At 45.0% G+C, this 122,234-nt stretch overlaps 4 protein-coding genes across 10 annotated transcripts; 2 read left to right on the top strand and 2 right to left on the bottom strand.

Moving 5' to 3' along the window:
• Nucleotides 1–10,327: 10,327 nt before the first annotated feature.
• hacd4 (3-hydroxyacyl-CoA dehydratase 4) lies at nt 10,328–16,069 on the top strand. The gene is made up of 7 exons (XM_004080072.4): nt 10,328–11,223; nt 12,446–12,552; nt 12,622–12,749; nt 12,809–12,918; nt 14,141–14,247; nt 14,751–14,858; nt 15,379–16,069. Exons 1-7 carry the CDS (start codon nt 11,204–11,206, stop codon nt 15,459–15,461), a joined length of 663 nt encoding a protein of 220 aa, XP_004080120.1. The 5' UTR covers nt 10,328–11,203; the 3' UTR covers nt 15,462–16,069.
• Nucleotides 13,816–54,932, bottom strand: focad (focadhesin). Its single transcript, XM_011487798.3, has 44 exons — nt 54,815–54,932; nt 50,369–50,460; nt 49,914–49,988; nt 49,687–49,841; nt 48,766–48,864; nt 41,143–41,244; nt 39,610–39,823; nt 38,517–38,726; nt 38,358–38,445; nt 37,198–37,391; nt 36,046–36,306; nt 34,907–35,011; nt 34,730–34,831; nt 34,519–34,646; nt 33,459–33,585; nt 33,168–33,302; nt 32,420–32,470; nt 31,715–31,798; nt 30,071–30,212; nt 29,799–29,987; nt 28,302–28,423; nt 28,139–28,231; nt 27,381–27,469; nt 25,265–25,306; nt 25,032–25,140; nt 24,845–24,961; nt 23,371–23,609; nt 23,195–23,284; nt 22,883–23,030; nt 22,347–22,466; nt 22,130–22,252; nt 21,935–22,012; nt 21,029–21,100; nt 20,846–20,948; nt 20,695–20,775; nt 20,494–20,622; nt 20,311–20,426; nt 18,906–19,166; nt 18,647–18,736; nt 18,398–18,575; nt 18,082–18,179; nt 17,002–17,253; nt 16,757–16,832; nt 13,816–15,743 (listed from the first exon to the last, which is right to left on the bottom strand). The coding sequence occupies exons 2-44, from the start codon at nt 50,423–50,425 to the stop codon at nt 15,670–15,672; spliced, it is 5,418 nt and encodes a 1,805-aa protein (XP_011486100.1). The 5' UTR covers nt 50,426–50,460; nt 54,815–54,932; the 3' UTR covers nt 13,816–15,669.
• Nucleotides 54,933–57,242: 2,310 nt separating this feature from the next.
• Nucleotides 57,243–98,735, top strand: mllt3 (MLLT3, super elongation complex subunit). 7 transcript variants are annotated; one of them, XM_023966208.1, is made up of 14 exons: nt 57,244–57,399; nt 59,470–59,650; nt 74,658–74,740; nt 80,190–80,333; nt 82,568–82,606; nt 82,773–82,904; nt 87,023–87,460; nt 87,518–87,595; nt 93,575–93,644; nt 93,797–93,929; nt 94,089–94,179; nt 94,261–94,329; nt 94,428–94,499; nt 96,677–98,735. In XM_023966208.1, the coding sequence occupies exons 1-14, from the start codon at nt 57,388–57,390 to the stop codon at nt 96,806–96,808; spliced, it is 1,674 nt and encodes a 557-aa protein (XP_023821976.1). In that variant the 5' UTR covers nt 57,244–57,387; the 3' UTR covers nt 96,809–98,735. The 7 variants fall into 7 exon arrangements, with proteins under 7 accessions (XP_023821974.1, XP_023821977.1, XP_023821978.1 ...); XM_023966206.1 differs by having other exon boundaries at nt 57,243–57,399; nt 82,776–82,904; nt 87,023–87,595; XM_023966204.1 differs by having other exon boundaries at nt 87,023–87,595.
• Nucleotides 98,736–112,727: 13,992 nt separating this feature from the next.
• On the bottom strand, nt 112,728–115,359 carry LOC101172846 (histone H2A.Z). The gene is made up of 5 exons (XM_004080073.3): nt 114,833–115,359; nt 114,523–114,600; nt 114,298–114,411; nt 113,401–113,530; nt 112,728–113,324 (listed from the first exon to the last, which is right to left on the bottom strand). The coding sequence occupies exons 1-5, from the start codon at nt 114,833–114,835 to the stop codon at nt 113,263–113,265; spliced, it is 387 nt and encodes a 128-aa protein (XP_004080121.1). The 5' UTR covers nt 114,836–115,359; the 3' UTR covers nt 112,728–113,262.
• Nucleotides 115,360–122,234: the final 6,875 nt, after the last annotated feature.

The following is a 122,234-nucleotide window of genomic DNA, read 5'->3' on the forward strand; positions in this document are numbered from 1 at the left end:
TGCGATAATAAAATACTGTTTCTATTTGGATATTTTACAGCGATTTCTCCTAATTGAAATGAAAATACCTTCAAAATGAGGATTTTCAGAACAACTATTAGGTTAAGAATATCTGCAGTTAAAATGGATTAAATAATTGCAGACAAAAACTGAATCATGACATCACTAGAATATAAACGTGCAAAGAAAAGCGTGTAAAGATCATGTTTGTTATGTTATGTAGCATTTACAGCAGGGAGCAGGAAGTGTTCAGTTACAGATGTTGTGGAAGGACTTTTTTCTCATCTATCAGCTGAGGAAGGATCAGAAAAAGCAGATGAGGAGGAGCAAAATACCTCAGGTTCAGAGGAAGAACTCCTCCCAAGGAGAAGTTTTAGAAACGGTTTTCACGCCTTCCCAAGACGCCTTTCTTTGCCGTGATGGTTGCAGGTCTGTGCAGATGTGTTGCTCAGGTGAATTACAGACTGGATGGGCAGACACTGGCCCCGCCTACATGTGCAGAACCTGACCACACCTGTGCTTTTAGGCATCATCCAAACCCGTTCAGCACTAATATCACGGAAATGCACTGAATGAACCGTAGAAGAGTGAACCTGTGACAAACACACCAGTCTGGAAACGAGTTTTCACGTAGATTTCAAAAACAAAATCATCTTTTTGAAAGCGCAGATGCTTCCAGTGAGCAGAAGACAACAAGGTGGAAAAAAGAATCTGCAGGCAGCTCATTTCTGCCAGGCTGCTGGTCACAGAAACAGAAAGGCCTGAGAGTTTCTACTTGATAAGCAGTTTAAGCATTTCTAAGAACCACTTCCTGAAATGTTTCAGCAGCTTTATGACCAGAAGGAAGAACCAAAACGCACCTCCCTGCTGTGGATGTCCCCGCGTCACTGTGGCATGATGAGACCTTTTTATGGATGAGCAGAAGGTCAGAAGTGCTGCTAGACCAGTTTCCTCAGCCTGAATGACGGACATGCAGCTTCAGGCAGCAGGAAACGTGGCGGGCTGTGAGGGGAAATCAGTCCAACACCTGATAGTGAGAGGTCAACAGCAGCATACCAGCTAAAGGACAGACTGACTGACTGACTGATGGGGCTCCCCGGGGGGTCCTGCAGGGACCACCAAGAGCCTCAGAGGAGCCACAGGTCAACAGTTGTTTCATTGGCAGCATTTTGACTGGAGGTTCCCCGTCAGGCTGCCACAGATGTGATTGATAGTCATTAAAACTCAAATGAACAGCAGAACTTCCTAACATTTAGCCGAAGGAATTTCACATTTATACTCAGAAACGTCTCTGATTATTGATGGAGAAAGAACCAGTTTAGTGGACACGGTTCTATGCAGTAAAATCAAATTGTTTCACCTAAAAGCCTGAAACAAAAGTTTCTTTATTTTGTGTAATGAAAATAAAATTGAGATGTTTTTTAGGCTGATAAAAGACAGGAAATAACTTTTTTTACATTTGATGCATATAAAAATGTCCCCCCCCCCCCCCCCCCGTCATCAATTTGGATGTTTCCTTTTGTTCTGCAAAAAAGAAAAACAGTGAATAATCATTCTAACCCATCATCAACAGAGATGATATCCATCCTCCCTCCTACTCATTTAACTGCATTTATTTTTGCATCATCCAAGTCAATTAGCCACCATTTAAAACGAACAACCATTTTTGGTAAATATTGTCGTATTTATGCATGATTGAATGAATAAAAGATTTCACACTAGTTGGTTTAAAGGCATAAGTATGCTTGTGTGAACACTATCTGTTTTGTGTACATGTTGACATGTGGACATTTTTTCAGCTAGCAGGTGTGTTGATGACATTTCAGTGTGTGTGTGAACAGGCCCCGCCCTTTTTGTACTACATTTGAACTGTACCGTAATGATAAACAACCAGTAAACTTCCTCTATGCTGCTTCATGGTCTTACCCCCCCCTCCCACTATCACCCCCCCCCCCCCCCTCTCTCTTCTTTCCTTTTCCGTCCGGTCCAACACCAAAGATTTTCAGACATGATTGAAATTAATAAAGTTTGGCCTCAATTACAAAAGGGGTTTATTCAGACATACCTTTGGTTTGTCTGAAGATGAATAACCCCTCTTGTTAAAGTAAAATATGTCCAACACAAGAGGCCGTCAACTCTCATCTGTCTGCCCAGCTGTTGGACAGGACAAGTAAAAAAATAAAATAAAATAAAATAAAATACTGTCGTGCTGTGCTTTCCCGGTGATGGCGATTCAGGACGTCCATGGAGGGAAATCACTTTACTCCACAAGCACTCTTTGCTCTGAAACCTTTACTCGTCTTGATCAGGTGAGTACAGGTGAGTACAGGTGAGTACAGGTGAGTACAGGTAAAGGTTTTTTCCCAGTTATAGGTTTGTGATAGTAGCTCCGCCTCAGAACAGCAGCGACACCTCTCCATGCGATGAGCTCCTTCTAGATCTTTTCACTTCACACACAACTTAGTCTGACCTCCCAGCATGGCCTTACTTCCCTTAACCAATAGGAACAGGCTGACAGGAGGTTATCTTATGTTGAAGTAACAATCCTGTGAACATTTTACTCACATTCATGAATAACACTCATCATTATTTTCAGATATTTTAGAAGTTTTCCTCCTGAGCTGATCATTGTGGTTTTCTGAGATGATTGCAATAATCTATTTTTCATGTTCTGAAGGCAAAAACGCACAGGATAGAATCCAAACAGATGAGTTTTCATCCATCAGCTGTTTGATGAACTCAGGTTCTCCTGTAAACTTCAGGTCATTGACAGAATTGTCCTCACAGTTAAATCAGTTTTATCAAAGTTAAAAAACACAATTTGATCTAAAAAAGAGTTTTTAATCAACAGGAAATCATTCTGGACATCATGTGAGGTGGTGGGTTTAAATCCAGGGTCAGATTAGACTAAAGATGAGACCTCACTCTGCATTTAAGGCCAGATTGAGGGTCTAAGCCCCCCCCCCAACAACACAGCTCATCATCCAGACGTAAAGACAGACTTTTTCCACTTCAGCTGTAACTGACTAAAGCCAAATACAAGCTCACTTCAAGAACTTTATTCCATCTTTTCTGTCCATAACAATGCTCCCAAAAATACTCAGACCCCAGGGCTATGACTAATTCCTGGTCGATACATGCGAGTTCAGCATTTGGCTGCTGTGCGCCGTCTGTCAGTCAGGCGACATCTCAGGGAGCATTGACTATTTTTCCTTTTTCAGTTCTTTGTGTACCAAAACTATAATATGCTTACTTTTGGCATAACTTATGAGTTTTTTAACAAATTACTAGTTTTCCAAGGAGACGGGAATAATCAACCAGGGAGTTAATGAGAAAAACTGGCTCCAATGTCTTTACCTATGAGATATAGAGGCTACTCTTTCACAGTCCAACCTGCCAGAATTTAGCGAGGACAAACCAAAACAGTCCAGAACACAGGAGGAAGTGTCAACAGAATCTAAAAAATAAAAAGTATATACTCTGCCAAACCAGAAAACGCCAGAGTCAACAGTCTACAGCGGGAAAAAAATATGCGAGGCAGAATTCAACGTGGAATGAAATCCTCCAGAGAAATCGTTCCACACAGTGGAATCCCCTCCAATTAATCCAAAGATCCAAAAAAAAACAAAGACAATTCCAACAACGAGAAAAACTACAATCTCCAGCAGAACACAGCAAGTTAGAAACCAAAAAGAAACTCACAGAAATCCAAGATGGGGACTCCAGGAATCCACCGAGACCCAGCAAATGAGCTGACAGCAGAGGGAACCTGCAGGATACATGCAGGTGAGACAGGTGATGGATGCAGGTGAGACAGGTGATGGATGCAGGTGAGACAGGTGAGGACTGCCAGTAGACTAATCAGCAGGCGGAGAAAGATGTCTGCCAACCGCCAAGGAACCACAGAAGAAGAAGAAGAAGGAGGGGGAGGAGCCTGACAACAGGAAACAACTTTTTTTCAGAGACTTAAGTGTGTTTTTAAAAAGTATTACTAGATTCTGTTTGATCTTTTCTTTGTTAGAACAGGTTTGAACATCTGATGGAGTGTTTCTGTCTCTCAGAGCTTCAGTCAGGAAGGTGTCAGCCACAGAGGGGGGGGGGACTAATTGGTATGAATAACTGGGCATGTGGAGGCTTGGCTGGCAAAGATCTTGACCTCTCCACTGGGTTCTACTGGGGGCAGGGGGCAACAGAATCCTCTCAAGCCTCTGCCAAGAGTGTCATGTAGTGGGGTGTGTAAGGGAAACTGGAGATGAAGCTCTGCTTGTTTCTCAGCTCGCCATGTGTCCAAAGCCTGGCGTCCCATTCCGACGTGGTCTTGGCGGGAGGGCGTGGTCAAAGAGTACGTCTGCAAACCTCAAACTGACATGCGTTTTTTCCACTGCAGGGTAAAATCCCTGCAACCAAAATCTCCAACGAATGGGAGAGGAGCTAGAAGTAACTCATTTACAAAGTAATCCAATACAGTAGCTTTACTTTTTGCTACAACTATTGGTGTCAGACATATCAGACTTTGTCTCTGTTGGTAACTTGAGGACTTTATGTCATCTTTTCATAACAATGAGTGTCCATAGCTGTTCTTAGCTGCCCGTTGGAGAAGATGTGGATTTTATTGAAGTAAAATGAACTTTAGAGCTCATTTAATCCTGGAAGCACAGGATTGGGGTTGAAGAACCCAGGACAGCAAACTACAAAAATGTCTCTGGGGACAAATGTGGAACTGATCCGATTAGAAAAAGATAGAATTCCATCTAAGTGTGTTCTGTCACCCCAAAGAGAATGAAAACGGTCGTTTGACATGGTGGGGGTAGTGTGATGGTTTGGGACTGCATCCATTCACTAAGCGATCTTCAGAAAACCTTACGGAGTAGATCAAACCGTCACTTCGTCATTTTTGTGTGATTTTTGTGAAATTCCATACAAAGTCGGCAGAGATGCTTCCAAACTTGAACAAATCCGTTGGTAGGTGATGTGATTGTCGTCACAAAGTGTTCAGATTGGTTTTTGAATGGTGGTAATGATTGATGTGTTCTACTAAACAGCTTTATAACCTTACCTGAACGTTCATTCATCCACCCACCTGACCACAAAAAACAACTTTGGTTCCTCCCTAAACTCCCAGAACCGTCTCTGTCTGCCCCATGAAAGGACACCCAGACGCAGGGTAAATGTCAGTCAGAAGGTATCTGTGAATTCGTAGGAGATCACTCCTGCATCACGATCCTCAGGAGAAGACCAGCTAAATATGTCTTCAAATCTGGTATCAGGTCGTTTGATGCGTCACCAATAATCTCTGGTCTTAGTTCAATTCATTATTGGTAATATGATCAAGTATACAAAAATGGTTGCACCTGATAAAACCCAGGGGTTTGGGGCAAACCACGACATGAGGCTATACAGTGACCGCTTTGGATGTCGGGTCAAACCGGGTCAGAACTCTTCTGGAATTTTGTCTCCAGCGAAGTGAGCTGCTGGATCTGAGGCGCAGGCGATGTTTGAACTTGGTTTGCTTCAGGACGGAGCTGCGTCTGTCCGTCATTCCTCCGTCTCTTGACATGGTCTTCGCCTGTAACCTCAGCGGGCCAGGCGGAGGCTGTAGAGAAACCGTCCTGCTGAGGCTCTGCACAGCAGATTCCTGCAGGAACCGTCAGTGGAGCCACGCAGGGTTCTGCTGAAACGTAGGTCTCTGCAGCCGAGTGTAGGTCCAGAATAGTTGCTGTCATTTTGCCTAAAGTGCAGGCTTTTGCTCTAAACGTTGACTGAAGCAAGACTTGGGTTACTGTAAACTCAGCCTCAGACGGGATATATTTAGACGGACATTTCTGTCAGCTAGCCTGGTGACAGCAGGTCTTCGGAATATCCCATTACTTCTGGAGTCCACATTAAAACAGCAGGCAGTCCGCGATGTCGGCTCATTAGTCAAAAAGGATTAGGAAGGCGTCATAAGTGGTTAACGAGAAGAGGGCACTAAGAAAGACACGCCTTTCCCCAGAGACGTCTTCCACTGTGATGGTCACACTCTGCATAGCAGCAGCAAACACAAATACATGCATGTCATCAACACTGAGGTCACAGGGGTAATCGACCCGCTTTGACGCTCTGAGAAGTCGCTACGAGTTAAAGTTATTCGTGTTTCGCAGAACTGCTGTGGGTCTTCCACAGAGAGAAACAGAAAAGGCCACAGACTCCAACAGTGAGTGGAAGTCGACCCAGCAGCAGGCGATGTTTGTGTAGATGTGAAGACACACTCATCCCTCCGTCTCCTGACCTCCGTTCTGTCCAAAGGAACCTGCTGTGTTTGGCCAAAGGCCGCTTCGGTTCGTCCTGGACAAGCTTCCACTGTCCCCTCAGAAAAACCAGCAACCAGTCTGCAGTTCAGAAGAACTCCTACTACCACGAGTACACAATGTCTAACTTTTGTCTTTTTACACACAACATGACTTCCTTTACGCCCCACTCTTAATCTTTTGATCTATTATCAAAGCCGTCAGTGGTCTTTTAGTTCTGATGATGACGGCTTTTTTAGCCCAAAATGTCGTTTTCTAGGACATTGTTTCTGCAGTTCATCAGAAAATCACCCCTGAGGTGGGGGGTGGTGTTGTAAGCCCGCCCCCACTTCCCGCCATTGCTTTGTTTACGCTCTACTGCTAGCTTACAGCCCCAAGCTAACATTAGCGGTGCTACAAAAATAGCAGCAACATCAGAGCTTGTCCAGCCATACGGTTCTGATCCAGATTCTTTTTCAGACCAGGACATTAAAGATCTACATACCCACAATAATAAGAGAAAATGCAAATAATGTTATTTTTCAAAAACAACTGAAACTGTGGCTTTTGGAGACTCACATGTGCGATGAGAGAGGACAAAGCAAGCACTGATTTGAAAGTATGTTTATATTATCTTCAGTGTTTATCTTCATATTATTTTGTATTCTTTGTTTGCTAAATGTATGTGTATTGTCTGTCTCGCAAACTGTTTTATTCCTTTAAATATCAACCTGTCAAGCCTCTCCAGATGGAAATGAGCCTGCGGCTTTAATCTGTCTTATTTACATTGGTTTGATTGTTCGTTAATACGCATCGTCCTCTTCTTACTAAAGTTAACATGTCTGGCTGAAAGTGGATGCATCAGAATGGAGCAGAGCCGCTCCGTAACAGTTTCTACGTCACTAACATGTCAACCTCTGCTTGTTACATGAATCTGATTTTGTCATTTGTTTCCGTGCAGGCTGGCTGTGACTCCGCCCCCTTTGGTGGAGCAGTCACAGCTGCCTTCATCAAGTAAAAAAGAATTCCTATTTTAACTTTCACCACTTTAGACTGACTTTAATGAAACACTGGTAAACCACGTTTGGGAACAATGGAGCCGCTAAAACACAAGAGGTCAGACTAAACAAACATGATGCAGAGGAAAACCAACATGTGACCAAACAAACACGACAACACGACTACTGACACTGATGACATGAGCAGCTGAGCTGGGAGACGACTGAAACCTGCAGAAGGTCACAGAAAAGCAGAGCATTGCTGAGCAGAAATACTCAAACAGAACCAAGCCTGACATCAGGTTGGACAAACATCCATTCAGTTTCAGGTAAATCAGCAGGAAAAAGCTGGAGTTTGGTGGAACTGAGCTGCAGGGTTCTTGGAGCTGTAATGACTGAGAGCGGATGATGTTGCAAACAGCTGGCAGAGTCATTAAACCCACACCCATCTGTCAGGGTAGATGATATAGTCCTCATGAGCCACAGATATACTAGAAGAGACCCAGATAATGTATACTTTTTATTACCTTTAGCTTGCTGTAACTAAAATCAACAGCACTGCGTGTAACCTTTTCCCTCCAACTCAATGCAGCCTGACATCATGTGGTTCTTCCTGTTCGTGCACCGTGTTCTATTGCCTCTTCAGAGAACAAGAAAACGCTTTGCTTTCAATTTCTGCTGCAGTATCTCTGAAGGCTCTCTTCTCTCATCAGGGATTTTTAGGATTTCAGCGGTTTCTGCAGTTGTGGTGCTGTTGTGTGTTTGATTGGGTGTTGGGTTTTTGGTTTGTTGATTAGTTGTTGGGGTTTTGGGTTGTGTGTTTGATTGGTTGATGGGTTTTTGGTTTGTTGATTAGTTGTTGGGGTTTTGGGTTGTGTGTTTGATTGGTTGATGGGTTTTTGGTTTGTTGATTAGTTGTTGGGGTTTTGGGTTGTGTGTTTGATTGGTTGATGGGTTTTTGGTTTGTTGATTAGTTGTTGGGGTTTTGGGTTGTGTGTTTGATTGGTTGATGGGTTTTTGGTTTGTTAATTGGTTGTTGGGGTTTTGGGTTGTGTGTTTGATTGGTTGATGGGTTTTTGGTTTGTTGATTAGTTGTTGGGGTTTTTGGTTGTGTGTTTGATTGGTTGATGGGTTTTCGGTTTGTTGATTGGTTGTTGGGGTTTTGGGTTGTGTGTTTGATTGATTGATGGGTTTTTGGTTTGTTGATTGGTTGTTGGGGTTTTGGGTTGTGTGTTTGATTGGTTGATGGGTTTTTGGTTTGTTGATTAGTTGTTGGGGTTTTGGGTTGTGTGTTTGATTGGTTGATGGGTTTTTGGTTTGTTGATTAGTTGTTGGGGTTTTGGGTTGTGTGTTTGATTGGTTGATGGGTTTTTGGTTTGTTGATTGGTTGTTGGGGTTTTGGGTTGTGTGTTTGATTGGTTGATGGGTTTTTGGTTTGTTGGTTGGTTGTTGGGGTTTTGGGTTGTGTGTTTGATTGGTTGATGGGTTTTCGGTTTGTTGATTGGTTGTTGGGGTTTTGGGTTGTGTGTTTGATTGGTTGATGGGTTTTCGGTTTGTTGATTGGTTGTTGGGGTTTTGGGTTGTGTGTTTGATTGGTTGATGGGTTTTCGGTTTGTTGATTGGTTGTTGGGGTTTTGGGTTGTGTGTTTGATTGGTTGATGGGTTTTTGGTTTGTTGATTGGTTGTTGGGGTTTTGGGTTGTGTGTTTGATTGGTTGATGGGTTTTTGGTTTGTTGATTGGTTGTTGGGGTTTTGGGTTGTGTGTTTGCTTGGTTGATGGGATTTTGGTTTGTTGGTTGGTTGATTGGTCGTTGGGTGTTTGAGGTGTGTTTGATTGTTGGGTTTTTGGGTTGAATGTTTGCTTGGTTGATTGGTTGTTGGGTGTTTTGCATGGAAAACCAGGATGACATTTAGAGATCAGGTTGATTTGTTTTAAAGAGTGCTACAAAAAGATCAGTAATCCCGTCTCCATGTCTGGGTTTATGACATCATTCAGAGACCGTCCCAGTACGGTGAGCTTCACCATCTGCTGCAGGAGCTGTGTCTATAACGGCGCTTTCATTGGTACGTCCGTCTCTCTGTGACCCAGTTTGACGACTAGCTGTCCGGCACTAGTCTGAGGAGGGAAAAATTTAAAAGTAGGAATAAAATTACAGGATATGATTATTATTGTCTCAATACAAAAAAAGAAAACTATCATGAGGTTCAGGAAGAGAACGATCAGATTTTCTCCTGTGTTGGTTTTGCACTCCCCCCGCTGATCGCATCACTGAACAAGTCATGGGCCAAAGCTGGTTGCCTGAAGGGTACCAGGTACTAGACGCAACACGTCTGTTAAAGTTCTGATTTTTAACTCTGCATACGCCATGCTGCAACACCCAAATAAAGCTGATAACCTCTCGTGTCTGTACCACGACTGTGTCTCAAAACTGGACTGAGTGACTCCGCCCCCCTGGTGTTCCAAACAGGAAGTGGTTCCAAGAAGCCAAAATCCCATAGAGAAACAACAGCTGTTAGTCATTCCATTGGTCAGAAGAACCAATCTGGTTCTAATACCTGTTCAAAGTCTTCTTGATAATCCTCATTTTTTCTGTAGCGTAAATTATAAACTGACCAACCAGATGTCTCAATAAAACTAGGTGGCGTTGCATCAAACGTTTGGGTGTTTGATTGACAGATTCCTCCGAGCTCGCTTTCAGTGGACAGGGTGTGGCCTTCTAACATTCTGGATCCTGATTGGACGGAGTGGTTGCCATAGAAATGTAGACTCTCAGCAACACAGACCAACGGCTTATCGAGGACGTCTAGATCCAACGTGACAACGGACATCTGGCAGAAAAATGGCGACCGAGAAAACGGAACATTTTCCATTGGTGATGTCACATTCGCTCAGTCCAGTTCTCTCATACAGTCGATTGTCTGTACATTGACTTTACAACGGAAGTGGACGCCTCTGCCGCGCAAATGGCATTCGGCGTTAAGGCAGCTTTGTTTAGGATTTCATGCCTAACTGTTTTCTACAGCTTCTTCTCCTAAATCATGACCCTGTTGCTGTGAGTTCTTAGAGAGTTTAATGAAATTAGAAAAAGATGTTCAAGACCAAAAAAAACAGGATCACTTCAAAAAAAGTACTTTGTGAGAAAAAAGACTTTAGCGCTTTTCTGTAAACTTCTGAATGGAAGAAAAATGCAGCAAAATTCTTTCAAAACATTGCAACAGGTTTACAGCAACAACATGCAAAAAAGAAACATACCCCCATTGAAACTTACCTCCACTGTAACATACCCCCACTGACCAAACCGGCCAGTCCCGGTACAAAAACATGGAAACACTGGAGCTAAAATCATTATTAAAGAAAAGATTGATGGAAGAATTGATACAGAAAATGGATTTACATATATAAAAGTGAGAGTAAATGTAAATAAATGCATAAATAGGTTCAAATAGTGTCCTTGTTGCTGCAGTTCAGGCCAACATTGTAAATAAGAAATCGTTCTTCATGTTTCGCCTGGGTAAATGCAGGTTTCTATCAGTTGGATCTACAGGCGGCTGAATGATGAACTGAGCTCATGATGAATCACACATTTGTGTTTTCCAGTTTGACACCCTCCCTATTCTAGATGCCCCGTCCGTTTTGTTGCGTGTCACAGTCATGTGTGGTATCTTTGACCAAAAGTGTGTCTTTTCTCTCTGAATGCCAGTTTCAGCCCCCACTGTGCTGCTCCACCTCTCTGCTCTGTCTTTAGAGGGGCGGGGCGCTTCAACTTCTGCCTCACATGTGGAAGTTTTCACTTCCTTTTGGCGGTGAAGCCACAGCAGCTGTAATCAGTGTGAGGAAAGCGTTTACTGTTGGGATATTGCAGCACTTCTCTCTGCTTCCACTCGATGGAGGACGGCAGCTGAACGGCAGCTGAACGGAGAAACTCACTCAGAGCTGCAATGGAAGAATTCAGAGGAATGTGAGTAATTCCAGACTTTCAGGGGGTGATGGTCATGAAGGAATGCTCTGAGAGAGTCCAGGTAGTCTGTCTGTTGAAGCCTTCTTACTGACGGGGAAATACCGGTTTCATGTTCCACGGTTCGTTTCTTATTCCCCAGAAGCTGCTGGAGTCCTGCACTAAAGGGCCAGATCTTCCTAAAAGTTCTTCACCCACAGCTGCATGTGCTGCTCCACACAAAACCCAGCAGAGTTCTTTCATTTGGAGGGTTAACACCAGGAAATGTGGAGCCCAGATGCTCAGAAAGATCAAGTCTGAGCCTGACGGACTCTTTTGTTTGGTTCTGGGCTGCGTGACAACAGCCTGTTCATGTGTGTTTTTGTGAACTCTGGCTTTAATTTGATCATTGAGAGGATCTGAGAGTCTCACCGCCCAGTTTGTGTTCTTTGGGGAACACAAAGGGTTAAATGCTAAGAAGTAAACCAACAGCAGCTGTAGAAATGCTGTAGCTCTGTGCTGCACGCTGACTTCAGGTTCAATCTGCAGAGTTCTGCATGAACCACAGTCGAGGTCAAACTGTGGACAGTCCTGAAGAAAAGGCTGCTTTTTGGGGTTTTTAACCAGATTTTGAAGCATTTTGTCACGCTGGAGGAGGAATGGAAAAGTTAAGATTAAAATCAGGAGCAGATGGTTTAAAAAAGCCTGTAGTCGTTACACTGGGCGGGGCCAAAGACTCCATGCTCCGCCCCTTTCTGATCATTCACTGTCAGACCAACAGATCCATGATTGTCTGTGTTTTCCTGGTCTGAGCTGGAATCTGGATCAGAACTGGACGGATGGACGGATCTGATGTTGCTGCTTTTTTTGTTGCACTGCTAATGTTAGCTTGGGGGTGTGAGGGGCTGTAAGCTAGCGGGAGAAAGTAAACAAAGGGATGATGGGAAATTAGCACGGGCCCAACTCCTCGCCAACAGTCTAGCCCACAATTAATGTATTAATTAATGTATTTCTAATAAAGAAATGTATAATCCAGGGGCTAAAAACAGATCATCAGGATTTAAAAACCAATGGGAACACTTTACACTAGATCAGCAGATGATCGGAGTGGAACTCTAACAGGAAGCTGCTTTCCCCCCTAAGGTGGCAGATGGAGTAACTTATAAAAATAATTGTAATCATTATTTTAGCGGATGAACTTTTTGCTAAAAGTAAAAGGTCCTGTTTTCCTGTGTATCTTCTGCAGGCTCAGCTTTAGGTTCGTCTACATTTTCACCTACAACCTGTTCCAGTTCTGCGGTCACACCTGGATTCTGGCCAATACCATCACAAGGTTTTTCACCTTTGGGACAGGTACGAATGAAAACCTCCTCCTTTCAGTCCTTGGTCAGCCGGAAACAGAAGCTCATGGTGTCTCTGCAGACGCTCTGGCGGACACCTTCTACTCGGTGGGCTTTGTGATGAGCCTCTGCCAGCTCCTGTCCGCCCTGGAGCTGTTCCACATCGCAGACGGGATCGAGAAAGCCAGACTCCTTCCTCGCTTCCTTCAGGTGAGTCTGACCACGTGCACTGCTGTCCCTCCCCTGGACTGATGCTGGTCTCCTTCCAGGTTATGGAGAAGAACATATTGCTGCTCGTGGTCAACATGTGTGAGGAAATTCAGAGGAAGCCCGTGGTGTGTTTGCAGTTCTTCCTGTGGAACATTCTGGACCTCCTGCGGTACGTCCCCGTTGGGAGATACGACGTTCTCATTGGTGGGAGGAGCTTCATTTAGCATTTTCATCGTGTTTGTAATGATGACCGAGGCTCAGCATTGGTCATTTACATGCATGTTAACCCTTGTGCTATCCTAGGCACTTTAACATTGGGAGTTGGGTCATCTAGACCCACTAGACAGTGCTCTGAACCTTTTTTCTTCAATGATTTGTGATCTTCACTGGTGTCCATGGATTACATGAAATCTTTCCACCTTTATCCACCTTTGTCATGGTAGGGAGAACACAACAATGGAAGGGGGGGTCATCTTGACCCCATAGGATAGCACAAGGGTTCATCGGTTTGCTTGTTTGTCCAGATAAAGTTGAAATGATGTTTTCAGAGTAACGGGCCAGCCAAAAAAGCCTTGGCTGACTCAAAGTGCACTGAGATGAGACTCAAAGACTTGACTGGATCATTTGGACTGAAGTTCTGCCTTAAAGCAGAACTTCCTGCTCTGCTCCAACCCCTCTGCCTTTGCTGACGGCCATCGTCAGGCTTCTGCGGATCTGGATGATGAATCAGGACAACGTGGGAAACATCCCCAAAGACGTCCCGTACCCTCACCAGAACTAGCTCCCACCGTAACCCAAGTCAATTCTGTGGTTTTCCTTTTCTGAGGCGATTCTCAACAGTGAAACGGGAAGTTTAGCCCAAAGAAGCAGAAGCTTTCAAATATTTAGATCATCTGGATGGAAGTATAGTGCGTTTGTTTGGGTACATACTGTTCTTGCAGAGGTTAGGCCCATGTGAGGCCGCTCCTGCTCCAACTGAAGGCCCTATTGACCTGATGGAAACCTGAAACGCAGAGGTCGTCTACCAACCTGCTGAGTATGGAAGCATGTCTGCTATTGACTTTCATTTTTAATGATGCTACAGAAATGCTTCCATACATGAAAGCATCACTGGATTCTGGAGCGGCAGCAGCTTTTGAGCTGAAGAACTACTTTTATTTTGAAAGGTTAAATGATGTTTGTTAGTACATAATAAAGGAATTGTGGGTTTCTTCAGCCCTCGGCTTCACCGGATGTTCAACATTTATGGAAGAAACAAATGAAAACGCTCATCAGCTGTTTGAGCGGCGGCGCCCTGAGCCTTTCAGAGCCGCCGTGTGGGCGTGGCCGTCATGTGTAGCACGTATAATACCCCATAACCTTAAATGAAAGCGTGTTGTGTGTGACGACAGGTACCCGCACGAGCTGCTGTGTGTCGTGGCCACGCCCCCCATCGCCATGCTGTGGACGCGCTACTCCCTCTGGATCCCTGTATACACCCTGTCCGTGATCAATGAAGGTGACTCCCAGCATGCATCAGGCTGATTCAGGAATGATCCTGTTGGCGGTGCAGAAATATGCCGGGCAGAGCCGTAAGCTCCCTGCTCTCATCGATGGGAGGGGAAGGGGGGGGCGGAGATGCTCCACCCCACACCTCAGAGGTGACTTTTTAATGAACTCCTGCCGCTCTGCAGAAACTATGTCCAAGAAAACGACACATCATCGTAAATAAGAGAACTCTGGGAACGATTTGGAAATAGATCAGAACGACAAATAAAAACAGGAAACATTATTTCTAATTGAAGACAATGAACGGGGAAAGAAAGAAATGTTAAAAAATAGAGTAAAGTAGAAACAGTAAAGAATCAACCATTCTAGGTTATTTTGGGGTTTTCCCTTCTTTTCACGTCTCATTTCCTTCACTCTGGTTCTTGTTGTTCTCCAGCGTTTACCGGCCAGTCTTTGTTCTGAATTCCTCCATGCGTTTCTGCGGTAACCTTCAGTTCTTCCCGTCGGCTTTAGGCACCCTGATCTACCAGGTCCTGACCCTCCCTGAGCCAGCGGCCTCCAACTGCCCGGACCTCCACGGCCCCTTGTCCTCCATGGCCTACCTGCCCGTTCTCGCCATCGGTGAGAAAACCAAACATGTTCTGTTGTCCAACCAGACGTGAAAACACAAAAACAGGCCCGGTTGGTCGATTTGACATCCAACCAGAACTCTAAAAGGCAAAGTAGTAGCAGCTGATTCCGTTTCCATTAGGATCCCTGCAGTCTTCCTGTTTCCTTCTGGACACAGCAGCAGAACAGAATCTACTGCTTCTTCACACTGGATCAGGACTTCCATTTGTCTGAATAATCGTGAAGATCAGCCAGAACCCACTGTTGTTTCTATAAATCAATGTTTAAATTAGACGTTTTAAGGTAATAAAAACTGTAAAGGAGGCAGAGGAGAACATCCGTGCAACATGCATTAAATGTAGGCAGTGGCCTTTAGCTGTAGTGCAGCATGGAGGAGGCCTAAATGCTGCCACATGTGCATTTATTTATTTTTTGGGGAGGGGGGCTCAGCATAGTTATTAATGACGCCACGTTCCTGAACTCTGACCCTGTGTTTCTGTTTTGTAGCAGCTGCCTGTTTCTTCTTTTTCAGGAGCCGGCATCGCGGTGTGGCAGCTCCTGAAGGAGAGACGGCAGCATCTGGAGAGGTGGAGCAGGAGGAGGAAGGAGAACTGATGGAGTCTTTGATCTTTGTTGGCTCGCCGCGCTCTGCGGGACGTTGAACGGACACTTGTGAGGCGATGAAGAGGACGGGACTGACGGTCTTCGTTGGGCTGGGATGAAGGCCATCCTCCGGAACCACTCCAGTTTTCTCAGCAGCCGTCTCCATCCAGCAGGAAGGTCAAGCGTCGCCGCGGTAACCACAGGACCGTGGTGCAGTGGGCTACCAGCCGTAGGCCTGAGTCCACACGGCTTTCTTCCTGAACTCGGTGGAGGACTTCAGAGCCAAGAGAGCAGCTGAAACGACGATGCAAAGAAACGTTTAGAGCTTTTCAGGAGGAAAAACGAGTGAAATGTCAAATAAAAAGTTTTTTAGTGCAGCTGTTTGTGCTAAAACAAGGAAACTGTTGGGTGACGGAGCAAACCTCATCACACGGACCAGAACACAGAAAATCTCTGTTTTGACGTGAAACATTTATGAGTTCTGCTCAATAGATGAAGCTGAATAATCTTTACCAAGAAAAAACTGATAAACCTTGAAGCAAATCAACATAACTGTGTCAAGAAAAAGAGTTCAAAACAACTTATTTCATCTGTGTTTGGATAAAAACAGTACATGTCAGAAAAAAAGGGTTAGAGGAGCGTTTTTCATCTAAAGTCCGTGTCCCACAGCCGCTACGTATGTTTAGTGCATATGTCACGGATGTAAGCGGGTCATACGTGAATCTATGTGGTAAAAGTGAGAAAGTTGTGGTTTTTGGGTGAAATGTTCACAGATGTATCAGGAACCACGTTAAAACCACAGAAGAAGTAGGAATAAACACGCTAAGAACACGTAAACCAACGTAGAACATGAACCGTGTGATTATTGTGATGTTTATCTGTATCTCATCAGTGATTCATGCATCAATGATGTCATCTGAACGTGATCTGTGCGCCGTATACGTGATCTAAAAGTTACACATCAGTGGTTCATGCATGAAAAGTCTGTTAGACAAACGTCCTGGAAAGACACACATTAGTGGATGAATCTCACAAAAATGTAAGATTTACGTAATAATTGTGTAAAAACTACATAAAATACACATAAACTGCATAATTCTCAACCAGCTAAATACTCTGAACTGAATTCACATAAAGACCCGTCGGCTGAAACCCTCATCGGACATCTGAGCACATCGACAAACACAAGAAACACGTATGGATGACGTAGATCACACATGGATCACGGAAGACCGACATTTCATCTGTGGAACATGTATGTAGCTGCTGTGAGACACGACCTTGACAGACGTGCATGCGGTCCTCACCTTTGGCTGTGCGGATGGTCGCGGCGGACAGACGGGGATCAGGACCGTCTGCTATACTGAGAAGCCAGTCTATGAACTGACACACAACAGACGGACAGTCAACATCCCAAAAGCTTTTCTAACATAGCCTGAAATGCACGGTTTCCATGGAGACAGACGTTTGAGGCAACGAGACAGAACTACGATGCAAACCACAGGTCTGCTCCTCCATCCCCTCTGACCGGCGGCGGAGCGGTGAGACCCACCTTTGGCGTCTGGCTGCTCCACGGCTCTTTGTCCAGCAGCACAGGCAGGCTGTAGCAGACTCCCAGCAGGCACTGCTGCAAGGCGTGGTCAGCCTGCACGTCCACGCCGTACAGACTGTGTGTCAACAGTGGGGGCGTGGGCTCTGGTTGCCATGGAAACCACTGGGTCCTGATGCCCAGCAGCAGTGGCATGCGGTGGTCCGCCCAGCAGACGACAGCAGCGGCGAAGAGCTGGAAGAGGAAGTCTGTGGCCTGCAGGTGAGACAGAAAGAGGTTTCCACACATGTCAGTCCAACCTCAGCGCCCCACCACTCCTAAAGGTCCGAGTCCCGGTTCCTCCACTTTCAGGGTCCTAGAACATGGAACCTCCATGTAAACGATACCTTAGGGTTATAAACGGGTTTCTGTGGCATTTTTCTGACGACGGAGGAACAGAATCAGGAGCAGATGAAAAAAAGAGCTTTATGTGACATAGTAACTACCAGAAAGGGGCGGGGCCACAAGCTCTATGCCCCACCCCTTTCTGGTCATCCACCTGCAGACAAACAGATCCAAGAACGTCTTTGTTTTTCTGATCTGAGCTCGAATCTGGATCAGAACTGTTGGATGGAATGTTAGGCTGGGGGTGTGAGGGGCTGTAAGCTAGAGGGAGAATGGAAACAAAGAGCTCTCAGCAACGATTTTGGCTAAAATCATCATAATCATGATGAGAAGACCACCGGGAACGCTCAGAAGATGATCAGAGGGGGACTTTCCTGAAGAACTTTATTAGTTTTATTGCTCACTTATAGAGTCCAGGATGTTTGACAGTCTGACCTTCAGGTCAGCCGGTTTGTTCCTTTGACAACATCTGGAAGATCGTTCAGGAACTGAACCAGAAAGAGGATCCTAACACGTCAGCGGTCGTGTTGTTCTGCTTCCTGTTTAAATTCTGTTCCTGATCCATGACCGTCCTTCAGGTGAGTGAGGCCTTCTTCCAAACGTGTCCTCTCCGTCTTTGTGTGCTCTCAACCCCCCCCATAGGAGGGCAGTTCTCCAACGATGGAGTTTTTAAGACGTTCCTCACAGCAGCTCACATACCAGCTTCGGGTCTCCGCCGGTGACAGACGCTGCTCCATAGGCCACGTTCCGGATGTGTCCCATCAGCTCCTGGAGCCACTCCATGCGCTTCGACACACCTGAGGAGCAAAGCAGAGCAGCGGGGGCTGTTTTAGGCAGAAAGACGACCCGCAGACAGTCAGTAAGACCGGAACGCTCAAACGTGTCCATGCTTTGCTGAAATGGACGTCGTGGACAGCATCTGAACAACTTCTAGGAAATGTTTGTCCTTATTTGCAATCAGCGCTGAATTTGGTTTGATAAAAGTGTCTGAATCCCGCTGGTGGGGGGGCCGGACCTGTGTTGGTACTGGGGGAGAGGCGGCACTGGTAAAAAGCCTGTAGGAGGAGCCAGCCCACTCTGTGGCGCGGCCAACCGCGAATCACGCCGGCGATGACATCGTTGAGTCCCAACAGAGGAACGCGGCCCCGGGAGGCGAGGTACGCCAGGATGAAGGCGGTCTTCTCCATCTGAGTCTGGACAGAACCCAGCAGATGTTACATCCAAACCGGCAGCCCCGGACTGGCTCGTGCGTTCTGGGCGGTACCTCTGAGACTCCTGCAATCCTGTCGATCTCCGAGTCGTTCATCTCGGACAAGCACTTGGCCACGCCCACATACAAATCCACTTCTTTGTCCTAAAACAGACAGATTTAGACAACAGGAAGTTGGTCGGCTGCTTAACAGGACTCTTCAGGTTTCTAAAGGAGGAGGAGGAGGAGGAGGAGCCCATCCTGTGCTCCAGCTGCTTCAATTGTCCCTTCAGTGCTTCCATAGGAAACATTCTCAAAGCCGTTTTTGAGTCACCTGGATCTGTTCAGGCAGCAGGTTAAAGATCTTCTCGGCGGCGGAGCAAAGCAGGGTCCAGCCGGCGCTCCTGGGGTTGGGGAGCGCCATGGCCGAAGCCAGGCCCCGCAGCAGAGACGAGCACAGGGACAGCCGGCGGGGTCGAAGGTCGTCCTGGAACTGCTGGAGGCCCAGAGTCTCCACGAAGACCTGGAGCTTGTCCTCAGCGACGTGCTTCATCCACGCGCCCAGAGTCTCATAGAGGTGGGCTCGAGTCCGGTACTGGACAGAGGAAAATGGGAACTACTGCTACTTCAAAACTCTTTACCAAGTTCATTTTTACTTAACCTTAACAAGACTACGACGGAGTTTTAGGGCCACCAAAAAAAAAAGTAAAATTACGAGATTAAAGTGGAAGTGAGCATCAGAGCAGACCGACTGAACTCAATGAACAGGTGAGCTGAATGTTTAATGATTACGTTAGAAATGTTTAGAAGCTGATTTGTTTTATGATTTATTAACGTTTTATTTATTGATGGGTTGATGGGTGGTTTGCAGGATCTCTGCAGCCGTTGATGAAGACGTTGGTGTCCCTGCAGATGTTCACTTCAATCCTTCCTTCCACCAAAGACCAGATCTCTACGTCTGTGTGACGCTTCCGTCTGAGGAGGAGGAGCACTTTCTGGGATTTCTAACGTTGTAATGCTAATATAACAGACTATTTTCATTCCTCTTTATTGTTTTATGTTGAAACGGGACGTTTCATCTGCAGGAGGGGGCGTATGTAACACTGTTTACTTCAGCATTGGTGTTGGGATGACAGGTTCATGATGTAATGAGACAGATGACCTTCAGGTTATGTGAATGAAAAGCAGAATTAAGAATGCAGTGGTCCTCTACACCCAAACGTGTCTCTGAGCTCCTTATTTTACAGATGACACTCCGCTTTACCGACACTGAACCCCGGAAAGACGGCTACACTGAAAATAATCTGATTTGAGTCGCCAAAAGGTTCAGAATCTCCTTGTTTTTTAAACCTATCCAGAAATAAAGCTTCACAAAAGGCTCCACATATTTCATCTTCTAGCGAGGCTCCGATAAACAGAAAACTTTGGTGTTTTTTCCTCGTTAATCTATGACTTTTTTTCTAGTAAATTTACAAGATTTTAAATCGTAAATTTATGAGTTTTATTCTCGTAAATTTACAAAGTCAAAGTCGTAATACTGGCCCTAAAACTCCGTCATACAAGACAGATTCAGAAAAAGAATTCTTATTTTCAATTGCGGCCTCCTGCATTCATTCCTTCCTACAGAAAAGCCTGGCTCTGTGCTACCCATCATGCATTTAGAGATCTAAAAGAGTTGAAATGTGGATTATTTCACAGAGATTTTCAAGGTTTTGCTTAGTTGTCTTGCTAAAACTCACGCTGAGACTGTGCACGAGGGGCGGCGATAACCAGGAGCCCAGGAACAGAGAGGCGCTTTGGGAGGACTGGGCCTGAGTTGCTGCCAGAACCACACACTGGTGCTGCACCTCCTCTCCTGTGAAGGACACAAACCTGAAAGTGCTGCCGCCCCCCCCCCAGACCCAACCAGAAGGACGCTTTACCGAAGCTCAGCCGCATCAGAGGGGACAAGACCGCACTCCAGTTAACGGGAGGAAACTGGAAACTGCCTCCAGCCAGAGCCAGGGGGGTCAGAGCCGTCCTAACCAGAACAGGGGGGGCCTCCTCTGGACCTGGATCACAGCAAAAGAAACGTTTCAGGGACGGGCTGAGAGATGCAGAAGCGGGCGTTTGAGCGTTCAGACCTTTCTTTCCAGCTTCAACCAGGAAGTCTGTGATGGATCTGATGAGGCTCTTCTCTGAGAGGTAACTGAAATCCTGAGGGACTGGGAGGACAGTGCTGTCAATGCCTCCTCTGGTTCATCCAGAGCTCATGCGTGCAGACGGGCATGCTACCTGCAGTGTGGCTGTGGCTGCTGGACAGGTGGGCTAAATGCAGGTGTCCCAGCAGGCAGGCGCTGTTGGACTGCAGGCCGATGGCTCCAGAGCAGCTGACGATCTGCAGAGAGAGGAGACACGACCCTGACGTTGGTCCACAGATGGCAGCGGCGGGTCAGGAGGAGGGCGGCGGGCTCTTGCCTGGGTGAAGGCACGGATGACCTCGTTGAGTCGGCTCTGCTGCTGGGAGGACAGCTCCAGCTCGCTCTTCAGCTGCAAACACGCATTCATCACAGGTTAGCGGACGCCATCGTCACGCGGCTCATGTCCAGACAGAGGGTCAGAAGACGGAGGCAGCAGGTTTTCAGGAAGGTCACTGACATCTAAGGAACTCCAAATGGTTCCAACTTATTTAAGCTCCTCCCTGCCAAAGCCCACCTGATCCAGGTACCAGCAGCAGGTTCTGAAAGGCCAACAGATGTTACAGGGCTTCCAGGTGGAAGACCGATGGACTTCCTAACTTAAAGAGTCTATATCCTGCCTTTCTTAAGCCTTTCAGATTAAACTATATCATATGCATGATCATCCGTGACCTTTGCCCCCTAAAGCTGCCTCTGCTTGATGCTGGGACTGGAGGTTAAAGCACTAGAATCCAGTACTTCACCCAAAGACTAGATGGTTTCTTAGCGTGGCTCTGACTGCAGCTCAAAGAAACACTTGACTCACCAAATGGTGGGATTCCAGTGGAACTTTAAACTGACCATAAACACCTTTCTAGTCAGGTTTTTGGTTATTTATTCCTATTTATTGATTATTCCAAACTGAATATTGCAATATTTACAGTGTTTTAAAGTTAAAGCTGTTTTCAGTCCCTCCTACTCTGGACAAATTGTACAGTGTTGTGTGTTGATGCACTTCGCTCAAACATCTGATCTAATCGGATTAACCTGCTGCAGAAAAGATGTTTTCAGAAACTGAACATTAGCATCAATCTGTCAGCTAACATGTTATAATGCTCAGATTCAAAGTGCTCATGTGCTTTAACTGCCAGTGTAGATGATCAGATGCAGGGCTTCTGCCAGGCTGACCGTCGTGTGGACCCCATACCTGAATGAGGTAACTCTCTGACCCCACCAAAGCCACCAGGCCGTTGGCTGCAGCCAGTCGCTGCATGGTGGGACACCCCTGCAGCACAAACAACTGATCAGACTGGAAGACAGTTCTTTAACCTTCATCTAACCAAACGGATTGGGATTAGGCCAAAAGACAACATACGCTGCGCTAAAATGAGTGTTTGTGTACCTCTGCCAGCAAAATCTTGATCCAAGCAGCCAGCAGACGAGGGAAGATGTCCTCCGCTTTGCCGTGGCCAGACAACGCCAGGCCGTGGACGACCAGCCCGAGGGCGAGGGAGAAGCCCGGGGTCTGGAGGCAGCACGAGGAATCCAGATTTAACAATTGTTCACACGAGAAACCCTCCATACTTCTGTTCCAATGGTTCAAACTGCAAAGCACAAACCTGCTGGCTCTCCTCCGTGAGGGCTTGCAGCGTTTTCATGGCCTCCTCGGCCTTGGAAGCATCGGTCAGACCTCCGCAGAAGGAGGAGACGCTCACACAGGCCACAGAGTATGCCAGGACCTGAACAAACTCCGACTGGTTAGAAGACTGCTTGGGACATGGAAGGCAGAGATGTGTCCATTGGTTGTCTGTCCTACATTTCACCAACCCACCAGAACACCTGAGTTCCACTTTCATGATCCAAATCCAGAATGTGATAAAAAGAAAACACGACAACATGACTATCTCACTTACAGTGTAGACAGCTGTCACCCGTGTTACCTTCACAGCACCACAGCAGGAAAAGTCCGTACCCAACCCAGAACCTGACTCTGAGGTACCTGAGCCTTTGCCTGGTTTTTACCCGATTCTGTACCCGACTCTGATTCCAACTCTAAGCCATAATCTGTGCCCCCCTCTGAGTCTCCTCTTAGCCTGGCTTGTAACCGACCCCGTGCTTGACTTTAGAAAAAGAGCAAGTGTAAAGGATCTTTCACCTCCTGCAGCATGCGTCCTTGGCCTCCGCTGTTCTGCAGGTTCTCCAGCAGTCTGTCCAGAGTCCGGCAGACGTAGGCCCGTTGCTCAGTCTGTCCTTCGCTGCACATAGCTGACAGTACCAGAGCCAGGCCCAACAAGCAGCCAGTGCTGCAGGAAAAAAGGAAACCGTCCTTTAGCTTTTCAAACAGCTGAGATCTGACAGCCCACCAAGCAGACGCACCTCAAAGAGGCAGCTCACACAATCTTTAAATGTATTTTGGACCTGAGTTCTGATCATTGGGGGGTTCAATCCCCTCTGCTAAAGCACTGACTTGTATTCCAGGTCAGGGTTGAAGGAGCAGCTTTCAAGAGCTTCTAGAGACTTCAGGAGGAGCTCTTTGTCCTTCTGAGTGGAGACGTCACTGAAAAACAGAGACAGACAATGAAGAAGGGGCAGCTCTGCGGGTCAGCACCTGCTCTGCGGGTCAGCACCTGTCCTGGACAGTACCTGAGGCGCTGGTGGTGCAGGCTGGACAGAACCATGCCGAGCGCCAGCCCGGAGTGGAACTGAACAGCCTGAGAGTCGTCTGCAGCCGGAGAACCAGGCAGGCCAGCCTGAAGGGCAGACAGGACCTGGACCAGCCCGTCTTTCTGCCACACCACCAGAACCGGGACCAACAGAGAGAGGGCCAGGCTGGCACAGGAGCGGGCGATGGCACTCGCGGTGTTTTCACCTGAATAGGAGCGCTGGAGAAGAGGAGCCCGTTAACAGCAGTCCAGTGGACAGAAAAGTCCTTGTCTTTCTCAGAACCCTTCTCAAGAACAAAGGAATCAAACGGGCTTGGACCAGCAGATGTTTATGCTAACTCTTACACCAGCTGGTACAAAAACAAGTAAACTGAAGTATCCACTGAAATCTGTTTCACTAAAAACGTCATCTGATGTTTGGTTATTGACCTCCAGGAGAAAAACACAGAGCTGCTAGACGCCGTCTTTCACTGCATAATGACGATGTTAAACATTTGCACCAAACATAAAACTGCTGCTGGTTGGATAACATCCTAATCTCCCAGCATGCCTCAGGGCTGCAGAGGCTGTTCATGTTTTTAAAGGAAAGCTAAAGACCTTTAGGATCAGGATTTTAGCTGGAATTTAGTGGATATTAATTATTTTATGTTCTCTTTTTACACGTATAATATTTTCTATTCACATTTACTGATTTATATCCGTATATTAAGGTTTATTTATTTACCTATCTAGTTGTTTTTATCTGTAATTTCTTCCTTTTCCATTTTAATTGTAACTCTGGTGTTTTCTCCACATCAGTGATGATCTGTGATGAGGGGGGGCGCTGCAGGGGGATCTCCGGGTCATTCCCAACTCAGATTCTTCTTCTTCTATGAGTCGCGCAGCGAGCACAATGTTCTGTCTTCGTTGTGTTCTTCACAGCATCAACCGCAATTCGTCAAGATGCAGGTCTTTTTAGTTTAGGGCCGGATCAATGCCGTCTCCTTATTTGGACCCACGGGGGGCGGGGTCACCATGTAAGTTAACCTTTTCCTTAAAGCCCCCACAGCCGCCGCGCGGCGTGTACAAATGCCACTACCACCTGGAATAACTAATGCTGCGGCGGGCAGATAGGTCGCTGTGGGGTGGCATTTTGGGATGTGTGACCTTTGTTTAAGCAAACTTGAGTTCAACTCCGTTTATTTTGAAGTTGAAACACACAGTTTTCAATTGTGGAGTAATTTTGGCAGAGAAAATGAAAATTCACACACACACTTCTAAGTTATGTACAGTAATAACTGTAAAGGGAGACAGAGACAAAGAGGGAGAGGAATCTAACACACAGAACATGGAGGGTGGGCTCAGGTTCTACATCCTCTCCAGCTTTGAACTCACCTCTGCCCTGCGTCACTTTCTGACATCACAGTGCATGGAGGAAGAGAGGGGCTAAGGGACACGTGTCAAACAGCACTTACGTGCAAGAACCAGGGGAAGACTTGACCTCTGGCCTTGTAGCTGCTGCTGATGATGCTGAGCAGAGTGTCCAGCACCATCATCAACCAGCTGGCGGTGGGCACGAACTCCGGTCCAGCCTGCGGGGACAAAACCTCTGTTTCCACCCGCTTCCATCACAGGACAGCCGGACAGGTTAGAGGGTCTCACCCCGACGCTGCCGCTGCCGTCGGTGGGCAGGTTGCTCTCATACTTGGCGATGACAGCGGCCAAGCTGCTCAGAGCCAGGATGGAGTTTCCCTGAACGACAGGACTGTCCCTGAAAAAGCACACAGAGCATCAGGAGCAGCAGCAGCATCATAAATCAGCAGCAGTAACAGCAGCAGCATCAGGAGCATCAGCAGCGGCAGCAGCAGCTCCTCAGAGGTCTTGTTCATACTTACTTAGTGGCTGTTTTGATGACTTCTGACAGCTGATCTCTGGTCCTGAGATGAAAGCAGAGATGTTAAAGGACAGAACACAGTTTTTGCTAGCATGAAATGTTGAAACTAACTACAGCGTCTTGTGAAAGTATTCAGCCTCCTTAAACTTTTCAACCTTTTGCCACATTTCAGGCTGCAAACATAAAGATATAAAACTAATTTTTTGTGAAGAATCAACAACAACTTGGACAATCATGAAGTGAAACATTTACTGGATATTTCAAACTAAACAAATAAAAACTGAATATTGGGCGTACAAAATGATTCAGCTCCTTTCCTTTCAGTGCAGAAACTCCTCCAGATGTGCAGTAAATGACTGATGATGATGATAGAACCACCGGGATGTCATCAAGTCTCCGTATAAATTTAAAGCACAGAGAGCATCATGAAGAACAAGGAACACCAGGCAGGTCCCAAATACTGCTGTGGAGACGTCCAAAGCCGCATTTGGATACAAAAAGATTTCCAAGCTTTAAACATCCCGAGGAGAACTGTGGAAGTTATAATACTGAAATGGAAGGAGGATGAGACCGCAGAAGACCTGAGACTGGGACGGAGATTTGTCCTTCAACAAGACAAAGATCCAAACATAAAGAAAATCTACAATGAATAGTTCACAAATGAACATATCCAGGTGTTAGAAAGGCCAGAGTCCAGACCTGAATCCATTGAGCAGGGGTCCGGAACCCATGGCGGGCGAGCCATATATGGCTCTTTTGATGCCCACATGTGGCTCGCGGACAAATCTTTAATTATAAAATCTCTTTTTCATTAGACCAATCCTTCTCGGGCGCGATGCGATGCCAGAGGGGGGTGCAGTAGTAGCGGTGCTTGGAGAGAGAAAAAACCTGCGCCACTATCAATTTACTGTCATCTATTATTTCACAGAGTTTGTACCAGCCTGAAACCTGTGAAATGCCGAGCCTGCAACTGCGCGCTCCCGTCTCTGAGGAAGAGCGCGCAGTTGCAGGGACAGGATGTGTGAGGAAGGAGGGGGGGGGGGGGTGTTAGTGAATCGCGCACATATTGTCATTACTTAAATCACGCTGCCTGTCACATGCTGCAGCGTGAGTGTGTTTGTGTTTGGCTCCATGTCTGCATGTGAGCAGACTTTCTCACATCTACAGAACATTCAGACCTACGATCAGGTTTAAAGTCTCAGCGCCTGCATGAAGCTGGAACTCACCACGTATCAACCAGACTAGACCATCAGCAAAACCACCACGCAGCACCAGAATCACATTAATGCTCAGAAATACTCATCATTTATTAGCAACAGCATAACAATGTTGTTGAAAAGAATCCACAGACTTATTGTACTTTAAAAGGGTTTAAACAGCATCAAATGCAGACACTCACTTGTATTTTTAGTTTGGACCAATAGGGTTCAGCTATGGGCCAAATAAGGAAATGGGAGGGCTGGAGCGGGAGCAGGGGAATATAAAGTTGGGAGAAGCGCTCTCGTCTCAGTGCTCTCCATCCAACCTCACTGAGCTCCAGCTGTTTTAAGGAGGAATGTTCCAAACTGATAGAAACACCAGGAGACTGACAGCTGGAACCACAGCAGCAGGTGGAGCTACAAAGTATTCACTTAAGGGGCTGAATCAATGTGCACACCCAATTTTCTGTTTTTTATTTGTTCAACAAATATCCAATAAATGTGTTTCCACTGATGATTGTGTCCCACTTGTTGTTTATTCTTCACAAAAAGTTTTGTGTCTTTATGTTAAAAGCCTGAAATGTGTCAAAAGGTTCAGGGGGGTCGAATACTTTGGCAAAGCCACTGTACTTGATGCAGCTTTGAGAAGTTAAAGAACAGATTTCTTCTGCATTTCTTAGCATCAGCATCAGCAGTTAAGATCTTTTGAGATTCTACATCTAAACGCGTCTTCAGTGTTTGACCTGAATGCATCCAGAGAGGGAAAGTGCATCACGGTGATCCAGAAAGAAGTGGGTTCAAAACTGGCTGCATTGTGACTTTGAGAGGTCAACTGGACTAGAACTGTCCTTTGACAGGACGGTCCGTTTGACATTGACCGAGCAGCAAAGGGTTTCTGGGAGTTTGAGTGAAGCTCACCAGAGCCAGGCGCAGTGCTGACTGTACTGCAGCTCCTCCGGATCCTCCTTTCCCCGTTTCTGCTGCATTTCCAGATCAGCCCGTCTGCCCTGGAGCCAGACACCAGACGAAGTTTACCGTCCATCCCAGCCAGAATGTACACATGCCCAAAGATGAGTGGTTCCAGTGTACCCGACCCTTAACATGAGGTTCCTTCTTACTTCATTTGAACTTGTGGTGTCCAGCAGCTGAAGGCCTCTGGTGTTGGACAGATCTGACTGTCACAAACTGCTTCAGGGATCCTCTGACACACAAGCTGCATATTTGTATAAACCCCTTTTGTATTTGAAGCTAATTTTTATGAATCTCCAGTTGGACCGGAAAGGAGAGAGTGGAGAATGCTAGCCAAAAGGGGCGGGGCCTGTCCACATACGCACATCCTTCAGACACCTGAGGGCCCCCAGCACCAGAGTGCAAGGGGACGCTGGGAATTCAAGCCCCAGCCCAGCCAGAGAACAGCCCTCCCGCCGCGCCAGTGGGGCCAGCCCCAGACTGGAAAAAACTAAGCACTGTTTTTGATTTAAAAAGAAACTACAAAAGACTACTAAGCAGTAGTCCACCGATAAAGATCCACAGGATCCAGTGAGCGTGAAGACCTGCTGTTCAACATGAAAACCACGAGGTCTGGTGCTTAAAAGAAAAATACCAACAGTGAAGGACTGATGGAGACCATCCACAGCTCTAGCTTTGAATGATGGGGGGATGTCTGGATCACAGACCTGAAGGACGGCGTGGAAGGTCCGGCTCATGAAGCCCCTCCAGGCCTGCGGCAGGAGAAGAGCCCTGTGCCACTCTGAGGGCTGGATGTTCACCTGCAGAACAGATCACCTTCAGATCCTGGAGGTACGACGGATGGGGGGAGGAGGAGGGGGGAGGGCAAACCTCATGGATGAGGGCGGTGAGGGTCTGCTGGTAGCTGCGGCCGCGGCTGACGAGGAAGCGATCCATGGGCTTTCCTTCACGGTCCGTCTGCACGGGAAGCTCGTAGCACAGCAGCAGTCCGGCTGCAGAACACAGACAGACCGGTCAGAACTTCAGCTTCTGCAACACATAGACTGAACCGAATGTGGCGGAGCCAACAGCAAAAACACAAAGGAGAGGCCGACGATGACCGGACATCCGGGAGAAGCAGCCAAAATACACAACATAATGCTGAGCAGGAAAAGAATATTTAAGGAACCGTCCTTTTCTTCACATGCATATTCTCTGAAACCAGCTGCTAATTAAATCAATGTAAACCTTCAAAAAGTGTTTGAACGTCAGAACATGAGGGTCCAAATCCCATCATCTTATGCCCAGAACTCCAGATCACAGAACACGGTGAGTAGATCTGAACAAAACTGAAACTTTCACCTCAAATCAGTAGCAACGGTTCTATGTGCAAAATATCTCTGATGGGATCAAAGATCAGATCAGGATTGAACTGTGTCCATGAAGATTTTACGATTAGAACAAACGTTTCCATACGGCTCACTTTCAGTGGGAATAAATCATTTGGTGCAGAACTCTCTAAAATACCAGAAGATACCATAGAAGAAGAAATATTGAGTTCTGTTGTAAACAAACAAGCTGCAGCACAGAGAGATGATCTTCTAAACCTGATTTTATTATTATTAAGTGTTTGTTCACTCATAATTTTGATAATTGCTTTTTTTTTTTGGCAGAGTGGAGCCGGAAGTGTTAGGATTAGGCTAATACGTGCTAACAACAACATTTATCCGTGGATGGACTTAAAATCCATGCGGTCAAAGCTGGAATCTGCATCTAGGCTGAACGTAAATACGCTGGAACAACAGCAGCCTCTATTCTGCCTGGACACGCTTGGAAACATGAATTCATGGGATTGTTTACACACTTCCTCAGGACTGCAGAGCAGCATTTCTGCTTTCAACAGCTCACACACAAAAAAAAGACGGTCCTCTGCTTGGAGGCCCGGTTCTCCTGATGGACCGCGGCCCGAAGCCTCCTCCGGAGCCCACATCCCCCCTGCCTGCAAACAGGAAGCTGAGTAACATGCTCAGTAACACGATTCACAGGGGTGGAGTGGGCGGCCGGTCCTGTTCGCGCTCTTCTGGAGCGCCACGCCGTCTATGCATGGCGTCAGAGCAGTAGTGACCCTCCATCAGAATAAACTGTCTGATGGAGGCGGAGTGATCTGAACGGCGTGTTTACATGACGCAGTTTTATTCTGGTCCGCGTAAACGCAGCTTTTAAAAACGTCCACAAAGACTGAATCTGTGTACGCAACAGTTCAGGAGACGGCGTGTTCTCGGGTCTGTCGTTTCCAAATGACGTCAGGAAAATGAAAACAGGACCGCCGGAACATCCGTCACACAGAAACACTGCCTGAAGAACGGAGGACCGCCTTAGGACCGTCACCTGCCAGGCCAGGCTTGAGTCCGGGCTGCTTGTTCTTCTCGTAGGTCTTCAGCATGAAGGACGGGATCCCCGCCACCGTTTTCCCCTGGTCCGACCGCAGACCGCCCCCCCTCAGGGCAGAGAAGTACACTCCCCGCGGCATCTGAGTCGCCTCCTGTCTCACCAGTGATGTCAAGAAAAGCTCCAAAGCTGAGAAGAAAGAGACCATGAAGATGAACAACCAGCTGTGCTGAGAAGAACAGGTGACCGCCGCGAGCACCAGGCTGGAGGACCTGGTAAAACGGAGAGGGAGGTCAGAGCCATCAGTTTCATGTAGGATGACCCTGGGATGGAGAGATCCTTCTCCTCTTCCTCCTCCTCGGTATTTCCGTCATTGTCTTCCTCATTTTCAAGGATCTTGACGGCCGGCCTGACCTGAGAGTCAAAGACAGCAACAAAGACGGAGGTTTAGTCAGGACGCTAAAAGGCTGCAGGACGGACTGTCCTCCTCATCCAGTCATGCTCTCACAAACCCCACTCTGCAGTAAGACCCACTGGATTACCCCCAACCCCTAAACAGACACAATACAGACTCTAACCCCCCAAACAAGACTGCTGTTAAACGCACAGTCACTTCATGCTGCTTCAATGCTGGTCTCTGTTTTATTTTATTCTATTTCACTTGTTTAATTTTATTTACTTTTTATTCTTGGATTGTTATTTTTTTTTTTTTTAATTTTGCTGCTTTTTTGCTCTGTCATGCTAGTGAGAAACAACATGTCGTCTCATCTGTGTATTTCTCTGCAAATACTACGAGTGGAAAGACAAAAAAAAAACAAAATCTTGAATCTTGAGTTCAAATCCAGGCTGAGTCAGACCAAAGACCCTTAAAAACGGGACCTAATGTCTCCCTGCTGGACACTCAGCATTAAGGGGTTGAACCTCCAATTGGTTCCTTGGAGCGGCTGTGTCTGTAGCTGACCCCCCCCCCCCCCCCCCAGGGGAGGGGTCAAATGCAGAGAACAGATTTTACCTTCTAGGTGTCTGAAGTCAGCAGCTGCAGTTTAACTAATGTAAACAGCAGATGAACAGTGTGTGTTCATTCAATGGGATAGAAAATCCTAGCATTGACCTGTTAAAAGGCTTTATGACGTCACACACGTTTATATCTACCAGTGAGTCTTCCTCAGTGTGACCTTCTCTCTCTTTCACCTGTCTAGTTGCAGCTCTAATGGAGCCCCCCCCCCCCCCCCCCCAACACCACATTTTTACCCAAGGAGCTGAGATCCAGCGATCAGAACAGCATCGAGCTAAAAAACCCTGCAACCAACTGCACACTGGGGGAAACCAAACAACCGTTCCATAGGACTCTTTATCAGCACGCCGTGGTCAACCCCCCCCCCCCCCCCCCCTGAAGGACACAAACCACTCATCTGAGGACATTGAATCTGTGTCTCAGCCAGAGACAAATGGGGGTTTGGACGATGAGGAACCAATATAATAAGAAAAGACAAACTTTCCTTCAATACACATGGAGGAGTCTGTTGACATCCAGCAAACTGGTTTCCCCCTGGGGAGTGCCAATGCCAACCACTGTTCCCCTTTACCCCAGCTGAGGACTGACAGAGAAACCAATCACATGCTGTTCCCCTTAAACCCCTTCCTCCTGGAAGAACAAACAGATGTTGTGAGGCTGCCTCTCAGAACTGAGGAAGCCTGTTTGGGGCAGAAGAGATACGCGTCTTTTATCTATAATAAAGGATAAATCAAGTCCGGTTGACTGGTTTGTGTTGCACCATGTCACAAAACATGTGTCATCTGAATGTGTGATGATACTGTAACCGGACGGCGCCTTGGGCCTTCTAAGAAGACAGAAACATGATGTAAAACTACTACTATTGACTATTTGGATGGGATTACTGAGAGAAGAGCCTTACCTTCTCAGGAAGGTGAAGAATTGTGTGGACTCCTTCAGGAAAAGCGGCCAATGCCTTGTAGCCACAGCTGGCCACCTCTGGATTCTGCCCCGGTCAGAGTAGAGTCGAGGTTTAGTGACTTGCACACAAAAGTAGAGAGAATAAATAACGTTCAACTCAAGACCGTAGACCCTGCTGTTGTTTAACTTTTCCCTGCAGAATCTGAATGACTTAATATCAGCTACATGAGACATCTTTGGTCCTGCAACAGACGGGCGACCTGTCCAGAGTGACCCCCGCCTTCGCCCAAAGGGGTCCGGGTTAGGCCCCAGCAGCCCCATGACCCCGTGACCCCGTAGGGTGTAAAACGGGCGGACTGGACGGCGTCTTTGAATCATCTTTCAAAGTTGTGGATGTGCAAACAGACAGGCAGTGCTTCACTGACATGATTAAACCAGCAAAGGCTTTTATCAGATGCTTCATTCTGCCTTATAGTTTACATTTCATCTGAGAATTCACTAAAAACTGATGATAGATGACCTGCAGAAGTCTGTCATTTTCCTGTTTTCCATCAGCAGACCTGCTCTACAAGCTCACAGGCCAGACTGTGGGAGATCTGTGTTGTTTGCGTGTCGTTTCATATGAAGAAATGCGGTTTTCTTCATACTTAGAGCGGAAAACGTCCCCAAAAGACTTAAAGTGGCCACAGATCTTTGGTGCACAGACCTGGCTTGAAGCATAACTCCAGAGGAAGCTGACCACTTCACCGTTCAGCTTCTAGGAGGAAAACAGAATAAAATTCATTTTACAAGAGGAGGAAGGACTTTCTGTCTGAGCAAGTTCAAATAAAAATGCAAAACCTCTTTCATCTTCCATCAGGACTGTGCTTTCAGCTAAAATCTACTTTAAAGCCTTAAAGAAAATCTAAAAGAAGGAACTGAGAAGTAACGTATAAACTGTCGTAGCTGCTCAGACATGCATTGTTGGTCTTTCTAAGGTGTTCTTGTAGCGTTTTTCTGATGATAAATATGAAGAAAATGAAGCTTAAAACTGGAATTTCTCAGTATTTCTTTATAAAGTGGCTATGAATCAGGAGCAGATGGTTTAAAAACATTGTAGAAACTACGCTGGGCGGGGCTACAGTCTCACTGCTCCGCCCCTTTCTGATCATCCCCCTGCAGACAAGAATGTAAACAGAGAGCTCTCAGCTACGAGGAAGGAAACGGGGGGCGGGGTTTACTCCTTGCCAAAAGTCCCGCCCACAACTTGAAGGTGAATTTCTAATGAACGCTTCCTGCTCTGCATAAAATCCTAGAAAATAACGCAGGTGTTTGGATTTTGGCGAAAAACGGCATCATCATCATCATCGTCATCATTAAAAGCCTACCGGGGATGCTGTGACAACACATCCAAAGATGATGGGTGAGGGACCAAAAAGCAACATGTATGATCAGAACATCCGTCATGAAAGTACCTCATAGTCGTCTGATTTGACCGCCAGCTGTGGAACCAGAGACAGAAGCTCGGCCACGGCTTCAACCATCAAAGGCCGGGAATCGCAGCGAAGCTCGGCTCCAAGATGTTTCCACGTTGAGATAAAATCCACCACCTGCACAGGAAGCTCATTTCAGCTTTACTCTACAGCCGATGAATGCTTTTATAACAACAACTGCATTGGTTCAAGCCAGAAAAGATTACTAATTATTCCAAACGACTGGAGGAAAAACGCATGACAGACTGGAGACGATGCGTTCAAGTGCAGCACCTCTGCTTGGCAAAGCGCACGCAGGCCTTGAAGGGCGAGGGCAGCGGGGGTCGCCATGTCCGCTTTGTTGCACTGCTTCAGGGTGAGTGAAATGCCCGCCAACATGTCTGCCCCATGCTGGTAAGGCCTGAAACACACAAAAACGCACAACAAGTCATGGTTGTGCAAACTCTGAAGCAATAACACACTCTCTGATCCCGTGACCACAGAAACTCTACGTTCTGGATTCTGGACCTCCGCTGCCCGTTTCACACAGAGCGTGCTCTGAGTGAACAAATCGCGCTGCACGCCGCTGACTTTACATGAGACCTGCAGCCATTGAGCGTTTCATCCTCCGCAGAAAACGGCTTACAAAGTCAATTGAGCCGCCATTTTTCCCACCGCCATGTTGGAACCAGATGATGTCAGTGAGACGGGATTGCTCCGAGTCGGTCTGAGTCCACGTTTCCATGGCAACCACTACCACCAATCAGGAGTGGGCCTGTTGGAAGGACACCCCCCCACCAATTGAAAGCAACCCTGGGGAGAATCTGTCATTCAAACGCCTCAAACGTTCGACATGAGAACACCCACTGTTATCGAGGCGTCTGATTGGTCAGTTTATACCGTGAATAGCTTGAACTACAGAGAAATAATGAGGATTATCAAGAAGGTGTTAAAAAACAGTCATCAGTTTTAAGGACTAGGAAGAAATTGGAACCAGTTTTCTTTTTGGATTGCTGAGGCCAGCGACGTCCAGCATGTGATGTCGCGTGTCTAAACTCTTTTGTTTGTGTGTTAGTTTGACGGTGACTTTGAGACTTCACGGACATCCCAGTGGACAAAAACTGCTGTCACTTTTTTTCACAGGAGAGAACGACATTGCCTTCTGTTCCGTTTTTTTTTTGTCTGCTAAAATCATGTCTATGTGCAGCATCAGAAGTTTCTTGTTGCTGCACAAATAACTCTGGTCTTTGTTCCGATTGTTGCCAGGATGACGTGGAAACCCCCCCATCCCACGGTCAGTGTGCCGTTTGTGGATGCAGGCGGTGGCAGTTTCCAGCTGCGTCTGCGCATCAACCTTTCTCTGCAGACGTCTCTGAGGCAGGCGGCTCTGGCCAGGACCCGCTCCCACTCGGCGTCTTTCCCCACCGCCACTCTGCTGTCCTGCTGACTCAGCAGCCGCTGCAGCTCTGGATACACTCGATCCTTCACAGAAACCAACACCAGACCTGAATTCTAACACAGCTACAAAGAAAACAGATGAGCTCAGAGTCTCTGGGGTTGTAAACCTGTTTTTTCCAGAGGGCAGTCATGAGACGCATTACAACAGCCCTCAGCTTGGGGGCGCTGGCCAGCATTTGGAGAGTCTGCAGCACCATGGGCACACACAGCTGAAACAGAAAGGTGTTGCAGGTGACTGCGTGATGATTGATGGCAGGATGGAGTTTTGTCTGAGTCTTCAGCACCTTGTGAGTCCCGAGGTTGGGCAGGCATTGGAGCACAGCGAGGGCCATGGCGGGGTTCTTCTCCCTCGTCAGTTTGAACATCAGGACTGGAATCAGGGACGGCACCTGCAAGCGGTCTGCAGCTTCAGACCACTGTTTCAGTGAATGACACGCCCCCTAGCTACCGACACCCACGAGGGGGGAAGCTCTGCTCTAGGACAGAAACACCTCTTCAGACCCAAAACCACTTCTGCTGACGCTGCAGGACGGGAACCTTTCAGTGCAGGGGGGTCAAACTCAATCGCACCGGGGGGCAAGATCCAAAAAAGTCTTCATGTATGAAGCAGTTCATGAAATAGCAGAACTACAGAAACCTCTCAGCAGATCTGAACCTGTTAGTTACGACTGTGTTCAGACAATCTCCATGTGCTTTTTATAGGGTATGGCCCTATCTAATTCTATTCTATGCTTTGCTATGCTATGCTATGCTATTCTACTCTACTCTACATTATTCTACTCTACTCTACTCTACTCTACTCTACTCTACTCTACTCTACTCTACTCTACTCTACTCTACTCTACTCTACATTATTATACTCTACTCTACTCTACTCTACATTATTATACTCTACTCTACTCTACTCTACTCTACTCTACTCTACTCTACTCTACTCTACTCTACTCTACTCTACTCTACTCTACTCTACTCTACTCTACATAAGACCAAATGCTGCGTCTCTGTCAAAGACCACTCCAGGCTGGTATCAGCCGTTCTCAGTGACAACGATGTTCAAAAGTTCAACTTTACACTAAAACTCAACACAGGCTTCAGTCTGCAGCCAACGTTGGTCCTCCAGAGCCTCAACCCTGCAGGTCTTCCCGTCCTCCCTGACCAGCCTGCTCCTGATTGGCTCACTGGAGTAATTCCACATCCTGATTGGCTGAACACACCTGATTTAGGTTGTCAGCAGCAAGCAGTCTAGAGAGCTGGAATCAGGCAGGGCTGTGGTTCTGGAGGTCCAGGGTTGACCAGCCCCGGTTTAGGCTCTAACTGACGTCACCTGCATGTTCTCCATAGAAACAGGGCTGTTGCTTTTCCACGGATGTCTCATCAGAGAGCACGGATCTCCGCATCGGCAGGAAGCGTGGGAATGACCTACCTGGCAGGGGTCAACAGAGGCTATGGCTTGGTACGCCTTCAACGCCAGCCGGCAGATGTCCTCATCGCCCGCGATGACCAGGTGGGTCACGATGAGAACGAACGAGGAGGGCAGCTGTTGACTGCAGGACAAGGCCGAGCTGACCGCCCAAAGCCAGTCAGCTGCCGCCGCTGGATCGCCGGCTACTCTGTGCAGGACGGACACGGCCACACGGACCTCACTGAACCAAGAGCAGAGAGGGAGGCTCGGCCCTGGGCCCGGCTGAGGAGGAAAGGGAAAGTCAAGAAGACGGGTTCTGCTTCCCGCTGCTGCTATTTTCCACATACAAGCGATGAACTAATGAAGAGAGGCGGAGACACAGAACGGACACTGCAAGGCCACAGCCATCACTCAAAATTAAATAAAATTCTACAGACAAAAGAAACTACAATCAATAGCTCTGCCACTCAAATAAACGTCTTCAGGGCTCTTAGGTACAGCGATGGAAGGGCGTTCCGTCCTTTATTATATTTTTAAAAGAACACGCCATACGGGAAAATCACAAAGTAGCATTACAGATGTTTTAAATCTGTCATGTTTTAAGACCGACATGAACGTTTTCTATCCTGTTTAAACTCTAAAGTTTAAACTTTCTTAGAAAACTAAGTCCATTACTTTAGAATGAAAACAAAGATCTGATAACGATTGAAGATTTATGTTGATTTGGCAAATCAAACGCATTTGATACGGGAGGAGGACACTGACTGACAAGGTCTACAGCCAATCAGGATGCGAAAAACGCATGCAAAATGCGCTATAAATAAATAAAGCATTGAAAATTGCAGACGTGTGAAACAGCGAGACTGTGGCACAGTGAGGGACCAGTGTGTAGAACGAACAGACAGTTCCAATGTTGTGCTCAATTATTTAAAAGAATCAGGACAAACTAAAAGGTCCTAAAAAAGGACATTTGGACGATGCTAAGTGAGACAGGAAGTTGCTGCCTGAAGCTTCAGTCAGTGCTGAAATCCTGCTGTGGTTGCACTCAGAACAGTAACAGTACCTTCACTCAACGTTCTCATGGTCCAGGCAGACAGAACAGAACAGCAGAGGCGCCAAACATCCAACACTACAGACAATGATTCCTCTCTGCATGTAAACCGTCTCATGTACCTGTGGCGGTCCGCCTGTGGGCCTGCTGATGCTGAGGAGCAGCCGCTCAGCCAGGCCCTGGGTCAACCGGTGGGTCCTCAGATCCGCCAGAGGCTCAGTGAGACCCGAACAGGACAGGAGCTGCAGCACCGGGAAAACCAGAACCGGACTCAGCCAGGGCGGCTGCTGGGCTTCCTCAGGGGCTAAACTCAGAGCTGCACAGAGAACAGACGGCGTTTCTACATTTGTATGGAGATGATTTTCTGTGACACTTCTAGGTCAAAGTGCAGCAGGTAAGAAAAATGTAGACCTCAGACAAAAAGAAAACATTAAATAAGGTTTAAAAAACAGTTTTTCACAAAGATAAAGGATATTTTTCTATATGGATCTATTCTAGAAGAAGGCCCCTGGTTCAAGTCCCGGCTGGGGGACATGAAAAATACATCAATGGGGGACCTTTCTGTGTGGAGTTTGCATGTTCTCCCCGTGTATGCGTGGGTTTTCTCCGGGATCTCCGGCTTCCTCCCACCGTCCAAAAGCATGCTTCATAGGTGAATTGGCAACTCTAAATTGTCCATAGGTGTGAGAGTGAATGGGTGTGTGATTGTGGACGTTCTACCCTGCGACAGACTGGCGACCTGTCAAGAGCATCCCCTGCCTACGCCCAAGTGGCCGGGATAGGCTCCGGCAGCCCCGTGACCCCGAAAGGGACAAAGCGGTACAGAAAATGGATGGATGGATGGATCTATTCTATGGATCTCCCAGATTGCTGCTGTCATTTGAAGAACTTATTCACCACAAACATAATTATCTTTAAAAAAAGAAAGACATGAATTCATGTGGATAAATGATGAATTCATCTCCGTTAGGTAAATACAGGAAGCTTGATTACAGACTCAATGTCCATTTACCACAATAAACACTAAACAAATAAAAGACTTAAGGATAAAAAAAATATAAAACATTGACAAAAGCATAAAAACAATAAAAAAAACATTAATAAAAGTATAAAAACAATAAAATAACCAAGTATCATAAACTTAAAAAGAGATTAAAACTACTACTGACTAAAAAGGCGACCGTACCAAAACCTCCAAATAGGGGGGGCTGGTATCTAAAGGTTCTGTGCCTCAGATGATTCTGTAAATATGACACGGTGAGGTTTAGTGCCGTTCTTTTACCCAGACTGAGCAGTCGGCTCTGCTGAGGTGCAGGGGCGTCTAACAGGAGCAGCGCCACGCTCATCAGCACTGCGTCCAGCGGGAGGTCCTGCAAAAGACGGCCGAGCTCAGAGAAACGTCTGGACGTGAGACCGGTTCCCGTGGGATCGGACCGCTCACCTGTTGGCAGGCCGGTAGGAGCTGCAGAACCAGATCCAGCAGAGGTCTGCAGTCTGCGTTCAGCTCCCGGCACCGCTGGCACGCACACAGCAGCTGCAGCAGCAGGCCGGTCCTCTCGCCGCTCCAGAACTCCCCAGAAGCCCTGATGAGGTTCTGGAGAAGGGCGTCCGCAAACGCGCTCAGTTCCAGCGCCGCCTCCACCCGATTCAGCTGCAGCAGAGACAACAACCATGGGTTTCCGCTGAGCCACAGCACACATGCGGAACGGCAGTCTGACCCCCGCGGCGCACAGCACAAACCGCCACCATCAAACGGTACGTCTCCCTCGAGGCCGTACGGCGAGAAGGAAAGCACAGAGACGGGGATCAGGACACTTTCTTACTAATGCCACCACCTAAGCAGAGTTCTGTAGAACCACGCGGGACAGGCGTGGCTCGTCATCAGCGGCACCAACCCAAACTGCTTCCAAACATCACTGGATCCTGACGTTCAAAGACGTTTGTAACCTTAATATGAAGACTTAAAGACCACCTCCAAGGGAAATGGAGTTTTGGGGGGGGGGGTCTTGTAATGGAGTACATGGATAAAAGAATGTAAGATTAAAACTGCGTTTCTGAGTATTTCTTTATCCAAATCTCCTTGGATCAGGAGCAGATGCAAACTACATGTTTGACAGAATTATGACCCTGCTTCTGCCGTGGGCGGGGCCAAAATCCCCCTTTCTCTGCTCCAATTCTAAATCCTCCACCTGCAGACAAATGGATCATTTTCCTCATCTGAGCTGCCATTGGCTCTAAACTGTGCAGGTGGACATCTCTGATATTGATTCGCCGTTTTTTTTCTAAGCTAACGTTAGCTTGGGCTTTTGAGGCTCTCGTCGCTAGCGGGAGAGAGTGTAATCAAAGGCATGCTGGGAAATGCCACCCACCTACAACCCAAAAGCTTTGGGGAGGGCTGTCCCATATTTGTCCCGGTTATACTTTTCTTATTCTTAATGTCTTTCACACTAAAGAAAACAGTTTATTTCAAATGTTTTTGGTCCAAAATGATGACACGCCCACACAAACGGACGTGTAGAGCATCAGCGCATCACCTGCATGTGTGGAACCAGCTGACACAGACACAACAGCAGGCTGTCATGCACCACTGAGGCCTTCTCCTGGTCTCGGTCCCGGGCGGCGAGGTGTGCCGGTAGCAGGACCCTGAGGAGACTCTGTCGGAGCAAGGCATGCTGGGGTTGCTGCTGGGGTTCGCAGTACAGGTAACGGAGGAAGGGAGCCAGCATGGTGATGTACGAAGCTTTAGTTCTGAGCAGACAAACACACAACAAGACAGAGATGTGGCTCTGCACTGGTTAAAAACATCGTCTCATGTTCTCATGGTGTTTTCCATCAACTATTAAGATTTAACCTTCTGCTAACAATACAACTATTTTAACGACTGCACCGTTTCTACCAGCAAAATGTTTAACATCATAACTGTGTTCATTGATCCAATCTAAAGACCTTACTGTGGCGGAGAGGTTAGAGAGCTCAAGTGATCCCAGGAGCTACGGCGTTGAGGCTAACGCCCCTGATAGGCTCCTGGGTAGCAAGTCATGTAAAGAGAGGCTACGAGTCAGCAGCAGCAAAGTGCGGCCATGTAGCCTGGACCGCCGCCAACGGGGCCCCAACCTGGTGATTGACAGGTGAGCGCCTGGTGGCCAGGGCTCTCCCCACAGGGGCCCCGTAGGGACCAACCTGTAGACTCACTGAATGCTGAGGAGCTTGTAAGGGGCCACTGGAATGTGGTTCCAGATTCAGGATTCTTTGTCCTGAATCTGGAACCACTGGAATGTGACTCAGGAAAAGGAAAAGCATAAAGATCGACCTCTATTTTTCTGGATCGATTATTGATTTATCAAGCTTGGATCGATTCAGATCAATTCTATCAACCCAGCCCTAGATCGCACCAGGACGCCTTAGGCAGGAGGTCGATGATCGACTTTGTAGTAGTTTCATCCGACCTTCAGCCATGTGTCTTGGACACCCAGAGGAGAGGAGCGGAGCGGTTCACTGATCACTACCTGGTGGTGAGTTGGATTTGTGGGCGAGGAAGGAGGCCGGGAAGAGTGGGAGGACCCGTGAGGGTCTTGTGAGGGTCACCTAGGTACGTCTGGCTGAGCCCTCCGTCAGAGTAGTCCTTAACTCACAGGCCCCGCTAGATTTCAAGCAGGTACAGAAAGAAGCCGGGGACATTTGAGTCTCGTTCTCCACCTCTATTGTCTCTGCAGCTGTTCAGAGATATGGTCGCAGGGTCTGTGGTGCTTGACGTGGGCCCAATCCACAAATCCATGGTGGACACCACAAGCAGGGGACACCATCAAGCTGAAAAAGGAGTTCTACCGAGCCTGGCTAACTTATGGCCAAACGCTGGTCTCCTTTGGACAAAAGCTTTAACTAAATGTTAACAAAAAAACCAACCACATAGTTGAGTTCCTGTTAAAGACGACACTGCCCCATAGAGGTGGCCCCCATGAACAGCTACCACCTCTAAAGAGCAGCAGATTATTTATTCATCCATCCAAGCTGCTGTCAAAAGTAGATCTGGTGAGCCGGCGCACCGCGCAGTACGGTGAAATGCTTGCCTTTCAACAGCCTGCTGAATAAAGTCATCAATCTCCAACAGCAGAGCTGGCCAGCAGTCCATGCGGTTTTCCAGGGCAGTGATGTATGGATGGGGGCTGTTCCTGAAAAACAACACAGGGCAAAGGTCACGAACTCTTCCCAAACACAACACATCCTTATGGTTATGGGTAAGTGAGGTACTATGAGGCGCTTGAAGCAACCACCTTCACCCACAACCTAAAGAAGACTTGAGACGGTATATCTGCAACTAAATCAAAACTTTTGATACAGAATAAAAGCCATAAGACATTTTTGAACCTTAAAGCCGTTGGACCTTCATGGTCTGTGGACTTGGCTCAAAGTGAGGCAGAAAGCGTCTCATAGAAGCCGTGTTTTATGTGATGAACTGGAGGAGTCATGTGACTGAAAACAATCTACGGATATTGAAACATGAAGGAGTGGGGGAACACTGATTACTATACAGTAAATATACTCCATTAGTAACTGCTGAAAAGCCAAAAAAGCCTTGAATTGAGGATCTGCAGTTTACATTTTACATCCCCCCCACTCACTATTCTCAACAGGACTGTACCCTAAACAGACTCACACAGGTTCCTGGGGTCCACCATCTCACAGGACCTTAAGTGGACCCATACATTGAATTGGTCCAGAAAAAGGCTCAGCAGAGGTTGGACTTCCTGCTACAACCCAAGAAGTTCAACCTTCCTCAGGAGCAGCTGACCATCTTCTACACGGCAATGATCCGGTCTGTCCTGACCACCTCCATCACGGTCTGGTTTGGATCAGCAACCAGACACGACAGGAACAGACTGCAGAGAACCATCAGATCCGCTGAGAGGACTGTTGGTTCTACTCTTCCCTCCATTCAGGACCTGGACCGGTCCAGGGTCAGGAAGCAGGCTGGTAGAATCACAAAAGACCCCTCTCATCCCGGACACCACCTTTACAGTCTCTTCCTGTCAGGGCGGCGCTTTAGGACAATGCCCACCAAAACCACTCGCCACAAGGACAGCTTCTTCCCCCGAGCCGTCACTCTGATGACCTCCTGACCAATCACAGAGCACGGAACAGAAACGAGAACTGTCACACCAGAGCTACTGTTGCATTTTTATTTAGTTATCTTTATTTATCTATCTTCATTTTACTTTTTTTTATTGTTTATCCTTTTTTGTTTTTACCCCTTTACACCGTGTCACACCTTGCTTGGTTTGCATGAGAGCACTAGACTCTGAAGCCAAATTCCTTATATATGCACTGGACCTGGCCAATAAAGCTGATTCTGATTCTATACATTTTTATAAATCCCAGGTTTGTTTAGAATATTCTAAAAAATGACAAACATTTTTTTAGAATAAGGAGCACCAATGAAACCAAACTGCTGCACTCCAAACCATCAGTAAAACAGTATCTGATGATCACAGACCCACGGGACACTGGCCAGTCACAAAAACAGTCTGGACTAAAACCCTGAAATATCCAAAGAGAGGAAATAGCTTAGAGGGGTTAACGTCGATTCTTAGAGCAAACAAACCAAAGTAAAAAACAAAGACACGTCAAAATGACTGAATTTCTGATGTGAATATCAGGATGTTTGCCGCAGCAGCTTGTTATCTAATTCAGCCAATCATCATCAAGGAATCGTACACGCAGTTCTGAAACTGTGCTGGGGGGTGGGGGGGTGTATTATTGACTTATGACAACAGCATGCGGCCAGGAAAAATGTTAACATAGGCCACATTTGGCCTATGAGCCAGACTTTGGACATGCCTGCTTTAAATAAACCATTAAAATGTACCAATTAAAACGCTAAATAACAAAACAGCCAGATTCTCCAGTTACTACTACATCCTGAAGGACTTTTCAAAATGCTGTGTTGTTTTGTAACCAGGCGTATTGCCATCATTTTTTTTCATGGCTAAATGTGGAGAGCAGTTTCATTTCAGCACATAGATTTCAGCATCAGGTATTCCTCTTCGTCTCCATCCTGTGAGGAGTTTGGAGCGTCCATTACTCTGGAGGCAGTAAAAGGCATCAAGTCCAGACAAGACACTGGGCTCAAATCCAAGTTAAAGTCTTTGTTCATGGTAACCCTTCAGTCCACAGCAGGTCAAAGGTTAACACAACACTCTTAATGCATGTGGGAGGTCAACGGCAGCACCAGGCCCACCGGCCCGCTGTGTTCCATCAGTCACTGCATATGCGAGTGCAGGAAGGAAGCTCTCAGACACCTCCTGACAGCCCATAGTCTGGGTCAGACCCGCAGGTCGGCTTCCTCCTCTTATCTGTCTGGCCATCGCTGGATACCCTCCACCGCCTTCAGACCCTCATCTTTAGCGCCACTCCAAACCATTGGACTTGAGGGGCGGCCTCTGCTCTTTTACTATTACTAAAGACAGACACCACCCCCTTTGACTTCAGATCCAAGTGTAGCACAGCCCGCCCCATTGCTGTCTACACATTTGGATGCGACATCTTTCTACTTTCCCATCCTGTAGCCTGACTGCAAAACTAACAGAAATAAGCTCAGGGGAAAAAATAAATGAGATATTTGATGTTGTGTTCAGGTGTGTCCCGCTTGAAGGTGCCAAATGTTTTATTTTAAAGGGTTAAGTTAGCACGGAGTAGCTGGGCTTCTGATTGACCCAAGTTGAAGATTGGAGACTGAATTTCCCTCTATGATGGAGTTTAGGTTTACTAATGTTTTTAGTGATGGATTTTTTTTTAGTCAATGAAAAGTCTCAGTGTGTGAAGGAATTAGCATGGAAGAATCTTACACTGTATCTTATAATGCCCCAAATCAAAAGCAAACTACTAAAAAACTCCACAGTCTTGTCGGAGACAATGTGGGAGTCAGGAAGGGAATCACACACGTATACTTTGGTCACGCCCTAGACTACGACACTTTTGGAATGTTGTAACAACTGTTACACAGAATGTTTTGGGATGTCATCTGTCAGACGAGTTTACAACTCTGTACCTCGGGAATATTGAAGACTGTGTACTGAATGAAGATCTTTAGCTGGTGAGGATGTTACTCTTGGCAAGCAAGAAAACAGTGACAAAAAAATGGCACAAGGTGGATGACTGGGTGAAGATGATGTGGACCGTTTACTCAATGGAGAAATTGACATTTCAACTAAAACTAAAGTTAGACATTTTGCAAAAAAAGGGAAAAATTGTGCCAATATGTGGAAAACCACCAAAATTCTAAGAGGATTTTGGGAAAAAAAACAAAAAACACCCCAAATATTGTGTATTATGTTAATTTTTGTTATTCGTTGTAGTTGCTGACCCATGTCTGTAAACACTGACACCTGGGAAACACTGACTACCCACCAGGACCCAGACCAAAACCCTTTGAGAAAAGAGGTGGGGTGGTGGGCACACATCCCACAGGAGGTCCAAGTGCTCCCCAAGTCTCTTGGCAGATTGCAGTGGCCATTACAAGCAGACACTCAACAATGGGCACCAGTGTGCATCTTCCATGAATCCCATAGCACTTACAGTTATCCAGCAGTGCCAGGACCAACAGCCAATGGCAGGCCAGGCTGCCAGGCCAATGGCGCCACCCTGCTGCCTTCAACACATTCATCTGACCAGCAGGGAGATTCAAGCTGTCTGACAGATGGACACAACACACAGTGCTAAAGACAGGCAGAGCAAACAGAAGGGCGGGAAATGAAAGGTTAGTATAGAAAATAAAAACAGTGGTTGAAATGGCTCTTTATGGTTAAGGACAGCCCACAAGCACAGAATGAAGGTTGGAGGAGGAACATGAAGAGAGGAGGAGGTGAGGGTCACTTACAGCAAAAGTACAACACTTCCCTAGACATCCAACAGTCACAACTGAACTTTTACATCTAAACCAGGTACGCCCAAAGTCCGGCCTGTGGTCCTAATAAGGCCTGTGTTCACGTTTCCACCAGCCTGCAGGCTCCTCTGATAATCGATAAGCCTTTTCCTTAAAACTGTGTGTTGGATAATTTAGGTTTTAAGCTGTTTCACCTGTTTTTTTGCCTCCCCCACCCTCCGTATTTTTTATACATTGAAGGGGCACGTCAATGATCTATGAAATGAGCAATGAAATGATCAATGAGACGCAAGCGCACACGCACGCAGACAGACACACACACTCGCGCGAATACTCATGAGACTGGAGCACAGGCGAGCGCACACTCGCGTGTCATTGAGTGATGCCTATGGCAGCCAATGCGTGTGAGAAGAATAGGGAAAGCCACTGTAAGTGGCTAAAATATGTGGAGGGGCGGGGCCTAGAGATCATCGAGTGCGCGTAAACATCTGTCGGAAGGAAACGGAGACAAATATCATCACAAACTGATATGTTCGTCTGAGCTACGAATAAGCGAACTATTGATTCGTTCTTCCGACCTGCAGCTGGTGTACCAGTGCCACAGTGTACAGCAGGGGTCTCAAACTCGCAAAGCAAACCTCAGCTCTCATGCACGGCTGTAACGGCAGCACACCGCTCCCGCGGGTGATGGTCAGCTGAGGAGAATAAATGTCCCACACCTACATGCGTGACAGCTAACCGGGCTCTAACATTAAACACGTGTGAGCGACAACACGATTTAGCCTTAGTCACATTTAAAACACGTGGGGAAAATGCAACGATAGACGTGTTTAAGATGAACCAGCACCCTGGGGGGGGGGCATGAAGGCGAAGCTGCAGCGAGACTGAAGGAGAACAGGAATTAGGAGTTGTCCTTAACATTCAATTTAGTTTTAATATGCCTCTCCCCCTAAGTATGATCTGTGTTTTTACATCTTTTATAATTATTTTAATGTTTTGCAATGTATGTAGCCTTTTTTTAATCAGTTGGCATATTAAATTATTTTAATTGATCACTGAATTACAAAAACCCATCAGGACACATGTCCCATAATGCATTGTTTTGTAGTCTGTAGGGCAGCTTTCAGTCAGTTCAGTACTAAATTTCCAGCTGCGTTTGCTCAGGTTGGGGCCTTGCTTCCGCCCCTTTCTGGTGATATTTTTGTTTTGATTGACAGTTGATGTTGGAGCAAAAACAAAAATATATGTCTCACACCAGGTGATCTGCACAGCGTTGAGTCCACCTGGGTGATCTCAAACACGCTTATTGTGCATCTTGGCTGCACCTATTTGGTGTCACCAAGATAAATTTCCATGCGTTTTCTTTACTATTTGAACTGTCATGACAGTGATTCTTTTGTCAGTTTACCTGTTGTTGCATCTTCAAAAGTGAAGAATAAAATGTGACACTGAATTTGAAACAGCACATTGTAATTTCTGCATCTATTATTAAAGTATTTATTAGTAATACAGTGGAAATTAGTAGATTTGGTTAGCATGTTGATTTACGGTATGCGCCCCTAAATTTTCTGGTTGTGCCCCTAAAATTTTCAGTTGGGGGCCACAGTGCTCCTAGTGAAAAAAGTTAGTCTGGAGCCCTGCTAACTAAGACAAGCTAACTAAGACAAGCTAACGAAGACAAACTTAGACAAGCTAACTAAGACAAGCTAACAAAGACAAGCTAACGAAAACAAACAAACTAAGACAAAATAACTAAGACAAGCTAACGAAGACTAACTAAGACAAACTAACTAAGACAACCTAAAAAGACACGCTAACTAAGGCAAACTAACGAAGAGAAACTAAGACAAGCTAACTAAGACAAACTTTTGAAGACAAGCTAACAAAGACAAGCTAACTAAGACAAGCTAACTAAGACAAACTAACTAAGACAAACTAAGACAAACTAGCGAAGACAAGCTAACGAAGAAAAGCTAAATAAGACAAACTAATGAAGAGAAACTAACTAAGACAAATAACTAAGACAAACTAACTAAGACAAGCTAACGATGACAAGCTAAGACAAGCTAACTAAGACAAGCTAACAAAGACAAGCTTACGAAGACAAACTAACTAATACAAGCTAACGATGACAAACTAAGACAAGCTAACTAAGACAAGCTAACAAAGACAAGCTTACGAAGACAAACTAACTAAGACAAACTAACTAAGACAAAATAACTAAGACAAGCTAACGATGACAAACTAAGACAAGCTAACTAAGACAAGCTAACAAAGACAAGCTTACGAAGACAAACTAACTAAGACAAGCTAACGATGACAAACTAAGACAAGCTAACTAAGACAAACTAACTAAGACAAGCTAACGATGACAAGCTAAGACAAGCTAACTAAGACAAGCTAACAAAGACAAGCTTACGAAGACAAACTAACTAATACAAGCTAACGATGACAAACTAAGACAAGCTAACTAAGACAAGCTAACAAAGACAAGCTTACGAAGACAAACTAACTAAGACAAACTAACTAAGACAAAATAACTAATACAAGCTAACGATGACAAACTAAGACAAGCTAACTAAGACAAGCTAACAAAGACAAGCTTACGAAGACAATCTAACTAAGACAAGCTAACGATGACAAACTAAGACAAGCTAACTAAGACAAACTAACTAAGACAAGCTAACGAAGACTAACTAAGACAACCTAAATAGACACGCTAAGACAAACTAACGAAGAGAAACTAAGACAAGCTAACTAAGACAAACTTTTGAAGACAAGCTAACAAAGACAAGTTAACTAAGACAAGCTAACTAAGACAAACTAACTAAGACAAACTAAGAGAAACTAACGAAGACAAGCTAACGAAGGAAAGCTAAATAAGACAAACTAACTATGAGAAACTAACTAGGACAAGCTAACTAAGACAAACTAATTAAGACAAACTAACAAAGACAAACTAACTAAGACAAGCTAAATAGACACGCTAACTAAGACAAACTAACGAAGAGAAACAAAGAGAAACTAAGACAAGCTAACGAAGACACGCTAAATAAGACAAACTAACCAAAGAGAAACTTACTAAGACAAGCTAACTAAGACAAACTAATTAAGACAAACTTCTTCTTTCACTTTCGGCTTCTCCCATCAGGGGCCGGCACAGCGAAACAACCCCCCCACGAGGATGAGTCGCATGGTTAACTTGGCAATGTTTTACGCCGGATGCCCTTCCTGACGCAACCCACTCAAACCAACCGGGCTTGGGACCAGCACAGCAGCAGAGAAGGGAATAGAGAGCAGCCCGGATTCGAACCCTGGTTTCACGGACGGAAGGCGCCGCAACTTAGCACGAGCTAAACCGGCCCCCTAACAACACACTAAGACAAGCTAACTAACAAATACAATCTTCTTTTGATGAAACCAAAGTGAGGTTTCAGCCAGAGGAACATTAGCTGTCAGTGTTCAAATTCATTCAGTTTTATTTCTCTAGCCCTATGATTACAACAATAGTCGTCCCAATGGGCTTCATACCGGTAATTGTGTAATAAACATGAACCATAAGGAACACAAAGTCATAGAATTCAATCGGTAACGGCCAAACTAAACTAAACTGACTAAACTAAACTGGGCATCTCTGTCCTTAGACCCTCCTTCTCTGTAAGGAAAAACTCCTAAAAAAACTGATTCTGGAAAAAAAGAAGAAACCTCATATTCACATTAACTTGGGTCATCTTCCAAAAAGACAGAAGCCACCTGTGGCCCAGAGGTCACAGGTCAAGCGCAGCCTGCAGGACTCAGAGGGTAGACTGACCTGATGGAGTATGGACAGGTAAAGTCGGCCTCCTCTTCTCTCTGGTCAGCCTGCATCTGCAGCAGTCGACCGATGACCTTTAGGAGCCCCTGAAGGTTTCTGTTAAACACAAACATAATGCAGTTCTCAGCTTTCCTAGCTTCATGTTTTATTACATTTCTTTGAGTTTCCATGGAAACCCCGCTGCCTGTTTTGGTGTGACTGGCCATTGTCTTTAGCTCCATATTTAGCAAATATTCAAACCACTGTGTTTCACCTTCAAGCTATTTTAGGGTGAAAGGACAGTATATATTCTTCTGACAGACTAGAAGTGTGTTAGAAAGAACCGCCTCTTTCCACATCCACAAAGGTCATGAAACATCCTTCATTCCTTTATTTTTACAACATCACATCTTGTTCAGAGTCAGAACAGTTTTTATTTTTACCTTGTTGGATTAACAGACCATTTTTGGAAAAGATAGAATGGGAAAGCAGAATATAAAGGCGAGATGGTGATGATGCCATGACTCAGAAAAAAACTGGCTTTAAATGGACTCCAGAAACCAGAGGGTCACATGACCTTAAATATCTGTGGCCGGCTGACCTGTAAACTAAGATTAAACACTATTCTGCGTGTAGAGGTTCTAAAAGAAACACTCAAACGCCAAACAAAAACATTGTGACGACCTGAAGTTAAAGTCGCATTATCTGAAATTTATTCTCTGCATTTGACCCCTCCCCTGGGGGAGCCGTGAGCTGCAGACACAGCTGCCCTCGAGAACCCCTTAATGCTGAGTGTCCAGCAGGGAGGCATTGGCTCCCACTTTTAGACTCGGCCTGGATTTGAACTCACGACCTTCCAGTCGCAGGGCGGACACTCTCCCACAAGGCCAACGACCTGTCAGTGAGCGCAAAGGGGTGTGGAGCGAAGCGGCTGCTCACCTGGCGGAAGGCAGGAGATTGAGGGCCCCGTTGAGGATGTGCTGCAGGTCCGCATGGCCCTGGTCCACCAGCAGAACCACAGCGTCGCAGCAGACGGAGCGCACCAGGGCGCAGTCACTGCAGCACTGCTGCCACAGGCTCTCCAACGCCGGGCTCTGACACACAGCACAGTCCGGACACGTTAGATGGAGGCGGCCTGACGCTGAATACTCATCTGTGGACCTCACCTGGGCGGACGACTGAGTGATCGGACCGCGTGACCCTTTTTCCTTCAGCACTGCAGCAACGAGGCTCCGGACCGCCTTAAAAGAACAAGACCAGCTTTAAGTTCTTCATCTACTACAGCTCCTTTCCTCCAAACGGCCTCCTTTTGGGGAACTTGGGGTAACACTGATACCCTTTTATGAAGCAGCATTAAGCCAAAAGGAAGTTTCTTTTCTGAAGGTGTCGGTTAAAGCAGAGTTCTGGAATAACAACTGTGAATGAACACAAAAACCCCATTAAAGCTCGTTTTTCACTATCATTACGGAGAAGAAGCTGCTGCCTCACTTTGGTTCCTACAAAGGTTTCTGAAAGTCATGGAGCAGCAGCTGTGTGTCCACATGATCCGGCCTCAGTCCTGGTTTCAGGGCGGTCCTGAACGGGGTTCAGGGACGGCGTGCCGTGCAGACGTCAGACGTACCTGTGCTTGGATGACGGGACTGGAGAATTCCAGCCGAGTCTTCAAACTGTCCGTCATGTCTGGGAGCCCAACGCGTCTGTCAGAAAATCCTCCTGATGTCACGAAGAAGAAACAGTTTCACTTTCAATAAAAAAAACACATGAATGAAACCGCAGAATCCCAAAACTGATGACTCAAAGTTCTGCAACCATCCAGTAAACTGCAGGATTGAAGGTTTGCATGAACAGAGATCTGCACACATGAAGGAAACGAAGACATCCAACAGGAAGTGGTTCTGTTCAGCATCTGCAGGCTGTTGGATCAGAGGATGTCCTTGGTTTGTCCCTCACTGCTGATCAGAAGGTTTAACATGACTGCTGTAGAGTTTCTTGGTTCTGTGTTAACCCAGAACCGGTTAGGCAGCGTGATGCAGCACAAGGAACAACACTAGCCCGGCACAATAAATCGCAAACTTATCGTCGAGATATCAAGCTGTGCAATATGCATACCGCAAAGGTCAATGAAAATTGTGATAAATGGTTACATTAAATGTACTAAAACAATCTTATGGCAGCTTGGAGTAATTAATAAATCAAATAAATCCCTTCTACAATGTTTCATCTATTTCAACCATTCAACTATTCAAATGTTCAGCTCTTTCATCTCTGACTTCTGGTCCTTCAGATCCTTGAACTTTTCCAGATATTCCAGGATTGTCTGGATCCTGTCCACTGTACCTGGTTGGTAGTGTGATGCCATGACACAGGATCTGAGGTGCTTAACTTTGCCAGTTTAAATCCCAGTTCTTGTATTTTTCATATGAATACATTTTTTATTATTGTGGTGTTTCACTTAAATTATGTTCAACTTGGATCATTTCTTTCATTTCTTTTTGTGCCAATTATTCCCCTTTAAGTTTCATTTTGCGTCAGTAACACAGCATTCAACGCTGTATTTTCTTCTGGAAATGCAGCTCCTTCTAGTTAATATTGTTACAATAGAAATGAAAGTGTATAAAGAAATGTCCATATTTTAAATGTTTAGCTATAAAAAAATCCTCATTTCTTCTAGGGTATGTCAACTTCTGAGCACAACTGGGTTTGATTTGATTTGATTTCTTTGCCACGTCGTTTTCTGTGTCTGTTTGAAAGAAACACACAAACAAAGCTACCAACCAATCCAAGCCAATGGAGGGTCAGCCCGTTGAGGCCTCGGCCCTGACCCCCCCTCCCCAAACAGCTAACCCCCCTTCTGTTATCAGCAGCCAGCGCTGCTGCTCCGTCCGCCTCTCTGCTCCTGCTGCCTCTTCGTCGCTCCGAGCTCGTCATCTCCACAGACGTGGACGGGTGAGTCGGCCTCCTCTCACAAACACGAAGCTCAGCCGTCTGCTGACCGCTCAGCAGACGGCATCCCAAACTGGACCTCCATGAAAGCAGACATGCTGGTCTCCGGAACTCCAAAGCTTTGCCAGAATCTAAGCTTCCTGACTGTAAAAGGTTTCCTCAATCTGCTTCCATTCAAACAATCAAAGAAAGTTTAGGTGGAGAACTTTTCCAGTGGATTCTACAGCACAGTTACTTTAAAGCCGAACAATATAGGCTGCCGTACTGCAAGGTCTGCATTCGCGATACAAGGGAGCACAATGCATGTGTTGAGCCAACAAGTGCTTTAGAAATAACGCCGCTAGGCTTTGCTGTGTGACACGGGCGGTTCGCACGGCGCCCTCGCCAAAACCAACATGGCACTTTTCACTAAACGCCGCAGAAAATGTCCCAAGAAGAACAGGAAGTAGCGCTTCCCACTTCCACGGTAACCATTTGTTTGGAAAAGAAAGTCCAGCCAGGCAGGAACGAGCGCTGGGTATTCCAGTTTAAAACCATGGAATCATATTTCCTGAGGACAGTTAAACAGTACTCCATTTGGAAACCTAACCTGTTATAATTGTGAAGATTTCTGAAATTATGTAGCATATCATTAAATGGTCTATATTCTGCAGGGCTGAGCGATATAAGGGAAACCATATTAGTGCTCAACGATATAACTTGAGATACATGAACAAACAGCAAAACAACCAAAAACTTCATTTCCATTTCATTGCAACCGTTTAATTTAAATAAGAGTCAATATAACTGAAATTATTCTCCAAATGACCCCCCGTCTCCATAGGAGGCAATAATCCAACATCAAAGGGCTCCATCCCATTGGTCCAATGCATATTTGGATTTATTTGATTCGGTAAATACTTCAAGCTGCCATAAGATTGTTTTAACATATTTAAGGGAACCATTTATTGCAATTTTCATCGACTTGTGCGACATGTGTACTGCACAGCGCGATAACGATTTAGTGTGCCGGCCTAATATCCTGCTTTTCTTAATCCTTTCAGAGTAAAATATATCCATATGATCATATATGACCTTTGGCATACTACATAGAACATTTTTTATGAAATATTAGTTATTTTTGCAGCTCATTTCCAACCCAGAAGTAAATGGTGTCAGGTCACGTGTTTCATAGCCAACATTATGCTTTGGTCACCGAGAACATACAGACCAATCAGGGATTCCACTGCTTTCTACAGTAGATGTGTGTAATTCAAACATTTTTCTTTATCATTTCAGCTGTTTGCATGTTTACACAAACCTTTCTTTGAACTTGAATATTACTGTAATAAAGACCTTTTTCCAAAAGGGCTTTTCCCTCCACGCTGTCATGCTAGCCCGAGCTCTAGCTACAGTTTCCACTGTGTCCAGGCTCCTACGAGCTCGACCGCTACACTATATAGAAAGCAGTGAACTCATTCGGACACGACCTAGATTGGCGAATACAGTAAACCCTTGTTTTTCGCGGGGGTTACGTTCCAAAAAGAACCCGTGATAGGCAAAATCCGTGAAGTAGAAAACTTTTTTTTTAACTATTATTATACAATTAAATACTCTTTTATACATTGAAAAGAAAGAACAAACCATTTCACAGGCTCAAGCATTTGTTTCACAAATAAAAGTACTTTAGAAACGATTTTTTAACAAATAACTTCTGTACTGTACTGTCAAATAATAATTTTAATCATCGATGTGAACAGAAGGCTTCAAATTGCAGAGATTAGCCCCGCCCACCGCGACCCGAGTAATTGGATTAAACTGGAGAAATTTTAAAATGATTATGAAAAAAATACAAAGAACAGTCGGACAAATAGTGACTCAGGTGTATTTACTGCTCTTCAGACTGAGCCGCTGCATCCTGACTCCGCTCTGCAGTGTTTTCTTCTTTTGAAGCCCGCAGTGCAGATGTGTTTGTTCAGGAGAAGAACATAATGATTGGCAGTTGTTGTCGCTCTTTTTCTATGGGTTTTAGAGAAACTTGAAATTGCAAGATGATTTGCACGTACGTGTTGTAAATTTGGCAAGCTGATTTACGTATGTGTACATATTAAACTGCAACGTTATTGACGCACAGGTAGAGAAGAAGCGGAGTGACTTTTTAGCCAATCAGAATGCAGAACACAATGCACGATGAAAATCCGTGAAGTAGCGAAACCGTGAAAAGTAAACCGTGTTATAGCAAGGGATCACTGTATAGACCACAATGCATGGCGTCGGAACATTTTTTGTCCAAAAAATTCCGGAATTCCAAAATCCTTCCCTTCTCACTATATAATACGTTCACCATTTTCTAGTCCTGTCCGTATCTACAATTCCAACATCGAGTGCCCAAGAAATTTCCCAGAAGTCTCTGCGAAAAACCCGTGTGCATCGATGCTCACTACATTGGAGAATATAGACCACAATGCATTGCGTCGGAAATCTATTTTTTGATAAACCATCAATGTTTTTATATTCAAAAGACAGTGGACTCATAAATAATCGTCACAAAATGCTCATATCAATTAGATTCTAACATCGAAAACAGATGACGTCATATCCACCCTTAAAAAAAGTAGTGAGCGTGGTGTCTGAAGGGCACTACACATTTCTTTAGTGGTGGTGGGAATTCGGACACAGCCTCTATGAGTGTAATTCAAACATTTGTCTTTACATTTAAGCTTAAAGCTGCATTTCTAAGCAAACTTCTATTTGAACTTTGATATACTGTAATAAATATTATTTATACAGGGCTTTCCCCTCCACGCTGTCATGCTAACCCGAGCACTAGCTAGCATAATTCAGGCTCCTACAGCGCGTCCGTGACAGGTTTGATGGAGTGACACAGCAACGCGGCTCACAGATCAAATGCAGACATTAGAAATAAATCAATCTATACGTTCAAGTTCAAAGAGGCGTAAATCGACCGGGAGGCTGTACTGCACGATAGCAGTGGATGCTAAGAGTAGCTGCAAAATACAGATAAATAGTTGGACTTCAGCCCAGCGACAGAAAATGACATGAAGGGATAACGGCGAAAAAAATGATGAAATAATGAGGAATTATTTGAAAACATTTATAACAGCAGCAAATGGAAAAACTTTACCTTCGACATCAAGCGTCCCGCAAAAACAAGTGAAACTACGGCGAGCGGTGTGGATCAGAATTCAGTGACAACAACCTGTGGAGTTGGACAACACAATGCAGAAGAAAACGCGCACAAGTATCAATATGCCAACAAAAAACTGTGTTTCATGGTTTTCCAGATATAAATCATTCTGTATGTAAACATTCAAAAGTGCTGCACTAACAAAAAATCTGTTCGAACAGTTGAAGCATCATGGTCACTTTAAAACGTTAACAGATTCCTATACTTTTATTGTTTTTGTTTTATTTATTTATTTTTTACTTGTTTTTATAGTTTTTTTTTTATTATGGGTGTTTTTTTAAACATTTTTTCCCGGCAAATAAGAAAATGTTGTGTTTTGCACATAGTCTGGAGTGTCATGTGTGGTATTTGTATGTGCAATACTTGTTAATAAAGTTTAAAAAATACAGAAGAGTGTAATGAAAACATTTACGTTTTTCGCACGCTTGCTATTCATCAGTTGTAGTAAAAAAAATAATAATAATAGTATTCATCAGTTGTAGTACTATTCTCACAACCGCAGTTCAGCCCCCCCATCTTCTTCTAGGAGTTCTCCCGTTTAACGTGAAGCGAACATCATCGCCGTCTCCTGATTGGAGGCCAGCCTGCCTGCGACTTTCCAATTGGCTGCTTGCGTCTCGTGCCGTGTCCGCAGCTTTCTACGACTCTGCGCGTGCGCATTATGTTCCGGAACTGTCAAGGTCTGGGGATTAGATTTAAGGTGCGAAGGAAACGGTATGATTTCCCCTACAAAATAAAAGACCATGAAATCAACTTTTTAAAATGAGCCTAGATCTAAGTATATTTAGTGTATTACAAATAAAAAACGGAGAAAAATAGAACCTACATTTGTATTTGTGTTTATTTGTTAAAGGAACAATGCATACAAAAACAGTGTTGCGTAATCTAAAATAGAGAAATACTGTACATACACAGGATTCCAGTCCTGGCTAATTTTCATCCTCTGTCCCGTGCTGACCATGGTCAGGCACCAAGAGACTGTAGATAAAATAAAATAAAATAAAATAAAAACGTACATTATTAACATGAAATTGCATGAAAGAAAATGACATAAAATTAACATAACATAGATTAAACTTAAAAGGTTTAAATACATTGTTCTCAATGGTATACATCAATAAATTGTTTTTTACTTTAACTTGCAAAATACATAATCTTCAAGACTTCTGCGCATTTATTTAACAGAAAATACTTCCAGACTTTGTGAACTCTTTTCACTTTCTGAAAACGCAGAAAAAACCATGTTTGAGTCATTCCTGAGTTTATCACATCTCTGAGTTTAGCTCAAAATGGTCTTTGTGGTGCCTGAGTTTTAAATTGTTCCAATGCTTTATTTGTTTAATTTGTTCTGTGAAAACTCACCACTATTGATAGGATTTTCCCTGGATGATCAGCATAACTGTATCTCCTGTATTATGAGTAATGTACTCGGTAAGCTCTTGGCTCATGGTGGGTCTTGATGTACGGGCAGCAGGTTTTAGTTTTTTGCCTTTGGTCATAATGCAGAGACATTTTTCAGAGATCTAAAGCTGCAGAGTTTGTAGTGTTTGTTTTATGTTGACTTTTTAGCATCGATATTTAAGTACATTTACATTTGTTTGTGTGAATTAATCTGACATTGCTTAAGGTTTTCTTACAGCTTAAAGGGAGGATTCGTTGGGAGTCTGTTATTGTGGGCGCATGAAGTCTGTCAAGTTTGGGATTTGAAGCTCTGAACACCTCAGTAGTTCCCCTCACTGTAAAATCAAACACAAATAACACATTTTAAAAATGCTTCATCACTAACTGGATTTGTGAGTCACTTTTCTCAGTTTCAGAGCAGAGATATGTGCAGGAACTCCTGAAACTGCGAATTTCCAACTTCAGAAGTAAGAGAAACGTCAAAGATTCAGAAATCCATGGAGTTTCTCCTGCTACTCATTCTGCACCTTATTGTTTGATTTTATTAAATTAAGGTTGGATGCATGAGATCCTGCCACTCCTGCTCCATGGCAACTTTATTTATCTTATTCAATCTTTTTTTTACCATTCCATGTCAGGCGGCTAAAGTGTTTCCTTATGTGGATAAATTCAGCAGGTCATTCATGTGCGTCTTCTCGTTTCTGACCAAAGCTAAAAACCACTAGCAGGTGACCTCACATTGGTTTTGTCTTTGCTTTAGGGGTAAATCAATCTGAATGATAGAATTGGGATTTACAAGAAGCAACACACTTTTGCTTTAAACAAGATGCAACTTTGACTTAAAAATCCTCCCTAAAACATAAAGGTTGGCCTGGAACTTTGCAGAGACTAAGACTGAGCATTTTGCTGCAGATGCTACTTTTATTTTGAAAAGGATTGCAGGAAGTCGTCCTCATGGTTGTCTGGGTGTTGACAGCCGGCGAGCCTTTCAAAGTCTTCAGTTTGACTTGGGCACAGGAGAGACCATGTCCGCCGTCATCGGGAAGCTGTCCGCGGATAGACTCTCCTCTCAGCCCAGCTCTCCGTAGCGGTCACGCGGGGCCTTCGGGATGGCGGGCTCGGTGAGTAGCGCGCCGCGGGGTTCGTGCACAGCCAGGCCGGTTTTTTAGGTGAGGATGTGCTCGGTTGGTGTTGCTGTTTGGTCTCGCCGACGGTTGGAGGATTTTCCCGGCGGCACGGTTAGCTCGGTGATAATATCTGAACGTGAGCCAGTCCCAAGCCTCCCTCAGATGTTCCCTTTGAAACGCCGCGTTTGGCGCGCGCGCTCCCACCAAATGCAGGTCGTCCCCGCTGTTCTAACTGCTGGTGTGAGGTACGGCTGCCTTTGATGTTTTTTTTTACCGCGGTCCTTAAGCGTCATCCACGCAGCAGAAGACTGCTGGACACGTTCACCAAAGGGAGGCAGAATGGATCCGTAGCGGTGACGCGCGGTGAGGCTGGTGGCTGGTGAGGCACCGACTCCTCTGGAGTCACAGTTACAATGAAAGAACTGAATATTTCAGCATCCAACGGCAGGAAACAGCATAGAAGATACACACAAGAACAAACCACAGAGAATATTTATATTATAGACATGGACAGAACACTTTATTAGTGTAAAAATGATTCATATGTACTGTCAAAAAATTAAAGTATAGATGTGTTCAGGACACATTTGACCCTCAGTAACTGTTTCTAGTATTTTTGCCAACTTCTAATTCTGGTGTTTTAATTAGTTATTAAATGTTGTCTGTGAAAATGATTATAAAAAGAATTCTTTTAGGTCTAAAATTTAGTTTTCAAATACTTATTTTTTTCCCACTCACTCCCATGTTAGTTTTAAAAAACAAAAATTGAAAACCACGTTTGGCCGTACTTTTTTGAGTCCATGTGTCGATCCTTCTCCACTAAAAGCTCTATGATCTGTTGGAAAGGTCTTCCTAATGTTCCTTTAGTTGAATGAGTCTCTTCCTCTCAATGGAGACAGACGTCCTCGGTCTGTTCTGTTTCACGTTTTTAGTCTTTTTAGTGCAGAGAATGACCTCTCCACTGATGCTGTTGGAGCCGGTAGAGTGGGAGCCAGCTGGAGTAACTTTGTTGCATCTGGAACCGTCTCAGTTAGCCTCCAGCAGGGTGAACTACTTCTGGTAACGCACCGTCAGCTCACGTCTGCCCCTAGTGAGGCTTGCCTCACCAGCAGCCTTTTCTTTGCACCTACAGTCCAAGGTCGTCATAGTCCAAGGTAGTGTGGATAAGCTCCCACTGTCTATCAAGTACCCCTATACGGCGTGCGTCTCCAATAGCCTCAGACAACCAAGTCCAGCTCCTGGCCTTTGCGTTCAGTTGAGCTTCTTAACCCGGCGGAACTGTTTTCACTGACGGTAAAAGGGGTGCAGGCGGGTCACCGGCGCCTTATAACCAGTTGTTTCAGGGATATGACATTCATCAGCCCAGGAAGGCAGTTCATCTAGGGGAAAGAAAACCTCGATCTTAAATCCCCACTGCCTTGCGACTATATTCTTCCATGGAAAAGGTTTCAGGAGTAAACCTCAAGGAAAAATTTGGAGTCCCTAAGGCAGTTCGACACTGTTTGCTGCCTCAGTCTGGCAACTTCTGCGATGGCGCTGATGCCAAACTGTAGCAACCTTGCTGTTCCTTTGGATCCATCAATGACCTGGAGAGTGGCAATAGCCTGTCCTCCATATCACGTCGCCCTGGCTAGTATCCAACCTCTGACCACCACAGAACGAGAGGTAGGACCATCCATGGTCATCACTGACCGACTGAGGCCTAAGAAACAGTCAGCGCTCTGACGGCACGGCAGTGTAAAAAGTCCTGCAGTCAGACCTGCGACGAAGTGCTCCGGAGTTTCCGCTCTGTATGTCAACACGCAACACTCGAATTCAGCGATTCTAACCTCAGAAACTGTGGAGAACGTGTCGAGTCAACTGAAGATGTATCTTGAACACGGATCAGTTGAGAATAATATTTACTTGATGTCCTTTTTTCTCTGTTATCACGATGACCGGTGAGACCAAGCCTCACTGGCCTCATGTGACCGCACGTCACTGATCCGCAAGGCGTCGGCTCGCGGGGCTCTTTGGTTAACGTGTGAGTACGATGAGGAGGAGTAACCGCTGCTCGTCTCTCAGGGCGCCGTTCAGGTGAGACTGGAGCTGGGACACCGAGCGCAGGTCCGAAAGAAGCCCACGGCGGAAGGCTTCACCCACGACTGGATGGTGTTCGTCCGCGGCCCGGATCACTGCAACATCCAGCACTTCGTGGAGAAAGTCGTGTTCCACCTGCACGAAAGTTTCCCCAAACCCAAAAGAGGTAGGTGGTTTGCTGTATCTGCCCCCAGAGGGCAACAGAAGCTGCTTTTTTTTGTTCTGTCTATAGACGATCTGCTGAACGGAACCAAAACAAACAAAGTTCATATTTTTTAGCAGTTGTTTTCTTTAAATATCAGACCAGATGAAGGTAAAACCTTTTCCGTCTTGTTTTTAGAAAAGCCCCGATAATCTAGATGTCCATCTGGATATCATCTTTTTTTCAGGGCTAACTGGAAGTCACATAAATGATCATGTGTGATAGAAAATGTAGAGATGTCTTTGTGTGTCTCTCGGATGACTTTGTGTTGGATTACTGTTGAAGGAGTTTGGTTGGATGTTCTGCTCTGTCATGTTCTGCCCTCTTAAAGTTACAGTCCGATCCTCTTCTCTATTTTAAAAATGTTCCCAGTGCTCTTTTAATGCTGATGATGCAGTTTTTAGGCTAAATAAAACGACCTGTGTCTTTTTCTAGGACTTAGTTTCTGCAGAGCGGCAGTAGTTCTTTGGATATTTGCTTCAGAGTTGTGGGCGGGTCTGTAGGTGTGAGCAAGCCTGAATCCGAATTCTTCGCCTACATTTTCTTCGTACCCCTACATTTAGCACTCAAAACGGAGAATTGTGGAAAATGGTGTCTTCTAGTTCGGATGTTACTCCCGCCCGATGACATCATAAATAGTCACCGGTCAGCTACGTTAGCATGAAGCTGTTAGCGGCTGTAATTGCATAATATCGGTTTTACAACTTTGAAAAGGTCGTGCAAAAACGTCATGACTTAAGTTTGCATGTAAACTTCTCTGCGTCTGAGCACACCTACGTGAGGAACTGCGCTTCTCCTGCACAGCGCGACGCCGATCACCGTCGGCCGCACCCGCTCCCTAGCCCTTAAGAAAAGTATTTTGGACAACCCCACACCACTAAATGCCCCAACGATCGGAGGGGTGGGGGAAGAATTCGGATTCTGCCTAAACCTGCTCCCCTTCCCGTTGTTGAGAGCTCTCTGTTTACATTTTCTCTCGCTAGCTTACAGCCCCTCACAACTCCAACCTAGAATTAGCGCGACAACAAAAATGGCGGCAACGTCAGATCTATCCGGTTCTGATCCAGATTCCAGCTCAGACCAGGAAAACAAAGACGTTCATGGATCTGTTTGTCTAACAGTGGGTGCATCAGAAAGGGGCGGAGCAAAGAGCCGGGGGTCTTGCCGTAGAAGCTTCTACGTCACAAATACAAACTTTTTCAAACCATATGTTTTTGTCGGCTCCGGATTCATGACAATTTGAATAAAGAACTACTCAGAAATGCAATTTTAATCTTAATGTTCCTAATAAATGTCATCTATCATAAAAAAGCTACAGGAACATGTTAAAAACACCAAAAAAACCATTTCCATCAGCGTGTTTCTATTAAGGAGCTTACAATGACTTTTTGGCCTGAACTTTCTGCCAGGGGTTTAATTCTGTGGCTTTACCTCTAACCTATCAGTGCTTACCTGTTGCTAGGCAACAGTGTACCCAAAATAAAGTCATGGTCATCTGTAGAAAATTCAGATATTTATTAATTCTACTTTTCCCAATTACTCTCAACTATAACGAAAAAGAAAATAGTAGATATAGACGTGTACTATTTTAAGGTATTTTATAAAAATCTTGCTTTTGGAAACTTGGTGGAAATAAGTCTGTGTTCCTGTCATGGTGAAATTGTTTAACCCATATATATATATATATATATATATATATATATATATATATATATATATATATATATATATATATATATATATATAATTTAAAAAAAAAACCTGAGTGTTGTTTCTGTTCAAGGTAATGCTTGGTGGAGTCCTGGATTAAATCGTTTTATGATAAACACAATAAAATGAATAAGAAGCCCTCAAATGAATAATATATGAAATTAAGTTAAAAAGATGTTTTTAATTTACATTTAAAAAATGTCAAACAATGCAGAAACTCAGTTTTACAAAACGAGCAGACGGCTGGTTCCAAATGCAGAAGGTTTTATTAGCTCAGCTAAAGTCTACAAAGCTAAATCGGGGTCAGGCAGGCATGGGATCATTGGAGAGGAGAAGGGATGGTCAGGATCCAGGTGAGAGTCTGGGCAGGTAAACGGTCAGGAAACAGAAGGTCAGGTCTAGATATAACGCTCAGAAATGCAGGCAGAGTGGCACAAACAATACTTTGCACTGAGTGAGGCTCAGTACAGTGCTGAAGTACGCTGTGAGTGATGCGAACAAGAGTCAGGTGAGCGGCATCCTGGAACAGTGCGCAGGGGTTGCTGGGAGATGTAGTGCATTGGGAGATGACCAGAGGCGGAGACAGAGCTCTGACGCTCAGATCCTCAGATATGTTATCCCAGAGGTGAGGTCACCATGAGTCCTCGTTTTAACAGCGATAAAAGAGCCTGAGGATCTGGGAACTATGCGCGGTTCATAAGGTTTAAGAAGGTTTGGTAAAAAGGAAGGACCTCAAAAAGCAGAAGGAGGAACTTAAAACCAAGCCTGTAGCCGACAGGCAGCCAGTGCAGAGACCTTCAAACAGGCAGAGTTTTGGTTTAGTGTTGCATTTGTTACATTCTCATCACAGACGGGCTAAGGTTGATTACTTTTATTGGGACAGACTGTTCCTAACCTGTAATGTAGTGTAAAGTTCATTTGTACTAGAGGAAATTTTTGCAGTGTTTTTTTAGAGACAGGTGTGGTTTGTTTGTTGAAGCGTTCACTGTTTCATCTTTAAATTAGAATGAAGCCATATTCACAGACTGCAGCTTTCTTAACACCTTTCGATCTCCTGTTTATGTAATTGATACAAAAAAATCTACTAAACTAAATCCAATTAGGGCTGCACGATCTGAGGAAAAGTCGCGATGAGCGATATTACTGATCACTATTGTGATGGCGATATAACTTGCGATACATGAACAAATAGCAAAACAACTAAAAACATCAGTTTAACTTAAATGAGAGCCGACATAAATTATAGTCCAAATGACTCTCGTCTACATGGGAGCCAAAGTCTAACATGAAAGGGCTCCGTCTGATTGGTCAAATGGATTTATTATTTGATTCCTTTAAAAAAATCAAGCTGCCATAAGATAGTTTTAGCACATTTAAGGTAACAATTAATCTCAGTGATTGCCGTCTTTTGCGATAAGCGCATTACACAGGTTGATATTGCGATAAATTTGCGATTAATTGTGCAGGCCTAAATCCAATCATAACAATGAGAGTCTTTAATCCACTGAAAGTCTTCTGTCTGGACTCAGCAGAAGCTTCAGTCTACAGTAAACCCTTACTGTAACCCGTAAGGCTCTGAAGAATCTCATAGTGTTGAATTTAAGATAATCCAACAACAATTTTTTTCTCTGGTTTATTCACAGAAACGCAGTTTCTCTTCATCTAAAGCTGAATCTTTTGCTTTGGCTGAAGGCAGCATGGATCCGTCAAATCCATGAATCGATCAGCCCATCAAGTACATTTTTGTTGAGACGTTGCCATGGCGACGGCCAAATGGCAAAGCATTTTGAACAAATGGAAGTAGAGGCGCTCCTTGGAAGCGGTGAAGGGGGAGCTATTTTAGCAACAGGCAGCGGCGGCTCACGCTGCTTAAGCACCTCATTTGGAGCCGCCGCCGCCATTGAATCCATGCTGGAGGTGGCAGATCTGCAGAGGTGTTTGCTGCGTTTCAGACGGTCGTCACTTTTAAACGAAGCTGTGAGGCAGAGGGAAGGGCTCCACCTGGAAAGACTTGGAAATCCCTAGATTTTTAAATTTCTTTTTTACAGTTTTTAAAGTCAGACGCTTTACAATTTGTCTGACTAAGTTCTGTATGTTTATTTCCAGCTGCCAGCTTCCTCTGTGCTGCTTCAGGCGCATGTCAGAAATGTGCCACATAGAAGAGAAACATGTTTTTGACTTCAAAAATGAGGACATCTTAGCATTGTTGGCTGTCAGTGAGATTTAAAACCAATGAGATTATTGACAGTAGAAATGTAAACGTGATGTATTTGTTGATTTATTCATTTTGTAGGTTTTGTTGAAACAGAACAAAAAGTCTTTATTTCATAAACTCATTGAACATGGGACAAAGGACTGTGCCTTTTCTGAACATATGTTAGCATTAAATGACTGTGCACAGTTTTTGCAAATAAAAAAAAAAAGAAGCGCATCCCACTTAATGCAGGATTTGCATTGAGCTGTTTGGTTTTACTGCCTTGCTCATGTGCAGCGGGAAGCGTTTGGTTAGTTCTTCTGTGGGGATTGACAGGACTCCTTTTAAACCATTTCTGACGCCAAAGTAAGACACAAACGCTATTGGATCGTTCACCTCTACTGCAAAACCACCAATGGTTTTCATCACGTCAATGCCGACTACTACAAAATAAAAGTCCGCTTTGTCTGAGCTCCAGCCGATGACATCATAAAAAGCCACAGCAGAGAGGACAAAGTGCACAGGAGAGATGGATCATGTTATCTATAGGCCAGAGCAGGGATGTGACGTTCGTAGTGTGTTTAACAGAGCTCACCTGCAGTCAGGTGAACGTCTCAGCTTCAGCAAAGAGCAGCAGAACTCAAGAGTCTGTCTCCTTTATTTTTTTTTTAACTTTATTTTTAGTAGTTTTTGTTACATGACAACAAAATACAAACTGAATTCAAAACAGAGGCCAATTCTAGGAGCTTCTTGGGTCTATTTGCTGGAAAATGTCCATTTCATCCACTTTCGGTGTAATTAGATTGTAATTGTTTGAATAGATGTCGTTAATCGTTGATGTCATTGCTCCTTAGATGGGATCGACGTAGTGCTTCAGTTCAGTTGGTTAATGTTTTGACATAACTTTAAATATGTGTTTGTTACTGTGGTGGACAGAGTTTCCTGAGAACATGTACAAATAAAACAGTTCTGGTACCAAAGGAATTGTATATCCCAGCGCGTTTCATGTTATATCGCCCACCATCTTCATAAACCCTGTTACATTCAGATACTTCCAAAATACACGAGAAAGGTCTACATTTTTTCTTCGAGGTTTCTTCCGAGGTGTTATGAAGGTTCTTCCAGGCGAACTCTCTCCATGTTGGAGATCCAGTGGTGGTATGATGGTGTCTCCACATGTCTAACCAATACTGCTCCGTTATCTTTGTTTAATTCTTTTTCCCAGTTGTCTTTTACTTTTAAAGTTGTGTGATCCCACCCTCATCCCCAGAACAGCCACTCTGTATCACAGTCTTATGATAGTTTCTCAGTATCTAAAAAAAAAATCACGTTTTCAAGGTGAAGTTGCTTAGCCACGTTCTCCAAACTCTCTAGCTGTCCGTCTTTTTCTAATAAACACTATGCTGTCATTCCTTTTGTAGTCCAATATTTAAACGTTTGATCATATTCTGTTGGTGGAAATTGCCTATCATATGTTACCCATTTTAGTTTTTTTGCACTATTTAAGATTTTGTATTTTTGCAGTAGTTTGAACCAAATAGTTGGTCTATGATTAATTAATAGTAGTAGGTTTAGGGGTTGTCATCTGGACTTAGTTTTTAAAGTTAGAAGACGTTTCACCTCTGATCCAGGAGGCTTTGTCAATTCTGTCAGAATGGAATCAACCTGGATGAATGAGTCTTCATAGACATCTATAATTAGTTATGGGATCCAGATGCATTTTCTTTGTTTCATATAACTTTATCTCCAATAATGTTTCAAGAGTCTTTCTGTAGGGAAACGGGACACTAACCTGCTCTTATCTACATAAGCTGGAAACCATTAAGGAGCTTTGCTTCTCTCTTTGAGAACGTGTTTAGTTTTAAGACGTTAAGGTCAAATGAGGTGAAGCAGAAGGTAGATGACACACACGGGTGTTGAAGAACGTCCCACAAAAAGAAAATCCACTTTTTAATCAATGCTCGTATCAAGAAGAGCATCAGTTGATGGCGGCATTAGAACTGGTTTTTCATGGAGTCGTACATTAACACTTTTTAATCTGGCTGTAGAGTGAAAGTAGCAGACGATGATTGGTTGAAACATGACCTTCACTGGGTCTGCACCTGAAAATGGCATCAATACCAAGCAATGTTTTTTTCACGATATTATTTCGCTATCCCACGCTATTGAACTTATAAACCGACCAATCAGATGCCTCAGTAAAAGCACGTGGTGCCCACTCAGGGGTTGACATAGCCCAGAAATTTGCACTGGCCCACAGGGCCAGTAGTTTTTGAAAGTTACTGGCCCGACACCGCGCACAGCGAGACCCGCCGCTCCGCAGGTGCTTGCAACTTTAGGAGGGTCCGTGGGGGCATGCCCCCCCGGAAAATTTTAATATGATGCAATTTGGTGCATTCTGGTGACATCTAGCACTTATTTATACACTTTTCAATGACTAAAAATAGAGCATATCAAACTTAAATCTGCTCTAGTCTGTTTCAGATGTTTTGAAGAGAGCACTGCAGTGAAGTAGGTAACACTAGTTCAGAAGTTTTCATGCTGCTTCTAATCACTGCTATTTCACATTTGTTCCTAATCAATAGTTAAGAAGTTTTATTGACTTTTTTGCCCTGACTGCCTTAAGGTTCTGCTTTTTGTTACTGTTGCAAAGTTACATTTACTTTTTAGTTACTTTAGTTACCTAATTAAATTAAATAATTGAAAAATTAAATACAATTAAATTACTGAGATCATTCAGCTAACTAGAAATACTTACTGCTTACAGTGTTGTAAAGAAAAACAAAATTAAGTATTTTGACCTTATACTCCATTTGAGTCTGAGATTCAGGTATTTTTAGTTGCCTTTGATTCTTTGACATTCAGCTTAAAGCTTAGTGGATACAGTTTCATCTTCAATGCATTCATTAAATATCTTGCTGTCCATACTACTAATTAATAACTACTAACATATTCCTAACTATTCCTGCCATGTCTTCCACATCTCTGACATGCTTCAGTCTCTCTTCAGTGACGGTGTTGGATTTTTGATCATCGCGGTGAAAAAACACCAGGGGGCGCGCTGATATGTGTGTCAGTTTAAATATATCTGCCTAAAATGTAATAATAACCCACTGGCTTGTTCCTTCGTTGTTGCTGTTTAACATTGTTTAGTATTGAATTGTTACATTCAATAAAGTTTGAAAAAAAAATTGAGTGAGCGCGTGCCGCGTGGTGCTCGGCAGTGACAGCCGCGCGCAGGCGGGAGAGGAGGACAAGAGTGATAAAAGGTTTCCCATAGAAACCCTTGAAGTCTGAACACAGGACTAGCAGAAAAAGTGAATTATAAAGACGAGGTAAATCTACACGTTTTCGCAAAATATACTTTATTGTAAAAGGTGAAAAATGTATTAATTGTTAGATATTTTAGTGGCCCGAGCGGACAAGTAAAAAATAAAGTCTTGTGGTCCGTACTGCTCGAAAAACAGGACCAGGCCAGCGGACAAATGGCTATGTCGAGCCCTGCCACTGGCCCTCCACCTTAAATGTTCCCAGCCACGCTTTCAGTGGAAGGGGGGGGATGGACCTCTAACACACTCGCTCCTGATTGGTGAGAGTGGTTGCCATAGAAACGGTGACTCAGACCGACTCGAACCAATACTGGCTCACTGTCGTCGTCTGGCGCCAAATGGTGGCGTCCGGATTGCAGAGAAATTGTGACTGAATCAAGTTCATTTGGTAGAGTCAGTAGCGAGGCGTCACACTCACTCAGTCCAGTTCTGTGATACAGTCGATGGTGTGAACTGCTTTCAGTGCAGTAGAAAAGATGACTCGCATGCAAGGGTTGGAGATGGAAATGGATGTTCATGCAGTCAAGTTATGCTCGGAAAGGCTCATGCTTATTGCTACTATATGGTACTCAAAGAAAACGGAGCAAAATATTAATATTGAACGTTCAAAATTGAAAAGAACTTCTACGCCAAATTCCCGTCTTATCCAACAGTTTATAGATTCCCACGTTCTGTTCAAACGGTTCATTCTCATAACATTGACTCTTCTTTCCTGTATTTTCTTCAGTTTATTAAGGACTTTAGCTTAACGTCTACTCAGTTCTCTGGGGTTAAACCCGTCTTCCTCTTCACAGTAACTCAACATCCACATAGTGTTGTTGGTTAGTCAGAGGCTTCCTCTGATTGGCATGTAAAATCCTAAGAACAATAGACAGAAAAACCAAGTAAAAACACAAATTACAAACTTCAATTTACCGTAGATTCAGGATTAAAGCCGGATAAAGAGGCAGAGCAGGTAAAGACGACCCAGCAAACATGAATTTTCAGACGGTGGTCCTCAGTAATGACTGTCTGTGGCAGAAAGAATGAAGAGAATTTCTTTCTGTCAACTATTTTGCTAAATTTGTGTCCTGATGCCTGTAAGAACAAGAGCCAGAAGAGCTGCAGGCTTCTGTGACAGGCCGGGGAATGGGAGGAGATGCTCCCACCTGAAGGTAGGAACTGGGCTGTAAATGCTTTGCTTCAGCCAATGGAACAAGGTCGTGTTTGAAACAAGCTGTCTGCAGGAAACTCCTCGGCTCGCCTCCACTAAACAATTGTGTAGCTTTTGAGGTCAAGCACGCTTTAAAGAGCCGGCCGACCTTATTTTGAACGTCACCAACTCATCTTACGTAGAAAACATGTCCTTCTTAGTGACAGGAAGATTTCAGGGGTGTTTGTTCGTAGGCGTTCTGATTTTAACAACAACCTATTAGTTTATAAGTCTTTACCTTAACAGTCAATGGCTTTTATTTTATCTGAGAGTTTTTAGTCTGTGGCTAGTTTGGTGCCACTGTTTCTGACTACCAAGCTGTGAGGTAAACAAATCTACGTCCTCTTTTTATTTTCACAATTACTGCAGGTAAACTTGTTTCATTAGCTGCTGTGGAAAGAGAAGGAGAGCTTGAATACTTTTTCTGACATCTGGACATCCAATCAACTGTCATCACTCTTCCTTCATCAGTCTGATCCTCAGGCCACACAGGTGAGACAGGTGAGACAGGTGAGACAGGTGAGACAGGTGAGGCAGGTGAGGCAGGTGAGGCAGGTGAGGCATGTGAGGCATGTGAGGCAGGTGAGACAGGTTAGACAGGTGAGACAGGTGAGGCAGGTGAGGCAGGTCAGACAGGTGAGGCAGGTGAGGCCTTCCTAGAAAGAAGAGTGTGAGTCCAGATGTCACAGCTACCGGTACATAAAACACACAATGAGGTTGCTGGTTCTGTTCCCAATAAAGTTTCTTGTGCATGCTTTAAATATATTAATAAAAATGATAATAATAAACTTTATTTACATAGAACTTTTCAAAATCAAGATTACAAAGTGCTGTACAATTAACAAAAGACAAAAAAGGCTTAAAAAAACGTATTGAGGTGTTTGACAGTACGACAAGATAAAACACAACACACACAACACAGTGATCGCGGTTAGAGTCAATCAAATCACTAAATCAATAGTATGATATGTTTAAATTTAAGAACCAGTGAACTCATCAACAGCACGCCTGTAAAGGTGCGTTTTTAAAAGGGATCTAAATACTGGTTGGTTACTGGGCGAGCCTGATCTCCTCTGTTTCAGAGTGTTGGGTTTATAGCAAAGTATAAGAACAAGAAATAAAAGCTTAAGAATGCCAACGGTTTTCTTCAACTGCAGCAGCTGAAAATGAATCTTGAATTGACCGTGATGGGACAGCAGAAGACTGCAGCTGTGCTTTCACATCTGTCCCTTTTTATAGACGGGTTGTTGTTTCTGCCTCTGATTTTCCTTTTTAACCTTTTGAATGACACAAGATCGATGCGACTGTGAGGTTAGTTCTATCTTAGATAAAGCCCCAATGGAATCAAAAATCAAGACTACAAGATGATGGTTGTATATAAACCGAAAACTTTCTGTGTAATAAACTTACGTTTCACACTTTGTGTGAGAAAAGATCAATAAAGAGAGAAGCTGAGGAAGAAGCTCTTCCAATGAGTGTTGTGTGTTCACTCCATAGTTGAGCTCGGCATCATTACAAAGACGCATGTGTGGAGCAGACAAACACGGAGTGACTGGCATTGTTCTGTGATTGGCGTGCCAGCTCAATCTAAAGGGCGCGTTAACAAACACACTGACCTCATCTGCCTCTGGACGCTCCTGCGACCACGTTTCCGTTACAGGTCAGTGGCTGCTTTGTGCGTCTGCGGCCCTCAGACAATCCTTCACATCATGGTAACCTTTTCATCTTGAACTTCTAAAGCCAGCCGAGACTCCCATTTGTCTTCCAACCTTCATCTTTTTCATGCATGATGCTGCAGGGTGTGGATTGCTCATGCAAGCCTGCTGACTCATGTTTAGAGGTGCAGCTTGTGTCCAAGCCTGCATCATTTCACGCCAAAGCCTGACTGCTTTACTAACGTGTCATTCACTGTAAAAAACAAACCAAAGCAGTTCTGCTTTGGTTCACAGAAGCTGCAGAATAACATTTACATTGTGTTATCTTACATTTAGCAGATGCTCCTATTCAAAGCTTTTCACAGGTTTCAGACAGTTGAGAGCCAGTGATGGTGAAGCGTCTTCCCATCAATGACTGTCAAGCCTGCTGGTATTTGAACCCTTGACCACCTGAGCTATAGCAGAATCAGCAATGCTTTCTGAGGGGGCGCATAAGTGTAGAGCTGAGTCTCACGTCTTTGTTTTTGTTTAGAACTGTCCAGAGAATCCACCTAAATATAGTTTTGAAATATGGATTTCGTAATAGACTCCAAAAATTGCAATAAATGGTTACCTTAAATGTTCCAAAACAATCTCATGGCAGCTTGAAGTATTTAACGAATCTTAATAAATTAATTGGCAAAGAAGTGAATGACTCAAACAAAAATATTGAGCTCACAATTAACAATGTAATGGAAATCAATCCAACTGTTCTAACTATCGAATTTAACCATTTTTTCATTAACTCAGTTAGGGAGATAACAGAAATGTTTCAAGAACCTACTCTGACTGCCAGACCTATTGATCCTGCAGAACCTGTTTTTTCTCTAAAAGAAATCACAGAGCTGGATGTTGCTAAAATTATTGGCTCATTAAAAAATTCTAAAGCCAAGGATGTCCATGGGCTGGACACAAATATCATCAAACCATGCAAAGAATCCTTACTTCTACCAATAACACATATGGTCAATTTATTATTTAAGCAAAAATGTGTGCCATTGTCTTGGAAAATGGCTACTGTCACCCCAATTTTTAAATCTGGTGATAGTTCAAACATAGGCAATTATCGGCCGATCAGTATCCTTCCTGTGGTCTCTAAAGTTGCTGAGAAGTGGGTAACAAAACTGATAAATGAGCATTTAAATAAAGGCCATTCTCTTTTACATCCAATGCAATTTGGTTTTCGTGAACATCATTCAACAGAGTTTGCAAACTGTCTATTTATAGAAAAGATCAAACATGTTGGATTCTAATCCTTGCGTCGGCGCTGTATTTCTCGATCTAAAAAAGGCATTTGACACAGTGAATCATGAGATTCTTTTGTCTAAATTAACATACTTCAACTTTTCTATGGATGCAATTCAGTGGATAAAATCATATCTAGAATTCAGAAAACAGTGTTTGTATTCTTCTTCTTCCTCTTTCGGCTTCTCCCATCAGGGGTCGCCACAGCGAACAAGTCGCATGGTAAACTTGGCAATGTTTGTATTAACAGTGTTAAATCAACTTTCTTAGATGTCCCTGTTGGTCTACCACAGGGATCAATACTTGGGCCTTTATTGTTTTCTATGTATATTAATGATCTGCCAAACACATGTGGTAATGTTGAATTTCAAATGTATGCAGATGATGCTGTCATCTTCACTAGCGCAAAAAATATCCAAGAAGCAGCCTCTATTCTTACCTCAGCTCTGGTTCCTGTAAATGAATGGCTTTCTAAATCTTGCTTATTGTTAAATACAACTAAAACTGTTTGTATGATGTTCACCAAGCAACCATTGGACATCAAGCATTCAGGTATATTTTTGGAAGGACAGGAACTGGAAATTGTCTCTAAATTTAAGTATCTTGGTGTGACTCTTGATTCAACTCTAAGCTTCAAGAGCCATATTAAAAAAATATTGAATACAGTAAAATTCAATTTGAATAATTTTAAACAAATACGACCATTCATAACACTTGGAGCTGCTAGAATGTTTTTGCATTCAATGATACTATCACATATTGAATACTGTATTACATGTTGGTCCTTGACGGGTGTAAATACGAACAAAACCATAGAATCACTTTATAAAAAATCCCTTAAGGTCTTATATAGAAAACCAATGTCATTCCATGTCTGTAATATCTTGAAAAAGTACAAGTTGTTAAGCTTTGAGAATTTTAAAAATTTTAAATTTGCTTGTTTGATGTACAAGGTGTTACATGGACTTGCTCCGCCTCCCATGTCTGACTTTTTTAAAAAAAAGGGCTCACAGCGCTCTCAGGACTAGGGCCTCGTCTCGGGGGGACTGTGAGGTTCCATACAGAAAAACAGCCTTTGGACAAAACGCTCTCTCTGTAAAGGCCAGTAAACTCTGGAACAGTCTTCCACTGTACATCAGGGAGTGTCAAACATTACAGACCTTCAAAACACAGCTCAAGCAGTGGCTGAAAGCAAACCAGTCCTGTAGCCACTGACTTAACTCTCATAATGTACCACCTTCTTGTGTTCTTATTTTATCTGTGATTCTGTCTTTTGTTTTGTCCTGTTTTATGTTTCCTGCCTAGGGACTATGGATGCAAATTAGCATCATTGCTATAATCCAGCATGTTTACGCCTATCATTGTTTGGTAGATGTTCATTAATGTGCACTGTCCCTATTAAATAAAGCTTAAATAAATAAATACATTCCTTTATGTCTATGACCAATGGGACGGACGCCTCCACGGTGTTGACCAATCGGACGTAGCGCTGTATTTATTTCTTCATTTTGTAGCTTTTTTATGTTAGATGTTTGCCTCCCATGTAGACGAGGATCATTTGGGGTATAACTTAAGTTATGTTGACTCTTATTTAGAATTAAACTGTTGCATTGAAATGGAAATTGTGTTTTTGTTCATAAACTGCAAATTATATCGTCATCGCTTATTGATCACTAATATCGCAAATCTCAAGTTTTCCTCGTGTGGTGCAGCCTTATCCTTTTTGCACATTCAGTATCTGCATCGGCAGAAACCGTCCGTCTTCAGTGACAAGTGTTCCTGTAAAACAGTATCCGCCAAAATCCCGTCACAGCTTGGATATTCTTCACACTGAACTGTAGTTTTCTGTTGAGTTTTTATTGTGTCATAAGCTGCAAATAATCCTGTAAAGCACGAATGAAAACGTCTCTGCTGCTACAGAATAAAGATCTGCTCCACCTATAGAGGCTCAACAGTCTGCATGTATTCTGCATGAAAGATTTTTACAGTCAATTTAAAGATTCAAGCAAGAAACACACAAAAGTGTGTTAAAATACAGACAATAATGTGTTGTTGTGTGATTAGTGTGTTAGCGTGCCTAGCTCTAGTTTCTAGTTAGCGGTGTAGCTTAAGCTGTTTTAGCTGTTGCATCGTTTTACTTGGACTTGATCACGTTTCTAATTAAAAACCTGAACTCAGCTAAATGCATAGATCTGTCATTTCACACAATAATCTGACATTTTTATTGGAAATGATAATGTTGTTGAATATTTTAATGAAAAGGTTGTTATTGGTATAAAGGTTAGTGTGAATCAACATTTCCATCTGAGTATTATCTACACTGCCAGTGAATGAGTGCACCTATATTGATAACATTTTACAAACTAAATTTAGTCTTTTATTTCAGTCTGGAAATACCAGAACAACACGCCCGGTTCAATAAGTATTAATCGATTTGTCGTCTTACCAAATTCCTTTTGCTTTGATTCATTCAGCAGAAACAACCATTTTTTCTTTAAATTTCCGACCCACGGAGTGAAACCCAAACGTTAGCTTTGGGGGCGGTGTTGGGACGGGGTCACCACCCTTTATCCTTCTTAGTACCAATTTTGAGCAAATCCTTGACCTTGTCAGGACCAATAGTCATAGTGGAGACCCTAAAGCTGGCCCTAACGACTCCTCACTTCTGGGGTCATGGCTAGGGTCAGGGTTTAAGAGGGGCGTCGGCTAGGATTTACGCTGATGAGGGAGGGCATCCAAAATGCTGAACTCCGTCCACCGTCCAAACTTAATAGACAGAAACATGCAGCATCTTTTTGGGGTATAAAGTGGTTGTTCTGGGTTGTTTATTTCATCAGAAAACTTAGGGGCCCAGTTTACAGACACCTGTTGCTGTTTTGTTTCTAAATGTGTGTCTTGTAGAAGTGAAATATAGTTTGGTTCAGCATCAGAAATTCAAGCAAATGGTCCACAAATGAGAACTTCAGAGCTTCAAATCAAAACAAGGTTTTGTTAAAGCTGATGCTGGCTTCTATTGTCTCTTTTTGGAGTCGGTGGGCTCAGTTTTTTTTATTTTTACTGTCGTCAACGGGGATAAAGTCTGACAAACACCTTTCCTCCAGAGAAAAGCCTGCAGCTGCGGCACAGATTGTTTGTCTTCAGAGTCCCAGCAGACCGAGGCACAGGAAGTCCTCACCTGCTCCTCACTTTTAGGTTTTAAACCAAAGCTTTTTACATTTGGACCGCAGAGCATCGATGGGAGAGAGAGCTAACAAGGTCTCCAGAGGACAGAAGCTGCAAATTCACCCACAAATAAAATAAATCAAAAGCTTCTTTACTATATATATATATATATATATATATATATATATATATATATATATATATATATATATATATATATATATATATATATAAGCAAAAGGAATGTTAAATATTTGTAAAAGAAGAAAAACAGCTAGTTATTCCTCTTTTAACATGAATAACAGTAAATATCAGTACAATCTGCTTGCTGTTCTACTGGTTTGCTTTCAGTACAAGTCTCTGTTCCTCAACAAAGAAAGAACGTTTAAAGGATTCTTTATGGTTTTATGTTTTGTTTAAATGGAAAAACCTTTTTTTGTTTCAGTCTGCAAGGATCCGCCGTACAAAGTGGAGGAGTCTGGATATGCTGGCTTTATTCTGCCCATTGAAGTTTACTTCAAAAGCAAGGTACCTTCATTCTCATCCATTAACAGCAGCGTAGCCACGGCAAACACCGTTTTTACTGTTGGGATTTATGTGTTTGTTTCTTTTAGTTCAATAGGAACTTGGATTCGGAGAAGTTTTTTTTTTTTTTATACCCTGGAGAAACAACCATTTTCTTCTGGGCTTTTGAAGTTAACTAACCAAATTTGATTTTTGTTTGTTCACTTTGTGAAGCAGCAATTAACACCATAAAAACTTTAAAATACAAAAATAAACAAAACACAAAAGAGCAAAGTTGACCCTGTGGGTTCTTCAGTGTTTAGAGCAGCAGTTATATTTTTACTTGCTTAAAAGAACTCAGGTTACACACGTTTTCAGGCTACTGGACAAACTGAGTTGAAATGTTCTAGAGGAAAAATATGAACAGAGGGTTTGCTCATCAGTGAGTTTATAAAAATCTCACTTAGTTTATTGTCTTCACTGTTCCTCTTCCCAACCTGTCCAAACGTCTCCACCTGCTTCCCTTCACTGATCTCCAGAACATCTATGATCTGTTCCTCTGGTGGATTCATTCCTGATCCTCTGGTGGATTCATTCCTGATCCTCTGGTGGATTCATTCCTGTTCCTCTGGTGGATTCATTCCTGATCCTCTGGTGGATTCATTCCTGATCCTCTGGTGGATTCATTCCTGATCCTCTGGTGGATTCATTCCTGATCCCCTGGTAGATTCATTCCTGATCCATCCTGGTGGATTCATTCCTGATCCATCGTGGTGGATTCATTCCTGTTCCTCTGGTGGATTCATTCCTGATCCATCCTGGTGGATTCATTCCTGATCCATCCTGGTGGATTCATTCCTGATCCATCCTGGTGGATTCATTCCTGATCCATCCTGGTGGATTCATTCCTGATCCATCCTGGTGGATTCATTCCTGATCCTCTGGTGGATTCATTCCTGATCCTCTGGTGGATTCATTCCTGATCCTCTGGTGGATTCATTCCTGATCCTCTGGTGGATTCAATCCTCTGGTGGATTCATTCCTGATCCTCTGGTGGATTCATTCCTGATCCTCTGGTGGATTCATTCCTGATCCTCTGGTGGATTCCTGATCCTCTGGTGGATTCATTCCTGACCCTCTGGTAGATTCATTCCTGATCCTCTGGTAGATTCATTCCTGATCCTCTGGTAGATTCATTCCTGATCCATCGTGGTGGATTCATTCCTGATCCATCGTGGTGGATTCATTCCTGTTCCATCCTGGTGGATTCATTCCTGATCCATCCTGGTGGATTCATTCCTGATCCATCCTGGTGGATTCATTCCTGATCCATCCTGGTGGATTCATTCCTGATCCTCTGGTGGATTCATTCCTGATCCTCTGGTGGATTCATTCCTGATCCTCTGGTGGATTCATTCCTGATCCTCTGGTGGATTCATTCCTGTTCCTCTGGTGGATTCATTCCTGATCCTCTGGTGGATTCATTCCTGATCCTCTGGTGGATTCATTCCTGATCCTCTGGTGGATTCATTCCTGATCCTCTGGTGGATTCATTCCTGATCCTCTGGTGGATTCATTCCTGATCCTCTGGTAGATTCATTCCTGATCCTCTAGTAGATTCATTCCTGATCCTCTGGTAGATTCATTCCTGATCCATCGTGGTGGATTCATTACTGTTCCATCCTGGTGGATTCATTCCTGATCCATCCTGGTGGATTCATTCCTGATCCATCCTGGTGGATTCATTCCTGATCCATCCTGGTGGATTCATTCCTGATCCATCCTGGTGGATTCATTCCTGATCCATCCTGGTGGATTCATTCCTGATCCATCCTGGTGGATTCATTCCTGATCCATCCTGGTGGATTCATTCCTGTTCCTCTGGTGGATTCATTCCTGATCCTCTGGTGGATTCATTCCTGATCCTCTGGTGGATTCATTCCTGATCCTCTGGTAGATTCATTCCTGATCCTCTGGTAGATTCATTCCTGATCCTCTGGTGGATTCATTCCTGATCCTCTGGTGGATTCATTCCTGATCCTCTGGTGGATTCATTCCTGATCCTCTGGTGGATTCATTCCTGATCCATCCTGGTGGATTCATTCCTGATCCATCCTGGTGGATTCATTCCTGATCCATCCTGGTGGATTCATTCCTGTTCCTCTGGTGGATTCATTCCTGATCCTCTGGTGGATTCATTCCTGATCCTCTGGTGGATTCATTCCTGATCCTCTGGTGGATTCATTCCTGATCCTCTGGTGGATTCATTCCTGATCCTCTGGTAGATTCATTCCTGATCCTCTGGTAGATTCATTCCTGATCCTCTGGTGGATTCATTCCTGATCCTCTGGTGGATTCATTCCTGATCCTCTGGTGGATTCATTCCTGATCCTCTGGTGGATTCATTCCTGATCCTCTGGTGGATTCATTCCTGATCCATCCTGGTGGATTCATTCCTGATCCATCCTGGTGGATTCATTCCTGATCCATCCTGGTGGATTCATTCCTGATCCATCCTGGTGGATTCATTCCTGTTCCTCTGGTGGATTCATTCCTGATCCTCTGGTGGATTCATTCCTGATCCTCTGGTGGATTCATTCCTGATCCTCTGGTGGATTCATTCCTGATCCTCTGGTGGATTCATTCCTGTTCCTCTGGTGGATTCATTCCTGATCCTCTGGTGGATTCATTCCTGATCCTCTGGTGGGTTCATTCCTGATCCTCTGGTGGATTCATTCCTGATCCTCTGGTGGATTCATTCCTGATCCTCTGGTGGATTCATTCCTGATCCTCTGGTAGATTCATTCCTGATCCTCTGGTAGATTCATTCCTGATCCTCTGGTAGATTCATTCCTGATCCTCTGGTAGATTCATTCCTGATCCTCTGGTAGATTCATTCCTGATCCATCGTGGTGGATTCATTCCTGTTCCATCCTGGTGGATTCATTCCTGATCCATCCTGGTGGATTCATTCCTGATCCATCCTGGTGGATTCATTCCTGATCCATCCTGGTGGATTCATTCCTGATCCATCCTGGTGGATTCATTCCTGATCCATCCTGGTGGATTCATTCCTGTTCCTCTGGTGGATTCATTCCTGATCCTCTGGTGGATTCATTCCTGATCCTCTGGTGGATTCATTCCTGATCCTCTGGTAGATTCATTCCTGATCCTCTGGTGGATTCATTCCTGATCCATCCTGGTGGATTCATTCCTGATCCACTGGTGGATTCATTCCTGATCCTCTGGTGGATTCATTCCTGTTCCTCTGGTGGATTCATTCCTGATCCTCTGGTAGATTCATTCCTGATCCATCCTGGTCCCACAGAGAACCTCAGCGTCTTAAGCTCCGCCTCCTGTCTCTGCATCAGAGTCTCTGAACCAACAACATCTCCCCACAGTCTTCTTCACTTTTCCTTTCATTCTGGATGACTCTCTTTGGTCACACATCAGACCTGAAACCTTCCTCCACCCGTTCCAACCTGCTTGCAGACGCCTCTCCACCTCTTTCTTACACTTTCTGTTGTTCAGGACTGTTGACCCAAAGTCCTCCACCTTCTCCACCTTCTGCTCCCTGTAACCCCACCTTCCTCTTCAGATCCTCTCATTCACACACAGATGCTCTGTTCTGCTTCAGCTTCATTCCTGATCAAACCTCCACCTCTCTAGATGTTCCTCCACCTGCTTCCTGCTCTCACTACTGATCACATCATCATCTGCAAACATCATGATCCACAGAGATTCCTGTCTTACCTCTTCTGTCAGTCTGTCCATCATCATAGTAAACTAGACAGAGCAGTCCCTCCTCCTTCAACTCCTCTTCCTCACCTACAAACATCTCACTGCTGTCTTCCAGCTCTGAACAATTCCAACCTTCTCTGTCACTCCAGACCACCTCCTCCTCCTCCTCCTCCTCCTCCAAACCACAGCTCCTCTCTCTGGATCCTGTCCTCTAGATCTACAAAGACACCATTCAGCTCCTCCTGACCTTCTCTGACCTTCTCCAGAAACCTCCTCAAAGCAAACATCCTTGCTTCTCTTTCTCTGCAGGAAACCAAACTGTTGTTCCTCTGACCTCAGTCTGGCATCCACTCCTCTTTCCCATAATTCCTTGCGGCTCATCTGTAGTTTCTCTGCTCATCTCCTTTCTTCTTCTTCAAAATGGAACCAGAACATTTCTCCTCCATTCCTCCTCATCTTCTCCAAGATCTTGTTCAACAGTCAGAAACTCTTCTTCCTCCTCTCCTAAACTCTTCCAGACCTCCAACTGTCTTTCTACTCTTCATCCTCGCTGATCTTTGCTTCTTCCAGCTCCACAGTCATCTCTTCTCCTCTGTTCTCCATCGTATTCCTGATTCATCAGATCTTCAAAGGGTGTATTCAGACTGAAACTTTGTCCCAGATTATCTGGGGAAACGAACTCTGGTTCACTTTGAGGGAACCAAACATGTCCAGTCGGAAAACAGTCTTAGTTTTATCCTCCTCAGTTCCTCTTTTTCATCCACTGATGATCAAACATCTGCTTGCAATCCATAAGTTTTCCTCTTTTCCCATCTGGTCTCTTGAACACAGCAGATCCACCTTTCAACCATCTCGACCCACTAGTTTTCATGTTGACGTCTCCTCATTCAAAGCTTCTTCTTCTGCCTTTCTTTCTTTTTCTCTGGCTGTCTACAAACACTCTTTCCTCCTCTTCCTCCACAAACACAAGTCTAATCTCCACCAACCTGTAGGTCACCAGCACCTTTGGCGGTCGTCGTTAGCCTGGTTTGACCCAGTTTTAATAGTGATTTTAAAAGCTCACATGTGTGAACTGGCTTTGGTTCTAATGTCAGATGCTCCTCCGGGTCCAAAAAAACTAGCCTATAAATGAGCTGTGGAACCTTGTGGTTGTATTGATCTGTTTAGTTCAATACATGCAAACATTTTGTTCATCTTATTACTTTTTTTAAACTCTTTTTATTTCAAGGATGGAGACGTTGATGTCTTCACTGTTTACCAAACGGATGTCCCCAAAGCTAACGGGACAGACATGCATGTGAACCAGCTGTCACACCAGATCTTTTTCTTCTTCACCAAACACAAGAGTTTCTCACAGAAACTGCAAACACATGTCCAAAACAGCAGCTGTGCTGTAATTGTAGGAGTGTGTAAGTGTGACATCATGTCTGATGGAGAAAGTAAGAGACAGAGCGTTTTTTTATGAGCACTGTTTAAGCTCTGGGGCTGCTACTCCTGCCAACCACCTGTCGTTTTTATTAGATCCAAAACATCTGACCAATTTCTGTGAGTCTTAAAAACATTTGAAGAAAATGATTGACGCTGAAAGCAAAGCAAAAGAGATGATTCTGTAGCTGAACAGTTTCCTCATGTGATGCAGGAGGCAATGCTGCATGTTTAGTGTCACGGAGCCACGTTTTACTTTACTTCTGACGCGTTCTCTCTGTTCTGGTGACTCTATGCCCGTCCTTAGGAAGAACCGAAGAAAGTTCGCTTCGACTACGACCTTTTTCTGCACTTGGACGGCCATCCACCGGTGAATCACCTTCGCTGCGAGAAGCTCACCTTCAACAACCCAACAGAGGAGTTTCGAAGGAAGCTGCTGAAGGCTGGAGGGGTGCGAACGCTGATCCTTAAAAAGGCGATTTCATGGACCGGCTTGAAATGTCGGTGAAGGTTCCCGGTCATCCAGGTCATGTCGTCTTCAAATTGAGTCATGGCAACTCGCTGTCACGACTCGATTTCAAGACGACTGCTTTAAAAATGAAAAACAACCTGCAGAGGTTAATTGAAAGCACAACACAGGAAAAAGACTAAATAAAAGCTCATCAAAAACTATTGTACCTAAAGTGATAAAACCACATTTTAAATATGAAAGTTAACAATCACTGTAAGCAAAAAGAGAAAACATAAGACTAAGGCCCGGACGACTTCTCCCTACCCCTACATTTATCCCTCCAAGCAAAGAGATATGGGAAAGATGTTTCCTTCAAATTCAGACGTTACTGCCGCTCGATGACGTCATCAAAGGTCGCCGCTCATCTGTGTTAGCGCGTAGCTGCTAGTGCTTGAAAAATGCTGAACAACATTTTTAAACTTTAAAAAGTCATGCAAAACCAAAACTCATTTATTTATTTAATTGTTTTTTTGTATTCAGGCCAACTTTCAAAGAAGATGGTAAAATAGAAAAGTTCATTTAAATATATTCTGTCATTTATAACCTTTGTTAAAGAAAGTAAAGGGAGACAAAGGAAACTAATCTAAAAAGTTAAATTTTAGTTTTGGCCATATTTCCTAGCCCTACACTGAGCTAAAAAAAAAAAAAAAAAAGTCTGGACTGAAGTAAAAGTAAAATTTGTCTAATATGAGAAAGATTGTTCCAGATCTTTGCTGCTTCGGCTTCACAGTTTTAGTCCTGCTCCAGGCATCGGGTCCGTCCCAGCTGGTTCTGATTCTACGTTCACATCGGGCTCAGAAACACGTTCAGGCAGCCGCTTCCAAAGAAAAGTCTATGTAAAGCCGCGTATATGCATGTTACACATATGCATGTTTTCGGCTTCGGCGTTCCACAGTCTCGCTTTCATGCACGGCCGTTTTTAAGCTCTACGTACAAAACATGCAGCCATTAAATGTGCGTTGAAAGTTAAACCAGTTGAACTTTGACCAGACAGGTTTGGTGGTGATGTATGGATGGTGTTCTTTAAAAAAACACTGAGGTTTGGAATTGAAATCGACCATGAAGGAGAAATGTTTAACTGCGATTTGTGCCCGGCTGCAGTTCTATGACATCAAGTCTTTCATTTATCGGAATAGAGATGTGAAAGAAAAAGCCTGGAGCGCAACTCGCCAGATTTACACCGCTTTGATATTTCACATGAAGACTCGGTGAGACACGCGCCGGTGTCAGGCAGCAACAGTCCAGTGTGAACAGCATCTGCTGAAAGTCAAGGGTGGCCGTTTGTCACGCTCTGGACACGCCACACGTGTCCGATGTGTACGTAGCATCGAGGGACACCCGTGTCAGAGCGGGTCTCTGGTACCAAACTAAGCTTTAGATCCTAAAGGATATTCTTTTAGGGACCATGTGTACTACACATTTTCCTAAAATCCAAAACCTTTTTAACCTGTTCCTAGCTGAGGTGACCACAAACGCTGAGGTCATAAGACCCTCGTCGCTTCCTACCTGGTCTGTAAAAGTACAGCTGCATCATTTCACTCTTGTGGAATCAAACTATCATAAGCCGTTTTGTCAGGAAAATTGTGCCAGCTCTTTGAATTGCATGAAGCTTCTATTGTTCCATGTTTGCTTGGCCGAGACCTCCGTCTGTTGACCCCAAAGGGAGGAGTCCTGTTGTCTTGTGTTGGAATTTTTATGGCCAGAGTTAAGTGCCCTCTGTTTATTTTGCCCCGCACCCCTGACTCTGCCTTAGGAAAGGCTCAAGAATCGACATAAAGCGTGCTGAGACGTAACCTTTGTCTCCGAATCTTATCTTCAAAAACGTTTAAGTCTGTTTATTACATCCATGTTCCACTGGAACAACCGATGAATGTTGGTGGGAGTTTTGGCCAAACGAAACCAACCTCTATAAAAGTCAAACACTGATCTGTATGACGGCTGAGGAGGCCGTGGACGTCCATCTAAGCTTTGGTCCAGTCCTGGATGTTTGTGTGAAACACTAGAGGAAGAACCAGAACCGCCTTGGGAGTCGAGGCTTGTTTCTCTACATCTGTTTAGTCGACCGACCAGTAGAGAGAATCTTAGTTTTTTGGTGAACAGCACAACAGCATGTGACCGTTTGATGAGTAAGCTAGGAAAAAGGATGACTTCTGTCTTTTCTTCCTCATTTACAGCAACGGGATCCTCAGAAACGTGGTTCAGAAGAATCCAAAGTAAGATCTTTAGCAGCCTTGTAAGCTCACATGTGCATGTTTTTCCACATTCTTCAACACTACAGACGTTCAGGAACCTTTGAGTCATCTGAACTCTTTTTAGCCCACCGTTGATTTGAGCTTTTGTCGTGTCTCTGCTCACGTTGGCTGGTTACTTTGGTCTCAGCAGGTGATGGTGATGCAGGAAGGCTCGACCTCGCTGTTCAGCCAGCACCTCAAGCTGCCGACGCTTCCCAACAGTTCGCTGACGTCCTCTCTGTCCGACCCAAAGAAGAGCAAGCCCGCCCATGGATCAAAGGTCTGTGTCAGTGCCAGGTACAGCCCACAGCTGGAGGGGTTTTTGTTTTTATGCCCAGACCCCTGAATGGGGGTCGACCCACGCCTGTGGAGGGGCTTCATGTGTGCTTGTAGTTCTCTAGAAGCTGGAACGGCCAACCCAAGGCACGTCTTGAAAATGGAACGATTGTCATGCGTGTGGTTGGTGGACCGTGTAGTTAGGCTAATGTGAGTTACATGCGCTTATAGCATGGTCCAGGTGAATACTCGATTCTGATTGGCTGCTGGGTGTGGAATAAAAAGTGATGCACGCCTAAAAAAGAAGTTCCGGTCACATGGCTTCTGTATCACTGCGCCGGCTCCTTTAAAACAAACTTTAGCTTCATCATCTGGACAAAAACGAGCGGATGGAGGTGAACTGATGCTTTATTGAACACATGGAGATCATCAGCATAGATATCGATTTAGATAGTCGAATCTTGACTGCAGCGCCAGTGCGGCGTGTCACGTTACGTGACAATGCGCCCATAACAAATACTCCGCTTTTTGTGAAAAAAACGATCCAAATCAATAAAAAAAACAAGAATAAAAACTGGTTGAATATTTATTTATTTTTTAAGTTACAGTGGTATAAGCGGGTTAATGACCTTCGAAGTGTGCATTATCAGAAATTAACGCCTGAGGCACACTTTGAAGGCCATTGACCCTTACTTGTGACGTGTGAGTAATGCTGTCGTACGGCGTCCTCACGCCACACTCAAGTCATCATTAAGGTGCGTCAATCGACTCGTAGATGTGATACAGGAGAGCCTGAAAGACGCCCACTCAGACTTCACAGATTTTCTCATTTCACGCAGGTGTGTTCACTTATCACACAAACAGCACTAACGGGCCACTTGACCAGTGCGCTGGGTTTGGGGGGGGCAAAAAGTGTAAAAATCAGGTGCACTCTGACCTGTCACCCACACCATGCCCGTAGTAGAAGTAAGACGACTCAATCTCTGAGGCTCCGCCTTTCTCTCCTTGTAGGTCCCACCCATTTCATGACATCATGCTAGAGTCGGCCTCGGCAGCGTTTCTGTGTTTCTCCCATGAAAACAAACAACATCCAAACTTTTACAAAGATGGATGTTCATCTAAAAGGAAAGCGTTTAGCAGATCACCGCTAGCTCCATTGAGAAAGTGGGCGTGTCTGTTAGCCTGGGGGCGGAGCTGGCAGCAGACTCTTCCTGGAAGGAGCGGTTCCTCACTTTGTGACGTCACAATGTGAGAACCCACTCATTTTCAGGCTTGGGAGGGGCTGGTGCTCAGAGAGCAGAGTTTTTAGAGGAATTCTCAGAAATGCGTTAATGGATCAAAATACAACTTTGGGGTTTTGTGAGGAATGAAGATTATAAAAAACACATAAAAAATGATGAAAGGAGCGACCTTACTGAGCGTTTAGCTAAGTCGTTATCCTGGGAAGCTCACATTTTGAGATGCGTTAGAATAAGCCTGCCTTTCTGTTTAGTGTTGTCATTGTCTTTAAACTGAGTCAGTTAGGAGGTGGGTTAGGAGGTGGGTTAGGGGAGGCCTGATTCACATGGAAGCGGTTTCCAGTCTAAACGGCGTATGGGATGAATTGCTTGTGGAGCAGGAGGTCACACTCTTACCTCTCATCCCTTTGTTTTCATCATTACCGGTTCAGCCCCACTGCACAGTAATCAGAGAGCCCCCCCCCACTGATGAACACAGAGGGTTCAACAGCTTTTCCCCTCGTTACCAATTAATTCAAGTTTCATCCTTCCTGTTGTGCCAGCTCTGTAATAGCTGTCCAAACCTGCTGCGGTGAGGATAGAAGTCCTGGTTGAAAATGCTTCTTTTCACATTTTGACTTGGCAACTTGGTAACTTCTAGAGTAAAATAGAAAGAAAAAACAGTCCTGAATGACAGCCTTTGACTCTGACTGCATTGACTGGCCTACAAGCCCTTTATGTCTCCAAATAACACACAAGACGTTCAGAGCTAGATGTACTAGAAATCCCATCACCTCACAGAGATGTGTGAAGCACTGCTGCCTCATTTTCTCTTCTGGATAGCGCTTCACGTTCTTAAGCCAAAGTTCATCTTTTGACGGTGGATTCCAGAGATTTCACTAAAGGAAATGCCAAAAAATGTGTTAATAATTGATGTATTTCATGATGCAACTGAAAAAAGAAGTGCTGTTTGGTATTAGTTTCAGAAAATTCTGATATCTTTCACCATTTTATCTTGACTCCTTTGTGTTGGAAGAAACGTTTGTCTGTGCTGGCATGGATTCATGCAGATGCATGCGCAGCGATTGGTACCCAGTGAGAGGCTGCTGATTGGTTGATTCATTGAGAAGCTAAAGAATCGTACTTGTGTCTTGGGTTTTTGTGATTGTCATAGTTCAATGTGTGTGCTCGTGTGTGCGCGTGACGTTTCACACACGGACTAAACATTTTTTCGGACGGACAATTTGTTCCTGGTTACGAAACAGTTCATCACAGGTACAAACAGGTTCTTTTCTACAGACAATCTTTCACAGACACACAAATCTCAGGCTGTCTTCAGACTGGACACTTGGAGTGAACCAGATTTTGTTTCCACCATTATACTGGAATGAATGTTCAGTCTGAATTCACCCAAGCGGACTCTGTCTGAGACCAGGAACTGCAGCAACTCATTGAAAGGCGATTGGATGAATTCAGGCTCATCAGAACAACTTCTAACGTGATCCACATCGCTTCTCACTGTTTCCCCAACAATCTATATGTCAAGAACACGTATCAGTGATTCCTTCTTAGCCGTCGTCTCCTCAGTAACCGCCCTGCAGCACGACTCCACCGGACCAAAGTAAAAGTGTTGAACCTGACGTTAATACAGACGTTTAAAATCGGTCAGAGAAATACAGACCAAAGGTTTGGACACACCTTCCCATTCATGTGAATGAGAAGGTGTGTCCAAACCTTTGGTCTGTACGGTATAAAGTTTGAATCCGTGATTTATCCCGACCAGGATAGCATGGCTTCTACTATGTCTGCCTCTGGTTGCTTTGCCCCGCCCTCGTCATTCCTGGCCAATGACTGAAGAGATCTTTCGTCATGTGGTTTTGCTTTCAAGTTCCTGTTCGAATCAGAAATATCTGATAGACGGGAGTCTAGGTACAGACCAAAGGTTCAGGACTCGATCCAGACCAAATTGAAGGACTCGGTCTGGACCCACAGACTTTTCCGATCTAAGTACAGACAAACACAAATCCGCTATTACAAGTACGAACCCCTTTTTACGAATACTTTTGCAGTAAATCTAACGTCATCCGTCTCCTGAAACGGCCAACTCAGGACTGCGATGCACATAAACCTGGATGTGTCGATGGAAACTCCGCTTTGGCACCTGTCAGTGAACGGTTCGTTTGTTAGTTTGAAGGGGTCTCTCTGATGAACTGGAGGATTGAGGGGTTTTTCCCGCGCTCCCTGACGGATCATCTAAAACCTCTTTGCCACTCTGGGCTACGAGGAGGTGAAGAATGAGCAGCTTTACATCCTGCCGGCCCTCAGGGTCGCCCGTCAACAGACCGACGGAGGCTTTTGTGGTGGCGGGGCGGATCTGTAGCAGGACATTGTCGTCTAGACTGCCTTAATGGCTTTACTGCTCATATGAAACTGGGACAGTGGTGCTGGAGGGAAGAGCCGGTAACAAATGGCCCCCGTCGTTCCAGCCGGTGATTTTCCTCCTTTCACTGCAGCACTTTTAATGTTCAGCAAGTGTTTCTGTTGAAAAGCAGCTTTTGTCTTCCTGAACACAGTGGCTCAAAAAAAGTTACATTTTGTGCTCCAAAGATTTTCACTAAGGAACAGAAGTTTGTCTGAAAGCTCGTGCCTTTGCCCCATTATGTTTGCCCTTTGACCCAAGGAGGCATTTCTTTCTTCCTTCAGCCCCAATCCTGCTTAAAGCTTCAGTAACTCAGTTATTTTTCTCAAATTCTTGGCTCTTCTGAATGATGTTTGCACATGTAGAGGATATTTTGTCTGCATGGACATTTTGAGCCACCAGCATGAAACAAACGAATGCAATCGTCTTTTATTGGATGCTTTATTTTCCTCCTGATATTTATTTATTTTGTTTGCTATTGATCAGCAGGACGGCTCCAAAGGAAGTGGTTTGACCCTCCTCACCACCTCTTCAACCACCAGCAGCAGCAGCTTCCCCAAACTCCACAAACCCTCCAAGGACCAGAAAGTCAAGGCTCCTAAAGACTTAAAAGAGCCCAAAAGTGCCTTCAGAGACTCCGGCTGGGAAACCAGCAAAGTCCCCAAAGAATCTTCACGGAAACCCAAAGAGAACCAGCCACTTAGAGACAGCAATCCTAAGATGGGATTTAAAGAGCCCAAAACGTTCTGCAAGGACCACCGCAGTGAGGGCGTGTTGCACGGCCCGGGGGCTAACAAGCGTCCGCCTGCCCCGGACGGCAACGACCCCATGACCAAAAAACGCAAGAAGGGATTTCTGGACTCATCAGGGAAGCCGGTGTCGGGCTCAGACGCTCCGCATTCGGATAAGAGGCGTTTAAAGGACAGACTGCAGACGGGTTTCAGCAAATATAAAGCAGATGGCGACGAGCCGGAGCACAGGAGGAGTTGTGCCCCTCCATTCCAGGAGGCGGGGGAGCGCAACGACTCCGACATGGAGGACCAGTCCATCAAGTCAGACGTGAGTACATGAAACATTATTGATTCAGTGGAAACCTGTTAGACTGGCTGTTCAGGAAGCAGAAAGGAGGATTGTTGGTGGTCCGCTGGCCGTGGAGGTGCTATGATATCAAAGAAGCAGCAGGAAGAGGGCCCTCTTTAATGGGGGGTCTGCACTGCTCTGGGGGGGGCTGGGTGTTCTGAAGGGACAAAGGGGTCGCCAGCAATAAAACCAGCAGGAGATCAGCTGCTGGCGTGTTTGTCCCAAAAAAAGATGTTGATCGAATTTGTTTGCGGGGTTCACAGAACATTTTTATCCTTGTGCCCCCCCCCCATGGCTGCACCTTCAGGGGGGGGCGGAGAAATTCCCTTTCTGTCGTTCTCTCATTGACATTTGGCTGGTCTGCACGTTTGAAGGAGCAGCGTCCCATAAAAGTGGCTCTTTTAGAGTTAAATAGTGACAGAGATTTATGGTTTTACAACACCTGAGTGGAGAGGGGGGGGCACGGCTGTGAATGACAGGAGCTGCACTTTCATCTTTTCAGCCTTTCAAAGAGGAAAAGGGTTTAGTGTCGGCCATGAAAGACCCCCAGCCCTGCGTTTGAGCGGTTTCCTGTTGGGCGGCGCTGCTTCTCTTTTGTGGATCTCTTTCTGGAAGAGTCGTGACTTGAACAGAACCCGTGTTTTTGTGGGCGGGTCTTTAAGGTTTAATCATCCAGTGTGTGTCTGTGTAGGAGGGGGTACAGCAGGGGATGTGCGGTGACAAATGCCAGGTGTTTGATTCTCCCCAGGCGAACGACCCCGGTGGGCTGGGAGGGGGTCAGCACAGGGCGCCGCTCTCATTCCTCGTGTTGCTTTGCGTTTGATCTCAGGGTTTTTCCAGGAACGCAGTTCTGGGGGTGACATGTAGGGGGTGGAGCCTGAAACCTGTTCTACGGTGAACTGGATGAAGGTCTTATTGAAGCGTCAGCAGTGATGAAGCTGAGTCTTCCCAGAGGCATCACCTGCATCTCAGGTGGGGTTGTAGGCAGCTGGAAATGAGTTTGTGTTACTGCCTGAAGGCCGGGATAGAGTCCTGCGCGGGACTATTTTCTTCATCCCGCCCGTGCCGGCCGAATTTCTGACCAATCCCGCCCGCACCCGCAAAACTCTGAGAATTTATTCCCGCACAGTAATAGAGATGCATTGATTTTGTACCGTCTCCCGTCCTGCAGGGAAAAACACGTATTTGTATTGATATTATTACAGAATTTCATCTCCTCCTCCAGCCTCATCTTTTCATGCATTCCTCTTTGTGTAATGTGCAACTTCATTATTAAATCTATTTTCACTAATCCTGTTGTTCACTGACGGTCACACATTCCCAGATGTTTTTAGGGAAAGTGGGGGCTCCTCGGCTCAGGGAGGTTCTGATAGAGTGACGTTTAGCTTTTCTGGTTCTGATGGTTTTGGAGGAGGGTCTGCCTTCGGTTAAAACTGATCCTCCCGTGTGTGCGCGTGTCCGCGCAGACAGACGGCCTGAACCAGCTGGTACAGATGCAGGTCACAGTAGAGGATCTTAAGCAGGAGCCCGAGTCAGAACCCGACGGTCGGGCACTAAATGACAATCATTACGTTCGGGTCGGGTTTCTCTCTCGCTGACTTTTTTAATAACTATATTGTAATGGCTGCGAAGAAGCTCCTTAGGCGGGCGGCTGTCAAACAGCTCTTTATTAATCTTGTACGTCAGAACGGTTACACACAGGTAGACCTCGCCCCCTCTATCCCACCAGTCACCAGCCCACCGTTGATTGACTAACAGGAAGCGCAGACACAGAGCCAGGGGGCACGCTCTGTGCACGTGTCGTGAATGTAATCTTCCCTCCGCAAGTCTGCATCTATTTTGTTTAGGTATCCCTGATATGGAGCAGCAAGAAGTCAAGGAGAAACCTCAGACAAGGGAACTGAAAAGGCAAACACGCACCGCCGCGGCTGCAGAATTTCTCTGCGTACTGAAGCGAGTGCGCATCAAGATCTGTCTTTCACTCTCTAAGTCTGGCCTCTTATTCTGTGTTCCAGCATTATTTCTTTGTTCAAATGCATTTATCATGATCATAAAAATATGTAGACATTTTAACCTTAAATCTTTTTTCTGGCAAAAATACTATGGGATAAATTGAACTTTGGGGTTTGCTTCAGGCTCGGGCCTGCAAATCAAGTTAATTGGTCGGATTCGGGGCGGGTTCGGCTTTAATGCCCGCGGGCCTGTGTCGGGTCGGGCTGGATTTTTTAGGCCCGATCTTACCTCTAGGTCAAAGTCATTTGAATTTATGGAGGAAAAAAAGCATTGTAATGGTTCAACAGAGCTGAAAATCTATGAATTAAGTTTTTCCTGACTGAAAAATACTTTTTTTTAGCTTCAGCCTTTTCCGGTTTTTGCTGTTTTGCGCCTCAGTGGGGCATCAGCACGCAGATCTGAACACAATGAGTGTCAAGCGATGAACCTCGTTTGAGCTTCTTTTCTGCTTCATCCATTGACATCATGTCCATGCCAGGTAACCTGCTCCTTCCTGATCCAGCGCAGTGTTGCCGGATAGAGTCACAGCTCTTTCATCCTTCTGCTGCACTAGAGCGCCCCGACTATCGTGGCAACCTACGATGACCGTATTTAGGGCTCTATGTGTAAAACAGACTGAGGATTGCGGGGGAAACCAACTCTCAGCTGCAGAGGATGTGAACAGGTGAACAGGTAGAGAGGAAAATCAGGTAAAGAGGCGGGGGAGGGGCTTTGGCTTCAAACTCTGTCAGAGAGATGGAAACACGGCGTCAGATTCAGACGCAGCTTTCCCTGCGGGAGTTGAAGCAGAGACTTTCTCTGGGATGATTTTATGAACTCAAACATGGAAACATGATTACCAAGTAGAACTCTTCAAAACAATAAACCTGATCTGTCCACATTCTCAGTGTCTACCATGCATTGAGAAACACATCGCTCCATGCAGCGATCAGACCAGAACTTTAGCTGGTAGCTCCGCCCACACGCGACAGCGGTATCAGGCTTTAAAGAACACAATTCCTAAGAACGGGGCGTTGCAAACCCCCAACAACAGGTTAGATGACAAAGGCCAGTGGGCGTCTCTACCTGGTGCCTTCACCGAGCTTCAGTACATAAGACTCCAACAGCCGCACAGCCTAACGTAGTCCGTTATTATATATTCATGAGATATTCATGGCAGCACTGATCCCGCAGGGGGTTTTTTTTGCCGCCCGCAGCACAATTCAAACCACCCAATCCCGTGAGATTTGCGTTGGGTCCTGCGTGACCCAGCAGGACCCAATCCCAATGCAGCCCTCTAGGCCGCGTCACACAGCCACCAAGTACGTTTGGATGTAAACTGGTCATACGTGAACATAAGTGGAAAAGGGGAGAAACGTTGTGGTCTTTAGGTGAAACTTTCACAGATGTATCAGGAATGAACCGTGTTAAAACCACAGAAGAAGCAGAAATAAACACGCTAAGAACACGTAAACCGGGGGTCTCAAACTCAATTTACCTGGGGGCCACTGAAGGAAGGGTCTAGCTGAGGGAGGGCCGCAACTTCAATCCACTTGATCGAGAAATGTATTTTTTTAAATTACATTTAAACATGCTAGTAAAAATGCATTTTAATGAAGGCATTGCAGATTTTAAAGAGGCAAAAATGACATGTCTGTCTTTTCAGATCAACACCAATGTTTCTCATGATCAAAGAACGTATTTTCTGATTGGACTGGTTTGATCACGACTGCATTAAGGACGTCTTAATCTTTCTGATTTCACTAAATGTCAATCAACAATTACTTTCCCCTTTTTTAATTTGATGAACTCTGTCAACCTTTTACAGCTGTGGTCTTTTCTGAACTTTCTTGTACAAAGATTAGATCCATCGGACGGCAGACAGACGTGGTCTGTAGAGGAGGACGAACGTCCTGCTGAGCAACTGTACAGGAAGTTTTGGTTCAAATCTAACAAAAGGTTGCTGGGGGAAATTAGTCAAACTGGACCAGACAACAGACGAGAACGGCTTTACATTTGTCGATTCTAAATCAAACATTTTTCTACAAGAACGGCCTCCGGGTTCTTTTGCTTGGATGTTTTTTTTCATGTTAACAGTTTGTGCTGTAGGTGGACCTGTGCCTTCAGTTGTGTTTTGACCTGTAAAAAGTGAGAGGAACTGAAGACTGATGCTTTCTGTGTCCCACATGAGCCGTTAGTGATAAGTTAACCCTGGCAGGGCGGTCGACCTCCGATCTGAAGATTGCAGGTTCGATTCCCACCTTAACCGCCCATGTGTCAAAGTTAGGGCTGCACGATGTGAGGAAAACTTGCGATATGCGATATTACAGATTAATATTGTGATAACGATATAATTTGCGGTATATAAACAAATAGCAAAATAACCAAAAACATCATTCCCATTTCATTGCAACAGTTTAAAAATTATGTGACTCTCGTCGACATAGGTGACAAACATCTAACATAATAGGCCTCCACCTGATTTGTCAAATGGATAAAGGGATTTATTTGAGTCGTTAAATGCCTCAAGTTGCCATATGATTGTTTTAACACATTTAAGGTTTGTGATTTATTGCGATTTTTTTGTCGACTTTTGCGATACGGATATTGCAGAGCTGGATATTGCCATAACGATAAATTTGCGATTTACTGTGCAGGTCTAGTCAAAGTGTCCTTGGGCAAGACCCTGAATTCTACCTTACCTCTGGTGGAAGGTTGGCGCCAGTGCTCAGCAGCGGAGCCGCCACCAATGTGTGACTGTGTGTGTGACTGTAAAATGCTTTGGGCCTTCGAGGACGGTCAATGGGGTGTAGGATATTCTTAACTCTGTTCTGGGCCGGACGAGCGTTCCCATGTGGCGTACACGTCACTGACAGTCTTATTTTGGTTTTCCCATCCGTGTCCATCGGGGTGCACAGAGTGTTCATCACATAATCAGATCAGGCCTGTTTAGGTGCACAGAAATACCTAAAGTGAGAGTCTGAGGTTGTCAAGATCTTGTGCATTTTCTAATTGTGACACACTCAACGCACAAACAGTTGCACGTTCACAAGAGAGACGGTGAGCGGTTTGAAACGTCTGCAGCTGCCTTAAGCCTTAGTCACAACTGTCCGTACGGGTGGATACTGGGTTTGACACTCTGGGCTACGAGGGCTACTGGTGAACGAATGAAATGGGGGCATCGTTAAATGTGCGTCATCAGCGTAGGGGCATCGTCTGTGTAAAAAAAAAAAACCTGCAAACAGCAAAATCAACCACAGACTTACCAGATTGTATCAGTGAAATGGGCAAAACAGTAGCTGCAGTTAAATATACAAAAAGTTATTTTTCTAGCAAAACACACAGAAAATACTATGAGTACAAAAAAGTTAATCGATTAATAGAATGAATCATATGATTATGAAAGTAAATGAATATAAATTTTCCAGAAGATTCCATGTAATAAGGTTAAGGTTTCACAGTCAAAGAGGAGGTTTTACATCCTCTTCCGGTTTTCTTCCTCCTTTTAAATGCTGTAAACGTGGGTTAAAAAAAAATAAAAAATAAATAAAAATAAACGTGGGTTCCATTTGTCATTGTTTCTGGTTTTGTTTTTGTACTTTTTATGCATAAATCATTACAGCTAATGCTCACATTTGCATTACTGGGCTGGGGAGACGGAGTGCACAACATGAGGGGATCCTGCACGATTCTGACTGTCATGCTTTCTTCCATTCGGTTTTCATATTCAACTTTTATGCATCAAACTCTGTTTTTCTTTAATACTTTCAGTTTTATCTCAGTTCTATTTATGGATCTTACAGATGTGTCAGAGAATATGAGACATTTGCTCTTTTCTATCGTTTCTTCTTTTATTCATCCTGTCATTGTCCAGTGAACGTTAGAAAACAGTTATTGTTATTTAAAATGAAGTGGGTTTCTCTGATGCAGAGATGTTTAGTGTTGTGTTTCGGTTTGTACTTTCAGTCGGAACAGCCCAGTCCGGCCAGTTCCAGCTCCAGTTCAGGTTTTGCTCCAACACACCACAAACGCCAAGGTAACTCGGCAGAAGGAACGCCAAACCTCTGATCCCGTCTGACCTGGACATGACTTGAAGTTGGAACTTTTCAAATGATGATGACGGGTTCTGGAGGGTTTGTGTCAGTCTGCAGCCAAACAACAACGTGAGCGTTTCTGTCTTTGACTCAGTCCTGGGGCCGCTGCAGTCTGTGATGCAGGAGCCGCACAGCGACGATGACGACTCCGAGGACGAAGAGGACAACGACATGGACTCAGACGGAGAGCAACCTGCACACGCACACCTCCCACACCATCAGCGCAGGTGAGTCAGGATGGAGACGGCTTTACCGATGCAGGTGAACAGCAGGCGTCCGTGTGAAGGAAATGTTTGTGGAGTTTATCGTCACACTTTGGGGAAAAACTTGGATTCATGTGTGAGCTTCTTGTGATTTCTGAAGCTCCTTCCTGTTTTTCTATCCAGGGTGAGTTTGAGTGACGGCAGTGAGAGCGACACCTCTCCACCCCCCTCCCGTAAAGACACATCCGCCCTGTTGAAGTCCACCAACAGCCAGGTAGCGGCGAGGTTGTCGGTGGACGCATCGTAGGAGTCGTCCCGCTCAGTGACTCACGGTTTGGTTTCGGTGTTCTGACAGATTCTGGAGGTGAAGAGTCCCATCAGGCAGAGCAAGCAGGACAAGAGCAAAAACCTGGACTGTGACAAGGTAGAGATGGACCCCCCCCCACAACCATGGTGTCAGCAGCAAAAACTGTTGAAATAAAAGAAAACGTTCTGTTGAACGCTTGGAAATGCTGTTTTCAGGCTTACCTGGATGAGCTGGTGGAGCTGCACAAAAGACTGATGACACTAAGGGAGGGGCACATATTACAGCAGGTGAGCTTCTGCTGGGTCACTGTCCAAAAAATCACAATACTAGAAGAAAACTGCAGGTTGATGCTGTACCGCTGGATGAAAATGAAACTTAAAGGTAAGAATTGTTAATAAATAAAGAAATGATCCAAGATGAGCATAAATAAAGTGAAAACCGCACAACAACAAAACATATCTGTTTGTGAAAAATGCCAGAGTCGGGTATCGAACCAGCGAGCTTCTGCACCAAGGATTCCCCATTTATTTCAATGGAGGCAGAAATCCTGGAATATCTGGAAAGGTTCAAGGATTTGAAGAACCAAAAGTTACAGCTGGAAAAAGATGAAAGAGCTGAACATTTGAATAGTTGGATGGTTGAAATAGATGAAAAACTGTGGGAGTTAAGCGGCCAAAAATGGAGGAAGAAGCTAGAATAAAGAAAGAGAAACAGGAAAACGAAGGTTGAATACTTTATAGCATTGAATCACTTAGTGTGTTTGTTCATTTCCATAAAAAAACAGATTTGTTTGTAATATTTCCGTGTGTCTGTGGACAGGCCCAACCCTTTTGACTGACATCTAAATGAAACAGTAATAACAGTCAGACTGTAAGACATCAACTGTCGTTGTGACCCTCACTGCTTTAAAAGCAGTAGACCAGCGGTCAGCAACCTGAACCTCTATAGATCCATTTGGATCAGTTTACCACTGAGATGAAAGCACAGGGAGCCGCAACACTAGATGTGCTAGAAAAAATGTTTTTCATAGTTCATTTGATAATACTTGTATGGATTCAAAATGCTGTCAGGATATTTTTTGAATTCTTTATTTTAATTCTTTATGAGCGTTATGTTTCTTTTGATCTTTTGTCCATTTTCCACAACCTTGAATAGAATTTCTGTCTGTCAAACACCAGAGTTCAGATGATGGAAACAGATTCACTTTGATGCAGACTCCATCTATTTATTTATTTAATCCAGTAAACACAATACATTATATTAAAACTATGTTTTATTAGGAAGCAGCTGTTAGTTTGTCTGGAATCATAAGTAGTCAGTCTAAGCCCCGCCCCCACCTCTCTACCTGTTCACACCTCTGCAGCTCCAAGTTGTTAACCACCGCGTGCAACCCCCCCCCCCTCCCCCCTCCAGCGTGTTCTACACAGACAGCTCAACATACGGTCATCGTAGCAGGAAGGTGACAGGATAGTGGGGGCGCCTGACACACATTTAGTTAATTTTATGTAGAAATGGGGGGTGTTAGTCTAGGGGGAGATGAGGCTGTTTTGTTTTGGGGGGCGCTCACGTGCCCCCTACCAGATCACCACTGACTGTCTTTCCAGAAGAACTTTCCATCCCATAACAGACTCTGGTCGGCGTTCACAGCTGCAGACACGCCCCCTCCCTGTGTTCACGCTGCTCTCTCTCTCCTGCCCGCTCGCCCCACCTGACGGTGTTAAAGGCGCCACGACAATCTGAGAACATGACGGTTATTTTACTAAACCACAGAGAGACGCATGCGGCTCCCGACCCCTGACCTAAACGTCACTCTGAGAGCTGGTTAGGTCCAGACATAGAGACAATAAGATGAGAAGCTTTGATTGTAGACAAACTTTAACCGTTTGAGACAGAATGTTAAGAAAAAAACAATAAAATACATGAAAGTATTTTAAGTATTGGTTATATAACCACGCAGAAAAATGATGCTTCCACCCCCATGCTTCACAGTGGTCACGGTGTCCTTAGGATGATTCTCAGTGACCTACATGACCCCCCCCCCCCCCCCCCCCCCCCCCCCCATCTGGATGAAGCTCGTCTGTTGGACTAGTTGAACATGTAGTTGCAGAGTTAGATAAGTTAATTCTCTCTCAGAGTTCTGGTTCATGGCCTGTCTGTCCTGGGGGGGGATCCCTCCTTCATGTGGACCCCCCTGAGGTTTCTGCCATCTTTCTGAAATCAGTTTTTTTAGGAGTTATTTCTTAGAAGGGGGGGTCTAAGGGCAGAGATGTTAGTTTAGTTTAGCCGTTCCCTCTTGATTCTATGTTCTTTAGGATTCATGTTTATCACACAGTTACTGGAATGAAGCCGTTGAGACGACTGTTGTTGTAAATATTAGGCTAAAGAAATGAAATAGAATTGAATGTTTTCATCAGCAGTGAAGCTTCTGAAGGGACGGACTTTCCTTTTCTGTCCTCTTTCCCAGATCGTTAACCTCATCGAAGAGACCGGACACTTCCACATCACAAACACTACTTTTGACTTTGACCTTTGCTCCCTGGACAGAAGCACAGTCCGAAAGCTTCAGAGTTACCTGGAAACGTCTGGACTGTCCTGAGGCTCCGAGCAGCTGGCTGCTGGGTCTCCTCCTCTGCTCCACAGAACCCATCGGACCGCCGCTGTGCTTGGACGCGTCCGGCTCGATGGTGGGATCGGGCTTTTGGAGACGACGTCCTGCCGCACGAAGCAGGACTGGCATTGCTGGAAGGAGCCCCCGAAAGCTGTGGATCCTTGTGGTCGCTGCGTTGGTCTCCGTGGTCGCCATGCCGGCAGTATGCTCGTCCCTTGACTTGTGCATCAATGTGACAAAGGCGTGGTCAGCGGCGCCGGATGGCGTTGAATGTTATTTATTGAGTTTCCTTCGTAGGAGTGTGTGCTTTGTGTGAGTGGGGGGGGGTACAAAATGAGGAGATTTAGTGGAAGCACTTGACGACTGATTTATCTGACATCCAGCTTTCAATGAGGGGGGGTTTCAGCAGTGATGGATGGAGAACAATTGTTTAGCATGTTTCTGCTGTTCTAGATCCTGTTTCTAATGAACGACGACGCTCTTCTACCAAAGTTCATCTGAAACCTCCTTCTGTGCCGTCTCACCACCAGCTTCACTTTTGCTTTGTCTTCATATCATATCCAAACACACAGAGTTGATAAAAAGAAAATGTTCTGAACCAATTTGACATTTTTGTCTCCTACATTCTTTAAATTGACTGGAATTTCATCCCAAAAAGGTTTTCCACTCCAAAGTGGTGACGGAGCAGCAGGCCGGTCCTGCAGAGCTTCAGTAGCTGCGTTTCCATTGGCCGACGCTGCGCTCATTTGGGATCATAAATGGATCAAAAATGAGTGTTTGTGCCTGGAGGAGCTGGTTTCTGAGGCGTATCCTCAATATTTCACCAAAATGCAATGGAAGCACTTTTTTCTGAATAAATGCGTCACATGACCACCAACCGATGGCGATGAGCTTCTCAGTAGGAACCGGCGGCCTTGGCGCTGCACAGCGGGCGCCACCAGACGTCCCACAGCATCGCACAACTCAATTGTTGGATCCACAGCTCCTCTGGAAAATCACCAACCACCATTTACCAAAAACGGCTTCATCCGTAGCCCCTCCCACGTGTACGGAGCTCGCCGCTTTGTGGTCTGAAGAAGACGCCGACGTCTCCTTTGACAGATCACGATGACGCTGGCGTCGTGGCAGAAGTGTGAATGCATCTGCTGTCAATCATTTAATGGTCTCATCCATGTTTCTGGATGACTTACAGCGTTGATTTGGTTTGTGTTTATTCACACAATTTAATGGATTTAATGGAAACTGTGATTGTGAGACGTGTTTTGACCTTTTCTGGAATCATGCGTCTGATGGAAACGCAGCGACTGTCTTCAGACTAGAGACAGACGGCTCCTCAAGAACCCGGTTGGTTAAAGTCCAAATAGATTCCTGCCTTTCTTTTTCTTCAGTTGAGCTTTTCCGTAAACTTCTCACTAGTCCAGAAAACACAGACGATCAGAATCCAGAAACCGCGTGACGTAGTTTAGAGACTTTCCTCTCTGTTGTCTCTTTTCCACTGCAGCACCAGTGAAACTCGCCAAAAGCTTCTTGTCTGTTCTCATCATGGGAGTGAAATTCAAACCTCGCTGGGAGAAAGGAGGAGAAAACTCCCCAACAATGACAGTTCAACAAAAAGAAGTGTGCTACATTTTTGAGCTTGTACAAAGAGTTTTTAGAGAAAACCTTGAGCAATATGTTTTACAGGGGTTGGTTGTAGAGGCGACTCAGACATTTGACAGATTTGTACTATTATCTAAGCAAAACTTTCTCATTTATGGAAGATTTTTTTTTAAATCGTTAGAATTTCCGCAAAAAGTGCATTTCCAGTTTGAAATAAAAAGATAGCCGTTTCTTACAGAGGATTTTTCTTAATCTGTGCTTTTTCTTAGTCTCTTTTGTAATTTGAGTAAATTCAATAAATGTGTTGTACTGTTGAGCTACTTTTGAATACTCTTTTACTTCTGAAAGCAGAGTATCATCTAACATTTGCTGTCATTACTGGTTATGTGTGTTCATGAGAAAATAAGTCAACATATTATTACGAAGAAGCAAAACAATTCAGGTCTGAATTGAAGTTTGTAGAGAAGAAACGTTTAAAATCTCCTTTTTGGCCAATAATGTCAGTTGTGAGACTATATGGCTCTGTTTGTAAAGTGACAGCCCAATATTGGTAATATTTTTGGTTATTTAGCCTGTTTTAGGAGAAGAAAAACTGGTTTTATTTTTTAAATGCATATTTTCACCTTTTTAACTTAAATATTTATATATAGTTCTTTATTGTCATCCATACAATGAAATTAAGAGTTTTCTGGTCAGTGCAACATTCATACATTAAAAGAAATAAACAACTTACCACTAAAATTATAAATGATACATAAAACTACATAGAAAGTGCTTCAAAATGTGTTAAATTTGTTTAAAAAAACGGAGAAATAATAAAAATAAAAATTAATATAAAGAAAGCTCACAGACTAACAATTTATAAAATGAGATCCAGGTTTAACATTTTACATTTACTCACAAAATATTTAGTTAGCAAGGTAAATAATTAATTAAATGTTAAATATATACTTTCTAATTATATATTTAGTTTCCCAACTAAATGTTTAATTGGGAAACTAAACATTTTTTTAACATTTAGTTTACTCATTTCTTAATAATGTAAACCTACCCAGGCTAAATGAGGATCAAATCACAAACTTAGACTCTCCGCTCTCGCTGTCTGAACTTCATGAAGCTCTGTTACTTATGCCCAATGGTAAAGCACCAGGGCCTGACGGCTTTCCTGCTGAGTTTTATAAAGAATTCTGGGAACAACTGGCACCAACATTTTATAAAACGGTCACATTTATTAATGAGAGCCAATCAATGCCACCTAACATGAACTCAGCCAACATAATTCTTCTTCTAAAACCAGACAAAGATCCCACTAGTCCTTCAAGCTATCGCCCTATTTCTCTAATCAATGCAGATGTAAAAATTATCTGCAAAGCACTAGCACAGAGAATAGAAAAAATCACTCCTCACATAATTCACTTCGACCAGACTGGATTCATCAAAGGCAGACACTCGGATGATAATGTCCGTAGACTAGTTAATATAATAGACTTTGCCACCATTGAAAACCAGTAAATGACTATACTATCGCTGGATGCTGAAAAAGCCTTTGACAGAGTAAATTGGAAGTTCCTCATTGCTGCCCTCCATAAGTTTGGTTTTGGAGAAGCATTCATCAATTGGATCAAAATATTATATCACAACCCCAATGCATCAGTTAGAACTAATAAACAGACTTCCAACAGGTTATTTCTTGGAAGAGGAACCAGACAGGGCTGCCCACTCTCTCCTTCTCTTTTTGCTGTATTTATTGAGCCTTTAGCTGCAGCAATAAGACAGAATGAGAGCATTATAGGAATAAAAACCAAACACAGCCATCATAAAATTAGTCTCTATGCAGATGACATATTACTGTTTTTAAGGAATTTACATTCTGTAAATTAAACAGCAACAATCATTAATGAATTCTCCTCCATATCAGACTATTCCATTAATTGGAATAAGTCTGTTTTATTACCACTCAACAGGAATATGGAAAAAAGACTCACAATTCCAGTTAAAACAGGAAATATCAAATATTTAGGTATCAATAGAACTGGTGCAGCTAAACTACACCCCATTACTGAAAAGCATACAGGACGATCTAACACGCTGGACCAACCTGCCTCTGTCCCTTATGGGCAAGGTAGCCACAGTAAAAATGAAAATCGTACCCAAAGTTAATTATCTCTTCTCAATGATTCCCACACAACCGCCATTAAAATGGTTCAAAACATTAGACTCATCCATATCAAGCTTTTTATGGAAAAATAAACCTGCAAGAATTAGTCTAAAAACTTTAAAATCTGCAAAAAGCTGTGGAGGATTAGAATTACCTAACTTCCACAAATACTTTCTTGCAAATAGATTACAATACATCTTAAAATGGTTAAAAAATAATCCAGAAACCAACTCATGGTTAGACTTGGAACAGGCGTTATGTGGAAAGATCAACCTGTCACAGCTACCATTTATTAGCCAAACAGTTAAAAAAACAGGATTGTTTCAAAAGTATTAATATAAACGCCACTTTAACAGCCTGGTGGGAATTTCTCAAAATATCAAAATCATCAATTCAACCGTGCAAAATGACACCCATCTGGAACAACCCGGACATCCTTATTAACAAAAAAATGATCCACTTCCCAGCTTGGCAAGCAGGGGGCATAAAACAACTAGAGCACGTAATTATTGATAGAAGATTCATAACTCCCCAGGAACTTCAAGACAAATATGGAATAAATAACTTCTTGGAATATCAGCAACTTAAATCAAGTATTACTAAAAAGTATAAATATAAAGACGACGATTTAAAGCTACCAGATGTAGTTACCACTCTGATTAATTTTTCAATGAATAGAACTCTCTCCAAAATATACAAACTTTTATGTAATTTAGATAATAATATTTCACTCCCAACAACAAAATGGGATGCAGATTTGAGCATCAGCACAGATGAAAGTTTTTGGTCAGAACTTTGTCTAAACACCTTTAAACTGACAAAAAGTCCAAATCTGCAGCTAATCCATCTCAAAACTCTTCACAGAATTTACTACACTGGACAGAGGATGTTCAAGATGGGTCTCAGTAACTCAGACATTTGTCAGCACTGTGACAGTAATCTACCCGACAGTTACATGCATGCACTGTGGTTCTGCACGCCTGTCCAGGCTCTCTGGCAGCAGGTATGTGCCGATTTATCAGTCTGGCTTAAGGTTTCAATCACAGCTTCACCGTCACTTTGTGTGCTTGGTGACATGAGTGCCATCGATATAGAAGAAGGATTAGCATCTATCATTTTCACAACTCTTTGTATTGCTAAAAAAACTATTTTAATAAATTGAAAAACAAGAAAAATATAAATATAAGTCAACACAGAAATCTGCTGTTTGATCATATCAGCTTGGAAAAAATGTCAGCCCAAGGTTCCAGTAACTTTGAAAGAATCCAGTCTCTCTGGTCTCCCATAGTAACTCCATGACTTAGGGGGTGGGGGGGCCTGGTCATCGCTGCTCCTTGTCTGTCTGCCGTGGTTAGGGGTGGGGTTGGGGCCTTGTGGTGTCCAGTGGGGGCAGTGGAGGCTCGGTCGGTTGGGGGGTCTGGTTCTGCACCTGGGCGGGGTGGGCAGGAGCGCTGCATGCTCTTCCATGCTTCAGTGTGGGGGGGTATGGTGGCATGGAGTCTGGTTGCCAAACCAGACTCCATGCCACCATACCCCCCCACAACCTGCAACCAGAGGCGTTCCTGAACAACGATGTGGTTTTAGTGACCACAGGAACAGGGTTACAGCTACAGACTGACAAACAGTGTAGGGGGCGTGTTCTTCCAAAAACTCCCAGCATGCTTTGCATCCTTTTAGGCTGAATTACCATCATTACATCAAATGAAAGTTTTCACATGAGATTAAGGAGCCTTAAGGTCAGCATGTAGAGTGAAGACAGTTGGTGGTTTGTTGTCAGATCACTGCCATCATCATCCACACTCTAATGTCTAACGGGCTTTTCTGCTGCATTTTTTGGTAGCCTGGCAACATTAAGGCCTCCATGACACAGTTTGCTTCCTGCCAATGTGAAACAGCAGAGGCAGCATTTCTACCTGCAGACCGTCTCTGATCAAAACGCTGTCTTAGCCTAAAGATAGAAACTTCAGATTCAAACTGCATTTCTGAGAATTTCTCTAGTCAAACGTTGTGAATCAGGAGCAGATGAAAAAAAGGCCGTTTGAAAAAGATCGTAGTTGTGACGTAAAGTTACAGGGGGCGGATCACTAGCTCCTTGCTCCGCCCCTTTCTGATCAGATCCATGATCGTCTTTGTTCTCCTGGTCTGAGCTGGATCAGAACTGGACGGATGGATGGACAGCTACCATGTTGCTGCTGTTTCTGTTGCTAACGTTAGGGTGGGGGTGTGAGTTGCTGTAGGCTAGTGGGAGAGAGTAAGCAAAGGGATGATGGGAAACGAACGTGGGCTCACTCCCCACCAACGGTCCCGCCCAAAACCGCTCTGCAGAAACTAGGTCCTAGAAAACGACACAGGTTCTTGGATTTTGGCTAAAAACGGCATCATCATCATCTTCATCTTCTTCATCATCATCATCATCATCATCGTTAATCACCGGGTCTCCAATTTGTTAAAGGATCCATTTGAAAGAAGGGGGGCGTGATCGAGGGTACATGCGTGTTTTTGGGGGGGGGGGTGTCATCTCTCTAGAACAGGAAACTTCAGGTATGTTAAGGCTGTGGTTTTAATGGAGGGCACTCTGTTTGAATTCTGCTTCCTTTTCTCATTTAACTCACCCCCCCCCCCCCCCCCATTTACTCTGAAACTCCAGAGGGAGGGGGGGTTGTGAGGCTCAGAACTTCTTGCTTCAGCTTCTTTCTCGTCTCCGTTTGGATGATCCACGCCCCCCTTCATATCGGAAATTTCCCTTTGATAAGACGCTGAATGTCCGGATGAATGGAGCCCAGCGCAGGGCCAACGCCCCCCCCCCCCCCCCCTCTGTGAACTGTTCGTCTGCTGGGGGGCCTTTTGACCCAAATCACAGTTTTTAAAGGAGGAGCTGCTGAAATTCAGAGAACAAACTGGTAGAGCAGAGATGCCCCCCCACCCCCCCCCCCCCTAGCGGTCCAACTCTCTGCACCGGTGGGGGGGGGGGGGGGGCTCAACCTTCAGACGGTCAGCCATCACCCAAGTTTGGGTCTTCCAAAGGCAGACAGAGGGGGGGGGCTGCTTGCACTAGTGGATTAATTTAAGCTATTATCCTTGAAAAGAATGAAGCGGGGGGGGGGGGGACCAGAGGGGTGGGGGGTGGGAAGAAGTCCAGTCAAACCAGCAGGACATCCTGTTTGAGCTTCCTCCCATAAATAGGGGGAGACCTTCCACCCCCCCCCCCCCCCCAGCTGGGACACTGGGACATTGATTGTCACCCTGGCACGAGGCCAAGGCTGAGGCCCCCACTCCCGGGTCCCGGGAGGGCAGTCAAAAAAGCACCCCGAGGACGTCATTAGGGCCCAAGGTTGTAGGAAAGCCCCCCCCCCCCCAGCCGCCTCACTCCCCAGTGTTCCAGTGAAGCCCCCCCTCTGCGCCGGAACCAAACATCCAGGTTTTTACAACCCCCCCCCCTGCAGTGATGACTTTATTGTTTCATCGTTGGCATCACTGATGCAAACGATGCATCAGTGATGCGATGAATTCTGAGCCCCCCCCCCGTAAGATGTTAGTCTGGTCTCTTTTGTTGTTGTTCATGTGTGTTTCTGACCTGTTGTGTTGTTGTGTTGTTGTGTTGTTGCACGCAGACATTTGAGGCTGCTGCAGTCTTTCTCTTTTTTCCTTTTCGGTTGGAGGAACTAAAGTCGGAGGCTTCAGACGTGATCAGAGAGAAACGCCGTCAGAGATCAGAGACGCCGTTCTGTGTGAAGGTCAGACACTTTCCCATCAGAGGCTGCTTCCATCTGCAGCCACTGGAAAGAACCGATCCGGATCCGGCTCATGTGGAGGGTGGGGGTCCAATTAAATGATCCTGAGTCAGAACTGAACTAAACCAAACCCAAAAAACTGTTTTTCCAATATTCAATGTTGTTTCTAATCCAGTTCAATCCAAAATATACGACGGAGGTTTAAGTGTTTTATCAAAAATGTTTAAATTACAACTTTACAACTGTAAAGTATTACGAGCTTTAAAGTCGTACATTTGCGACTTTAAAGCTCGTAAAATGAAAACAACGTAACAAAGAAACGTATTTCTGTTCAGACTGTTCTACTAAACCACCAACAGGAGCTTCACAGCTCCAGGACTCTCAGGAAACGTCTTTACCGACGGTTCGATTCCCAGTCTGAACACGTCTCCTGTTGGAAAACAACACGCTTAGAACACGGAAAACACAGCTGTGGAAGACCCAGAACACAGCGACCCGGTGGCCTGATGGGGCAGTGTCTGCTCTGAGTCTGGTGGGTCGTTGGTTCAAATCCCCTGTTGAGTCAGACCTCAGACTCTAAACATGGAGGGGGGGCCGTCCTGACAGAGTGATGTCATGCGGTCCTGGGTTTGAGGCAAACACCCTTCAGTTCCCGTCTCTGCCAGCTGAACTTCATCTGGGGGGGGGGGGTTGGACGCTCCGTCCTCTGGGACCACCAGCTCACACTGCTGCTGTTTGCAGAGGGTCTCAGCCATTGTCACCTGTTTGCACAGAGACACGGATGGCGCTCCTTTGGCTCCACGCCGTTTCCCGCCTCCCTCTGTGGCCGGTGGCGTTGACCTTGTGGTCGGCTCCCCTGTGGGATTCTGGGTGGCAGGTTGTTCAGCCTTCCTTCCTTTACCCCCCCCCAGCTCACAAAATGCAAACAAATGCAGCTTTTCAAAAACCAGATCAACTCATTTGAGGGACAAAGCGGGGAAACTTCAAAGGGGAGCGATGCTGCTGCTGCTGCTTCCAGCCCCCAGACGCTGCTGGATTGGCTCTTTGTCTTTGACCCTCCCCCTTTTACTCCCCCCAACTCCCAGAGACCCTCTGCAGCTCCAGAATGACTCCGGCCTTCCTGAGCCAATCCCAGTCCTGGACCTGGTCTTTGATTCTGTCGGCCGTGTTGGCACGCTTCCTTTTCCCCGCCGTTCTTCCTCGCCATGGATGTGTAGACGGGCTGGTGAACCGTGACCCCCGCCAGCCCACTCTGTCTGCCTGTGAGGCTTACACACGCACATGAATGCACACACACAGACACACACCAAGCAGCCAGAGAGAGGAAAGAGGGAAAAGTCCTGACAAATGAAAGCGATTAGAAGTCTCATCCCTGACAGAGATGACAGGATCAATGCTGCTGCTGCTGTTTCTGCTGTTTCTGCAGCTGCTGCTTCTGCTGTTTCTGCTGCTGCTGCTTCTGTTTCTGCTGCTGCTGTTTCTGCTGCTGCTTCTGTTTCTGCTGCTGCTGTTTCTGCTGCTGCTGTTTCTGCTGTTTCTGCAGCTGCTGCTGCTGTTTCTGCTGCTGCTGCTGCTGCTGTTTCTGCTGCTGCTGCTGCTGTTTCTGCTGCTGCTGCTGCTTCTGTTTCTGCTGCTGCTGCTGCTGTTTCTGCTGCTGCTGCTGCTGTTTCTGCTGCTGCTGCTGCTGTTTCTGCTGCTGCTGCTGCTGTTTCTGCTGCTGCTGCTTCTGTTTCTGCTGCTTCTGTTGCTGCTGCTGCTGCTGCTGCTGCTGTTTCTGCTGCTGCCTCTGTTTCTGCTGCTGCTTCTGTTTCTGCTGCTGCTTCTGTTTCTGCTGCTGTTGCTGCTGTTTCTGCTGCTGCTGTTTCTGCTGCTGCTGCTTCTGTTTCTGCTGCTGCTGTTTCTGCTGCTGCTGCTGCTGTTTCTGCTGCTGCTGTTTCTGCTGCTGCTGCTTCTGTTTCTGCTGCTTCTGTTTCTGCTGCTTCTGCTGCTGCTGCTGTTTCTGCTGTTTCTGCTGTTTCTGCTGCTGCTGCTGTTTCTGCTGCTGCTGTTTCTGCTGCTGCTGCTGCTTCTGTTTCTGCTGTTTCTGCTGCTGCTGCTGTTTCTGCTGCTGCTGTTTCTGCTGCTGCTGCTGCTGCTGTTTCTGCTGCTGCTTCTGCTGCTGCTGCTGTTTCTGCTGCTGCTGCTTCTGTTTCTGCTGCTGCTGCTTCTGTTTCTGCTGCTTCTGTTTCTGCTGCTGCTGCTGTTTCTGCTGCTGCTTCTGTTTCTGCTGCTGCTGCTGCTGCTGTTTCTGCTGCTGCTGATTCTGCTGCTGCTGCTTCTGTTTCTGCTGCTGCTGCTGCTGCTGTTTCTGCTGCTGCTGATTCTGCTGCTGCTGCTTCTGTTTCTGCTGCTGCTGTTTCTGCTGCTGCTGCTGCTGCTGTTTCTGCTGCTGCTGTTTCTGCTGTTTCTGCTGCTGCTGTTTCTGCTGCTGCTGCTGTTTCTGCTGCTGCTGTTTCTGCTGTTTCTGCAGCTGCTGCTGTTTCTGCTGCTGCTGCTGTTTCTGCTGCTGCTGTTTCTGCTGTTTCTGTTTCTGCTGCTGCTGTTTCTGCTGCTGCTGCTGCTTCTGTTTCTGCTGCTGCTGCTGCTGTTTCTGCTGCTGCTGCTGCTGTTTCTGCTGCTGCTTCTGTTTCTGCTGCTGCTGCTTCTGTTTCTGCTGCTTCTGTTTCTGCTGCTGCTGCTGCTGCTGCTGCTGTTTCTGCTGCTGCTTCTGTTTCTGCTGCTGCTTCTGTTTCTGCTGCTGCTTCTGTTTCTGCTGCTGCTGCTGTTTCTGCTGCTGCTGTTTCTGCTGCTGCTGCTTCTGTTTCTGCTGCTGCTGCTGTTTCTGCTGCTGCTTCTGTTTCTGCTGCTGCTGCTGTTTCTGCTGCTGCTGTTTCTGCTGCTGCTGCTTCTGTTTCTGCTGCTGCTGCTTCTGTTTCTGCTGCTTCCGCTGCTGCTGCTGCTGCTGTTTCTGCTGTTTCTGCTGCTGCTGCTGTTTCTGCTGCTGCTGTTTCTGCTGCTGCTGCTTCTGTTTCTGCTGCTGCTGTTTCTGCTGCTGCTTCTGTTTCTGCTGCTGCTGTTTCTGCTGCTGCTGCTGTTTCTGCTGCTGCTTCTGTTTCTGCTGCTGCTGCTGCTGCTGTTTCTGCTGCTGCTGCTGCTTCTGTTTCTGCTGCTGCTGCTGTTTCTGCTGCTGCTGTTTCTGCTGCTGCTGCTGCTGCTGTTTATGCTGCTGCTGCTTCTGTTTCTTCTGTTTCTGCTGTTTCTGCTGCTGCTGCTTCTGTTTCTGCTGCTTCTGTTGCTGCTGCTGCTGTAGCTGCTGCTGCTGCTGTAGCTGCTGCTGAATCTGTTTCTTCGGTTTCTGCTGTTTCTGCTGTTTCTGCTGCTGCTGCTTCTGTTTCTGCTGCTTCTGTTGCTGCTGCTGCTGTAGCTGCTGCTGCTGCTGTAGCTGCTGCTGCTGTTTCTGCTGCTGCTGCTGTTTCTGCTGCTGCTGCTGTTTCTGCTGCTGCTGCTTCTGTTTCTGCTGCTGCTGTTTCTGCTGCTGCTTCTGTTTTCTGCTGCTGCTGCTGTTTCTGCTGCTGCTGCTTCTGTTTCTGCTGCTGCTGTTTCTGCTGTTTCTGCTGCTGCTGCTTCTGTTTCTGCTGCTGCTGCTGCTGCTGTTTCTGCTGCTGCTGCTTCTGTTTCTTCTGTTTCTGCTGTTTCTGCTGCTGCTGCTTCTGTTTCTGCTGCTTCTGTTGCTGCTGCTGCTGTAGCTGCTGCTGCTGCTGTAGCTGCTGCTGAATCTGTTTCTTCGGTTTCTGCTGTTTCTGCTGCTGCTGCTTCTGTTTCTGCTGCTTCTGTTGCTGCTGCTGCTGTAGCTGCTGCTGCTGCTGTAGCTGCTGCTGCTGTTTCTGCTGCTGCTGCTGTTTCTGCTGCTGCTGCTTCTGTTTCTGCTGCTGCTGTTTCTGCTGCTGCTGCTGCTTCTGTTTTCTGCTGCTGCTGCTGTTTCTGCTGCTGCTGCTTCTGTTTCTGCTGCTGCTGTTTCTGCTGTTTCTGCTGCTGCTGCTTCTGTTTCTGCTGCTGCTGTTTCTGCTGTTTCTGCAGCAGCTGCTGCTGCTGCTGCTTTCACCGTGTCTCTTCTAAGTTAGTCATGTGTGATGCTGAGAGGGAGTCTGAACTCTCAACCATCTGCCACCAGATGGACTGAGGGGCAACTTGAACAAGGAAGAGGACGGGAAAAAGAAAATGTTTGATTCTGATTCGATTCCCGCCCAACAGGGGCCTCCAGTTCTAGAAAAACAGTAACAAACTTAAAAAAAGACAAACAATAACAAACAAACAAAAACAATGACAGCTCTGAAAAAACATAACAAACAAACAGAAAACTAAAAAAAACTGTATCGAAAACAAATAAACAACAAAAGTAACAAACAAAATCAAGCAAACAACAACAATAACAAACAAATGAAAACAAATAAACACACAAAACAAAGAAAATTAACAGACAAAAAACCTTTGTTTTGTCTTTGTTTTATTTATTTTTTTGTTTTTTGTTTATTTATTATTTTAGTGTTTGTTGTTTGTTATAATTTTGTGTGTTTGTTTGTTATTGTTTTTTGTGTATTGCTGAGGGACGTCCCGTTTAGGGGGGCTTTGCCCCCCGCCTACATGCAGCCATGGATCAAACCTCCGTCTGGTTCTGTCGGGTCACTTTGGGTTCTTCTCTTCTTTGACTCAGTCGACCCGTAAAGTTCGTACAGGAAGAGAAGACTTGACCCGGACTGGACCTCTTTAGGTCTTGCTGGTCTGGTTCTGGGAATGCTCTACTGTGACAAAGCTGAAGCCGGCCTTTAAGGAGACCATGGCGCAGTGGGCCAGCCGCCATGCCGGTGCTGGAATCCAGACGGGCCGTAGAACGGTCTGGTTCTGCTGTTCTCGTGTCAGCAGCTGAATCCGTGCTAATGGCTTCCAGAACCAGCAGAGACCTTCTAGCCTGGAGGTCGGCGGCGGCTGCAGCTTCACTTCCTGCACTTTAATTACTACCAAATGAAAGGGAGCCCCCCTCCCCCACATGCTACCCAGCCTTCTGTTAATTGACTTAATGGTTGAGTGGTGGCCTGCCTGGTGGGGGTGGGGAGGGGGGGTCTCATTAGCGCTGTGCTTTTCACACAAATCACCAGACGAAGGCGCTTGTTAAACCCTCCAAAGGTTAATTATGGTTCAGTCCATCACATGTTGAAGTTCAACAAACCCATTTGGACTTTTTAAGAGGCTTTTCATCTGCGTGAGTCCGGATCCCGGCGGTCAGAACCACCATCTTTATCCTGAACGGAGGCGGGTTCTGTGGCTGCTGGAGACCTGCAGACCTTCAGTCTTTGACACTTTCTCTTCTTTGGCATCCATCCGCTCACTGATATACTCATCCATGATACCACCACATGTGCAGTACAGCGTAGAGGTTTGGGGAAACACTCATCAAACAAATCTACAGTGTTGGTAACAAAATAATGCTGTTGGAATAGTTCACGGAGTGCATTATGGGAAACACACAAACGCTCCGTTTGCACAGTCGGGTTCACTGACATGATGGAAGCTACGGAATCTTCAAACAGCTCTCATCGTGTTTAAAGCCAGAAATAAACATACAAGAAATCTTCAGAGACAGAGACGGGTTATGAGTTAAGGAATCAGCTGAACTTCAAAGAGCAGAGCATTCATACTAAAAAAAAGAGAAAAATATCAATTTGTGGTGTGGATTTATGGAAAAGACTGGATGAAGGTTCACCCCAAAGGAGACGTCACTGATGGACGTTTATGAGACCAGAAATGATCAATGATCAAAAGTGTCACTTCTGCATGGGTGCTTTGCAGAATGTGATGTGAAGTTTCAGCAAAGTCTAAGAAGAAAGAAAGTTCAGTAAAACTGAATTCCTGAACAATAACCTGAGAGGCTGGCGGGGCCTTTGCTTGCTTTAGGCAAACATGGAGGGGCCCCAAGGGCCCCAGAGCTGCATGTGCCGTCTGTTCTGAGGAGAATAAAATGTCCATTTTTACCTGTTTCAGTCTATTGTGTTTATTAAAGCCTTTATGTCATTACAGAGAAACGTTGTCTATCAATAAACAGCAATAATAATCTGTGGCTGATAGTAATAATTCACTGACTCTGCATCATCGGGACTTTGGACCGTCTCACGCAGAACAGTGACGGACAGCTTCATGTTGGAGGTTTGATTCCTGCAGATGCTGCAGCATCTCTGCTCCATCCCACACTCCACTTCCTGTAGAGGGGGGCTCATTCCTGACCTGGGGGAGGTGTTCCAGACTCAGACCTGAAGGTCCCGGTCATTATCCCAACTGCTTCTAACGCCACAGATGGGATTCCAAAACTCCAACCCGGTTCTCCTGGCATTTAGCTGCGGCACAAAGGAACCTGTGCAGCGACCCAAAGTGGGGGTCGCCAGGCCCGGCCCTGGGGGAGGACCCCAAGCTAACCAAAGGCTCCTCCTCCAGGCTGAGCCCCACCTCGCTGGCACTGTTGGCCAAAGGGTCCACAGGTTAACCCTTGTTCTATCCTAGGCACTGTCTATTGGGTCATCTAGACCCACTAGACAGTGCTCTGAACCTTTTTTCTTCAATGATTTGTGATCTTCACTGGTGTCCATGGATTACATGAAATCTTTCCACCTTTATCCACCTTTGTCATGGTAGGGAGAACACCTCAATAGAAGGGGGGTCATCTGGACCCCATAGGATGGCATGAGGGTTAAATGTACCAAACCCAAACACTGAGGCTTTCTGAACTGTAAAAAATCCAGCTGGGTCCCCCCGTCCCCAAATATGATGGAGGGTCTTTCTGACCCAAAGACAAAAATCTGCTCTGAACGTCAGAAATAACAGAACCAAAGTGTTGAGATTGGAACTCTGTTCCTGCAGAATGAGGCCTGCCTCCATGTGGAGTTTGGACTCCTTTCTCCCGTTCACGTTTGATCCGTTCGGACGGTTTCCTGGAAGCACTGCGGCGTCCTGAAGCGCTCGCCTTCATTATTTTGACGCGTCCCGTCAGATTTCACTCCCACAGATGAAGCGAAGAGCCTCAGCTTCCTGTGTGCGACACACTGCAGCCCCCCCCCGTTTCTCCTGGTAAAGCAGCGTAGAAACGTCCCTGCAGCCGTCTGAGGGCTGCTGATGCAGACACCCGTCATGTGATTGGCCGTTGGGATTTTAGACATGATTAGGATTTAGTCAGATGTCTTCATGCAGGGGAGGGCCAATGCTGTAATGCAATGACTCTTTGTTCCTTCAGAACAGAAATACATTTTTACACATTTACTGGGAATTTTGTATTTGAAGACCAAAAATCAAATGAAGAAAAAGTTGTTTGTAAAAAAAAAAAAAAAAAAAAACTTGTCAACATTGATTTTGTTACGTTTATTCAATATTTACTGCTTTCTGTAAACGTCCAAATTTAAATCATAAACTATGAATGTTTGTGGTTTAGAATTATGAAGACAGACCTGATTGATTTGTGTTTACTCAAATGTTCCCATTTCCGCTTTTTACGTTTTTTAACAGTCGACATTTTAGAAACGAGCTGGAAAGAGTCAGAAAGTCCAGTGACAGTTTAGACGATCACGTTATGAAAAACTGCTGTGAGCAGCAAATGTTGACAGGAGAAATCTGAACGCAAGTCGCATTTGACCCATGGGCCGGACTTTGGACATGTCCCTGTAGACAAAATCTCAGAGTTTACATGACAAAGAGGGAAGCGGTGGATATTTTTCCTCCACTGCATCTCATCACTGATGAGCAGCATGGAGACCCAACTCTGCTTAGTGATGCCGGACGTGGTTCGTTTTCCACAGATGCATCAGGATGGAGCATGTTTGGTTTCCTTGTTCCAGTGATTCCATATGTTTGTGTCCCGGAGACACGTGTTGCATCGTGTCTCAGGCTTCACTCGTCCACAGCAGCAGTTCTGAGCTCAGACAACAGATCCGTCACCTTCAGAATCCAATAAAGACTCGGTTCTTTCTTAGAAACAGAGCAAATACAGCTGAAGGCCACCAGGGGGCAGCACTGTCCCACATTCAGAGTGGAGCTCCGGAGCGCGTGCCTGGTTCATGTCCGGGTCCTTCCTGCTGGCAGGTGGAGGTGGTAGAAACGGAGGTGGACGTCTGCCAGCAGAAAAACCCGAACATGCTCCAGAAAACCGCCATCAAGTCCAAAACAGACGTAAAGGTTTGGTCTCCAAACGGCAGAGTTTAGATTAAACCAGCTGATAGACTTCACAGTACTCTGCAAAAGACTCGTCTTTGAAACAGCTCAACTTCAGTTTAATAGGAAATGTTTTTCTGCTAGAGGTTAAAGGTCATTTCAGAGCGATAGCATCCATCACACCAGACCTGCAATGACTGAAAAACCACAGAAATCAAAGCCAAAAACTGCTTTATAGAAAACGTGGGAAAAGAAGCATGAAGAAGCATCGTCAGGAATTAAAACAAAGAGACCGTCTCCACATAAAATTTAATACAGAAAAGGACGCAGCAGGGAGCCTTGACCACGCCTGTGCAGCGGGAACTCCAGCATAAACGTGTGCTGCCACTCATGCATCAGTTCACACGCATCTTCAAATGTTTGGGGTCTTTCCCACATGCACGCCTCAGCCGCCGATGGTCGACCTCCTGACCCCTCGTCCTGCAGCCAGGTTAGAAAACTGAAAGCTGCTTCATTAAAACACCACTGAACATGGAAACGCCACGTTAGCGAGTGGAACACAGACGCTTGCAACACCAGGAAAGGCCAAAGGGACAAAGAGCTTCTCTGAAGCCACTTTAAAAAAAAAATACCCCGGGTGAGTAGACACAAATTCAACCATAAAAATCGTGAAAAGTTTTCTAATCTACGACATTGAACACTGGATGCTGACGTCCTCCTGAGATGGCACAATGTTCAGAGCACTTGGGTTATACCGTCTTCTGCTGGCCCTTCTTCCCGATCAGGGACTTGTGGATGTGCGGGATCACACCTGAAAGACAGGACACCTGTTCAGACCGGGGCGGGGCTTAGTCAGCCCGGGACGTCCAGGTGAAGCCCCCACTCACCTCCGCCGGCAATGGTGGCCTTAATGAGAGAATCCAGCTCCTCGTCTCCTCTGATGGCGAGCTGCAAGTGGCGTGGAGTGATTCTCTTCACCTTCAGGTCCTTTGATGCATTTCCTGCCAGCTCCAGGACCTGTGGAAAGCCAAAACCTCAGAAGGAGCAGAGGGGAGCCGGCCGGCAGGAGGCGCAGGTACGTTTCCTCCAAACCAGTGATCAGACCTGTGCGCTCGGCTGCAGCGTCCACTCTCGTTGAATAAACAGTTAGATCGGTAGGTAACATAAAGTATAAAAGTCGATAAACTCGTCTTTGATCTGCTTCTCACATCTTTTCGATCCTTGCAGTATAACGTAGGGAATTCTCCGGATGAATATCTTGGTTCTCAAAATCCCTCTTCAACTTTCTACAGTAAGTTAGTTGGTGTCTAATTTTGAAACTAGTCGATTTTTGCTGTTTTAATAAAAGAAGTTAGTAGGTACTGTTTTTTCGTTTGCAAGCAGTGCATGCTGGGACATGAGGTCATGTGACCGGTTTGGAGTACGCTGATTGGCTGCAGCCACTGTCCACCAACAAAGGATCAGATGTAGCTTAGTGAAGTACTTTTAGAATGTCGTACTTTTGATTAAATAACAGTTTCATTGTCGTTTCCTGTAGTTCGTTTGAATATCTTAGCAATGATGCCTCTTTCTTGGATTTTAAGGATAAAGTTATCACACTAAGAACTCTCATCTGTGATTCGGGTCACAAAACTTTTGCCTTTTCCCTTATATTTCAGGAATCAAATTCCGCCCTTCACTTCAAACGCCGTATCTTTCTTATTTTGACCCATCTGGATGATCCTTATACATTTGGAAAACTCTCTTTTAGATGACTTTTCGCCACATGCTGCAGCCGGTCTTACCTCTGCGGTCAGGTACTCCAGGATGGCCGCGCTGTACACGGCGGCGGTGGCCCCCACTCTGCCGTGGCTCGTGGTTCGAGACTTGAGATGTCTGTGGATGCGACCCACCGGGAACTACAGCGAGGAGGGATACAAGCGTTCACCGACAGGCGGAGCGCCCCGACCCGCGCCAGTACGGCCGGCCGCGGCGGGGCCAGCGGGAATGAATGAGCGGCGCTAACTGACCTGGAGTCCCGCTCTCTGCGAGCGCGAAATCGCCTTGGTCTTCGTCTTCCCGGAGTCCTTCCCAGCCTTACCGCCAGCCTGGAGAACACACAACCACAGAGTCGATCCACGGCCGGTAACGGCGCTCGGTGATCCAGATCGTTTATTTTACGACTCCGCGGGAAAAACTTGGTGGTTAGCATGCTAAGCTAACGCTAGCTTGTACCACATTTAGGCGCCACAGACGTTGATGCTCGGGCCCGCGCGGACTACCGGACAGAGGGGTTTCGGTCCGGTTATGTCGGTCGTTAAACGGTCGGGAATTACTTACCATGATGCCAAAGTATCACTTGGATTCAAAAGTACGCGCTGAAATCGGTATAGCTGCGTCCGGTGATGGCCTTAGAAAACAGCCGTTAGCCAGCGGGGCTTCTTCTTCTGCTGCTTTTTCTTCTTCTTCTTGTAGTTTAAATGGCGGGAGGCACCAACGACAAGGGCAGTACCGCCACCTGCTGTATTGGAGGATGGATCGTAGTTGGGGAATATCTAACCAAAAAACAAACTATATTCTCCTCAATAATCTGGTTCTGCTCATAAAAACCTATAATGCACCACTTAAATTCTCCTCCCCTCCCAAAAGCTTCTTTAAAACTCAGCCGTTCACCTCTATGAACTCTATTCTCCAGCTGTCGTCTTTCTTCCCCATACAGTTCACAATGACACAGAACAATCTCCACTGATTCTTCCCCTGTGTTATTCTTCTGAGGAGAATAACACCTCTATTTTTACCTGTAGATGTTTTCTTTTGTTTATTAAACTCCTTATACTGTAACAGATAAAAAGTTGGCTATAAATAAAATAAAATATATTTTGAAAACCTGCAATAATAAGCTGTTCCTGATTATTGTCATCATTGTTGTTGTTGTGTTGGTATTATTATTACTTTGTATAATTATTATTATTATTAATTCATCTTCTTCACTGTTTATTCCCTTTTGGGGTCATGGGGTTGCTGGAGCCTATCCCAGCCACTTGGGCTAAGGCAAGGGATGCCCTGGACAGGTCGCCAGTCTGTCCCAGGGTAGAATATCCTCAATCACACACCCATTCACTCTCACACCTATGGAAAATTTAGAGTTGCCAATCAACCTTTGAAGCATGTTTTGGACGGTGGGAGGAAACTGGAGATCCTGGAGAAAACCCACGCATGCACGGGGAGAAAATGCAAACTCCACACAGAAAGGTCCCCCATTGATGTTGTGTTTTTCATGTCACCCAGCTGGGACTTGAACTGGAGGCCTTCTTGCTGTGAGGCAAGAGCGCTAACCACTGCGCCACCGTGCAGCCCCTATTATTATTATTATTTATTTTAATTATTATTATGTCACACAGTTTTGCTGAAGTCTTTCAATTTAACATTGTGAAGTGTAATATATTGTGCCATCTTAGTTGACCAAAGGGGTTACAAATCTCCTCATTACAGTTTTACAACATGGAGACCCCCAAACAGCATTTTGCCTGGGCCCCCACAAAAGCTAGAAACGGGCCTGATAAAAACACAGACAGTCTCCAAAAATACAAAATGAACAAACGTGCAAAACTGCTCAGCAGTGTTGTGGATGTCATGTTGACCTGTGGCCACCAGAGGGCAGTCAGGGGTTCCACTCCACCCATCTGTCCTAGCTTCATGTGTCAGTTGTAAAGCTGCCTGTTCACTTTTGAATAAACATCTTGGTTTTAAAAAAGAAGCAGCGTCATTCCTCTGGAATTATCTCGCTAAAACCGTCATCTCTGCTGCTGTCAGTCATTCAGGCGGGTCAGTATGAAGGTCGCTGAGACCTTGGGACCTCAGCCAGTGTTTGAGCATCCGGAGTTTGTGATGGACCCCCACATTCACACCGGGTACTATCCTTCAGACCACAGTGCCCCCCAGCCAACAGCAGCTGTCCACTGCCTGCAGGGCGGGTGCTGGTCAGACGTACATCTGCGGGGTTTGAACCCTTAATTTTCTTGTTTCCTGAAGTTTAAAACTCAGACTAGATCATGTTAATTATTGCACTTTCCTCAATGAGGCCAGCGTAAACTTTTTTTACTTTACTAGTTTTAATGTTTCGTTTAAAAGGTTTTGAATGTTCTCAGTTTTCACTGGATGTCTGTTCTTTAGAGCATCTGGGGTCTAAAGGTTGATCCAGATCAGGAGTCTGCAACCTGAACCTCCACATGCGGCTCTTTTATCCCTCCATCGTGGCTCTGGGGCTGTTGCTGTTAAATGTTAAAAACAAAAAGTCTAAGTTGTCAAACACAATCCTGTCAGCATTCAATTCTTGTAAATATTTCAAAGCTACATTTTAGAAATGAAATCCTGAATGACCACAAAGACCACAAAGTGTAATTTTCTAAACCTGAAGTGGGACTTTGTGGCTCTCTGGGTTTTGCTCAGACAGAAAGCCGATCAAACGGCTCTTTTAGTGTTCAAGGTTCCAGATCCCTGATCTAGAAGATAGTTCTCCTCTCATTTCAGTAACTTCTATTTCTCTGACTGTTGGTGGAGAGGCTTAGCTAATTAAATGTCCTGACAACATTCAACAGACACCTTATCAGGTGTCCAAATGCTCGTTAACACAAATCTCTCATCAGCCAATCACACGGCAGCAATTTAATGCGTGTAGACATGTAGACATGGTCCAGATGATCTCTGCAGCTCAAACCAGCATCAGAACAGGGAAGAAAGATGATTGAAGTGACTTTGAACGTTGTTGTTGATGCCAGAGGTCAGAGGTCAGACTGGTTCCAGCTGATAGAAAGACAACAGGAACTCAGAGAACCACTGGTTCCAACCGAGGTCTGCGGAAGAGCATCTCTGAAAGAACAACACGTCCAACCTGGAGGCAGATGGATGACAGCAGCAGAAGACCACACCGGGTTCCACTGCTGTCAGCTAAGAACAGGAAACTGAGGCTACAATTCACACAGACTCACCAAAACTGGACCATAGAAGATGGAAAAACCTTGTCTGGTCTGATGAGTCTCCATTTCTGCTGCCACATTCAGATGGTTGGGTCAGAACAACATGGAAGCATGGATCCATCCTGCCTTGTATCAACGGTTCAGGCGGTGGCGTCATGGTGTGGGGGATATTCTCTTGGCACACTTTGGACCCCTTAGTACCAGTAGAGCATGGTTCCAACCCCACAGCCTACCTGGGTTCCTGGCCAGTGAGTTTACTTTAGAGGTGTTTACACAAAATGTATATCCAGTTGGCCGTGTGATGCAAATGTCTACGATCCAGTCTGGGTGCTTTGACTAATGTTCCCTAACTTCAGGGGGTCTTAATGGGGTGATACCTACTTGGGGTTTTTTGCTAGTGTGTGTGGGTGTGTGTGTGCGTGTGTGTGTGTGTGTGGGGGGGGGGGGGGGTCATAGCAGGACTAAACCCAGAAGACTAGAACTGTCTCAGAGGGGGGTTTCTCCATTTGGGACATTAATGTTTCCTTGAGTCCTCTTTCAAACGTCTGTCCTCTCTGTCCATGACGGGACTTTGTTGTCTTTAAAGAACGGTCCACCAGCCTCCAGCTCACCTCTCTTCTGTGCGGTGCCGTCTTTAGATCTACCAGAGCACAGATCAGACCCTCCTGACTGCTCTGGAAAGCAGAGACCACGCCCTCCCTTCTCTCCTACATGTGTCATGAATCCTGCAAAGCTACCGCACAGAACTCTGTTCCCGGCTCTCACCAAAGTCCAGCTGGGATCCCTGCAGCTGCTGAGGCTGTGGAAATGTGGCCCTTCCCTCCGTCGGTTCCTTCAGAAGTCATTGTTTCGGCTGTGCTGGTATCGAAGGACTCCTGGCTCAATCTCAGGTGGGCGGTGGGAATCAAACATGAGACTGTGATCAGAGTGGGAGGCTTTCTAATGATGAGATTCCTGTTTTCTTTCTTTGTCTTTACAGATGGGCAGCGAAACGTCTTCCAGATAAACCATCTGCTCCACGGAGCAGGAATGCTGGAACAACAGCGGCCGGAGGAAATACAGCCTTTAAAAGCCAAAGTGCTCTCAGTCATGGCTGAGCATTAAATGGGCAGAGATGAGTCCGTGCTGCAAAGGCGCCATCCCTTCTCCTGCTCGGCCGGTCGGGCCGTTCCTGAATAAAGTCCTCTAACAGCGCTTCACAAAATGAACAGAGACGTATTGATGGTATCACATCATTGCTTTAGGATTGAGTTTGTTCCTGAAGAGGTTCAGTGCATAAATCTTCAGCATCCTGCAGTCAGGCCGCCTGAGTCTGGGACTAAAGCCACAGCTGCTGGTGGGCTGGTCACGTCTGAACCACATACCTTTCATTCTCAGCCGCTCTCTCCTTTCAGCAGCCACCCTGTCCTCTGACCTCCACAGCGTTCACTACAAGTCCATCTCTGACACGCTGGAGCTGCTGCTCTGCCTTCAGGGTTCTGCTTGAAGTTGCTTCAACAATGTTGTTGTCCTGTAGAGCAGTGTTTTTCAAGCAGTGTGCCGTGGGAAATGACCCATTCTCACTGATCTAAAAACATTTCCATCTCCAGGATTTCAGCTCTGTGTTCATCCAAACATCCTGATAAAACACTGAGTAGTTAGAATATGAAAGATCATAAATACTTTTTTCTTTGTGTTTATTTGATTCTATTAAAGACATTTTGATAAGAATGACGGTACCACGATTTAGAACAGCTACAGCTGTTTTCTGAATAGTCCCGCCCCTTTAACTGTCTCCACCAATCATTCTTGAAGGCTCAATCACATGTCATCAGTCTGACCAATCAGAAGTGGTTAAAGTCTCTACTTCCTTGTTCTGATTCTGCTCATAAAGTCTCTCAGTTCCAACAGAAATACCAGCTAAAGCTCGTCTTTAGCGGTGTAGATTTCCACAGAATCCGGTGTCAGACCGTGGAACAAGTGAACAAAACCATGAAGCTCAGAGAAGAGAGTCTGTCTGACATCACTACATCTCCCATGATGCATTGGGTTAAAGTGACAGCGTCTCAGCGTACAATGAGTCTTCCTTGTTAAACGTCTTGAAACCACAACGAACACATCAACCAGTTTTTCAATCTTCTTAATGAAATCAGAGGTCAGAGGTCAACAGTTTAGTTCTCCTTCCAGGTTTGTGTTTCTTATCAGTCAAACATCCCAGAGTTTGGTCCAAGTCATCTTTACAACTGAAACACTTTTCTAACAACGTCTGGATTATTTTAGATGTTAAACGTAAGAAGAAGTAAGAACAACATTTAAGATACAGGATTAAGGTGAAACAGACACAATTAAACTAAACTGAAACAATTTAATCATCTAAAAGGAAATAAAACATTTTTGTTTAAGTTTTCAAAGACTTCATCTTTGATTAAGACAAAAGAAAAACGAATAAAACTTCAACATGTTCACTTTTAGTGTAGCTACAGAAAACATAAATATAAAATTACTCTTTTTGTGTAAAATTTATCAAACATATTGTGATCATATTGTAAAAAAGTTACAGTTGCCTTTGCACCAACATTTAAAAAATATTTAAAAATAAATCACTATTTAGACAGAATCTATTTGTTTTTTTGTGAGGTTACATCCAATTGCATGTTAATAAACTGGAGGGAAAAACAACTACCAGGGTGAAATGTCAAATAATTTAGTTGAAAATTATCACTGAAAACTCTGTTTTACTTTTATTACATCTGTTAGAAAAAACAGCAGCAACTTTTTCTGGACTGTAGGACTGTAGTGGACGGACGTGTGGACGGACGTGTGGACGGACGTGTGGACGGACGTGTGGACGGTAAAGACATCCCTGCGATTCCCAGGTCAGCTTCTCGGTTTGGGGAATTTTTACAGAGACTTTCTGTTTGCTCTCGGTGCAGCTGAGCTCTTTCATTGATCGCTTTTTCATGCCTCGTTCAGGGAAATTGGATTTCCAGCAGCTCAAACACAGACGGTTGCAAAAAGAGATAGATCTTTTTTTTTTTACCCTTTTGGGTCAGAAGTGAGTCCAGTTCCAACAGAAACAGTGTAGTTTTGCTCTGAGTGTGACTGAGTTGCAGGTTTGGTTAGGAGGTTCTTGTGCTGGAAGGACATGTTGGAATATGATGGAGACAGACGAGGGGGTGTCACAGGAAGGGGACATGGACAAAGAGCGTGAGAACGCCGGCCTCTAATCTGTGAGGACTCACAGGGAGTCAAAATTAGAAAGAAACGCTGGGAAAAGACGACATCTGATCCACGGATTGTCTTTGAGAAACGTCTTCCTCCTCACCTGTTTCCTTCCTGTGAGACAACTGCAAACGCCACAGCAGAGACGTTTTCCAACGAGAGACACGTTCATTACATTTATTTTGGAGGAACTTTTCTCACAGTTTGTCATTTTTTACATGTGTTGCGCTAAAGAGCAACCATAGACCAGGTTTCAGAGAGAATCTGACGTGAACAAGCAGCCTTTTGGGGCTTTTTGTTCACTTTTTTGATCCAAGTCTCTTTCTGATTCCCGTTTTTGTCCATCGGTGTTATAGTTTGGTGATCCATCTGCTTCTACGGTTGTGTTGTGACCCTTCTGGGCCACCGTATGCTTCTCTGTTAAAACCTTCAACCTCCTTCATTTGGTGTCCAGATTGGAGGAACTCCTGAGTTTGGAACAGCAGCGTGTTTTACCGTCCTCTCCCTCTCAGTGATGGATTTTCTTGTGCGAAGCACAGAAATCACTTTTTTTCTGTTTTTACAAACTTGACACGAACAAAGATCTTAACAAGACATTTAGGCTGTGTCTGAATTCCCGCCCTTCTCACTACATAGTGCACTAGGGCGTGCGCCATTGTGCAGTGCTGTCTGAATCTACAATTCCAAAATCCAGTGTCTCTGCGAAAACCAATGTGCATCGATGCTCACTGGGGCTGTGTCTGAATTCCTGCCCTAACCCGCCCTGACCCCTAACTACTAAAAAACTGTGTAGTGCCCTGGATTTTAAAAGCAAGTCAGAAACCATACTCACTACTTTTTTTTTTAAGATATGACGTCATCGACTTCATAGAGTTAAAATCTAATTAATGAGTGTTTCTGTGATGATTATTTATGAGTCCACTGTCTTCTGAAGATAAAAACCTTGATGGTTTATTAAAAAATACATTTTTGGGCAAAAATTGCAATGCATTGTGGTCTATATTCGCCAATCCAGTGAGCATCGATGCACACTGGTTTTTTTGCAGAGACTTCTGGGAAATATCTGGGGCTCTGGATTGTGGAATTGTGCATTCAGACAGAACTGGAACATGGAGAACACACTATAGAGTGAGTAGGGAAGGAATCCGGTCATATCCCTACTAGATCAGCGAAAATAGACCACAATGCATTGCATCGAAACAATCTTTGCCCAGAAAAAGTATTTAAATGTATTTTTTCAATAAACAATCAACTTTTTTATTTTCAGAAGACAGTGGATTAATAAATAATTGTCACAAAACCCTCATAGATTTTAACTTTGTGAAACTTTGTGATGACGTCATATCTGCTGTTTATAAAAAAATAGTGAGCTTTTAAAATTTAGGGCACTACATAGTCCTCACTACAGTTTTTTAGTAGTCAGGGGGGGAATTCAGACACAGCTTTAAAGAATAAAAAATTGGTCAACTTCTAGAATTTTTAAAACATTTTGTTAACAAAACAGCAGAAGGAACATTTTCCAGGGATCCCCCCCCACCTAACGATGCATAGCGGAGCCTTCGGTT

The sequence above is a fragment of the Oryzias latipes genome, chromosome 18, assembly GCF_002234675.1.
Source record: "Oryzias latipes chromosome 18, ASM223467v1".
Taxonomy (NCBI): domain Eukaryota; kingdom Metazoa; phylum Chordata; class Actinopteri; order Beloniformes; family Adrianichthyidae; genus Oryzias; species Oryzias latipes.

Coding starts and splice junctions, on each gene's coding strand:
- hacd4 (XM_004080072.4), top strand. CDS start 11,204: ATGGAAGAATTCAGAGGAAT. Junction 12,919..14,140: donor AACATTCTGGACCTCCTGCG/GTACGTCCCCGT, acceptor GTGTGACGACAG/GTACCCGCACGAGCTGCTGT. Junction 14,248..14,750: donor CCTGTCCGTGATCAATGAAG/GTGACTCCCAGC, acceptor CGTCGGCTTTAG/GCACCCTGATCTACCAGGTC.
- focad (XM_011487798.3), bottom strand. CDS start 50,425: ATGACGGACAGTTTGAAGACTCGGCTGGAATTCTCCAGTCCCGTCATC. Junction 38,446..38,516: donor TCCTACCGGCCTGCCAACAG/GTGAGCGGTCCG, acceptor CGTCTTTTGCAG/GACCTCCCGCTGGACGCAGT. Junction 23,610..24,844: donor TCTTCCCCTGGTTCTTGCAC/GTAAGTGCTGTT, acceptor CCTCTTCTCCAG/CGCTCCTATTCAGGTGAAAA.
- mllt3 (XM_023966204.1), top strand. Junction 82,607..82,772: donor GTGGTTCAGAAGAATCCAAA/GTAAGATCTTTA, acceptor CTTTGGTCTCAG/CAGGTGATGGTGATGCAGGA. Junction 82,905..87,022: donor AGCCCGCCCATGGATCAAAG/GTCTGTGTCAGT, acceptor GCTATTGATCAG/CAGGACGGCTCCAAAGGAAG.
- LOC101172846 (XM_004080073.3), bottom strand. Junction 114,412..114,522: donor CGCAGAGAGCGGGACTCCAG/GTCAGTTAGCGC, acceptor TCCTCGCTGTAG/TTCCCGGTGGGTCGCATCCA. Junction 113,531..114,297: donor TGGAGTACCTGACCGCAGAG/GTAAGACCGGCT, acceptor GGCTTTCCACAG/GTCCTGGAGCTGGCAGGAAA.